This window comes from Protomyctophum bolini (assembly GCF_963924005.1).
Source record: "Protomyctophum bolini genome assembly, chromosome: 7".
NCBI classification, from domain to species: Eukaryota; Metazoa; Chordata; class Actinopteri; order Myctophiformes; family Myctophidae; genus Protomyctophum; species Protomyctophum bolini.
In genome coordinates, this window is record NC_137868.1 from 38,611,746 (window position 1) to 38,725,792 (window position 114,047).

The 114,047-nt window shown below is 43.7% G+C and overlaps 2 protein-coding genes across 4 annotated transcripts; both read right to left on the reverse strand.

The window, feature by feature from the left end:
- Window positions 1-6,782: 6,782 nt before the first annotated feature.
- Window positions 6,783-83,308, reverse strand: ephb6 (eph receptor B6; the record flags this gene model as incomplete). 2 transcript variants are annotated; one of them, XM_080768118.1, is made up of 19 exons in its annotated part: window positions 6,783-9,486; window positions 9,916-10,074; window positions 11,386-11,570; window positions 12,104-12,253; window positions 12,546-12,764; window positions 13,587-13,834; window positions 14,757-14,873; window positions 15,977-16,032; window positions 16,264-16,378; window positions 16,917-17,079; window positions 20,245-20,369; window positions 22,949-23,030; window positions 27,012-27,286; window positions 27,914-28,069; window positions 45,872-46,167; window positions 46,513-46,682; window positions 49,380-49,655; window positions 65,064-65,128; window positions 83,251-83,308. In XM_080768118.1, the coding sequence occupies 19 exons, from the start codon at window positions 83,306-83,308 to the stop codon at window positions 9,381-9,383; spliced, it is 3,021 nt and encodes a 1,006-aa protein (XP_080624244.1). In that variant the 3' UTR covers window positions 6,783-9,380. The 2 variants fall into 2 exon arrangements, with proteins under 2 accessions (XP_080624244.1, XP_080624243.1); XM_080768117.1 differs by having other exon boundaries at window positions 15,914-16,032.
- Window positions 83,309-87,157: 3,849 nt separating this feature from the next.
- slc2a3b (solute carrier family 2 member 3b) lies at window positions 87,158-107,729 on the reverse strand. 2 transcript variants are annotated; one of them, XM_080768130.1, is made up of 11 exons: window positions 107,575-107,729; window positions 106,893-107,011; window positions 99,497-99,601; window positions 98,015-98,175; window positions 96,941-97,181; window positions 96,488-96,650; window positions 94,808-94,995; window positions 92,919-93,023; window positions 92,707-92,808; window positions 92,280-92,483; window positions 87,158-91,637 (listed from the first exon to the last, which is right to left on the reverse strand). In XM_080768130.1, the coding sequence occupies exons 2-11, from the start codon at window positions 106,914-106,916 to the stop codon at window positions 91,389-91,391; spliced, it is 1,542 nt and encodes a 513-aa protein (XP_080624256.1). In that variant the 5' UTR covers window positions 106,917-107,011; window positions 107,575-107,729; the 3' UTR covers window positions 87,158-91,388. The 2 variants fall into 2 exon arrangements, with proteins under 2 accessions (XP_080624256.1, XP_080624255.1); XM_080768129.1 differs by lacking the exon at window positions 107,575-107,729 and having other exon boundaries at window positions 106,893-107,136.
- Between the last annotated feature and the right edge of the window lie 6,318 nt (window positions 107,730-114,047).

The window sequence follows — 114,047 nt, forward strand, 5'->3', positions numbered from 1 at the left end:
TGTATGTGGATAAATAGGAAATGTATGTCTCTATATAGCATTATGCAATTTATATTTCCATGGGGGGTGCGTCAGGGAGGTAACAGGCCAAAAAGGTTTGGGAACCGCTGCCCTAACAGTATACAGGTGTGAATTCCTATATACAGGTTTAATGTTTGTTTTTAGTTCAACGTTTGTTTTAAAAACGCCATTGACAATGAAGGGAAACTTTACATCATCTTGTCCCTAACACAAACATTTTATGCCATTAACAGTAAAGAGAATGTAATGTTTGTTTTGTCACTGTTTGTTTTACATCACCATTACATCACCTAATCATAGCAACCTGAGTTAGACTTTAATATATTAGCGCCCCTCACTTCACACGGGTGTGAAGATATAACAACTAAAGTCAGCATTATAACTTGCTACTGTACCATAAGGTTCATATTCTGCACCTTCATGACCGCCATGAAAAATGTGCAACATCATGACAGTCATCACATAATTGTCATTGTTTTCTAGTGAACCGTTAAGGGAAACTGGTTCTGAATCTGCCAACGCCAGAACATCTGAACACCGGTTTGTAACCAAACCCAGAAGTTCCAGTCATCTTCATTCCATGGTTTCCATTTGCTGCACCCAAATGTTGTGCTGGCTCGTTTCTGTGATATGAATCTGTTGCTATATCATCTTATCTTACTTTGCTGTGTTTGTCACAGCAAATGTGGTGATGATGTATGCTTTTCCAACTCACTCACTCACACACTCATAACAAATTAGCTTTCATTCAGAATGATTTAACATGTTGAACACCGTTCGATGTGTCAACCAGGGACTCTTCACAAACACGGTTAATTGCTACATTCCAAAGTCCATAATGATCATTCAGAGGTTGGCCACATGTTGTCCAATGAGGACATGCTATGCTGCTTAATTTCAGCAACAAAGGTAAAACGGAATATTTGCCTCTCCCAAACAGCCACTTTTCAGAGTGACTGGGGAAAAAAAGTGAACCATGCTGAAACTGAAATTCACCACAATAGTACTGAAATGCCGGTAAACTGCTGAATCAGTCGACAACATTCACCTTTTCTATTACTAGAAGTTACCTTGGGTTGTAGCGTAGGCTACAGCTGTTTTGCTGTACCATATATAGGTTATGAGGTAAGAGGCCTGGTTGGCCACAGGATAAACAGGGTTTAGCAGGCTGCTATAGGAAGCCCGGCTGATGGTTCGAGCCGTGTCCCGTCATTTTAGTATTGCCGGGATAATAGCTGTTTACCAGAGCCCCAGCACGGTGTTTAGTGTGCTGTCATAAATACCCGTGGTTTTCCATCCTGTTAATGTCTTTATAGAGACACAATATCAACATAAAAACATGATTTTGTGGTTCCGCCACTGTTTCAGAACATGGGTCCCCTGGCATGTCTGTCACAACGGCTGTCCATTTTGAATAAAAGAAGTGGGCACGCCGCAGCCTAATAGCTCCAATAGCGACTAAAGCCTTACGTTTTAAAAGATCAATGGTGGGAAGTCTTCTATTGTGTTGGCACAGACTTCATGTTGCAACATTGCCTGGTCTGGTATGAGTGCTGTTTGTCTGTAGTGAAACTGAGAAAGTTTCCTGTGAGGTCCTGTCAGGTGGGACAGGCTGTCTCACAAAATGTCTTTTGTGTTAGGAATGGCCGGCAATATTTGCTGTAGCTACATTATATGAAGTTAATTTAAATGGCTAACACTTTGGGGTCTACTCTCGAGCAACCCAGACAGGTTTTGAGTTGCTTGATTCAATATCATTTAGATATTTGTTATTCATTTGATTGGACACACCCCCCTCCTATATAAAGCCAGTGAACTTCAGACTTGGACTCGTAGAAAACACACATCCCTGGTTCTGGGGACTGACGCTGTCCTGATAATGAAGATCGAGATGTTTTTAATACTCTTTTCAGTAACAAATGCGTTTAAGATGGTTGCAATTTAGTTTGAAGTTCAATGGGTTTATATAGGACTATTAGCTCTGATGAATTGAATATTAAATATCTAAATATTGAATGAAGCAACTTCAAAAATATGTATACTCTGGAGAAGCCAGAGTATGTTAAAAAATACCCCAGAAATGGTCCCTTTAAAGTGGGTTAAGGAAAAAGGCCACACCTTTTGCCTTTCATTCTAGCACATTCTAATGAACCTGACCACCACTATGTGTTCTATAACACAGAAGACATGAACATGGTGTAGGTCCATCTGATCTCTAGCCTATAGCAGAAAATGGCAAGTGTAGCCTACAAGTTCACAACTGTGAGTCTGTAGATCTTCTATTTTCGGCCTATTAAACATAGGCCTTTGTATCTTGGCTTGGCCATACTAATGTCACTGGCAGATTGGGTCTAGCCACTGCAAGGCTATAGCCTTATGCTTCACCACATCATCATAATAGTATATTTGCTGACAATCTACTGGAAATGTAGAAAAACAAATAAACATTCAAGGTTTGACAAACATTAGTTTTTGATTTGCTTAGGCTACTGGCACTCTTCTTTAGAGCATTATTAAAATCGATAAGATATTTATTAGCCTTACTTGTATTCCAGGCTGTGAGGCATTTGGGTCTCTCCCATTCATCCATGGTCTGTCCCCTTCATTCTGCTGCTATATATCCCACTGTACTGTACCTCACAATTAATGGAGAATGTAATGATGACTTCGGCTGACCAGAAGGGAACCTATCCAGATTGTCGTTAAACTGGTCTCTCGTGATACTGGGAATGGTGTGGAAGTGACAGACAGCAGTGTGACATGGCATTGTTGTGGCCTAGCCTGTATTGTGTTTGAATACCAAGTTTGTGGATTACACTTTCTTTCCATTGTGATTGTAGCCTACTATAGGCTACAGGACTCATTGGGTAAAGAATTCTGCACATTGTAGTCCAATAAAGAAGACATATTGTTATACGTAGCTTGCGGAGTTAGTTCAGGCAGATATACTCGAGGGGTTTCATGCCGTGCTCAAGGGCGCATACATACTAAAATGGGTTAATATGCTGCATTACTATGTGGGTGTTTCACTAGTAAGACTAGAGACCACACCTTCGCTCAAGATTAACAGTTTATTGAAACAGAATGAGATGAATGCGGAGTGGAGTGAGGAACCCAAGGTAGGGCGAGACTCAGGGTGGGGGCGTAGTCTCTGGAGGCTCAGCTGACGGCCATCTTTGCTCTACTCGGAATGAGCGGTTGGTCGTCTCTGCTCCGTCACTGCCACCCCTGGATTCCTAGAGAATCGAGGCGGAAGGAGGAGGTTGGGGTGGAGTAGGATGGCGATTTTGAAGAATAGTGAAAATAGCCGCAGTACTCACAACCCATGTTTGGTCTGTTGTGGAGCAGAACAAACAACTTGGTTGAGAGATCACAGGTGTATTTGTACTGTGGTGATTGCACCGGGGATTGGCCGGGTGATAATGAAAGGCAGGTGAGTTTGATTGAGTTTTGAAGGAGGGAGGAGTTGTTGATAATGATGGAGGAGTGGTTAAGGACAAGCGGAAGGAGGTCTCTTCTCCCGAAACTGCGTTGTATAAATACAACTTCCCATAAGTTTGTGCAAGTCCCTCACGTCATTCGCTGATGTGGCAGTCAGCTGACCAATTGGGCGGGCTACTTAAGCGCACTAGACTGCATGCTCTTCCTGCCTTCCTCTGCATATGGTTCCTGGTTATGTGATGTTTTCTCCCACCACCACCCCAGCACCACCGGTGGGCTCTGTTATTTATGTTCCCCATGGGGTTTTTATTGTATATCTATCTCCCTGCTCTTAATGTTTATGATGGTGTTTAATCGTGCAGAGCCGAACGCCATAGATAAATATCATATGCACACTTGTATTCTCATTCTATAATAAGTATTGGTTAAATCTATGTCTGACTGAAGTATTATGATTTATGTCCTATTTGCATGTAAGCATAATTGATGACCAATGACCATCAACTACTTCATCCGATAGACTGACGTTTGTGCACAATGATATGAGATGCACGTTCTATTCATTCTGTTGTCACGTCATCTGTCCAATACTGTATTCACTAGGTGGGTATTAAACTTCAAAACTTGCCAAGGGACACTGGCTGGTGTCATCTTGTTCTGCGTGAATGCGACTCAGCTGAAACATCACTCAGTCACCAGTCGCCACCCGTAGGTAGAGGGAGACTTTTAAGGCCCTGTCACTTTGTATTTCTCAATTTACTTCTATATTTGTTAAAACAAAAAATGAATAAACGGAACATAAAAAAAAGGCCCTGTCACATCAATCAGGCCACTCGCACAGCACTGAATGACAGGGCTGTCATTGGCCTGTCACAGCGATGTCACGGATCTTACATACAGAGATGTTTGTGGCGGGCGATGGAAGTTCCAGCGCCCCCACAAACTTTGTACGCCCCCAAGTCTCTTCACCAAAAATAGCTGATCTATACACACTCATGATTTAACACAACGCAATGCACCCCAGAATAAGGGTTCATGTGGTTAGAATCTGTTGTTCAAACTAATTGCAGCTACAGTGGCAGCCAGGCCTGGGCAGACAGAACGGTGCAGTAGAGAGGTTGTGTGTAGCGGGGCCTTTTTATCAGTCTGTCTCTCTGTCCACATCTTATCCGATAATGAATCAGTGAAGGGACTCATGGGAGGAACGGGGGATGTGGGAGAGCGGTGTCTGTTCTCTCTGTTATCTGCTGAACTCGACAGATCCTCAGCCACGATTCCACACAAACCTGCTGATCACACCATCAGACAGTCACGGGCCGCCAAGGCTGCTCTTTCACATTTTCAAGGTGATTTCAGAACAGGAACAGGGACGTGCAGAGAGCATGGGCTAAAATCCCGTAAGAGGGCACTTTTGGACAAAAATAGCAGATCTACAAGCTCAGAAGCTGAGAGCTTGTAGATCAGCTATTTTCGGGGCGCAACCCAGTACTCTTTAGCTAGTGGAAGATACGGTGTACCACGTGGATTTCAAAAGCTCTTCTCCTGAATGCTGCCTTCCGGTATGGCATGGAAAGGAGTGGCATTTGCATTTCTTCCACCAGAAAGCCCCCTTTGATGTCTATGCGTGCACGTCCCTGTTCCAGAATAGCAAGGAGAACCTATTGTCCTGCTGCTTGAATGGCTGATGTGCTACTTCTCTATTGTGCTATTCCTGTTCCAATTTCTAGTCCTATTCAAATCGAGGTGTATTTATGCAGGCTACTGCATGTCCTTTTACTATTCATTTGACATTTTAGGCATTTTGTCAGCATTCTCTCTTGAAAGTAGGGCATGCACCTTAATTACCCTGCAGAATAGTTGCTGTAGGAAACACGCTATTGTTCTAAGTGCGAGAACTATTATGCCAGCTAAAGTAAACCTGTTTTTTTCTTTTCGTTTTTTTTTACCTTTTTTGTTTATTGAGTTCAATAGAGGTTTTGTGTAACCTTTTCTGTAACACTAAGTCTGTCCCTGTTCTGATATCACAATATAAATGGCAAGACGGAATTGATCAAGAACAGGACTATCCTAGACTTTCCCAGTGGATTCCTCGCAGCTTGCGTCACACTGCAACCACACTTACAATTTCCCAGAATTGCACCTTTCTAGTTTATTTATTTATAGTCTTCCTGAGGATCTACAAAGTGTCCGCAAGGCCGTAGACTGATTGTTTTTGCTCTTTTTGCACACATATTCCCACTAGGCCAAGTAAGAAATGATACCCCTACAGTATGTATTTGAAATAGAAAAGGTCAAAGGTGTCGCCACAATCAAGTTAAAAGCCAAGACAAACAATAGAAACCAAGACCACCAAACTTCACTCGAGTTCCTATTGTCTGTGACCTGTGTGCCCGCCCCTTCATGTTAAGGATCCCCAAATTGATCGTTCACTCCGTTACTACTTGCGCAAGCAGAGCGCGCAAGTACTAGTTTCGCCCAGGACGATATTCGATGCGTATGCACCGTCCCAGCATATGACGTCAGCGTCAGGGTATAACTGGTATAACTAGCTCTCAATGATGACGTAATAAAGATGTGGATTAAAGGACCCAATGCCAGTGTAATTGGTTTTCGATGGTGACGTAATGACGATATGTTTTAGTGTCGGGAGGATTAAAGGCCGTATCAGGCCACTGCCGTATCAGGCACAAATAGTCATTACGTCATTTGCTGGGACGGTGCATACGCATCAAAAGTGGCGCAAAGTAACCACAGTATACCGCTAATCAACTTACAAATTACATATACATATACACAGAGGCATTTAGTATTAATATCGCTATAGTCCAAGATTAAGTAAATTTAAAGCAATTGACAATTTAAAATAAATAATTAAATAATTATACTGTAAAAAGTTTATATACTTTTTATTTTCATCGGATATCAATGATTTATTTTTCCAGAATAATTCTAAATCGAACTGTATTTCTTTTATAGATGGAAACTTGTACCATACTTCATAATACTTATTTTTTACATGCATAACGTAGGTAGGTAGCAAATAGCTAAACCTAATAATTCAACATTTCAAACGTTCCTTCACAGAGAAGCTGAGATTTGACAGTTTGTAGCGGTCAACAGTACTTGCGCGCTCTGCTTGCGCAGTAGTAGGCCATTTATGGCCTACTAGTGTGCAACAAGCAAGTAGGCACTCGACAGAGTACAGTTCTTGTTTTGTATTATTTTTATGGCCATGGCTAGTGAAATAGTGATGTTTAAAACATCATAGAAAATAACAAGCGAATGCAAGGATTTAAATAAAGTCATATTATTTATTTTACAAATTTGCACAATAGTGGAATAGTGGTGAACAATCATACATACAAACACAACTACTCATGTGCATGGCTTCACACTGGCCCTCAAAATTCACGCGCACACACACACGCACACCATTATGTACAGCACACATTCACACAGTTTAATACATAAAGCACAGCACACATTTAGCAAAAACAGTGACCAGCACTTACTGTATCCCCTTCCTTGTAATGGAGGAGAGAGCAGCTACTGTCCACTTATTTTAACCCTTCTCTCACATTCACAATCATGACATCACTCTCAACCACACAAAAAGAGCTGTGAAATATACATATGCACTCCCTTTACAGTTGGCCATAACTAATTGAAACCCTAGTTGACTGGGGCTGACCAGGGCTCTATAATTGGTATATGCTCCTTTTTTTGCGTCTACACTGAATGTCTTTGTAAAAAAAAATCACACCCGTGTGAAGTGAGGGGTGCTTTTATCATCGTACGTCATCATGACGTAAAATAGACGCACTATTTGCTCTGATGTAAACTTTTCCATTCATTGCCAATGGGAATTTAATGTTTGTGTAGGACAAAGTTTGTGAACATACACTAAAAGCTGGATATAGCCTCAAAAATAGCCGATCTTCAAGCTATTTTCCCCAAATGTTAGGGAGAATACGGACGCTAGGGTTCTTGTAGTTAATTAACATGCGTCAAATAGTTATCCTGAGTGTTAATTTAACTCAGAATGCACAAATGTACACAAATTAACATTACAGGTCCATTTGGTTACATTTGTGCACTGAGCTCAGGGTTATACACGAATTAGCACTGATATTTGTTTTACTGTGCAGGTGGTTGGCTTACAAGTATTCAGATAGATATTTAGATAGACCCAAGCCCAGGCATAAAACTCCCAAACTCCAGGCATGAATGTAATCCAGAAAAAATCCACATGTAGACATGAACCAGATGCAAGTTATACATGAATTCCAGATGGAACCGTGGGGTCATAGAGAGAGTGATGTTGTGTTTCTAGTAGAGATGAACAGTATGTAGGCCCTGTGTGAGTGCCACTGTACACTGAACAACTGGTACTGTATGCACACTAGTAGGTTAAAATAACACTGGTTTTACTACCGTCTTTTGAGAATGTCAAGAAACAAACATTTCAATGCAGTGAATACTCATTTAGTTACCGAAATGTTCCATTTTCAGAAAATAATGAAACACTTTTAACATGATGATTCCACTGTCAAGATTTGAGCTTTCTTGTTTTATTAGGCCATTAAAATAAATAAATAAATACAACATATAAAAATAGGCCATGTCTGATATCTTGCCTTGGAAGGTGTATCTACAATAACTTTTAAGCGCATATGGAATCTAAATCTAAATTATGTTTTTTTATTTTTTTAATGCAGTGGTTCTTATGGGGTGGCGAGCATGTAGAAGAGAGTCTGTCTGTGTGTGTGTTTGCTTGTTCGTCCACGGCTACTCTCACAAACCACCTGGACCGATCAGTGCCTCATTTCTAGTGCAAGTAGGCCAAGGATGTAAATCCCTGAGCACTTTTCACATGTTTTATATACTTTTAGAAATATTAAACTTTTTAAAACTTAAAATTGTATAGGCATACACGGAAGTCAATGGAGAGGCAAATAACTCCATATTTGGAAGTCAATATGACATCACAGCAATATGTCGTCATCACCATGCCTGGTCCGAGATCCACATGGAAGCCATGAATTAACCCCTACTACCAATCTTGTATTTACTTTGCTCATTGTTTTATTTCCTAATTCATTGGTATCTTTTGTAGAACGTTCCCATACAACACATTTTGGACTCGTGGCTGATCCAGCCTGGACACTGTACTGTAGAACAATATTACAACATTAGCAAAAAGAAAAGAAAGTACTTTGATTGTCTCTGCGCAATTCTTTGTGAGAGGGTTGGGAGAGCCCTGTGGCTTTTCCTTTTTCACGGTGTCATTCGTGAATGGTGATACTGGGAATGGCGTGGAAGTGACAGACAGCAGTGAGACAGACGAGAGGAGTGACGGTTAAATTATTTCTTCGACGCATGAGACCCTTTGACGAAAATGGTTTCCGGTTTCGGTTTCCGTACAACACGGCCGTGCGCCGAAGCTTTAATTTGTGTGGAAGTGAGGAGGACAGAGGTAGGATCAGACTTAGGTGAAGATTAGCCGTAGGCAAACGGCAACAATGAAGTGAAATATCGTTAAATCACTGAAGACGTTTTATAGTTCAGGTTCTCCTCTCCTTGTCTGCGGCAACTCCCGTCCTGCACCGTGGACTATACAGCTGCCGTAGTGCATATCGTCTCTCTTCTATACTCTCTTCATCGTGCAATGTTCATCCTTCCTCTCACGCAGTCGTCCGTAGAAAGTTGGACGTTTTCTTCACCTTTTCTTAACGTTTGCCACAACGAGATACAATGATGGTTCTTTGTTTTTAGTTTTTTTTTTGGCCTTCGTGCGTATCAAAATGAAACAAATATTAGCAAAAGTAGACACAGCAGCCAGAGAAAAGAGTGAAACCCGTTCAAATCCATTGCAGCTGTCTGTGAATGTTAGTGCCGGGGGGTGTTGGGGGGGGATTTCACACCTCCACCTGGCCCTGGTTCAGGTGGGCTCTGAGCTGTTGTGCAGCGTTGAAAATCTTTCTCTGGTGGCCAAGGAGGTTCACTCCCAGATTCTGGATATCTCTGATAAAAGGGATATAAGACAGGAGGGGATTTAGGACCACAAAGGAAATAAATATATCTTTTAAATGTTACACTTTAATGTGTGTTTGTTTTGGCAAATACTGGTCATTCAATAGATTTGTGTATTGTATTGCTGTATTTGGTGGTGGGTGTTGTGCATGGGGCTTATCTACGGTATCTACTGTTCCATCTGTGTTTGTTAAGAGCACATTCCTAGAAACCTAGTCATTTGGAGGATCTAAGCTATCTGACAATGAATAATTGATCAAATCCAGCCCAGCTCAACTCTCGGTCTCCCAACTGTTATTTAACTAACTTGGAAACTGAGATGAGTTAAACATAGTTTATTTTAATTTTTTCTCCCACGTTTATCCCAGATGACATGACCCGTCGTGACACATGCGTTGGCGTATACTAGTATATACTCACGCCATGGTGACCATGCTGACTCTGTCCAACGTGTCCAGGTGCGCCCGCTCAAACGCATCCTTATATCTGTCCAGCCTCAGTGCCGTCAGCCAATCGCTGACTGTTGCCACGGACGACAGGTCCGTGGGGGTGGGGCTCAGTAGTGGCTGGGAGCAGCTCCTGTTGGAACGGCAGCAGGTTCAAGGTCAGAAAAACACGGGTGTTGACTATACTGCAAGTCAACAGGTTGGAGTAATCAGTGGTTTAGAGTGAATGAGAAACATCACCCAGTGGTTAAAGAAGTGAGTGGTTCTAGCTGTCACTAGTGTGGCATGGTGCCAACTGCCAAGCACTGGTGCTGACACACCGTAGGGAGAAGATCTAGAGATACTGTGCAGCTGCAGCAACTCGTACAGTAATTGACACTCCGTAATCAGCCTTTTCTCATATCAAATCAAGCCCAGAAATTGGCGAATCAACAAGGTCACTATTATGCAACACGTTGTGAGCATGCAGATTGGCTATTTTGGGGAAATGGTAATGAAGAATCACAGCATGGTATTTAATCTAAGTCTGTCCACGAAATAATTCTAGAAAGTGCTCAGACCAGTAGAGAACATGCGTAGGACACTGAATTTGTTTGACAGTTTAACAATTTGCCTCACAGGGAGCAACAGTTACAGTGTGGTCAGAAATATATGACATAATCTAAGTCAAGATTACATAATATGTTTGTCAGTAGAAGAGCAGTAGTTAAAAAACACACTGACCGGAGTCAGTAGGCCCTGCAGTAGGCCCCCACCTTTTTTCCCTCTACACAAAAAAAACAACTGATCTACAAGCTAGACTCTGCATTGTGTTGCAATGCAGAGTTGTACCCAGAATAGGGACACTATAGGGCTTGAGTGGTTTTAAGTATAGAGATGTCCCGATACTGTATCGGGAAAAGTATCGGATCGGCCCTTATTTGTCATATCGGGTCATATCGGTATCGGCGAATATGCCAGTCCAACCACAGATCCGACACAGGGGTAAGGGGTTCATGATACTATGGCAGGTAAATGAAATGTTGGGACATGTGGAGTTTGCTTTGGAGTTGCCCAAACGGCAAGTGCACATTTGAGTGAGGAGTCTGCCATAAACACAACACGAGAAGATATATAGCCTATGAATACAACACGAGATCACAACACTGGTACAGTATCTGTGTTCTGTTCAGTATCGGTATCGGCTAACACAGACATTGAGGTATCGGGATCGGATGGGGACATCCCTAGTTTTAAGGTTTCACTACACTTAACTACATAGTGAAGTACAGTAGTCTGGTGTGATGGACTGGGATCTAATGGTACATGAACCACTCCTTTAGCAGAATATGTTTTCCAATGACTGCTTGATTTGTCTCATAGATAGCTTTTCCATTGCCTTGTGCTGGACCAAATCCACGGCCCACCAGTCCTGTCAATATAAAGGCTTTAATTCCCATCTCACCGGCTCTGCTCTGCCTTGAGGGAGGCCGGGTGCCTGATGAGGCGGTCCAGGGAGGAAAGGAGGGAATCGAACCCCAGCCGGTCCGCTCTCTCGGTCTGCCAGCACTGCAGCATCAGGTTATGGAGGGCTGGAGGGCAATTATGTGGAGCCGGGAGCCGGTATTGATCTGCAACGGCTTTCATCACCTGGAGGAGGTTGATTGATTGATTGATAGATTGATTCATTTATATTTAGGGTTGTAACAAATAATCAAACTAATCGATTTAATCCATTATTAAACAATAGAATAATCCCTAAGAAAATAACCCAATAGAGGGTATATGCGCATGCATAAAGTGAATGGCAAATCGAGTGGCAAAGTGGATTTAATGTTGTTTAAAGTCATTTAATGCAATCAAATAGGACTTTTCTGTTTGTATGTATGGGCTATCAAGGCCAGAAAGTAGGCATTCTCGCATAACTTCCGGGTATGATGATGATGCCATGCGCATACCCTCTATACTTGCAACCCTAGATTGAATGATTGATTACATACAGTTTGATAGTACAACAGGGAGATAAGCTTCGATAGATCTACAAGCTTATAGATCTGCTGTTTAAAAATCTTGTATTGGGATCCCTGATTCCCTGACACAAAATATTTTCAGATTGGTTGTTGCTAAATACATAGTAACTTGATCTTAGTTAGCTGTATCAATTAAGGACGCCTCGTACTCACTTCCTGGTTGCTCATATCCCAGTAAGGACGCTCTCCATATGACATCACTTCCCACATAAGCACGCCGAAGCTCCAGGCATCGCTAGCCGAGCTGAACTTGCGATGCTGGAAGGCCTCTGGTGCCGTCCACCTCACAGGAATCTTACTGCCCTGCGGAACACAGAGCACAGAGCAAGGAATGATGGGAGACTTTACTCACCCAAACCTGACACAAAAACCTACGTGCTCAAAATAAACATTCACAAAGTATATTCAAATATAGGAGACACTTTAAATAAACCATCAACAATGAATGGACAATGCAAAAGTGGAGAAGAACTCCAAACAAAGTGAACACATGGGGACATTGACAGACGTCACCCCCCCCCCCCCCCCCCCCCCACGTTTCCTTTTAAAAATCGAACCCTGAATTATATGTCATATCTTATTTCCTGGTACTCACCAGTGAGGCAGTGTAGGTGGGCATATTGTGATCTAGGCCCCTCATGAGGCGCGACAGGCCGAAGTCGGACACTTTACACACCAGGTTGGAATTGACCAGAACATTCCGTGCTGCTAGGTCCCGGTGGACAAAGTTCCTCTCGGACAGGTAGCGCATGCCCGCGCCCACACCCCTCAACATGCCCACCAACTGGAGAACACTGAACTGGTCCTCGTTCTCCTGGTGATGGAGAGGGAAGCAGGCAAAGAATAGGAGTGAAGTAACTCATTTAGAATGAGTTTGAGTTATGGCACAGGTTTGCAAAGTTTATAAGTTTGCAATGTTGTGAGCTTGTAGTCCTTGGCACGGGAAGGTTTGAGAACCTGCCTCACATGAAAGAACTTGAGATAAATAGCAACAGTACCTAGAGGGAGTCATTTATTGTGATTTCTGGTGTGCAGCCAAGGGTGTCGTTAAAAGGACTTTTATGTCTAGATCATAGTTAAAGCATACTGTAGCTAAAAAAAACACAAAATCCACCAAAGACACCGACTGCCATGCCCTAAGGAAGACCCACGCACGTTGAATCCGGTTCTAGTCCTTGTTGGCTTTTTAATTTAACGATATCCTTTTAATTTCCTTGGCCTTTTTGTGAGAGTGCTTGAACTCTAATCAAGAGCACTCTTTGTTCAATGATAAAAAAAAAAAGCATTAACATTCCTAGCTTACAATAACACAGTAAAGACGTTAATACAGTAGACCTACGTATGTGCTTTTGTGTAATAAAATATAATTACCAGGCTAGCACACTGATTGCTTTTCTTATAAAATAATAAAAGCAAATAAACGATAAGGTAAGATTACTAACTAACCTGCTTCTCAGCGACTACAGCCATATCGACTGTACCAATAAAAGATAGGGAATGGGAATTAACTGTACAGTTCGATGAGGATCGCTTTTCACAGTTCGCTTGACTGAAAATCCCAGTTCCTCTTAATGTACTATACTCCAGGAGAGAACAGCTGCAGAGTTATTCTCACCACATATAATCCTAGTCTTACCCTGAGGAAGGCGTCCAGGGGTCCATTCTCCATGAACTCTGTGATGATTCTCTCCGGGGGGCTCCGCGTGCACACCCCCTCCAGCTTCAGCACGTTGGGGTGGTCGAACTGCCCCAGGACCCCCGCCTCGCTGAGGAACACGCCTTTCTCCCTGTCCGTGGCCCCCCAGCGCAGGGTCTTGACCGCCACCAGCACCTCCCGCCGTCCCATGGGACGATAGCGGCCCCTGGACACCTCCCCAAACTGGGCTGCGGTGGAGAGAGAGGAGGATGTTAGGGCCCTGAACCGGTGAACTGAGACAGAGCACTTCAATTCAATGGAGGTCAGCGTGCTCGCCTCAAGTCAGTGTGCCTGCCCCAGCGTTCCCACACATTTTTAACAATGAATTTTCAAACCTTTTACAATGTATTTTACACCTTTTCCAGCCCTATAGAAATCAAGAGCCAAAAACTATGTCTATCCAAATTATTTTCAAAACATTTAATTCATTCCAAACATATAGCTAATATATATAGCTAATATTTCCAGGAATTGCATGGCCGTGGGAATGCTGCTGCCCCCGATAGGCCGATTTCAGCAGGCCAATACATTTTCATTTCAAGGAGCCCAAGTTTGGTACATTATAAGGACCCCCGTAACTGAGAGCAAATGGAACCACCCGTAATGGTGCATTTGGTAAAGGGTTTTCGTACAGTAAGTTCTGTGTGGTTCATAGCTTATTTAAAAGCTTTGCTACAAACTGCTTTGCTACAAACAAGCTTTACAATTATACACTCTCAGAGATACAGACCACTAAGGATCCATTTGGCTCCTAACTATCAATCAGCTGAGGACCCCCTCGACCCCTGGGGGTCCCCAGGCCCCACTTTGAGAACCAAGCACTATAACTCAGAAAATACTGAAATGTTTTTATATTTTTGAGTGGTGCAAGCACTCCAAGGAACAGCAATGTCCATGACTATGTGACTATGTTACTATGTTTAGAGTACCAGTAGGGGAAAAAGTGGCGCTGTTGTGCCAGAAAAAGAGAGAGAGTGATAGTGCTGCATTGTTGCCTGCTAATGAGAGAGAGAAAGAGAGAGTCAGGGGGAGAGGGGAGTTGCACCACTCAGTTCACACGGGTGTGATTTTAATAAACACTGTACATAAAACATAATACGGGATCCATACCTGCACCAATCACCTCCTCAATTTTGAGGTGAGTGGGGTCGATCTCACGGGCAAACTCCTTGACGGCCTCGCTGGGGTCCTCGTAGGTGGACGGGTCCACGTAATACTTCACCCCTCCTGCACGGCAAACACATGCACGACATCATCCCATGAGCAAATAACACGCTGCAGGCGGAGAACGCATGGCTTCGCTTATGGAAGCCCTAAGTCGTTCAGCTGTGGATAACGTGAGTGAGCTCCACTGAATAGGAGTGTTCATCTGCGACGGCATTGACTTGATCTTAACTGTTCTTCGCTCTATACTAGACCTCACCCTGGGGGACGGTGAACACAGCAGGCCTGGATGGCTACTCCCATTCAGCTCTATACTGTAGGCCAGAGAGATGCTATTCAATTTAAAGGCATGCCATAAACACTATAGGAGACAAGCGTGTGCCCGCGATTAGTATTGAACCATGCACTCTGTATTGTTAGTTTCCTGTTGGAAGTCGTCGCAGCCTGTCGGGCGAAAACCTTGTATGTCATTGTCAAAGGCTGTTTCTATTTTTTATTATAGTTCACAACGCATCACATCGCCATTGCACATTGTGGCACGTTGTGAGCTTGTAGATCGGCTAGGTTCACTACTTTTGTGTGACGCTCTGAAGTAGGGCATTAATAATTTACGGAAAAAAAAGACCAGTTGAAATATTATGGAGATACCAGGTTTCTGCCCGACAGCAACTAAATCTAAGAATAGAGGCATACAATCTGACGACTGAAGCAGTGCTGGTGCTTGCTCCATTCAGATGGTGCATAATCTCATTCTGGTGAGGTTGTCTGGTGACATGGTCGGTCCAGAAGTAGGGTTGCTGGCTCGATTCCCCCCGACGCCGTATTGGTGTATTCCAGCTGTAAACTGGCGACTGGAGTGATCTATGTTACCCATCAGCAGCCACAGTGCACTGCCCTTGAGCAAGACACTGAACCCCCAAAACGGGTCGAGGAGGCTGAACCATGTGCTCTGACCTCTCTGACCTAATCAATGCATAGTATAGTCTATACTCTAATAGTGAGTGCAGTGGGTGGGTGTGTGTGCACACGTGCAACGCGTGTGCTTGTGCGTGCACGCACATGTGTCTCGGAGGGATACGCAAAAAAGGTCAAAGTTGAATTACCCTGTGTTAATAGACAATAAAGGGATGTTGTTCTTCTTCTCCTATGGTCAGTCACTGTCTCACCTCTGTTACTGATGTACCTCTGGAGCCGGTCGCTGTACGGACTCTCCCTCCTTTTACTGCCACAAGGAAGGACCAGGAAATAGAGTGTGACTATAAACACCGCACTCACAAAATACATCAAATGTGTCTTATATGTTCTGTCCATTAAAGAGAGAAGAAAAAATATATATTTGACATTTTATTTAGGTAAAATCCTTACAAGATCTCTTTTACGAGGGAGCCCCTTTTGTGTTGTGCTTTGAACTTGGGCAGGGCATGTTTAATGATAATGAGATGATTGCACTCACCTGCGGAACACTACCACCACAATGATCGCTGCCACGACCAATAGGAAGGCTGCTCCTCCCATCACTGAGCCAATTAACAGCGGGAGCCGATTCTGAATCTGCTGTGTATGTTCTTCTGTGGCACAAAAAAACACAACATACAGTATGGATAGAGTAGTGAAGTACACAGTGTTATTGTAGGGGTGTGTCTGGGTACCTGGGATGAGAGTAGTGAAGTACAATGTTACTGTAGGGGTGTACCTGGCAGGGACGTGCAGAGTCTCAGAGAGGCAGGGGCTGAAATCTCGTAATAGGGCACTTTTGACCGAAAATAGCAGATCTACAAGCTCACAACGTGTCGCGCTGCGACGTGTAGAGAGCTTGTAGATCAGCTATTTTCGGGCGCAACCCAGCACACTTTATCTACTGGAGATGCGGTGTATACGACATGGATTTCGAAACAAATTTGTGCAACGCAAAATGGTGCGTTCCAAGGCTATTCTCCTGAATGCTGCCTTCCGGTATGGTATGGCATGGAAATGAGTGGCATTTGCATTTCTTCCACCATAGTAAATTCGTGGTCTGGCAAAGGGCAGTTTCTTTTTTACAGACGGGTAAAAGGGCAGGGGCTGAAGCCCCCTTTGATGTCTGTGTGCACGTCCCTGGTACTGTACCTGGGATGAGGGTGGTGAAGTAGACGGTGGTGCTGTAGGGGCCGTAGCCCCTCTCGTTGCGGGCCCTGATCTGGAAGGCGTAGATGGACCCGGGGAGGAGGGAGTTCACCGTCACAGTGTTGGTCTCACTGTAGACACTCACTGCACTGTCTTCATCTGAGCCCTGCAGAGGGAAACACACTGTAAACTCACTGCACTGTCTTCATCTGAGCCCTGCAGAGGGAAACACACTGTAAACTCACTGTAGACACTCACTGCACTGTCTTCATCTGAGCCCTGCAGAGGGAAACACACTGTAAACTCACTGCACTGTCTTCATCTGAGCCCTACAGAGGGAAACACACTGTAAACTCACTGCACTGTCTTCATCTGAGCCCTGCAGAGGGAAACACACTGTAGACACTCACTGCACTGTCTTCATCTGAGCCCTGCAGAGGGAAACACACTGTAAACTCACTGCACTATCTTCATCTGAGCCCTGCAGAGGGAAACACACTGTAGACACTCACTGCACTGTCTTCATCTGAGCCCTGCAGAGGGAAACACACTGTAGACACTCACTGCACTGTCTTCATCTGAGCCCTGCAGAGGGAAACACACTGTAAACTCACTGCACTGTCTTCATCTGAGCCCTGCAGAGGGAAACACACTGTAAACTCACTGCACTGTCTTCATCTGAGCCCTGCAGAGGGAAACACACTGTAAACTCACTGCACTGTCTTCATCTGAGCCCTGCAGAGGGAAACACACTGTAGACACTCACTGCACTGTCTTCATCTGAGCCCTGCAGAGGGAAACACACTGTAAACTCACTGCACTGTCTTCATCTGAGCCCTGCAGAGGGAAACACACTGTAAACTCACTGCAATGTCTTCATCTGAGCCCTGCAGAGGGAAACACATTTACAATCCATCTGGCAGAGGCTCTTATCCTGTTATCCAGAGACTTACCGTCAGTGCTGGAAAGTAACTAAGTACATTAACTTTAGTACAATTTTGAGGTGCTTTTACTTTACTGGAGTATTTCCAATTTTCAGTACTTCTAACTTACTCCTTACTTGCTTCTACTCCCCTACAGAGGCAAATATTGTACTCTTTTGCTCCACTACAGTTATGTGAAAACCTTAGTTACTAATTTCAACTTGATCTCGCTGTCTCTCAGTTATTTTGTAGATTTTGTTTATTATTACAAAACATTAACACACATTAACCAACTCTATACACATTTTGGCCGTTTGTAAATAGACGATCTACAAGCTCACAATGTGTCCCATGTAGATCTGCTATTTGCATAAGATGTTTATACATTTGTAATGAGATCTGCATAATGAGTACTTTTATTTTTGATACTTTAAGTACATTTTACATTTTTATGCCAATACTTTTGTATTGTCAAGTATATTTTGAATTCCAGACTTGCAATGGAGTAGTTCTACATTGCAGTATATTTTATACTTTTGCTTAAGTAAAACTACGGAGTACTTTTTCCACCACTGACAACAGTGAAATCAGAGCAAGCAGAGTGCAAAGAAAAAACAATTAAGCGCTACAAAGAAATAGGCACACATCAAACCTCTGTCTAAACAACATGCTATAGCATTCTTAGCACAAAGAAACTGGATAGGCACGCTTCAAACCTAGCCTCTGTCTGACAGCATTCTTAGCATTGGTGGTCAAGAGAATTACAAGTAAAAGTTCACTAGTAAATACAACACATACAGGTGTGTGTGTGTGTGTGTGTGTGTGTGTGTGTGTGTGTGTGTGTGTGTGTGTGTGTGTGTGTGTGTGTGTGTGTGTGTGTGTGTGTGTGTGTGTGTGTGTGTGTGTGTGTGTGTGTGTGTGTGTGTGTGTGTGTGTGTGTGTGTGTGTGTGTGTGTGTGTGTGTGTGTGTGTGTGTGTGTGTGTGTGTGTGTGTACAGTGTCTGTCAGGCTGGCATTGTGCAGGTTAGTGTACAGTAAATGTCCCATTGTTTCTATGTAGGTCAGTCTTCGGCTGAAAACAATCCGATGCTGATGATGAAAACACTGTCACTGAAAGAAGAGACATGTTGCTTTTTTTGCCATGATATCAATAATATTTCCATTACACTATTTACCAATTTCTATTAATTAAACCCATGCATGCATTATCTTTTATCTACTGTGATCTATTATCATGCAGATCACTGTCTTTCAGCATTCTGGCTCCAAATGGACCCGTACAGGTCTGTAACTCTGACTGTACAAATGGTAATTAAATATGGTCCACATAATCTTGTTTCATTTGTACACTCTCAGGGTTAATTAAGTTACGTTTATTTATGTACCGGTAGATTGGAGTCCCAGAGATACAAATCTGTATCATGCAAATCAAAATGGGATTCCGTGAAATGAAAATTGGTGCAAAAGTGCCTCTTTTTTTTTTACATTGGTTCCTCACTAATGCTGCATATGACAGTGCCATTTCTGTCTATAGTTACCGTGTCTCAGAGGTGGAAATTTAAACTGTATGGAAATGTATCGATAACTTAATTGTCTTGGACTTTAAACTAGATTTCAAACGTCTTACTTTTTATTGTTACAAATTATATTTTAATGTGCTAATGTTCCAGAAACACAAAAGCTGTAGTTTCCATTATCTTGAAATCCCCACTGATGATGTCATTGGCAGCAGCAGGGCCAGATTTAGTGAATTGGGTGGTCGCCCAGGGCATCGCCCGTTTGATAGGGAGCCAATCAATAAAAAAACATTCCTATTCAATGCACCGCACAGCTGGCCCTAACCGCCTACTCTCCAAATCACACACAGCTGGCCCAATTGCCTCCCAACGACCGAAGTCAGCCCTGTTCGGCAGTTAAAATTTCAGGCTCTAGAGAAAGGGTCTTATCGTGACTATTGGTACTGAATGAGATAAGGTTGGTGGAGTGTTCCTTTTCACCCATTTAGGCCTGGGACTGCAACTGGGACCGCAACCGTTAAAAAAAAATCTTTTCAAACATTGTCGTTTCATTTAACCTACAGTATAATGACAACCAACGTGAAAGCGAGCTCACACGTTGTGAGCTTGTAGATATGCTATTGTTTTTTTTTAAACAGAAGTAATGTGAAGACTGCTTTGAAACATTTTCACCACACACATCTTGGCCCAAAGTATTTTCAGAGGGGGGTGGGGTCTGCACATATTAATTTGGGGGTCCTGCTTCCTTGACATTAAAAGGTTTGAGAACCACCGACCGTAATATCTTGTATTCAGGTACCGGTAATATAGTATTCAGGTCTAAATGGGTTAAAGTCACAATATTTATTTTTTCCTGAATGACGGGAGCTGAGGCGAGCGTTGAGCGTGTACCTTGTCGTAGTATCGGAGCTGGTACTCCAGGATGTCGCCGTTGGGTCTGTCGGGCTGCGGCCAGGACAGCGTGATGGAGTCTGGGGCGCGTTTCAACTGGTGCATCATGGGAACAGTAGAGGGAACTAAAGGGGAGACGGAAAAAGTACACACGTTGTGTAAGTTAACTCCCGAGCCATCTTCTGTTTCCTCCTTGTGATGTACAAGTTCTCCCTCAGGACACGATGCTAGTACTCTATGTCGCACAGACGTTTTTTTATGATTAGTACTAACTGTAGCCCCCCCCCCCCCCCCCCGTGTAACAACATACAAATACATCAACATCAACAAACATAAAACACACATCAAACAAAACAATTGAATGTACACGGAGGTACACATCTACTTTTCCAGTAGATGTAGCTTACTTATAGAGCTGGAAACGAGTCCCCATACATGTAGATGATAATGTCCCCAATGTCGCAAAGACTTAACCCCATAATCCAGCCCTTGAGTGCTAAGCCGGGAGGCATTGGGTAAAAAAAAAAAAGTAGTCTTTGGTATTACTTGGCCTACGGTCAGGGATTGAACCCCCGGCCTCTCAATCTCAGGGCGGTCACTAACCACAAGGCCACTGAGCTAGTGAGAAAGAGGGAGAATGAATTTGCCATGAGAAAAGCAGGCACTGGCCCTCCAACTGCTCCTGATAAGAAACGTTGTTCCTGACAAGTGATGCCAAAAATATCCTCATGTCTGTGTCACTCAACAATGTCATTATGTCATCACTCAACAATCCTCATGAACCACTTTGTTTGGATCTCTCTTGCACTATTTTAATTCCCTTTTGTAAGTGGACAGCAGCACAAGCAACTGCTTATTTATACTTCTGGGTCAAATGTTTTTGCTCAAAGGCTGACCCTACGTCAGTGTCCAGGGGCAAACCTCACAGAGCTGCATTAACCAGAAGAGGGCAGCATTGCCAAAGCGGTAGGAGATGGATCTGTCTCACAGTGATGGAGACCACGGACTACAAAGCAGTCTATGGGGCTGTATTTAGTTTCTGTGGTTGCCATTTGGCTCCTTCTAGCCCAGATCAGGGGAGCATTCCAGCATTCCAGTAATTTTACCAATAGCCACATAATCCCTGGAGGACACACGCACACACGCGCACACACACACACACACACACACACACACACACACACACACACACACACACACACACACACACATGCACGCACACACGCGCGCACTAAAATCACTTTCTTTCTTTTTAAAGTGAATGGAATTTCTGATGCTTTTCATTTTTCATGAAACCAGCACATTATGCTTTGTTTCTGTATAGCTGCGTCAATGTCTTATCTTCGTTTACGGTGCTGGTCTTTCTCCTTGTCTGTTCTCCTCTTTCCTGCTCTCTCTCTCTCTCTCTCTCTCTCTCTCTCTCTCTCTCTCTCGTTAGTTCTCTCTGTAGTGAAGAACATAATGTGAAGTGACAGGATATCGTGACCTCGGGCCACCTGAGTCCAGAAAGCAGGAGACGAAAAGATGGAGCAGAGAAATAGACGGGACGAGAGAGAAAAGGAAAGGGAGATACAGGGAGGAAAAGAGAGGAGAGAGAGAGAGAGAGAGAGAGAGAGAGGTTGGGGTGTGGAGACAGACAGACAGACAGACAGACAGACAGACAGACAGATCACAAACCCTAGTAAAAGGCATTGTTAAACAGAAAAGTCTACAAGAAAGCTGAGAGTTGTAGCAGACCTGCATGTTTCTGGGAGTTTGTTCCATTCATTTGGTGCATAAAAAAACACTAAGAAAATACTCATGCCCCTCCACGTTTAGCTTTGACTCTGGGTTTAGAAAGCTGACTCTGGATGTTTTATGATCAGAAATGTAGTTTGGTCTTAAATCCTTCAGTGTTTCATACTAAACGTACTGTCAGTACTACTTTGAAGTAAATGATTTGACCCCCTGGGAAACGCCAGTGTCAAGATGTGAGAACGGAGAGTGATAAGATCCACTTTCTTCCAGCTTCTTTCTTAGTGAGGACATGAGCACTAGCACTGCAGCCTTCTGAATCGAAGGCAGCTGTCTGACAGATTACTTAAGGGAGAGATCTGCAAAGACACCGGCGTTACATAGCCAAGTCTACTGAAGATAAATGCATGGACAAGTTCTTCCAAATCCTGCTGAGACATGAGTCCTTTAATCCTTAGTATATTCCTAAGGTGAAAGTAGGCTGACTTTGTAATTGTCTAAATATGGCTGCTGAAATTCACGTCTGCGTCAATGACTGCGCTGAGATCTCTTCTCTGGCTTGGGTTGTGGTTTTTGAACATTGCCGACTGAAGCTGAGCACTGACTTTTAATCATTCTTCCTCGGAGAGAAAAGGAGGGCGAGAGAGGGGGGAGAGAGAGGGGGAGAGAGAGCAGGAAATATACTGTAGATGTAGAGACAAGTCTCCCCGGATGGTTTAATGAAAGGAAGATAAATCACGCATGCACGCACACCGCAAGCGCGCACACACACACACACACACACACACACACACACACACACACACACACACACACACACACACACACACACACACACACACACACACACACACACGCAAGCACACACACGCAAGCACACACACGCAAGCACACACACACACACACACACACACACAGTAAAGTACATGTGATAAACTGATCATCACAATTCATCTTTATTTATCTTTACCTGACTGGCTTGTGGTGAAGTTGATGCTGTCGTATCGAGGTGGGAAGGGACTCAGAGCCGATACTTCGTTGACGGCTTGGATCTGCCAAACGACACATTCACATAATCACATTCATAGCACACATTCAGCCAGTGACTTCACAACATGTGCAAGCAATGTCATATGTTCGATTAGATCATGTAAGCAGTACGTAAATGTTTTTCTTTTAACCCATTTAGGCCTGACGTTGTAATAAGAAAAACGTTCGCTCTGAAAGAATACATATTCAAAGATTTTGAATTTTGAGATTTTGATTTTGAGATTTTGTAGCAGACCTACAAGCTTGTAGATCTGCTATTTAAACATATCAACAGATCTGTAACATTTTCTTTAACGTGTAATGCATGTAGAATAAATGGCGAAGCAGCAAATTATATCGTATACACCCTGGGTCAATTTTTTGCACTCTGTGTTAAGGACTCATACTGTAGGATTTCCCTGTGTAGTAAGTACAGTGTGCAGACTGTACTGTACCTACTGTATCCATCATCAATAAGGTATAAGCAACGATTTAGCCAATGTATGTCACAGTGAATAATGCATGTCACTGTGTACCTGCATCTTACATGCCACGTATAGATTAATAGAGCATGCAGGACGACCTCCCTTCACTATGATTCCAGGAAGTGTTTATCCACTCACCTCTAGCATAGAGATTGTTGATTACTTAGTTCCAAAAATATAGTCTATATTATCAGAAGTCGATTACTATTGTGACTGAAAATAAAGCCTGTGTCCTGTGACTTGAGGTACGATACAATACGATACAACTTTATTGTCAGCTTGCACTGAAATTTGTCTTGCGTCCATGACGTCACCGTTCAAGATACAGACAAGACATACACAATATTACAAAATGATAGACATTACAGGACACAAAACACAGAAACAGACAAGAACGAGAACATATCCTCTGGTTTATCGATTTTGGTTTAAAAGCAGGACAGACTGATGCACAAAAGAGTTCTTTAGTCTGTTGTTCTTATACTTAGGGACTCTAAACCGCCTCATGGAGGGCAACATCTTTTCGTTCTTGTCAAAGTACGTCACTTTAGGATGCATATCTCGCCTCAGAACAAAACTAACACGGGAGGAAACTATATTAGTAAATATTACCAATGCCTTTGAATCGTAGCCTGGCTAATAAGCCAGACTAATATCACACTGTCGTGGTAATCCGTCGGCAGGCAACGGCTGATTGGGTCTGGCTTATTAGCCAGGCTATTTGAATCGCACAGGGTTTTAACACACCTATTCATTTCCACATCAAGCTGAAACAGGTCTGACTTGATGGGCTTTGTTTTGGCAACAGAATGACAACACACTTTGGGTCAGCAGAGAGCTACAGGGATGACGTCTGTAGGCCACTTTAGTATTCCAATGGAAATGTAGCATGGGGTTCCGGCTAAATGAAGAAAATAAGCTCAGTATCAAACTCAAGACTTCTATTAAATGGGACATGCAGGATTATGCTCATTTCCAGCTATTCTATTTTCATTCTGGGACTCCGCTAGAGTAGTTTTGCATGATTCACTCACTCAAAGAAAGTAAGAAAAAATGCTTTGAAACCTAGGATTCTGAGCAGTCTGAGCTTTGTTCTCACGGGGATTACTTACTATCATCTAATTATTTGCAACTTTCAGCACATTTACTATGAGCGTCTGACACTGTCACACTGTCACATATACACTGTATGAGGTAAAATAAGGAAAAGCATAATGCCCTTTACCACGTTTTGTTCAACAAGACAATCTTCACACAGGCAATTATTATTCTTAAGAAAAGCATATATTGGTTAAAGAATTCATGGCTGAGATATTTAATAGCAGTCATTTCTGCATGAATGGAAAACCATGATAAAAAAGAATTAATTTGCAGAGGGAACTAGCGTCTCGGTTTTAGAACATGCTGTAGAACTCTATCATCATAGTCAGACATGTCTGCGGTCACTGCTTCAAGTTCCTTGGTGTACAGAGTACAGACTGTACACATACATACACAGTATATATCCCAGGCCTTTATACTGTACAGTACAAAGCGGCAGCTATGTTCATGAAAAAGCTAAGAGACCCTTCTTCAGCTGTACAGTTTGTATCAAAAAGCTTAATACATTTCCACACAGAAGAAAACCCTTTACCTGTACTTTTTGTGGTAAAACTTAAAAGCGCTCAAACTTTCTTTCTTTTCCTGACTTAATCTCTTCCCCCTCTATTCTTCCCTTTCTACGTTTTTGAGTGGTGCAACCTCTCCAAGGAACAGCAATGTCCGTGTTCCCGTGTTGGTTCACCCACCTATGTGTTGGTTAATGAGCACCAGTATATGACTATGAGTACCAGTAGGGGCACTGTTGTGCCAGAAACAGAGAGAGGGATAGTGCTGCACTGTTGCCTGCTAATGAGAGAGAGAGAGAGAGAGAGAGAGAGAGAGGGAGAGGTGGTGGGGGGGGGGGAGTTGCACCACTCAGTTCACACGAGTGTAATTTGTCTTGGAAAAATGACCCGATGGGAACTATACGAACAAAAAAACGAATTTCGACCACTTTTTCCTTTTACCCGTAAAACTGTGATGTGACAATATAAAGCTGATTCTTGTGGGCCACAGCCGCCACACACGCATCACGTCACACATGTACGGTGAAAAATCCCAACAACATCTGCAGTATAGCCTTGGGGCCGGCTGACGAAACTCGGCGTCCTGCATCCTCAGGATGTTCTCTACACAACAGCAGCTGGAGGAGCTGCCTCGCCACCTGCTATGGGAGCTGCCCCCGTTTAGCCCTCCATCACGGAGGCAGCGCGACAGAGGGTGGTTTCGGACGGCCCAGTGCATCGTTCGGCGGAGGTGAGGCACCCTCCCTCCCTCCCAGGACATGATGTGCCAGGTGGTGCACAGCCAAGGCAACAAAAAAAAGTATTACTTTCTATTAAGGACACTAACCACCCAGGCCACAATCTGTTCACACTTCACAGTCGTCAAAAATGCTGCGCAAACTGTGACTGTGGGACAGTTTACACAGCCAGGCCATGAGGCTATCTGTCACACGACGTGTCTGACTGTCTGTACATAATGAACTATATCATCACCTGCTGCACTTTTGACCACATCTGTTCTGTCAAAGGTACATTGGCCTGTCCACCCGCAATCCCGCATGCTAGCCTGAAAGAGCGTTCTATGCCTTTCTGGGCATAGAGGGGCGGAACATGAAACTGATGCCGACCTGCTGTTGGTTCACCAACCTATGAATATGGAGTTCTTTGTCAGGCATGCCCGTTTATTTAGTCGATTACATTTTGGAGGGCCTTGATGCCGTCGTAATGGCTGATTTTACACTTGCTGAAAATAGCCGTAAAATGACTTATACTGGATCTCTTGTCCACTAGTCCCTTCCTAACATTTTAGTCTAGTCTTTAGCTGTTGACGAAATTGTCAATATGATTTAGTCTTAGTTTTAGTCACCATAGCTTAGTTTTCATTTAGTTTCCATTTAGTTTTCGTCAGTGAAAACTAAATGAAAAAAAGATGTCGTCTTAGTTTTAGTCAACAAAAACAACACTGGTATAGGGCTTGGCGCACCTGTATGAGGTAGGTGACCCTGGTCAGCAGGTTGTGGAGGGTGACCCTACCTGTATGAGGTAGGTGACCCTGGTCGGCAGGTTGTGGAGGGTGACCCTACCTGTATGAGGTAGGTGACCCTGGTCGGCAGGTTGTTGAGGGTGACCCTACCTGTATGAGGTAGGTGACCCTGGTCGGCAGGTTGTTGAGGGTGACCCTACCTGTATGAGGTAGGTGACCCTGGTCAGCAGGTTGTTGAGGGTGACCCTACCTGTATGAGGTATGTGACCCTGGTCAGCAGGTTGTTGAGGGTGACCCTACCTGTATGAGGTAGGTGACCCTGGTCGGCAGGTTGTGGAGGGTGACCCTACCTGTATGAGGTAGGTGACCCTGGTCGGCAGGTTGTTGAGGGTGACCCTACCTGTATGAGGTAGGTGACCCTGGTCGGCAGGTTGTTGAGGGTGACCCTACCTGTATGAGGTAGGTGACCCTGGTCAGCAGGTTGTTGAGGGTGACCCGGGTGTGTCTGAGGTTGGTCTGCGCCGGGCTGTAGGTGACGGACTCCCCGCACCACGAGCACGCCGCCGGGTTGCTGGAGGTGGCCGAGGGGCAGGTGCGACACACCACCGAGTACCACACCTCGTCGCGGCCGCCCATGTCCACCGGGGGGCGCCATCGCAGGGACACGCCCCCGCCGTCTCCGCTCTCGTACTCCCAGGACAGAGTGACGGGTGCAGATGGAGGACCTGGGAGAGAGAGAGAGAGATCCAGAGAGAGGGAGAGAGGCATATGAAGGAACATAGAAACAAGGTTGAAGAAGAGATGGATGGGGAGAGAGAGAGAGAGATGAAGGAACATAGAAACAAGGGGAAGAAGAGATGCATTTGTAGAAGAAGGGAGAGAGAGAGACAGAGAGAGTGTGTGTGTATGTGTGTGAGAGAGACAAGAGACACAGAGCGAGAGACAGAGAGAGAGAGCGAGAGAGAGAGAGAGAGAGAGAAGGGCAAAGGCGTGTTGGCATGTGACATAGGGGGAGATAAAAGATCAACATCACAAAAAATGATACGAGAGAGAGATGTACAGCAGAAAGGGAAAGCATGTTTACACATGCATATTATATGTCGTGGATACTCAGCGCCGCAGAAGAAGCATGTGCTAAAATCTTGAAGGCATGAGGGTTACATCACTACACTGGGAGGTAGAAGACCTTTCAATCAAAGGGAGGAAAAAGAGACGTTGCGTCCACTACATCACGTTTCTCCCGACCACATTTTGGCTTCGGACAGACCACTCCTGCCCAGACGGAACCGGAGTGGCCTGGGCTGGACAATGTTCTCCGGCCAAAGTCGTGTCTCCCGGCGTTCCAAACTCACTTGTGCAGGAGGATGTGTTTGCGTCTTTGGCAGCGCGGTAGAAGCCACTCCGGCACTCGCACACATCTGCTCCCTCTTGGCCGGTGCGGCTGTTGGCGGGACAGACGGAGCAGGGCGCCGAGCCCGACGTCGGCTTGAAGTAGCCCGCCGGACACTCTGTGCAGAGAGAGACAGGCACAGGGGAGACAAATGAGACACTCTGTGCAGAGAGACAGGCAAAGGGGGAGACAAATGAGACACTCTGTGCAGAGAGAGACAGGCACAGGGGAGACAAATGAGACACTCTGTGCAGAGAGAGACAGGCACAGGGGAGACAAATGAGACACTCTGTGCAGAGAGAGACAGGCACAGGGGAGACAAATGAGACACTCTGTGCAGAGAGACAGGCAAAGGGGGAGACAAATGAGACACTCTGTGCAGAGAGAGACAGGCACAGGGGAGACAAATGAGACACTCTGTGCAGAGAGACAGGCACAGGGGAGACAAATGAGACACTCTGTGCAGAGACAGGCACAGTGGAGACAAATGAGACACTCTGTGCAGAGAGAGACAGGCACAGGGGAGACAAATGAGACACTGTGCAGAGAGACAGGCAAAGGGGGAGACAAATGAGACACTCTGTGCAGAGAGAGACAGGCACAGGGGAGACAAATGAGACACTCTGTGCAGAGAGACAGGCACAGGGGAGACAAATGAGACACTCTGTGCAGAGACAGGCACAGTGGAGACAAATGAGACACTCTGTGCAGAGAGAGACAGGCACAGGGGAGACAAATGAGACACTGTGTGCAGAGAGAGACAGGCACAGGGGAGACAAATGAGACACTCTGTGCAGAGAGAGACAGGCACAGGGGAGACAAATGAGACACTCTGTGCAGAGAGAGACGGGCACAGGGGAGACAAATGAGACACTCTGTGCAGAGAGAGACAGGCACAGGGGAGACAAATGAGACACTGTGTGCAGAGAGAGACAGGCACAGGGGAGACAAATGAGACACTCTGTGCAGAGAGAGACAGGCACAGGGGAGACAAATGAGACACTCTGTGCAGAGAGAGACAGGCACAGGGGAGACAAATGAGACACTCTGTGCAGAGAGACAGGCACAGGGGAGACAAATGAGACACTCTGTGCAGAGAGAGACAGGCACATGGGGAGACAAATGAGACACTCTGTGCAGAGAGACGGGCACAGGGGAGACAAATGAGCTTCGCTCAGAAACACTATGAATTAGTAATTGTCCTAAAATGTGCTGGTGTCAGTGTGTTCTCCTGTTCTTAAACTACCGGTCTTATTCCAAGACGGAGACAAATTGCTGTCCGAATGGTTCAGACATTTAGATCATGTCTGTCTGTCTGTGTGTCCGTGTGTCCCCCCTTTGTGCCCATATATGGAGCTGAGTGATTTGTTTGTGATAGTCACATCACAGTTTTACAGGTAAAAATGTGTATGTTCCCATCATGTCATTTTTTCCAAGAAAAATAAATAAAGTTTGAGCGATTTTACCCAAAAAGGTACTGTACAGGTAAAGGGTTTTCCTTTCTGTGGTTCTTAGATATTCAGGCTACAAGCTTTTGCCACAAACGGTACAACCAAAATGTCTCTTATAGCTTATTTACAGCTTTAGTACAACTGTACAACCAAATATGTTTTTACCTTTTTTCCACAAAAAACACATGATAAAATCTCCATAACCATTGTTCCTTAATTTGGATTTAAGAACAGCCAAAGAGGCAGCATAACAGGATCTCAGGGATGGCACATATGTTTCAAAAATATGAATAGGTACAAAGCACACCTGAGCTTTAAAAGTAATCAGTAAGATCATTCTTAAAATAAACTGGTAACCAACCAATGAAACAATGCAAAAATTCATTAAAAAAATACATCGCATGGATTCACCTGGGACGTATCCTCAGTGATGTATCCCAAGGTCATCGGGGTTTCGGGTCTCCCAACATCATACCCCTCACTCAGGTGACCCAGCCGGGAGTGATCAAGTCCCGACTTACGTCCCAGTAGCTACCCTCGATCAGTCCCATTAGGGAAAAACCAGGGCCACACAATCCGTTCCTCCTGAACTACTCTGCCGTTCGGCCTCTGCGGCACCACCATTCCCATGTTGGTGCCGCAGGCTCCGCTTGAGGCTTGAAAGGCCCTCCTAAAGGCCTCACCGTGGGTTTGTTGGGCTTCTTCCTCACGGAAGACACAGGCTGGGGCGCTAACCCATACTGCTCCCGGGTGCCGTCTACATTCCGGCTGCCACCCGTCACTCCGGTGGTCACCAGACTATTCCTGGTTGTCACGTAGTCTATTCCTATGAGTCACTATAAATAGAATAACTAAAAATTTGCTCTAGTTTTTGTGCCAATTAAATATGGAGTGCCGTGATTTTGTTCCACCCTAAAACATGATCATCAGGTCTTATTGTTAGATAAGGAGGTATCATTTTTTCATAAGTGTACGGTATTTGTTAAAATGTTGTTTTTATGTGGGCACGCCCAACAGTTCATTAAGTATACCTGGTTTGCCTGGTGGGTAGTGATGGGTGGTGATCCACCTGAACTGAAGCCGCACCCACAGCTGTAGTTGTATGATAAAGGGGGAGGGGTTAGGGGAGGGGCTGATAGTGTGATGTCACTATATTACTGTTTATTTCATCGGCCGGTTTGACTGTCAAGGGTTCAGCCTCCAGGAAGAAACCCCAAATACAAAGTTAATAAACCATTGCACATAAAAACGACTCCAGGGTGTCTAATGAAGTACTCAAGTCACCTCATAGACACATGAAAAACTTAGTTCACATGAAAAATTGTGGCACTCCCTCTGCCAATTACATTTTACAACAACTTACTTTCAGTAGAATGTGTCCCACAGAACCTGTAAAAGGTCTCGACCATAACTCAAGACTGACAATAAAGTCGGAGTCACATTCCTGATAACAGCAGGAGATGCTTTCCTCAAACGTATTTGTAAAGAAGAGTAGAAGACCGTGGGCTGGGAAGGAGCTCTACATTTTTATGTGAAAAACCTGACACGAAACAACAACTCATCGCTCTGAACATGTCATTTCTATACGGGAGAATAATACATTCTCCCGTATAGAAAGAGTATACAGTATATACTGTATATAGTACACCTACACTCACCCTTAACCCCTTTTTTGTAGCCAGCCCAGTGTTGCGTATCATTTTAGTTCAATAAGTTGTATATGGACATCACTAGCACTATTGTTAGCCCCGCTAGCAGAAGGCCTGTAAGGATGGCTCTGTCTGTCTGTCTGTCTGTCCACCACTTTCACAAACGACAAACGATATTGTCTGGATTGCCAAACTTGTAATGTTTGATACACCTTCCTGAACCGAGGATGACACAAATGTTGTCTCGAAATAGAATTTGCGGATTTCCACGAATCTTGAGCACTGCAATGGAAGGAAGACGAACCCTAAATATCATGTGTGACTGACTGTGACCCGGGACCCCATGATCTATCCTCAACACCAACCTCAGGACAAAAAGAAAATTAACATTTCACACAAGATGTCTCATAATCTAAATAGGATTTCTACCACTACCCTTTGACCAATTTCCAGTTGGTTGTTGGTGTTGTTGGTGGATTATATGGGCTGCTAGCAGACGCAAGACTTGTGTCTTGTTTATTGACGTGTGCACGCACGCACGCACGCACGCACGCACGCACGCACGCACGCACGCGCAAGCCTCAGTAGGGAATAATATAATTCGGTCATGGCACAGTATGAGAGACAAAGCCATGCTTGTTAAAATGGTTACAATAAGAATTGAGTTGTTTTGCTCAACTCATGCATTTTGTCTATTCTCGTTACCTGTCCCGCAGTTCAGTCCTCTAAAATGGCAGCATTTTAGAGTCAAATTCTTCCTTTGTGCCTCCTGGACTCAAACGGTATCCAAAGCACAGAAAAGTCTTGACTTAACCACCTACTGTATACTACACGTGTTGCAAAAATACTGTAGGCAAACATTCAACCAAAATAGCATATTTACAACAAGCTCACAACATTGGTATAACTTGTAGATTATTGGAAAAAAAGAGGGAGCCCATTAATTATAGACCCCTGTGGGACCCCAGTCAATGGAGTGAAAAAACATTTCTTGTTGGCGCATTATAGTGTTTATGGAGGAAGTAGCGGGGATGTACGCGTATAAATAAATGGAGGCTGAAAGAAAACACGGCCACCCGTTCATTTCAAGGAAACCTTCTCACCGACACCACTAGTGCATGTGCCAACATGGAAAGTAGGTATAACACTGGGAGGGAGGGAGGGAGGGAGGGAGAGGGGCATTATCCCTCATGTTGCCTTGGGTGAAAATTGCAATAACTGACCTCATGTCGGTCCTTCAGGGTAGGCTCTGGATTCTATTTTAGGTAACACTTTGTGTTGTATTCCACACACGACTGAGCACATTGCTGCTACAAGAAGCAGATGCTTATTACCCTGGACATATTGTGTACGGTAAAGTGATGCAATGGATGTCAAATGTAGATGTAATGATGATATAAAAAAGAAAACGATAAATGGCTGTGAAATAAGGCTGCTGACGCACTCAAGAAATATGAACAGATAAAAGAAACGTGATTAGTGTACGACAAAGTAGATTTGCCAAACACAGCTGTGCACACATAACGCAGACTGGCACATTAACAGCCTGCGACAGAGAGAGACACAGTTCGGAATGAATACAAATACACAAAGCTACCAAATGTATACACATGCAGAGACAAAGATTTCCATTTTTGCGCTTTTGAAAAGTGCTGAGTCGCCGTGCGCCGATCAGTGAGAGAGCTGTGGGTGGGTGTGAAACGGTGTGAAATGTGCCAGTTGTTAATGCAGTGGCCCACGGCAACAGCTGACCTTATAGGTGGAGGAGGAGGCACTCCATTATATTACTTACTGCGCTCTGCCAGTAGCCTTCTGTCCTCAGATATACATGCTAATTAAAACTACTGTATGAGAATATGCATTGGACTGCCTCCAGTGACTTGTTCCTGCTGGCTGAGACAGAAGCGCAGTGGATGTATACTGTAGTGTAGAGAGAGCCTCGTCTGCGTGCTAGATTTGTACCCTCACCTGTGCATGAATTGATGCACTGCAGGCGTGCACAGACATTTTCAGGCGCAGGTGTTCGAGTGAAAAAAGGGCACATTGTGCAGCACGTGGAACCACCCTTAATAGTGTGTGATTTATTGATTTTGGGCCATAAATAATATATTAGCTTTTAATCCAGGATTGATCGATTTCACCATGGGCCACATGTACAAAAAAAAAAGTACACTGTGCAAAACAAAAATAAAATTAACTAACAAACTAAACTAACTTTCAAAAGGGCTATCCAGAGGGCAAAAGGGGCTCTAGCACCACCTAGTGTCTATCTGTGCACGCCCCTGAATAGATGGCCGGATTCTTCGCTTGGCACGGCGCTCACTGCTATGTGTGTAACAGACACATACAGCTCGCCATTTAGGGATTTTGCGCTGAGAAAATATTGTCAAGGTTGGTGGTTTAACAGTTACTGCATTTCTATCTGCATGTCTATCTTACTGATATTAGGTCATTGTAAAAATGTAGCACACCAAGTAAGAGAGTACTGTAGGTGCCTGTCTTTGTATTTAGTTTGGCTTATAGGTTTGTTTATTGTTTTCTGGTTAGTCTATAGCTAGATAAATAGCTTTGGGACTTGCATTGATAGTAGAAGTGTCTCTTTGGTTTGATTTAGTTCTTTGCTTTGGCAACTGCTCAGCTCTATTCAGCCTTCACAGTTTGTCTTTGCACTCGAGTCTGTAAATAAATAAATCTAAAGGTCCTTTCAGATGGGCAGCATGTGATGCAGACGTTGTCGTCTGGATCAAGGACAGGTCTGCTCCAGGTCTGCTCATGGGTCATCATGACTCATGAGGAACAACGCAACAAAGCAAGCGGGAAAAAAAAGCTCAACACAATCCAGGTATTCGGTCTGTGCACGAAACGAGCACGCGCGCGACAATGTCACGCTTGCGTTGTCGCCCCTCAACTTCTCCATGTGTACAAAAAACCACAGGCCTCTCATTGAAAATGAATTACTAGCTGCGTCGGTCCCTTTATGCTGCGTTCACACTTCACAGTCACACAGGCAGATTCAAAGATACAGTCTACCATTATACAATTACGCTGTATAGCATTGCATCTTTATATCTTCAGCGTCTACCAATTTGAACGCAGCATTAAGCTCCATTCATAACACCTCGTCTACACTGCCAGCGATGCGATTGATTGATTGAAATATTTATTAACAGTTTGCAGAATGACAGTACATTTCGAGCACTAACTCAATACAAAGACGTCCTGACGTGCAGCAACGTGGTCCACCCCTCCTTTACAGTATATCCGCTCACAGAGTCTATATTTGAGCGAGGTTTTGCAGCCCCAAACACTTTTATTGGTTGTGGTCTACACGGTACTATTTATTAGTTATATTTGATTGGTTCAGGCTACGTCGCAACGCAATGGCCAACGCTTCATATCAGGACAGTATTTCGTGCATTATTGCCGTCGGCCATCTGTGTAGATGAGGTGTTACAAACGGTCCTTTACACCTGTAGACCCAGTCGGAGGGCTAACCACAGGATGTTTGACACAGAAACACTTGAAATTCAAATAAATGTCACCTTAAAATGTGCTATGGAAAAGAAGAAAAGGGCCGCAACACTCATAGCCACCATGCTGGAAGTTTATTAACAGAAACCAACGTTTCGACCTGTAAGGTCTTCTTCAAAGAATGAACCTTAAAATGTGCCGCCAGGGAAACTGAGATGCAAACGGAGAAATAGACTGAAAGACAGCAAAGACAGTAAAATGATTAAATGGAGAAAAACTGAAAGAGACCATGTGAAAAGTGAGAGTGACAACATACAATTTGTGTGTCTGTGCAATCTGTTTTCAAGCTTTGATCTTAATTATATAACCTTGCCAAGAATGTGTGCCACGTACGTCTTATGTTTGACACAGCATTTTGTGTGTGTGTGTGTGTGTGTGTGTGTGTGTGTGTGTGCGCGCGCGCATGTGTGTGTGTTTAAGTGGACATGTGTGTTTGTGGGTGTTTAAGTGGAGTTGTGGGTTTGTACTGTATTCTTATGTGGGGACCTGTGTGTGTGCGAGTGTGTGCGCACTGCGCAGATATCTACATGTACTATACACACACATTTTTAGGTGTGTGTGTGTGTGTGTGTATGCGTGCATGTGTGCACATATACACAATGCACATGCAAAGTGTGGGTCTGCCCGTAGGAGGAAGAGACAGAACGAGGAGGAGGGAATATGGATTGAATGCAGTGCGAGTGTAAACAGATAAAAGGATTTCTGTGTTCCCACTCATTAGAGAGGAAGAGCTACCGTGTCTGTCTGCCAAACAGGTGTGAGGAAGGTTAGAGTGGAGCGGAGTAGAGTAGAGTGGAGAGGAGGGAGAGGTAGAGAGAGTGGTAGGAGTAGAGAGGTAGAGGGAGAGCATGCATGTATACCTTCTCCTCTCGGTGTGTGTGTGTGTGTCTGTGTGTGTGTGTGTGTGTGTGTGTGTGTGTGTGTGACTGTGAGTGTGTGTGTGTTTGTTTAATTCAACTTTAATTGAGCAAGAACGTCCTGCATAAAAGCTGTCTCTTTTTCAAGTGAGACCAGGGCAAAAATAGGCATATGCACAAAGAAAAACTAATTTTCCGAGAAATATGATTAAAACTATAGCTTACTGCTACAATACAGTGAGTACGGTTCAGTACTTTTCAAAGAAAACTGTCCATTGCTTTTCAAAGGGAACAAGTATGTCCTAAAGTACAATGCACAGTACACAGAGGCTTTTTGGGGGGGAAATAAAAAGCTAAGAAACCCTTTGGTTGTACAGTTTGTAGCAAAGCTTGTAAATAAGTTAAGATACCTTTTGCTTTTACGGTTTGTGGCAAAAGCTTGTAAATATCTAAGACCCATACAGAAGAAAACCATTTACTTTTTGTAGTAAAAGTGCTCAAACGTTCTTTTTTTCCTGCCTTGATCTCCTTGCGCCCACTTCCTCTCTTCTTCCCTTTCTTTTTTGGGAATTACTGTACGCACAAAAAATAATTTTATTTTACCTGTAAAACTGTGATCATGTCACAATAAAGCTGATTCAGAACACCAAGCAAGAGAGTAGCTTTCAGTCTTGGTATTTAGTTGGACTTAGGTAAGAGTTTGTTTATTGTTTTCTGGTTAGTATAGAATAGAAAGATAAATAGCTTTGGGGGTTGCATTCATATAGGATGTGTCTTCTTGGTTTGATTTAGTTATTTGCTTTGGCACCTGCTCAAGGAGGCATGCCAAGCAGTGTCAACCATATGAATAGAATACACATATGAAGACAATTTTCACATTATGGTGGTCCTTAACACGGAGCCCTGTGGTACTCCTTTGCAGACGTCAAATACGACTGTGTGTGCATGCGTGCGTTCTGATAGGATAGAAGCCGATGAGGGAGAACCACCCCCAGGTGGTGAGAGTAGGAACAGGAGAACCGTGTGAGCAAGTGGTGATACGAGAGACAGACAGACGTCCAGCAGAGGACAGGAAGAAAGACATGAGTGAACAAGGAGGACAGGCAGATGGAAGGTGAAGGAGGGAGAGAGAGTGAGCGTGAGAGAGAGAGATGGCAACGAGTGTGTGTGAGGAGGAAGAGATTAAAGAACGGCTCCATCCATCTTTTATGTTCCTGGGTCACATTATCGTATGTGTTCCCTTACAGCTTTGACACGGAACAGTAACACAACTCAGCGCCACTATACCGGCATGAGACACACGCAGCCATGCACGCACACACACACGTGCATTCACCATGTTTGGCACCTCCTCCCTCCCAACTCGTCCCAGCGAGCCTATCCAAACGCAGTGCCCCCTGTGCCCTCCCGTTACGATCTCCTCCCCCCCCCCCCCCTTCCCCACATCTATCCATTTATCCATCCACCGCTCACTCTATATATCCTCCACACAAAGGAGACTCGACACAGCTCGCAGCCACGCTAGGCACGCATGCCCTTACATTAACTCACCGGGGGAGGTAAGGAAGAGGAGGAGGACAGAGGGAGGAAGGAAAGAAAGAAAGAAAAAGAGAGAAAGAAAGAAAGAGGTGTGGGGGGGGGCTTAGCAAAGGGTTCATCATGATAATAACATAGCATGTAGTAAGAGCAGTGGTATGGTAATCAGAAGCAAAGGGGGAGAGAGAGAGAGATACATTCATTGTTGATGAGTGGATGATATACTGTAGGTTTTGGGATGGCAGAGATCACGGACAACCACGCATAGAGAAACGTGATGAGACAGACAAGAAAACCAAACAAAAAACAAACGCTGAGAAACTGTTGAGTAAATAAAGATTATGCGGGGGGAAAAAAATATGGAACTGTAGAAGAGATGAATAGGAACAGACAGACAGAGAGAGAAAGGGAGAGGGAGATGGCAACGAAGTGTGTAATTTGCCAGTGACATAGTACTTTGGTATTTAGAACACTGACCCAATTTCTCTCTTTCTCTCACTCTGTTTCCTCCATCCTACCCCCCCCCCCCCCTCTCTCAGGCGTCCATTCCCTCCTTTGGCTCGCAGCATTATAATCTCTCTCCCCCCCCCCCCCCCCCCCCTCCCTCATGTTTGTATATGTGTACGACATGTATGTGCACATAAATACAGCCCACAGATGCGGACACACAACAGGAGAGATGGGAACCCATGTGGTCCTCAGCTTAACTACTTAAGCCCTATATACAGTACACTTAACCGTACTCTATGACCCTATATGTACACTTAACCATACACTACAGCAAATATAGCCTTTCTACAAACTCACAATGTATCACAACGTGACATATGTTATAAACTTGTTACAGTCATTGTCTCCACCAGGCCGAAGGCATGGGGAGAGAGTCTGTTTTGCACTCCGTCCGTGTGTCTGTCCGTCCGTCCGTCAGTCAGTGTGTGTGTGTGTGTGTCCCCGTCTGTCTGTTACCAGCTAATCTCCGGCACCGTTAACCCGGCCGATGCCAAATTTTGCATACATACTCCCTGGATGCCAACAACAAAAAATTCCAGAACAGCCTGTTCTAGCGCCACCAGTAGGTCGACTTTTGAAAAACACATTTTTGAATATTACTCATCCAGATTCTGTCCAAAAATCTCGCAAATCTATATAGTCATGTGTTCAAGACGGATCTGTCCGATATTTCATATTCCATCCGAATTGGCTAACATTGGCTTTCAAATTTTGCAGGATTGGCCCATTTTGAACAAAAAACCTCAACTTTCCTACTAGGCTTAGGAATATATCCCACCCTTTTCACATTGGCCTATGTTATAGCGACTGTTTCTGTATCTCTCTCTCTCTCTCTCCTTCACTGTTTCTGTATCTCTCTCTCTCCTTCACTGTTTCTGTATCTCTCTCTCTCTCTCTCTCTCTCTCTATCTCTCTCTCTCTCCACTGTTTCTGTATCTCTCTCTCTCTCTCTCTCTCCTTCACTGTTTCTGTATATCTCTCTCTCTCCTTCACTGTTTCTGTATCTCACTCTCTCTCTCCTTCACTGTTTCTGTATCTCTCTCTCTCTCCTTCACTGTTTCTGTATCTCTCTCTCTCTCCTTCACTGTTTCTGTATCTCTCTCTCTCCTCCACTGTTTCTGTATCTCTCTCTCTCTCTCCTTCACTGTTTCTGTATCTCTCTCTCTCTCTCTCTCTCTCTCTCTCCTTAACTGTGCAGTTTGTGTCATTCGGTTCAGCCTGGACTGGAGGGGGGAATGAAAACCATTGCGTGCATTGTCTAATGTGCTCCATTTGCTTTAAACAGCAAAACAACTTTATGTAAGGCCGAGTCAAGCTCTATTAATGTTTGTCCTCCCAAACAAAAAGGAACTCCCAACTAGGATAACTAGAGCCTTGCTCCCAATGACCCTCCCTGAGTTCCCGGGACAGTAAAGACGCTCTATAGTCATCCTGTGAGCTGGTATTTGTTTGAACCTGTATTTGTCTCTTGAGAATATACAAGCACCGTTCCTCAAACTGGGCTACGGCGTTACGTACGTCAAACACTGCAGTCCCTGGTTTACAGAAATCCGTCCCCAACGGTGTCTTTCCTGCACTTTAATTAAATATGAATTGAGGCTAAACTAGGTTTAAATAAGTCATTAGAAGATTTGTCTCACCCAACTCTGGCACACGCAGCTAAGCAACAACAGTGTATACGATAATAACAAAATACAAATACTCAGTGGACACTGGATATTAATCCGTCTGGGACCAAATGGAACATACACTATAATCATTATTATTATCTTGTTATATTGCGTTGTTGTTAGCACGGTCTTGTGGAACATGTCACACCAACATGTCACTTCTTCTTTACTCTATGAGAGAGTGACAATTAAAACTCTCTTTAACCCTGCAAGACCCACCGTTGCAACATTACAACCATTTATATTTTAATTAATTAATTAATTAATTAATTAATTAAAAAACATCATCATTGATGTTCATTGTTTAGTCTTGCAATGCCATTGGTCACGATATTAGCACATAAATACCCCCCACAGAGGCAGAAATTCACACTTCAAAATCTCTGGAATTTTTAACAATTTTTAACCTTTGACCTTTAACTCTGATTAAAGTAAGTAAAATGCCTGTAATATATATTTTGTGTGTCATTAGAATGTCTAGAACATGTACATTTATTATTGTCAAAGATATCCCCCAAATGTAAATTATTAATTTATTATTTTAACAATAATTATTATAATTGTGCATAACGACTTTTTTTTCTTTTTTTTTTACATAATTTCCTCTGCAAAGTCCTAGTAGTACAAAGTAGTAGTAAGGTTGAAATCTCTTTTTTGCAAGTAGAAATATATCTGTCTTGCTATGTCATTGAACGCACAAATCACACACAAATGAATCCATCTGGTGTTATCCAAACTGACATTTCCCTGTCAAGCTCCCTCACAGCTTGTTTTATTCAATGGTTTTCTGGCCAAAACCTTTACAGGCTGACGACTGCATGGTAAACTAATTAAGACATTGGCAGTCAGTATACACTTTTGTCAGTGTGGTAAATGACACTGCTTGCAGGGTTTTTGACAAACATACTCCACGACAGCTTGACTGGAAACGGCTAGGAATGCTTAAATCAGTGGAAAACAACAATAAACTAGAAATACCACATTGTGGTTGTAAGCCTCAGCCAACCATTGGCAGTTTACATCTGTCCAGGCTCATAATCTTGTGAAGACTTTAAAGGAATTTCTCCAGGAGATTTGACCTCTCCTCTTGTCTTTCTCTCTCCTTTTGTGCATAGTTATTTAGTTTTGTGAGGCTTCAGTGACCTTTGACCACCAAATTATAATCAGTAGTTCATCCTTGAATCCAAGTTTGTGTCCAAATTTCGAGACGTTTGTGCCAAAGATAGAGACATCAGGTTCATGAGACTAGGACAGACAACACAAAATATTCTTCGTGAGTTTTAAAAAGTTGTTACATTACATTGCTTTTTAAGCAATATACACAGTGGGGTTCTCTTCAGAATCAACTACATGTTTGGCAGGACATGAAATATACTATGACAATATTTTCTAACTTTATTTATGTAATTTTAAGGTTGTTTTTGTCATCAATGTCATCAATGAAGCCAAGAGTTTTGGTCAAATATTATGTTTAGTAGTAGAGGTCGGGTCATGATTCATTTTTCATCTCCGGAGACATTCTGTCATCATTTCCCTACACAAGCCTCCCTGCTCTGGCTGTTCATACTCCATCGTAACATGGTGTGACGTGCCGAAAATATCAGATCTACAAGCTCTAACTCACTCCGGACATGTTGGTGTGTAGTGTGAACTTCACTTGACTTACACCCCTTTGCTCTTTGGGGAGCAAACTGTGGGTCATTCGTTAACTTTCTCCAGCTGGTTCTGTGTTTGGTTCTCTGTTCTCTGCTAACTTCCAAGATGTTCCAAAGGGCCTGTATGTGTCCGGACTGGAGCTCATTTCGCTAACCGCTGGACCAATCAGCTCATTTCTTGTGTAAAAATACACATAGGACAAAGAATTACCTCTACTATCATTTCTTATGCCAATTAATCACCCCCACACATTTGGGTTTCCACTGCCATTGTAGTCTACTGGCTCACCTGCCTCCTCCGGTAGGACGTAGCACCTCTGTCCCATACATCCCGTTTAAGAGCCCCTGCTGACAGACACCAACCCAGCTCGTAAGCCGCCCGGCTTCTCTCCCTCGAACACAGCCATTCTTATTCGTATAGACGCTCTTGAATGTCCTTGTTTCCTTTATAGTTCTGCCTTGGCAGACCTTCTCCAGCTGTTGCTGGGTCTTCCTGGCTTTCTTTTTCCTCAGTGGGTTCCAGGTTATAAGGCCTGTCTTGGTCGTGCTTGGAGGATGGTTTATTTTAGGTTGTGCCCAATCCGGCCCCATATCCTTGCATTTGATTATGCGTTTGATTTGTTTGTTTCAATTTGTTCTTGTGTTGTGATTTGCCAGAGCTTTTCTTTGGTCATTGTTTTTGGCCAGTATAGATTTCCAGAATGTGTCATAAGCATCTGTTTAAGGTTTTTGCAGTTTATTGGTTGTTGTGGTTCTCCATGTTTCTGTCCCATAAAATAAGATTTGACATTTGAATCAAGATGCAGAGTTAGGTTTTTTTAGGTTCTGAATTGCATATTTGTCTCAATATAAAATGATCATAAAAAGTATGATCGTGCCTTCCCTATTCTCGTTTATATAGTAAACTCTGTCCTTCCAACAAATACGTCCCAGATATGTAAATGTGTCCAAGCTTTCCTGTGAGAGCTGCAATTGTGGCGAGTGTTGATATTTTGGTCTGGATTTTAGTATTTTATTTTTTTGCGTGACAGGAGGACTCAACAGCGAAGGCCATAAATAAAAGAAAAACATATTCTGCTGCTATGGCGAAGGAAAACAAAACAAACAAAAACAGCACCCATGCTGTCAGAAGAACTCATACGCGGCTCATCTTTTGCTGCCATTTTTCGACAGATAATTACAGACCCCCCAAATCCGATGATTGAAGGGGTGCTACATGTACATGTGTCCTCTTTTTTTTCAGTCTGAAAAAGTATATGCCATGACTGTTGTGTTATGTTCGTTCATATCTTTCTTTACAGTACATCTGTCTGTTTTTAGTTATATTTATGCAGAAGAATTATCTCAATGGGGTAATTATAATATACTGTTCCTGTGAATCTTCGGTCCATGATAGAGCTGCTACAGTATGTACAGTACAGTACCAGGCCAGCTCTATTCTGTAGGACTAATTATTTGCTGGCCAACTGGCTCCCAAACTGTGGAATAAACTCCCCATTGCAGTTAGAACGTCAGATTCACTCATAACTTTCCACAGTAATCTGAAGACTCCACCTTAGCCCATAGCACTTAATAGCCTTGACGACCATGCAGTCTTAAAATGTTATTTTGATAGCATGTTATTTAGAGAGATGCTAGGTTCATTTGTTTACCCTGTATAGTTTCTATAATTTCAATGCACAGATTATTTTATGTTATATAGACTGATGTTGGCTAACCTATCCATACTGTAGATTACTGAGGCACTACACTGTCTCTCTGCATTTGATGTATGTGTTAACCTTACTGGATACAGAGCGTCTGCTAAATGCCTAAATTGTAAACTGTATTGATTTCTCAACTCATTCCAATAATTGGCTGTAGGTTATAATGTAATTCCCCCCACACACAGTTGGGTTAAAATGTAAAACCTCAAGGTGAATTAAGGCGTCCTTCTCCGAGAGTGCCGCTGATGAAATCACGGACAATTTCCAGCTAGTAATTATGGGTTATTAGTACACACGTCATCATTTAGCTGCTTTCTGACAATATCAAGTAAGAAATAGCAAACACTCAAGTTTTGCATTTCAATCTCTGAAATAAATCCCTAGGATATTATTTTCCACCTAACTGGCACAATATGTTCCAGTTAGATGGCACACCGACACCGTGCCATTTTAAATAAACAATATGTTTTGTTTGTTTTCCCCCTTCATGTGCAATTCTTTGCCTTTACTTTTGCTTTCCGCCTACATAATTTAGGTAGCTCTTAGTTATTTCCCCCATACTTGTCCCACTTATCCTCAGTGTCAATGCATCTCTATTTCTATAACTCTGATTAAATTTGGTTGCATTTCCGTCTCAGAGTTGAATTAGGACTGCATTGGGTTTTGACTGTGCACAGTTGACACCCCCTCATCAAACTGCACAGCTATCGGTTGTTCAGTCTCTCTGAACAACAACAGTGTTTCTGTGACGCGACCCACATCGTTAGTCACTGAACTAATCAACTAAACATAATCAGATGAGAGTATGGAACAAAAAGCATATGTCTTGGGATTCTCACTCTCCACAGACGCGCACGCACGTCCCCCGGTCCGCGGGAGCCCCCTTTTATTTGGCCTTTCTGTTCCGCCGACGCGCCGCGCAGTTCCAACGGGGTGCTGTTTTGTCAGAGAATATCAGTCAAACACAGACAAACGAGAGTGGCGGGCGGAAGCACAGATGCAACGCAAAAGAGCATGAGGACATTTCACAGTTGACTTGGCAGTGTGGGAAGATTAATTGTAATTGTACAGGAGCTGGCGAGCCTGTGGGGGCCCCCCTCGTACTCTGGGAGGTCTGTGTTCCTCCAGACCCCTATATGCTCATTGACAAGGATGCGCTTTGTGCAGTTCACTGTTGGACTGACATTGAATGACGCACGCATGCACGCGCACACACACACATGTGCGCGCACACACGGACTCACAAACCATTCAACCTCCACTCTCCTTCCTTTCCTCTGTATGTTTTTGTTTTTTGCTTGCTCAGTTCTTTGAGTCATTAATGTGTGTCCACTTTCTCTCTCTCTCTCTCTCTCTCTCTCTCTCTCTCTCTCACTCTCTCTCTCCCCCTGTGGTTCCTGTCACTTGTTCACAGACGAGTGGCCATTACATCACTATGACCTAAATGTGTCACATCCCTTCCCTCTCTCCTTCTCTCCCGCTCTCGCCTTCTCTCCTGCTCTGCTCTCTCCTCTCCTCTTTCCCACTCTCTCTCTCTTTCTTTCTTTCTCTCTCTCTCTGTCTCTCTCTCTGTCCTACCCTCTGGACATTTCTTTGAAAAAAGTGCTTTTTGTTCTTTCATTGAATCCTACTTTGATCAGCTCTCCTCTCCTCTCCTCTCCTCATTCCTCTCCTCTCCAGGGTGACATTTTGATGTTGTGTCAGTGTCCTGACAAGTTCTCCGTCTCTCCTAAGCTGTGTTCCCCACCTCAGAGAGACCCTAACATGTGACAGGAAATGCATCTCCACATCACAGTCCACTGTCTCTACGTGTAACTCACTGTCCTCGGGGACTCCTCTACTCTCACGACAACCTGTGCAAAGTCACTCGCAGGAAGAAAGGAAATGCACGCATACATGTGCAAGTACACATACTGTATGCATGTGTTAAACACACATTACTGCACACATGCACGCTCGCACGGTACAAACACACGTACATGACACACACACACACACGTTTCACTTCAACAACGATGGCGATTTTATGAATGTACTGTATGACTTTTTGCAATTCTTTGCCATTCATTTCTAACACTAACACTGGAAATATCAGACTCGCAACACGTTGTGAGCTTGTAGATTTGCTATTTTCAGTGCACGACACACCACACCAGCACCCAAGTAAGTAAATAAATTAGACTTAACCCAGCCCTTAAACCTAACCTCTAAATGTCTAAACCTATTATTTTGGGGACATTTTGGCCCTCACGAGTGCACGCACAAAATACCACCGCAAATAGTATTCACATGTATCACTATTCACTAATAAGGACAATGCAGACAGAACACTCATCTGTCCACCCACACCTCCCTCTGGCCTCTGTGTCCACATCATGTGATCCAGTCCCTGCCTCTATTGATCCCGGGCAGCCAGTGACTCGTATAAACCCTGCTGGGTCTGTCTGGGAGTACAGCTGTCAGCTGCTGCCCGTCTGGCACGGCTGGAAAAACATCCCCAAATTGGGAACCTGTGATGCTCTTTCAAATTTTACATGACACTATTGACGGTTTACAACTTTGCAAATTGGAAGCCAGTTTGGACCCCGTATAACAAGATCCCCAGGGGGGGTCTTAGTAGGCCACCTGCTTTTTTAGCGCTCTATCAAAATGTCTTCACCAAAAATGGCTGATATACAAGCTCATATCGCGTCACGTTGCAACACAGTGTGAGCTTGTAGATCTGTTATTTTCTGCAAATGTTTGCCCCAGAATAGGGACACTATATGTTTTCATGTGGTTCAAATTTGCCTTTGTTGAAATACTCAACCACACAATTCTGACAATTGCCTCGTCTAAAGACTACTCTTCATCTATTTCAAAGCCATAGCATATGGTTTCACATCTGTTCATGTTCATGTTATTTTTATATCGTGTTTATCTTTCGACAGAAACGTTAACATGTCGGGTGAGATGCAATATTAAATCACAAGTCAGATCAGAACCTCGGATGGATGATGATCACCGCTGCATTTTTCAGAGTTAACAGCCAAAGAAGATCCTACTTTGAATGGCACCCTAGGGACACCTATAGGACTATGGGACCCTATGGGACGCGTGTGCACGTATCCTGGTGCTGGGGGTATGCAAGGCGTTGCCTAGCAACCGGGCCAGTGTTAAAAGTAAATTTTTGGCTAAACCGTTTCATATTTGATATAAAGCTTTATGTACGATATATCTCGTACTTAGCCTACAATGGGTGCACTGTAGACTGTAGAGGGAAAGTAGGAGATATCTCACACTTGGCATAAAAGGAGTTGAGGATTAATGCCACCAAACAACGCTGTACTATATGAACCATTGGCGGTCAACTCACCTACGCAGGCGGACTCATTGACGTTGGGCTGGTGGCCTCCGTCACAGACACACCCTCCGACTGGCACCATCCACTCGCCTTCCGCGTTGCAGTGCATGCGCGGCGCACCGGAACCCGGCGCTCGGCTGTTCGAGACACACGTGCCACTCACGGGAACCAAGGAGGTGGACTCCGCCCCCGACGGAGTGGCGGGGTAAGAGGCCAGGTGGCGACTGGTGGCCGGGCAGCGGCGGTAGAAGACGGACACGCCCATGAGGGAAACGCAGGCGCCACTGTCGACGATGGCCAGGACGAATCTGAAACCGCGGTGAAAGGGGGAGGTCAAACTAAAGATGGCAAGCGATTCTTGCAGAATAGCTTTCTGCTTGACATGCATGCGGTATTGTGTGTACTGTATTTATCTTTTAATCCGTTCAGTTACACACATTCAGACCTTAAGAATTATGGCCTGTTTTTATGTTCAAGCATAGTTCTCTCAAGTGACTGAGTTGTTCTGAAACAAAATGACGGTGCAGTACATCCCTTGCCCGTGGGCACGTGGATATCAGATAAGAGGGAAGTGGTTTTTAGCTCGGTTCCCCCCTGGGTCTGGCTGGTTTTCTTTTAGTCATTGCGGAATCAAACAGAACATGGCGGTTTACCCTGTGCGTGTAAGCGGGGCGAAGCTGCGGGTCTTGATGTTAATGCGGCGGTAGCGATTAGGTTGGTACTGGTGAGGGGAGCTGGGCTCCACCTTGGAGAAGCTCTTATCTGCAGCGATGGTGTCAATCTTTACCCAGCCTTCCCTGGTTTCCTTCTCCCCGTTGGACGGCTGGAGGGGGGAGGGGGGGGGGGTAACGGGGGGAGGGTGGTGATAGGGTGGACACACGGGGCACGGGGTCGGAAGGACGAAGAGGACAGAGGGAAAGATAATGAGTGGTCGAGAGAGGAGAAAATTGCATGTTGATGAAACAGTGGTCGACAGAACGGAAGACAACAGAGTCAGACAATAGAGTCAAATTATGGACATGGAAGAGAGTCAGTTGGCAGATGAACAATAGAGATAAAGAAAACAGTGGAATAAATCAAGGGAGAGAAGTTCAGACTAAGTTCGGAGGTTGGTTTATTTTCTTTTCTTTCTTTCTTTGTCACCAGACCAGACGTATCTCCAATCATCCGGCTACAGTTTTTCTTTTTGGAATGAAACTAAACTACGGTAAACTTATTTAAACCAAAATAATTTGCATGCACTGAGAGTGAGAAGTTTAGGCAAAACACAAGTTTTAGACTGCAACTAAACTAAATCAACTTAACTAAACTTACTATTATTGTATTCCTCCTATATCTCCTCACCCATGTAATCTCCAATGACTACATGGCTGTCTGTCTGTATACATATGAATATGTAGCAGTTGAGTTTGATCTGAATCGTCCCACCAGGGACTCTGTGCTCCACTCTCCCCTCTAGACTCTCGCGGCTGCTCAACTCTGCATCCTGCCCTGTTGCGACTCGTTATCCCTCATCAGGCTTTGATTTGCATTCTTAAGCAGCATCCCGTGTTCCCTAAGGAACACGTGTGTATTCTTCATCTGCAAACTCTCCTCTCCTCCTCCCCTCCACCTCCACTCGGCGAGGGTGAAGACCCGACGCTACAGTAGCTGAAGCAGTGGGGGGAGCTCGGCATTTTTGTACTTTTGCCTTGAAGCCGAAGCAGAAATGCAGAGACGAAAAATAAAATCATGCAACTCGCTAACTACCCCCCCCCCCCTACCATCCCCTATACCCCCCCAAGACTGAGGGAACTTCCGAGAGTCCGCGATGAAACAGTGGATGGGTATATATATATATACACAGTATTTGGTGTCAGACTTCAGTGTAATTAGCGGGATTGACAGTGAGCTCTGCGAGAAACCACAGCAACACAAGTTTTCCATTTTGCGAGAAACCAATATTCCCCCAGCATCATGTGCTTTGTGTCAGTGCGGCCTGGTAGAGAGGGTGTCAATCCTGACAGCTGTTCTTGGCAGAGCGCCGCGGCCATAAACACAGTCATTATGTGACTCCTCAATGTCGCAGGGTGACGGGCAAGAGTTTGTTTTCTGGGTGTAACCTGAACCTGACAATGCTGAAATTTTTACATTTTGTTCCCCCCTTTGCTTTCGTTATTCGGGCCTGAGACATTCCGTCTTGGCCCTGGAGTGCTGCCTGTTACAGTGGTCCAAAAATAGCTGGCAGAAGTAGAGGGACATACTTCCAGAAACTTTCAGATGAATTCATATGGGATGGGGGGGGAATGCAGCCTATAACATCAGATGAGGTCTTTCCAACGTACACACGGATTTGAAAAGACATGCTTTTCGTCAGAGAGGTCAGAGTGCAGGGTTGCTCGCAGTGCAGCACCCTGGCTGCACGGAATGGTTTTTTGGGTTCAACGCCTTGCTTAAAGGACCACTTCACCACTTTTCAACTTATCTTCAGATAATAGGTCCTTTAAGGGTAGGCCTACTTTGGCAGGGCTTTCCTGTGAAAAAGAAGGATGTCCAAGTCCTGGACTCCTGAGTGATGGCAATTAGTGGACTTTATTCAGTATAAACTTGTTAAGAGTCCCTGTGATGTCATGTGGATCAATACCCCATTATCATACATCATCATCATCATACTGTACTTAGCGAGCGAAGTGTGGTCTGTGCAACCACACTTGCAATGTACCCAGAATTGCACCTTTCTATTTGTAGTTTGTTTGGGGACTCCTTGATGACATTCACAACTATTGTGTAAAATGGTAAATTGCTAAATATCAGCTCCATAAGATTGTTATTATGAGTTATTATCTCACACTGTTTTTTTTTTGTTTTTGTCTAAAGCCTCAGCAATTGGGTCAATAGAAGAAGATGAACATCTTTGGCCAGTTGGGTAACTTAGGGTTAGGCTCTTAGCACGAGCTTGTAGATCTGCTATTTTTCAATTGCTAAAGTATAACATGATGCTTTTAAAACACCAAAAGGGGTTCCCGTCCTGAATGTGAATAAGTGAATAAACCATTGGCAGCTCATTAGTCTGGTGTGCAGATACAGTGCTCTGTACAGTATGTGTCCCAGCGGGGGTCTGTCTGGACATGCACATACAGTTCCTCAGTCTAGTGTGCAGATACAGTGCAGTGTACAGTATCATGTGTCCCAGCGGGGGTCTGTCTGGACCATAGAGTATTAAAAGGATAGAGACCGATCTGGCGCGAAGCTCCGCCCCCCCCCGCGCTATTCATGTCAGTGGAAGTTGCTCAGTGGCGTTTTGAAGCACCCGGAAGGACCGTCTACTTCCGCCTTTTTTCCGCCGATTCAGCATTTGGGCACCACGACCACATTTTGGTGCCCAAATGTGGAAGTGCAACCGAGCGCTCAATGTTAAAACCCAGCTGCACGGGGTTTCCTCGTCATGAATCCACGGGTCCGCGACCGTCCGCCTGCAGTCCCTCCTCTTACCACTAGGGCCCAGTGCTTCAACATTGGTCTGGACATACAGTTACAGTACCTCGGCGGCCCAGGTCCTCTCCAGCTCCCTCTGGGAGTCGGCCTGCTTGTAGTACAGCGTCAGCGTCTCCCTGCAGGTGGGCGACGGCGAGCGCAGGCTGGCGCAGTCGCGCACGGAGAAGCGCAGCGTGACGAAGACCCGCGGCGCGGCGGCGCGGTACAGGAAGGGCGTGGCCAGCCAGTTGTCCTGGACGCGGGGGTTGTTCTGGTTGACGTTGCACACCTCGAAGGTCCGGATGAGCCTGCCCCGGTCGTCCAGAACGCTGACCTCATCCCACTGAGAGAGAGAGAGAGAGACTGTTATACTGACTGCCCTGGTTGTCCATAACACTGACCTCATCCCACTGAGAGAGAGAGAGAGAGAGAGAGAGACTATTATACTGACTGCCCCGGTCGTCCATAACACTGACCTCATCCCACTGAGAGAGAGAGAGTCAACCAATTAGCTAATTAGAGTCAACCACATTTGTAAACTAATAAAAGACACCTATCTGGAACATTGGACCAATCAAACCAAAACTCAAAACAAACTGACTATCTGCCCCGGTCGTCCAGAACACTGACCTCATCAGAGAGAGAGAGAGAGAGAACTACTGTATGTTGACTATAGTGCATGTATTGTGTTTGCACAAGTTCCTTCACCATTTAGACTTCATTGTGTAATTCCTTCTGTAATTACTCGTAAAAAAGTGTGAAGTGAGGGGCGCTCTTATCATCATACATCACCACATTACGGCCAATCACAATTGGCGTCTTTTCTCCCCTCACTTTTTATCCTCAATATGTACTTTGATCAGCCAATCAAATCATCACTATGGGCTGTTTTTGCTGCTCTGATCTTATTTTTCATTGTTGCTTTTTAATTGAATGTGATGTTTTATTTTAGCTTATGTATTGCACAGCACTTTGTAACATTTGTTTTGAAAGGCGCGTCATGAATACATTTACCTTACCTTTATTACCTCACATGAAACTGACTTGGTGTTTGGTTTACATGTTGGTCCAGTAAACTAACTGTAGACGAGCATATCTACGATTCAAACAAAAAGGTGGTTGCAATTAACGCATTAAACCCACAATGCTTACACAGTATTCCCAAAATACCCCCTAAAGTAAATAAAGAACACCTTAAAAGAACCCGCCGGCTGACCGATATGCGAGGCGAAAGGTCGTACAGTGCATACGGGTGGAGGAGGAGAGTGCGGTTCACAGCGTGTGGGATAAGCAATAATTTAGACTTTGTTTGATTACGTCATGAGGCTGCAGTGTAAACTGAGGCCATGCTACTGTAAACACACGCTGGCTCAAGAGAAACAGGATCTGGAGCCGGTGGCCCTAGAATAGGCGCTTGTGCGTAAACTGTTAGGATCCCTGCGTGTCTGAGCGCTGTTTAGTTTAGCCCCATCGCGCAGCCAAGCCCACGAGAGATTAACACGTTCTGACCTGCGATCAGTTTCTAAAAATGTCTTCTACATCCAGATATTTCTGAAAAAGCTATGTTTCCATGTCAGTCGTTCTTCGATTTTTCAAAAATAGCAGACCTACAAGCTCTATAGATCTGCTATTTTCGGAAAACTGTCGGGATTTAGAAGGCATTTGTGGAATCGTCCTCGGGTCTAAATGGGTTAGGCTCGATTCATACTTGCCGGCTTGTACGGATGCCAAAACAAAATAGCTGATCTACAAGCTGACAACGCGTTGTCAGCTTGGCGCGCTCCGACACCGCATGCCAAAAATAATGAATCAGCCTTTAACTGTCATGGAATGCTGAATTGCCAACATCGTGTGAAGGTAAACTCAAATCTGTGTGTTTATGCTGTACACACACCTCTGTATTATCTTTCAGGAGACCACACCGCAAAATGGTAGTTTATATGTTGCAACATAAACAGGGAGAACAATGCTGCTGCTGATTTGCTGGTCTTATTCGGTGTATATACATACTTATACCCTCTCTGACTGTTGTTTGGCATCAACACTATAATACACAGCAATTTTGGAAAACCTAGTAGACTGAAATTCCTCATTTGATGCTTCCCTGCCATAGACATAGACACAAACATGTATTTTGTAATTGTAGTCTTAAAATGACTCATATAAAAGTCATAATTCATAAGTCCTCATTCCTGCAATCACCTTTTTTCAGACTGAATAATGTCTGTTTTCTATCACATGGCAAGGACGTGTGTGTGTGTGTGTGTGTGTGTGTGTGTGTGTGTGTGTGCGCTCGTTCATGCGTGTGAGTGTACTGTAGGTAATAGACCAATCAATCACACCAAACTAAACAGCTCAGCTGAATGCTACAGCACTCACAGTCAATATTGGACTGTATTATGGTGGATGAGTAAAACAAATAAGATTCTGCCCTGGGCGTGACAACACACTTCTGTTACTGTAGTTACACAGATGGATTATGGCCAATTTATGTCGACTGTCTTGTCGCACAACCAAAGTGACGTCCAGATGACAAGTTAAAAGTTCTAGGCGCCTTTATAAAATGTTGCATATTTTGATTGGGGTTGGGGTCACGTTGCTGAGTGATAGACAGAATGGATGCTCCAAACTCAGAACATTGAGAGACATGCAGTGCGACATGTCTATCGACACTTGTCGCTCAAAGCATGAATTGGCCTTAAGGGTTCAGTCATACGTGTGAGACAAGCACGCACGCACGCACGCACGGTCGCACGCACGCACACCCACTCAGAAACAACCTCTGTCATAACAATTTACAATTACAATTTGCAATTTAGGCGTTTAGCAGACGCTCTTAATCCAGAACCATGTCATGTCATGACAGATTATGTCATCTGCTCTCATTAGTTACTGGTGGGGACAACTCCTACTAATTGTATACCTTACCTTACCTACTGAGGCCTCATTCAATCACACGTATCAAACGCCAATCAAGCAAATGTTTGGTCGTTTCTTTGGGCCACCACAATGCTTTTCCAATGGGAGTCACATGGTTTGATCAAACATTTTTGTTTGATCGGGGGGGAGGGGCAGAACATCACCAGCAATCAAACACAAATGTTTGGTCAAACCATGTGACTCCCATTGGAAAAGCATTGTGGTGGCCTAAAAAAACAAAAAAATTACCAATTTTTGTTTGATGGTGCAGATACGTGTGAATGAGGCCTTATGGTGCGTCCACACGGGCAGATGAAACGATGCACAGACGTGTTGTGAGTTGATTTGGGCAGCTACTGTACATGCATCTACTGTACATGCATCTACATGCATCGTTGAGCCTCTGCAACGTCACGTCGCTGCCGGCTTCCTTTGACAATGAACGGTAGACTGCATCGTTAAATCTGCCCCGTACAGTCCGTGCTGTGAACGCAACATTAGGCAGTGCTTCTCAAAGCGTTTCATTTCACGGAGCCCCAGGTCAGTATGCATAAAGCCACGTTGGCATGCATAAAGCACACCTGTAGCTACAGGATAGAACGTATACAGCGAAGCCACGCCGTGGCTCTAACGTCGTTAGACCCCGTTTAGTTTTTACTCTATCCATTAATGTGTTGATCTGCGAGTGTCCTCCCCACCGCATATCTCAACCAATCTACTTCAGATTTTCTGTGCGTATCGCCGGGGACCCAACGGAGTGCAGTGCTGAGTGGGAAGTTGGCGTGGGTCTGCAATTCTAACTGCAATGGGGTGTTCCTTCTACAGTTTGGGAGCCAGAAGGGAGTGCAGCACCATATAGATGAGAGGGTTGTGACAACTCCGTTCACTTCATGGGGCCAGTCTTCTACATAGACTTCTATTGGCAAAGTGCTAAGTGTGAGTCCTGGACTGGAGGTTGGAAGAATGCACTGGACTCAGGCAACAGCCCAGCTTTAATTATCTTAAATCCCTTTAGTTTAGATAGTTTTTTTTAGTCATAGTACAACATAAACATTACAGAGACTTTTCGCTGTCACTATATAATACTTGAAAACAGTTGTCATATGTTGCACACATGCCTACAATTGCTGATATTTGCGCCGCCCTCGTTGAAAACAATGGATTTCAAACTCCAGCTTGTCACACGCCAAGGCTGCATGAACAGCGCTTGAGCGTTGTTTTGTGCCCCCTCAATGGTGCAACTCTCCTTCAATGGCTCTGGTGGAATGTTGTCCCGGGTGTTTCAGGGAAGTTTCTGACAGCTTTCCTGTCGAGGGGCATGCGTTCCCAACGGGCATGGCCCTATTTATTTTAGATTTTTTATTGAGATACTGTATGTCATTTAGGAATTAATGTCTTAACACACAATTATTTGGATCTGTAAAATATAGTCGCTAAGGTTACATTATGGTCAAACCAGATACAACTGGATGGATGCACATGCTTATTAACACGCACGCGCGCACACACGCACAGTCGCTCGCGCACGCACGCACACACACACACACACACACACACACACACACACACACACACACACACACACACACACACACACACACACAAATACATAATTTAGTCACAAGGTCATTCAGTGGTGTCACAGCATGCCTTTTGAGGTTTTGGCTTTTTCCTGAAAAGTGACTCATTAGCATGGTTCTGTTATCATTATCAGATATGACCAGATTTGTGTGGTCGTATTTTTTGGATTACTGGAAAAACACATGGCGATGATTAAACAGTGAATTATGACAAATTACATAATCCAAACCTCTCAATAATTAAGAAAATGCTGAAACACGGAAAATACAAAGCTTCTTGTGTTTAGAAAGTTCATTTCACTCTCTCAAGCCGAGACAACTCTATCACAATCTTCAAATGCCAGAGAGGGTCTGGATCGGCTATCTGGGGGACTCCGGTCAATTATGGGTTTAGTGGTGGTAAATCCCTTTTAAAAACCCACCTTTTACGTTAAGGCTTTCTCTTAATTACCTTTTGCATACCTTATTCTATTTTTGTGTGTATGCTTTCATGTTGTGCCTGCTGTCATTCAATGATATCTTGTAGCTGTGACTACGTTGTTGTTGTTTTGTTTTTTTACCCTGTTATGTAAAGCACTTTGTGACTATGTCTTGAAATGTGCTATGTAAATAAATTCATTATCAATGTAGACACCTTTGACTGTCTCCTGTTAAAGCACAACACATTGTAGCATAAACAACGCTCATAATGCTCAAAACCTTGCCTTCAGGAATCATACTTTTCACTGCCTCACTGCCGAACCTCTGCTCTGACCCCATGGAACTGCTACAAGGTTTAGGCTAGGTTATAATTAGCTAGAGTTGGACGAGAGGAAATAGCAATTTGTGTGACTAATATGCAAATGTTGCTTCTGCTGTATAACATTAAAGAAATGTCTGTGCTACAAATGCAGGATACTGTAGATGGAAAAGTAATGCAACCCTGTAACTAAGAGCACTGGGAATAGTCGGACTGCGAAACTCAAGATATATGCTAATATTATGTCAAGAGCATGAATATTATTCATGATCCGTGACAGTTGCTACAGTAAGAACATGTCACACAAATAGCATAACAGCCACCAGCAGCCGTATCATTTCTAAAAGCAGACAGTGCCGTATCACTTGCATATTGCTGTGTGTCTGCCTCAGCATTTGCAAGCGTGCCATTGTTTGCCTGCAACGGAGAGGCAGTCACAATGCATTAGCGGCAAGTGTTGAGTAATGGAAAAGACTGGTGTGGTTGAGTTTTTGGGAGCTAATGTCGTGCGGTCGCTTGAATGCCGTCGGTCAAATTCTTCACGCCACCAGCTGGCATGAGAGGAGTGAGATTCAAAACAAGCTGACGGCCACAATGTACGCAGACCAACATGCTAAATAGCGCCGACCTAAACAGACCGCACCAACGATGATTATAATATAAATATATCATTTTAAAAGTTGTCCTAACTCGACTGGATGGCGGTGGTGTCCACGGCAACAACTGTATAAGGCCAACCACGGTGGTGAACAATATCGTTGGGATCTCTTCTTCGGGGGGGCATCTAGTGAACTTTATGACGGACAATCAAAAAACCATCAGAATTTTACAGACCATAGCGTTCAACACATAACTCAAGCTGTTTAACTAAACATCGTTCATCAGTGTGGATGATGCGCTCATCATCATTACAGTTATCAATGCTAGGCTGAAAAGGCTCGGGACGGAGGAGCTAGATTATTGTATATTTTCTTTTTTATCTTTTTTAATGTTTTTTTTGCGGCTTTTGCCTTTATTTTATATAGAGGGACAGACTGCCAGGCTCGGGCTCCTGGCCAAGGTGCCTGGACCACTGAGCCACGGCCCAGGCCGTATGTTTTCATTTTTGCATGCAACGTTGTTGTGGGTATACCCCTGAAATGTGACATAGTGCCATATATGTGATGGCTGTTGACCCAGCAGCCATCACATATTATTTGACGGGGCACGGGGGCGTGAAAATGCATTCTAATGGTCAAACAATCACTTGTGTTCCACCTGGGATTCATGGAACTAACGTAGTTAGCGTAGAACTTTAAGTTCCTATTTATTGGTACATTGATTTGAAAGAAAGAAATATAGTGAATTTCTTTGTCCATTCCTATTTTAATATTGACGATAAATTATCATTGAACTTTATCATTGCGTTTTGCTAATTATCTGCGGCTCAGTTTGCAATATCGTTATGGCCCACATGTTGGGGAGGGCTGTAGTACAGCGTGTGTGAGGATGAAAAGGTGTAATTGGCCTGGTGCATTTAGGCCTGATCCTGATTATGCAACAACAGCTCCTGACACCATATAAGGGAGCACTCGCACACGGTGTGTGTGTGTGTGTGTGTGTGTGTGTGTGTGTGTGTGTGTGTGTGTGTGTGTGTGTGTATGCGCAGGTCGGTGTAGCCTCATCACACACACATGAGAGAGTGCATTCACACCAGGTTCAATTGGAATAATGATAAGATCAGTGGGCAGATGAAAAGACTCTTGTTCTATCAGGCCTAATGGCGTAAAAGCACTCCCCCTCTCGCTACATTATTCCAGCTTCACTTTCCTATTGTAAAAAGAAGAAAAGAAGGCAGACAAAAACAGTACATGTCAGGTCGGTCTGACCTGGACTGTGACAATTCTTCACGGTATACTGAAATTAGTGAAATACTGCTTCTATAAGGGACACATTGCACAGATGCATCAGACTCTGGGATGGTGAGGCGAGCCTTCTCTGCATTAAGCAACAAACCTGCAGGTCATTAGCATTAAACTTAAATGTCATCCTGTTTTCCACCTGGCATTGCTTAGATTTAAGGCTGCTTTGTGAGATAATGAGCTAGTCGTTTTTATGGTAGGTACCCTATACAGTAGGTCATGTCCACAGCACAGGCTACTAGTAATGGACCAAAGAAGGCTAAACCGTTAGCAAGGCGTAGCTCTTTGTCAACTATTGATGTATCGACTCCTTACTCAATACCTGCGAACTCCAACAGCCCACTACTAGCAAAAAAGCCTGTTACCATACAATTTATTAATGAAAATATGATACATGAATGTACTGCATTCTTATTTAATGCAGTGTACTGTATGTGCTTCTATTCACTAATAGCTGCTGCTCTGTATGGTCGGTTATGGGTGTGTCGCATACGAGGGACCTGCGGCATAAACAGCCAGAGCATCTCTGACCTTGGATGACCATTTTGTACTCTGCCAAAATGGTCATCTAAGGTCATCGCTACACGTCACGCACGCGTGGACGTGGAGTGTGGCGGCTTAGAGATGGCCAATGGCAAGAACAGCATGGGGGCGCTGGCGTGGTCATCTAAGGCCATCGCTACGCGCAAGCGCGGAGCGTGTGGCTTAGAATGTGCATGTGTAATGCATGTATGCTGTGTATACAAGTGTGTAAATGTGTGCATGCGTGCGTGAGTGTGTGCATGTGTGTGTGCCTGCTGTGCCTACAATAATTATTACAGGCACCGATATGGACGAGAGGTTGTTTGCCCACATCACAGATTATGTGAGTGCAGTCACACCAGGTCCACTTGAAATGATGATAAAATCAGTGGACAGATGAAAAGGGACTGGTTCTATCAGGCTTAATGGAGTAAAATCTGTTTTCCTCTCTCTTTCTCTGGCTCAGATTCACTATGTTGGGAGTCAGATGGCAGAGAGAGAGAGAGAGAGACAAGAGAGAGAAATGAATAGAATAGAAAACTGACAGGAAACACTGACGTGTGTGTGTGTGTGTGTGTGTGTCTTATACAGTATGTACGCATAGTTTCCATCGTATTGTTATTCCATAGGGAAAAAAGGCAAAGAAGAAGAAGATGGGGGACAACGACAAGGAAATCTTTTACATCAAAATCTACATATCTCTGCTCATGACCATTTGACCATTTTTACATGTTTATTTCTATTTACAGTGTGTCAATTCTGATAATGACATTTCAGTCAGACGACTCTTAAGAGTGCATTTAGAATATATATTTATTGAGCATAATTGAGCATAGATATATGAAGCATAGTTTGGCGTCAGGGCTCTGTCCCTGTTCATTCCCTGTAACATTAACATTTTAGTTCAATTATAAGCCAAGTAGAATTACATGGAATAATGAATAAGACCCCCATGCAACAGAGCCTGGATACAGGTGGATGCTGGGGAGGCGGTGTGATTTGCAAAAACGTCATGAGCAAAACGCTCTGATCAGGTAAAGAGTGCATGAGACTAGACACCTGATCAGGTAGGCGCGCTCACGAGTTGCCTTCCTGAACTAGCTCCGCAGGCTTCGCATCGTTATGTATCTCCTGTATCATGTTATATCACAAACATGTTGTTTACTAGTTGTCTAGTCAAGGCCAGAGCATTTTGTCCACATCACAATATGGTTCTTCTGGTGGTCATGCACTGAGGGGAAGACACGCTGTGAGTGCTGGATCCAACCGCTGGGCATGCGTCAGTGTCTACAGTCTACAGTGTATCGCCACAGGCCTCCTCCACGTCCTCCACCTCCCATTCCTCTCCCATGTCTGCATTCATGTCGGCATGGGCGGACAGACTTTCTTCTTCTATCTCCACCATGCAGAAGTAGCGGCTCCTCTGCAGGCGCTTGTGAGGCTGCACGGTGTCCCTCGTGAGCTGCTCTCCATACACTAGGTCAGCCTTCTTCTCCCCCTTGAGGCAGAGAGCCACTCCTGGGCTTCGTTCTGCAGTGTAGTCGGGGCAGGTGGCAAACCCATGGCGACACGGTGGCCATGCAGCGAGCCTCAGACGACACGCCTTGAGGTCGTCTGTTACTCTCAGACAGTGCCCTGGTAAAGGTCAATGTGTCCCACATGGTCCTGCCACGATACATCAACAGGCTAAGCGTGGGTTATGTAGCCGCCGTCTAACTCGGTGGGTCGTCGCATACATCTCTATAAAGCTGTAGAGTCGGCCTGACTGAAAGTAAATAGGAATGAATGAACCATTGTACGCGCTTTGAGTATAGGCATAGTGCATAGAAAAGCGCTATATTCATTATTATTATTATTATTATTATAAACGAACGGTGACCTTTTGAGCTTCGTCCACACTTCCTTCATGCTGTGCAGCGACGCACATGCACGCCAGTTCCACTCTACTCTCCATGATGTCAGTACTAGTACTTAAGTTGCTACATCCTTTTCTCAGGCTCCATTGCTTTCAATGAAACAAATGAACGTCAGGTGATTCCTTTTAATGCAATGAGAACGTGGGCATCGGGTGATACATAATGAAGTTCAGTTCACTGATCATTGAGTTAACAATTAGCATGCTGTGTTAGCTGTGTTGTCTGCTTCCTCCTGACATCAGTATGCTTGAAATTGAGCACTCATGTGACGGTGATGTCATGGCAAACTCCAGATGAAATTTGAAATGTATTCAGAGTTTTGTTTGTAATGTTTGGCAAAATGATGTAATGCAGATTTGTACAATAGTACTGCTTACGCTTCAGCCGTCGGAAATCGGGTTGGTTTGTTTATAAAAGGATAGTTTACAGGAATTGAAGCACTTTATACCAGGAGCTCAACGAAAAGACGTGCACCTAGCTCAGAGCCATAACCACGCCCCCCTGTAATGCAGATTTGTAGTTTGAAAACATGAAACGGAAACTATATGGTATATCTTTTGAGGACATTAATTCATACGGAGAAATTTGCCAAAATCAATTGACAACTGAGTTTCTCTGGATATGAGCAAATGCTAAATGCCTTAATTAGGGGTTGTCCCTAGTATCAATATTATACCCATATCATGATATTAGACTGGTTATTTAGATTTTCTGTGATTTTGAATATTGTACTATTGTTATGGCATACGCGTTAATATAAAAACCGATATCGGAAGATACTCAAAATGGGATCGGGAGGAAGAAAATTGTGATCGGTATAGCCTTTGTAAAATGTAAATTGACAATGATGAATGAATGGACTGGATTGAGAAAGAGCTTTGAAAATGTATCAATGGACACAAAGAGAGAGAAACATATAGAGCTACAGAGAGAGAGTGTGATTTCAGTAAAAGCCTGCTCAATGTAGTGAGTCTAGTGACGAGGGACTTCCAGGAGTGTGCGCGATGACAGGCCTCACTGTGTGACAACAATGCGGGCGCTATGCTTCTGTGCCTTCACGAGAAAATAACAAGATTTCATCTGATTTCTGCAGACTATGTTATTCTCTCTCTCTCCCTCGTGAGTGTAAAGATGAAAGGTAGATATATATATTGGGGGAGGAATTGGGCTGATGGAAGGTTGTGGAAGGGGGTAGAGAGCGAGAGAGAGAGACGGTGAGAGAAGTGAGAGAGGACTCAAGTTGGTAATTAAATTTGAAGCGAAATCCCAGAGACCCACGCAATCTCTGTGCAGCGACAGAGGACAAGGGGAGAAGCAGGAATCTGGCCCCAGCCAAGGACACGCACACACACACACGCACACACACACACACACACACACACACACACACACACACACACACACACACACACACACACACACACACACACACACTGACTGCACGCAGGCGCACGCACTGCACGCACATGCACTGCACACACACACAGGGGAGAAGCAGGAATCTGGCCCCAGTCAAAGACACACACACACACACACACACACACACACACACACACACACACATGCAGAAAACACTGGGCACTGAGGAAAAACCTCACACATCACATGAACAAGCACATAATACACACACTGACACACGCGCACACACACACACACACACGCGGACATATGCTGTGCACTTTTTCCAGATAGAAACGCACAGGACGGACACAAGCGCACGGCACGCACCCACGCATGATAAGAGAGCTGTAGAGAGGAGTGGGGAGAGATAAGGGATGACAGCGAGGAGCAGCCGAGCAAGGGGGTCAGTGCTCCTCCTTAGACACTGTAGGGGAGGGAGGGAGGGAGGGAGGGTTGGGAGGGAGGGAGGGAGGGAGGGTTGGGAGGGCGGGTTGGGAGGAAGGGAGGGAGGTTTGGGAGGGCGGGTTGGGAGGGAGGGAGGGAGGGTTGGGGAACAAAAGGAGGGGCAGTTGTCGGTGGGACAGCGAAGGGCAAAGAGGAGAGAAACGAGGAAGGAATGGAGGCAGCGAACGGCGAGGAACAAATAGGCTGAGAGACGAGATAGGGCCCATCCTGATCATATATCGAAATATTGTGATATGGCATGGTGTCTTTTCTTGGTTTTAATCATTTACGCCCTATTTTATTCTTTCAAACGTGAGAGAGAGATCAGCAATTTTTGAAAATGTTTGGGAAGATATTTTCAGAATCAGAATTTATTATCAAACCACAGGTAACAAAAGTGGGTGAAATGTATTTTTGTGCAGTTCCCATCATGTCATTTTTATTCCAAGAAAAACAAAGAAAGGGAAAGGGGGTGGTGGGGGGGGGTGATGTAAGGAGATCAACGCAGGAAAAGAAAGAAAGTTTTAAGAAAGTTTGGTTGTACCTGTCACCTGAAAGAAACAGTACAACCAAAGGGTCTTTAGTAGGGATGCACCGAAAGGGAAATTCTTGGCTGAAACCGAATTAATTGCATACACTATATATTTGGTGATGTATTTTCTGCCTATTCGGGCCGAAACCGAATAGGCCAAAAATGCCGAATATTTTCTGCGGCTTAATATTCGGTGCATCACTAATAAAAAGTGATTAGGAGGGGGTTGTGGGGGTTGGTGTACTGTAAGGTACTGTTTCCAGCAAATGTGAAAAACACACAAAGAATATCCACGGGCCCTCGAGCAAAATTGAAGACGGGATACAAATAGAACACCGTGGAGAGGGTTAAACGACAACGCTCTCTCTCTCTCTCTCTCCCTGCGTCTCTGTCGCCCTCTCGCTCCTTCCCTCGTTCCCTTTCTCTCTCTCGCCCACTCTCCCTGCTCTCTCTCTCTCTCTCTCTGCGTGTCTCCCTGTCTGTCTGTTCTGTTTTGCTGTGTTCTGCCCAGAGGGTCAAATAAACATATCTGTATCTCAGAAGCTCTTCTCATACCGCCCCCCCCCCCCCCTCCCAAAAAACAGAACTACCAGGCGAGAAATCCATGCAAATGCATCAGACCTCCCATACATGCAAATACATGACTATACAACTCGAGCAAATGCACATCATGATTCAGCTTCTTTTTTTGATGACATGGAAGTCTGAATGAGCATTATCTCCCTCTCAGCTTTAAAGTGTCTCTCTCTCCTATACCAGTGGTGGAAAGTAACTGTACTTTTACTTCTACTCTACTATACATCTCGGATCCAAATATTGTACTTTTACTCCCCTACATTTAAGAGCTTGTAGATTGGCTATTTTCAAAACTTTGAAAGCTTGGAATTTGACATTCTGCATGAGTACTTTTTCTCTTGGTACTTTAAGCACATTTTGATGCCAATACTTTTGTACTTTTACTAAAATACATTTTCAATAGTAATAGAAATAGAGTATTTCTACATTGCAGTATTGATACTTTTACTTAAAGGTTCCATGACATCCATTTTCATTTAGGTTTTTCTTTTAGGTTGTATACGACCTCAATTACACCCACTCAACCTGAACCTGAACATTCAGTGGATTTTCTGTGGTCTGGGGTTTTCTCTGTGTGTTCTGAAGCCTTTTGTGACATCTGCTGGCAAATTGTTATATTATGGGATCAGAGCACTTGTTTGAACCAGAAAACGCATCTGAAACTGAATGTTAAAAGTTCAGGGTTTTTTTTTGGGTGCAATTGAGCTAAAAAAAATAATTTTTAATTTCACGATCCCACAAAACATTAGAGTACTTTTCCATCACTGCTGTAGATACAAGAACTCTTCCACAGGGACCGTACCTATGTTCCCTCAGCCCTATGTTCCCTCGGGTCCGCGTCAATATGCCGACGGTCCGATCGACAACCTACCTCAAACCCTCACCCTAACCCTAACCTCCCCCGGGGCAGACACCTAAACCTAATCACCCACGCTCTCCCGACCCCCAGCGCACCTCGGACCAATGCTCCTTCTGAGGGAACATAGGGCTGAGGGAACATAGGGCTGAGGGAACATAGGTATGACCCCCTTCCACAAACCATCAGCCAGTATAACATCCAGGTTTAAAATTCAGGTCTTTTGCATGCACTTTTATATTAGCAAACTATCAAAATGTTTTTTTTATTTAAATGTACTGCCTCAATGTTTTATTATGATGATGTGGTGTATTCTGTTGTTTTCACAGTGGATTTATGGTGTTTTTATGTCTGGAGTGCGGGACCACATGAATTTCCCCCGTGCGGGATAATAAAGTTGATCTGAATTTAAATGTGAATGTCTAACTCTAAACACTTGCAGACACGCCAGAATCTGTGAAATGAAAGAAAATATTATTGTGTGACATACTTTAGTCTAGTGAACTGTACTCTGTCTAACATGATTTGTCTCATTACTCCAAGGATGTTTAACCACCGGTGGAAAGTAACAAAGTACATTTACTTAGGGCAGCAGTGGCTGGAAATTAGGTATGGATGTAGAAAAGTGTCAAGTGTGATAGGAAAGTATCAGCATGAATGAAAAGATGTACAAGACGGTGGCGAGACCAGCTATGTCGTATGGTTTAGACGAGACAGTCGCACTGAGGAAAAGACAGGAAGCAGAGCTGGAGGTAGCAGAGACTAAAATGTTGAGGTTCTCTCTGGGAGTAACGAGGATGGATAGGATCAGGAACGAGTACATCAGAGGGACACAGCGCATGTCAGATGTTTTGGAGATAAAGCCAAAAAGGCCAGACTGAGCTGGTTTGGACATGCGTACAGATGAGGGATAGTGAGTATTATCGTTAGAAGGATGTTGAGGTTGGAAACTACCAATAGAGGAAGACCAAAGAGAAGATGTACAGTATGGATGTAGTGAAAGAGGACATGAAGTTAGTTGGTGTGTGAGAGAAGAGGAGGCAGAGGACAGGGTGAGATGGAGGCAGATGATTCGCTGTGGCGACCCCTGAAGGGAAAAGCCCAAAGGAAAAGAAGACTTAGTGCGGCAGTGACAGTGGTTCAGGGGTAGAGTGGCCGGTAGAGCGGATTGTACTTTTACTGCTACATTTATTTGAAAACTTTAGTTGCTAAATACTTTGATTATTGTTACAAAACATACATTAACACCCTGACTGAGCGGCATAAACGGAGGTCTCCGTCCTTTCAAATAGTAACACTCAGGACGGAGATTAATCACAGGACGGAATGTTATTGATATCATAACCGAGCGCACCGCTGCGGCTCCACAGGCTGGGAGCGCCTGTTGGGCAACATTCGATGTCATTTTCAAGCTCACAATGTGTTGCGATGCGACGCAAAATTGTGAGCTTGTAGATTTGCTATTTTCAAAAGATTATTACACACTTGAAAACTTGCCAATGCCAATACTTTTGTATTTTTCCTCAAGTACAGACTTTTACTTGATACCTTTACTTAAGTAAAAAAAAAAAGTGAGTACTTTTTCCCACCACTGACGAACCCTAGATAGCGTCGGTCTATTCTGGGGCAAAAACATTAGGCCAAAATACCCCCCCGCCCGTCTACAAGCTCACAACACAACCCATTCCCAATGTGACATTGCCATTGTCAACAACGTGTATGGGAGCTTAAGAGGTTAATTCAATGAGGCTGGGAGTCTATATGTAACCTAATGATGTAGGAGCCGGGATCACATCTTATCACTTCACACACCGATAGCTTTTAACTGACCCAGCGTTTGACCCCGGTCCAGTCACGCTAGCACCACACACGCAACAATGCACACACACACAGACGTTGTGTTCAGGAGGACTAGAGGCACATTCATGTGCCTCTAATTGGGATCCCTTTATTAAACGTAAGCGTAACCATGAATATAAACAGACACAAACACATTATCACATGGCTCCCCTTGCACTCCTGTTACGCAGTGGCACACACATGCACGAGCACGCGTGCGCACACACACTCACACAAGCCCACGCATGCACGCATGCACAAGCCCACACATGCACACACGGACGCGCGCACACGCAACACACACACACACACACGAAGGCACACACACACACGCAACACGCGCACACACACACACATGCACGCACACACACACACGACATGCACGCACTCATGTAAAACCAGGCAAGCCGCCCAATTACAAAACACATTGTTTTCTACAACTCAAGGTGATGAAAAGCAGCTTAGAGAGAGGAGCTTTGTGGCTCAGCTGTCCATATCGCTGTCCTCCAGGACCAACAACACTTACCCCGGTGTCTGGATAGACTGTCCAGCCCAACTCTGAGGTAGACTCTGTTGTGTCCAGCAACATCACTAGGAGAGACGAGAGACAGAGAGAGAATTTAAACTTTTTTTTTTAATTTTCAAAAATGGCAAATCTCTATAAGCTCGACAATGTTTTGCGTCCCAAAACATTGTTGTGATGCAACAATTTGACCTGCTGTGATGACATGCTATGTTCCACTATTCTCCGTAGAACAAAGGATATACGGGGCTTAAGAAGACAAGTGGTTACATAAATTCCAGTTGAACATTTACTGTGCTATTACAGTAACAGCGAAGAAATTATTTAAGACATTGTCTTAACCTTTACTCATCCAGGGAAAACTCTGAATATAGATGCTCTTCTTTAACACATACACACGCACGCTCGCACACACGCATACGCACACACGCACGCGCACACACACACACACACACACACACACACACACACACACACACACACACACACACACACACACACAGGGATTTACGCATTCCCACATGGGAGCTGTCTAATACAATCGTTCTTCTATACGCTCGCTGAACACAGCAGATTTTTCTTTGCAACACAGTTGTATGAAGTACACTTATTTCCTTTCGAAGCTACTCCTCCACTGCTAGAAGCCAGTTTTCCATATTATAGCTCACTTTGTTGCATGACTGTGTCGCTCTCTGAACAAAATCTAAATCTAATTAAGTTAGTGTACATTTTGTCTTTAGAAGCTAGCCCTCCAATTTTACCTTCACAGTAGAAGTGAACTTATCACTTATCACTTACAGTATATTATATTGTACTGTACATGCAATACCACTTTTCCACTCAGTGAATTGTGATCAAATGTGACCTAATTTATTTTGGATTTACTGAAAGACTCTGCTCATTTATCCTACAGCACCTATTGGAAGACCCTTATTGTCAATCATTTTACAGTGAATGTTGTTATAAGGAAAAGAACAGGATGACCATTATTGGGTGGGGGATTGGATTGGATTTGCTGTGGAGGATCCGGGATCCCCCTCTGGTCATTCTGTGTTTTATCCCTGGCTCCGGTCTGACTGAATTAAATACATGCATTTCCTTTTGAGAAAAAACAAGACTGTCTGATATGTTTGATATTTACGTTAGGCCTGACGTCGAAATAAAAAAAAAAGTCTTCTGAAAGAATATATATTCAAAGAGTTGTGCCGCATTTTCACGATGTTTAAAAAATAGCTAAAAGTATAACATAATGCTTAGTTAAAACACCAAAAGGGGTTCCCGCCCAGAATGGCTTAACAATACAATAAAATACTTACGTTAACCACGTGACTATTTTGGGCTTAAATTGGCAAGTTCTATGTTTGTTCTTATCACGAAGTAAGCTACAGTATAACACGCATACTTACGACGTGGTCTTTTTTACAAAATATCAAACCCACATCATCTTCCGTTTCTATGAGCTATATTATTTTTCCAGTCGGATTTAGATGCAGCAAGGTGCTTCAAAACGCCTTGGAGCTAGCTGACAGTGTGTGAAGTATAACTGACACATGGCATCTTCCCACACAAAGCCGTCAGCTCTCCAAATCTCCATTAGCATTCAGAAAACACTGGTGGGCCGTCATCCCTCAGTCTGCACACAGCGCACTCTGCGCCAAGCACCGTCTCAAGGAGATGGTGATTGAACGCTGTCCAATAGGGCGGATGAATGTTTGCCGTACTTTGACAGGAAGCGATGGATATGGAGCACGCGCGCACATACGCACACATGCACACACGCACACAGTTATACACACACACACCAGAGACGGAGAGCATGGTTTTCTACATGAGTCACACAGTCTCACAGATGGGAGTTCATGTCTCGTTCCATCAAGCGGAATGCTAATCAGCTAACCTAGTTAGTACGGTGGTTTAGCGCGCATGGCGTGCACGAGCCCATGAGGCACACGCTCACGTAACCATATGCTCCGGCTCAGAATGATCATACATTTAAACATACTACAATACCCAAACGTGTGTGTGTGTGTGTGTGTGTGTGTGTGTGCATGTGCGCTTGCGTGCATGCACATACAAATCTTGCAGTATGCCAGTGTGTAGGCTACACGTGCACAGTTTGCACACACACACACACACACACACACACACACACACACACACACACACACACACACATACATACACAGTTACACACCAGTTCACACACGCACAAAGTGCAGAAGGCTGAGGGCCCTATTACAGCGATGAAGCGGAATCCATCCAATGTTTACACAAATGAATAATTTCTACGAGTTTTCCATACAACTTTCATGTGTTCATTTCAATTTAATCTCAGACGATCATCCTCCACGTGTGCATACATGATGAGTGTGTCTTTGCGTGCGTGCGTGCAGTGCGTGCACGCTCTATTCCTCCTGACAGTGTGTGAGAGACAATTCCACACAAATAATCACCATGAGACATGATGGGATATGAAAAGGTGCCGTGGTGCCGTCGACCTATGACCTATTCAAGATCTCTCATTTCTCCATCTCTGCTTGTCTCTCTCTTTCTCTCTGTCAAGTGCTGTCTGCGCTCTCTGTCTGCATCTCTATTATATCTGCTTCTCATGATCGTCTCTTCCCTCTGTTCTCTCTCTCTCGCCCTCACTGCCCTCTCTGTTACTGTGCGTCCTCTCTCTCTCTTTTCAATCCAACTGTTATAGTCTTGTCTATGCAATCTTGTTCTCTACACGCACGCACGCACGCTCGCACGCACATGCGCACACACTGTAATTAATCTCTACAAATCTTGTTTGTAAAAGCAGGAATCCGATATTATTTGTGGCTTATCACATCAAATCCACCAACGTCACAACCCTCTGTCTGTCCTCCTCCTTCTCTCTCCTTCATCCCTCCATCCATCCATCTATCCCTTCATCCCTCCATCCCTCCATCCATCCATCTATCCCTCCATCCCTCCATCCATCCATCCCTCCATCCATCCATCTATCTGTCTGTCCATCCATCACTCCCTCCCTCCGGCTCGGTCGTGAACAGATTTCTTTTTAGGATTATGTTCACAGATGGAAACCCCCCACAAAGCTGTCTTTCAATCCTTCATCTTCCCATCCTGCCTTTTCTGAGCAACATGTCCCCCACCCACCCCCACCCACGCCCACGCCTAACCATCTCTCCTCTTCTCACATGCCTCTGTCATTATATCATGCACCTCCTCATCCACCTCACTGTGTTCCTCTCCTCCACCTCATGTGTTCCTCTCCGGCACAGAAATATGGAACATGTTGAGTAGTATCACTCCTACTAGTTGCCGGAAGTCTCGCTCGCTCGCTCTCGCACACACACACGCACACACGCACACACAGCACACAGCAGGTGCTCTCAGTGTGAGCAGCTCAGGGTAAAGCCTGTAGTAGCGTATCATGTTTGGATGGCTTGGCAGACACGGAGTCATCGATCTGATATAACAATGAAAATGATGAACCCCCATAGAGTCCAAGGGACTGAAGAAGAACATGCAAAGATTAAGACACACGGAAGGTATACTATATGCATATTATGAAGCCAAATGGAACGTCTATAGATTTTCCAGTATGTACATTTCCCAGTGGAGTGGTGAATATAACATTTTCCTTTCCCAGTGGAGCTGAATAATATTACATTTTCCAGTCGGTCCATCTTTTGATTTCCTGTGGGCATGGTGAATCACACATTTCCCATGCTAAAGGGAGCATAGATCCAACCATTATAGACATGCATAGAGGTTATACATTTTTAATACGGTTAATTGTAAGCATGGATTACCTTTTTTAAATTATCTAAAATCACACCAAGGGACATGTGGTGTACAGTAGGTGTACTGTAGGTGGTACATGTCTGAAATGTCAAAGGAATCTGAAATGTACACATGACAGAAATATCCTGTGTTAATTCAACCGCGAGAGTGTCAAAATGTGCCCTTACCGGTCCATTTGGCTTCGGTGAATAATAGCCATGGTAACCACTCATGGTTCATGAGTGGTTTTAAGATTAAGCATGCTGTGTTTTCTATCAAGTCATTATCATACACTGCAACCAAACTAAAGCTTTGTGGGGAGGTGCAAAACGGGCCAAATGAAAGTTTTCAAAACAATTTGACACAGAATTTTCTCCATTTCTTCTATTACCGTTTCTTTCTTTTTTGTCCCCCCTGGCCGTATCTCTCTCCCTCCTCCTCTGCTCCCCCTCCCCCACTAACTCTGATAATTCCAAAGCAATTATTGCGCACATTCATCTACTGTTCTACATTAGTACATGCACGTCCGTCAGACAACCTATGTATGATGTATTCTGACCTCATTAAGAGCAGCCCTATTAATAATTACATGCGCGCATGCAGGCACGCACACACGTGCACATGCACGCACGCACGCATGCACACACATGTATGTATGTACGTACTGTATGTATGTATGCTGGATAGTATGTCATCTTAAATTCAATTAACCTTTTGGGGCACAGTCATACATAAATGATTTTTTTTTTCTTTCAAAAACCTTCCCTTGCCATTAATATTTACCATGTCCGGGGGACCTGGAAGTCGCAGGCCACTACATGGCCCCTGGGTGCTCTGCGAGGGACTGATGAGAGCCGCGCTCTCCTCGGAGAGACGTCCATGAATGTCTCGTTGCGTGACATTACAACACTGAATAATGGAGGAGGGCAAGCATGGCAGAGTGCCATGTGACACACACCTTTACAGGAATATAGTTCGATATATGAAATTCAAACGCAACCAAGTCTTATGGGGTTTTGGAGGAGTCGATGGTTATCGATAAGATAGGGCTGCGGCATACGTTTGTAGTTTTTATTTATTTATCCACTTCCAACCTGGCATTTTGAGACAGAGCTAAATGGACTATGTCCGATAGGTCCCGTCCGTCGACCGGCGGTCCGAATCCGGCGACGGGCGGTTGAACCGATGGAGCCTAAACACTCATCACCAAGTTTGCTCACTAAAAGGCCATTTTACTCATAGGTCTACTCTTAACAGCGGCGAGAGCCCATCAATGAACAGAACGTGCAGGCAGCACCACTGCGTGTTGTCCATCTGGCAGTCAGGGTATAGAGCGTCGCAGTCCCTCCCCCTTTCAGAACTACGAGTGGCCCAGGAAATGAATCTCAATGCATTTTCCTCATAGACTTTTCAGAAAGTATTTATTTAAAGACGTTTACGCCGCGGACAAAGCCAGCTCTTGTCGTGACCAATCATGACAACAAACACAATTTTTCGGGCCAAACAAAGAATTAGAAAGTAGAAAAGAAGGTTACAACACTTTTTTTTTGTTGTTTTTCTTCTTTGTAATTATTTGTTTGGTCCAAAATATTGTGTGTACTGTGTCGTCATGATTTGTCACGACAAGAGTTGGCTTCGTACGACGCTTAAAAGGTCTTTAAATAAATACTTTCTGAAAAGTCTATGAGGAAAATGCATTGAGATTCATTTCCTGGGCCACTCGTTGTTCTGAAAGGGGGAGGGACTGCGACGCTCTATAGAGGGAGTGGGACACTCAAAGTTTGTCCCCAAGCAGATCGGAAAACTGCTGAGTCTGAGATCGCGGCCTGAGTGCTTTCATGGCCTCCCCCCTTTCTGCTTAGTTCCTTCACTCTCTCTCTCTTCTCTCTTTCTTCCTCTCTTTCCATTCTTGTTCCATTTCTACTGTACTCTCAAGCGCTAGTCAATATACATTCTCTCTTTCCACTGTACCTCCATCAGCCCCTGTCCCTGTCAGCCCCTCTCTCTCTATCTCTCTCTCTGTATTATTCATCAATAAAGTGACAGCAGGACCCAGACATCTCTGTACAGCCTTAAATAAGGAGGTACACGCTGTTCCATTATTGATGCCGGTTACCGCTGGCTCTACTGTTTGTTTGGCGAAGAAAGGTATGTCACACCAGAGAGCAAGGGCTTGAAGAGAGAGAGAGAGGAGAGATGGAGCGAGTGACAAAGACAAAAATAGATAGTAGATTATCATGGCGGGGTGGAACTGGAAGATGCATAATGGGTACAATTGAATGCACATACTGTACAGTACATGGGAATCTTTCAAAACTTTATTCTTTATTCTAACTCTCTCTTTTTATTTGGACTGTATCCTCTTGGCGAGAAAGATGTAAAAAGATGATATAAGCAACTATAGGCCTACTGTATAATATTGTCCGTTGGAAGCCTTGTATGTCTAAACTAAAAGCACTACTTTTCAGGCCCGCGGGACCATTATGACTGGCCCACCAATGAAAATCTAAAAAAAAGAAGAAAAAAAAATCTGGAAAATGAAATAAAAATAAATAAATCTGAATGAAGTTATCTTTAATTACATTATTATAAGTAATACTATTAGAGTTGTACTATTACTCGAACGAAAATAAAAGCTTGGGGGGGGGGGGGGGGGAGATGCAATGCAAATGAAAGACATATACTGTGTATCCCTATTCCCTGACATAATTTTATAGCTAAACGGACAGAATTCTATTTTATTTGAATGATGAAACCCAGCTGCCATTAATAGTTGGAAATGGAAATGGAAATTGCGGAAATTGAGGAAATGGAAATTGCGGAAATGGTAATTGCGGAAATTGCGGAAATGGAAATTGAGGAAATTGCGGAAATGGTAATTGCGGAAATTGCTCTTCACTTATAGCTATCTATTTTCAGGTAGATTGTTTTATTTTACTCAGTCAGCCATATCACTACTCATTTTTTTTCATGAAAAAGGTCATAGCTGGGTAATCTATTTTCAGGCAAATTGTGTTTATTGTATTTTATTTTACTCAGCCATAACAATTTATTTTCTGTTAACCAACTTGCTGGCTGGCAGGCAGGCAGACAGCTACTCATAGACAGGCAGACAGACAGACAGCTACTCATGGAGAATTGGACAGGCAGGCAGTCAGACAGCTACTCATAGACAGGCAGACAGACAGCTACTCATGGAGAATTGGACAGGCAGGCAGACAGCTACTCATGGACAATTGGACAGGCAGGAAGGCAGACAGCTACTCATAGACAGACAGACAGCTACTCATGGACAATTGGACAGGCAGGAAGGCAGACAGCTACTCATAGAGACATAGACAGACAGACAGCTACTCATAGACAATTGGGCAGGCAGGCAGACAGCTACTCATAGACAGACAGACAGCTACTCATGGACAATTGGACAGGCAGGAAGGCAGACAGCTACTCATAGACAGGCAGACAGACAGCTACTCATGGACAATTAGGCAGGCAGGCAGGCAGACAGCTACTCATAGACAGGCAGACAGACAGCTACTCATGGACAATTAGGCAGGCAGGCAGACAGCTACTCAGACAGGCAGACAGACAGCTACTCATGGACAATTGGACAGGCAGGCAGGCAGACAGACAGCTACTCATAGACAGGCAGGCAGACAGCTACTCATAGACAGGCAGACAGTAAGACAGCTACTCATTGACAGACAGACAAATAACTACTCATGGACAGACAGACAGGCAGGCAGGCAGGCAGGCAGGCAAAGAGCTACTCATGTTATGTTATTATGTTATTATAACAGCTACTCATGTTATGTGCAATAATTTGTGAAGTTATGGAAACAGCTCTTTGTGTTTATGCAAGAAAATGTAACACATTTATTTATTTACATATTGTGTGCATGCACATTGTACTTTGATACATTTTGCGAAAATAAAGCAATTGAAAGAGAGACGTTATCAAGTATCATTAATGTTGTAATTTTATCTACTGGCCCCTGGCCCCTTGCCATTTTTGTAATGTGGCCCACAGGTAAATCTATTTGAGTATCCCTGCTGTAGTGTAGCTATTATTTAGTCATAAGCTCTCGTAAAAATCCACAGACTTAACAACTTTCAATCTAGCCGTCCCTACTGTATGCTGGGCATGACATTATTATAGTTGACAAAAGTAGCGAAAATAGTATATTTCAATGTTGGTTTTGGCTCTCTTTCTTTCTGTACTGGATGGGAGCAAGATGTTGAAAGAAATCAGAATGATCTGCCAGACCATTATCTGGAGGTGATCAGTTCACGGTTAAAGGAATATTTGAACACAAGGGCGAGATGGGATCGCTTGTTATTGTTATCCAGATATTCACATATTTTAAGCTACGGTGTAAAATGGAGGTGTTAATGCATTTATGCACACGGGGAGCGTGTCTATCATCGCTATACGTTTACACTGGCAGCGCAAATTGGCCAATTTTGCCCTATCCAGATTGGAATCAGATTGTCTTTAAAAACAAAGCAAAGAGAACAAAAACAAAATGGGTTTTTGAACCGCATTAACCCTGTGGTTCATTGAAATGCAATTCAAATCTGATCTCTAAACATGCATCTCAGTCTGGACACTCGACACTGAAGCCTGATTTAGGCTTCGTGTCAATGACAGTGTCTAGCAGAAAATATATCAGCTATTTTCTGCAAGCAACACCAGCATTGCTCACGACACAGTCACAGATGTCGTTATATCACCACAGCAACCAAGGCAGATACTGTATGTCAACACTATGAATACACACATCTGATCTGATCATTTGCAAATGGCAGCACGGCTGTGTGTGGACACAGTCAGTCCTAAAGATCCCATTTGAGAAACAAATCATATTTGCCTGCGCAGTCTGAACAAAATGTCAATCCATCTCTGTGAGCCCATCATTCACTCATTCACTGTTGTCTCTGTTCCAATGTGGTGGTGAGCCAGCCGGGTGCTCTGGCATAGAGGTGACCTGCATTAGTCTGTCCCCTTCACAGCTGCAGTGATTGCCCTTTGTGACCCACTCTGCCTCCCTCATCCATCCATCTCTCTCTCTCTCTCTCTCTCTCTCTCTCTCTCTCTCTCACACACACACACTAGGGGTGCAACGGTTTTCAACCGAAAACCGAACCGTTCGGTTCCACATACACGGTTCAATGCGCTCTAATGAACCGCGCTATTTCGGTTTGCATTAATTAATTTATTACAGCTGCGAAGAATGTATTTCTCGGTCACACACTGGCCTACTTAGAAGTCTAGCACTCTATCGGTCACACACCGTCCTACTAAGAAGTCTAGCACTCTTTCGGTCACAGAAGTGTAGCACTCTGTCGGCCCACCCCCTACACACACACACACACACACACACAGAGAGAGAGACGGCATGATGAGGAGAATCCAGCACTCGTCTTTAAACGTCGTTCTTGGAATAATTATTGATCGTCATACACAGAGACACACACAGCGGAGTAACCTCGCGCCAACAGGCTTCTAAGCACGGTCGTTGTAAGTTTGTTCAGATCTGATTCTGCATCTGCACTCGCTGTTTGAGTGCTAATTAAGAGGGAGAGTGAGAGCAAAAACAACCCGCAGCAGGACATTCATTCCGTCAGAAAAGTACCAACAAAATACTCCCATGTCCAATCCATGACTGTAGATAGAAGCCCTTCTTCTAATAATATAAGCATAATATCCTTAAATCCTCATGTAGACTTATTGTAAACTTTTGTAGGCTATTTTTCTGAGACACGACGCATTCACTGTGAATGACTCCCCTCCCAGGAGACACTCTCCTCTCCTCTTTCCTGCATGTGCCCCGTGTGAGCGCATAGGTGCATTTATTTCCCCTTAAAAATAATGATGAGGCACATTAAAATAGCAATATAAGGTTTTTTTCCCCCTTTAAAATAATGAAAAGGCAGAAATGCCTAATAAAAGAATATATGCTAAAAAAAGAGAAGAAAAGAAAATGCTATAAATAAACTTTTTTGAGTGGTGCAAGCCACTGCCTGGCTGGCTGGCTGGGTATGAGCATGAAAACAGCGTGGTTGTTTTTCACCACCTGTGCACAACCTAACACACACGCACATTATTAACTGTATATATGATGATTTCGTGTGTGCCAGTACAGTGACACTAGTACAGTACAGTACAGTAGAGGGTACAGTAGGGCGCGTTCCTGGGGATCACTTCACAAGGGGGTATTTTTTTTTACTGTACCGAAACCGAACCGAAACCGTGGCCCCCATACCGAGGTTCGAACCGAACCGTGGTCTAACTGAACCGTTGCACCCCTAACACACACACACACACACACACACACACTCAATCTCATCTCTCCCTCTCTCACTGCCTCTCTCACTAATAACGCGTAGTGTGATGTGACGCTCTCCAGTGCTAAGTGTTTAGCGCTTCGTCTTCCATGTTGCGGCTCCTTGAAAGCACATGTAGACTATACACTTTAGCCACACTTTCCCGGCAATGGTGTCCCACCAGTGCTCGACAAAGCATTTTAGCGTTAATATTAATGTGGAGCTGGAGGTGTGTGGTGTTTGAGTGTATAATCTGTATATGGCTTGACAGTTGACACCTCGTGTAGAATGCCCCGCCAAACATAACACACCTGCGAAAAAGGCACGGAATTGTGCGTTGGCACTGAGCCACCACAAATGCCTTGGCAAGGGTCCAAATTACAGGTACACATACTGCAGGCATGTGCTCACACACACACACACACACACACACATACACAGTTACATTTGCGCACACACAGTGCATTACAGACACAGCTTTAACGCACATTATTTATGTCATTGGTTCTCAAACAGTGGTCCAAGGACCACCAGTGGTCCAGTCGGTCCCCGGTTAAATGATGGAAAGTTGGTATAACCAAATGGACCATCTTTAACTCCCGAGAGTAATAATATTGTCTGCATTACTTGATTTCCAAGAAGTCTACACAATTAGAGAATGTAGAAGAATTGTTATTTTGATCATTTTTTGCCTGTTATCTCTCCTAATAGTAACAACGTCAATTCTGCATGGAATTGTATCCAAACCAAACAAAATATTCTACGTTTTGGGTCTGAGAGGCTGAATCTCATCAAATGGTGATCTGTGGCTCAAATGCTGAATAGATAATGGACCCTGATATGAACAAGGTTGAAAACCACTAGTTTACTGTATGTGTATAATGTACAGATAGCAGTACAGACACACGCTAACAATAGCAGACGCATTTAGACACGTCTGTGTTGATTAATAGGTTACAGTATGTGATCAATGAGAAACCTGCAGCAATGTCGCTCTGAACTCTCCTTCCCATTAGTCTTGTGCAATATTGGGTACTTTACTACTTATTCATGTCTATGTTCTGTGTGGCCTAGCCTTTGTGTTGCCTAAGCCGCTGGTATGTGAATTTCTGTGTGTGCGTGTGTGTGTGTGTGTGTGTGTGTGTGTGTGTGTGTGTCTGCGCGCACGCAAATATATCACATAATAGCCTACACAAATGCATGCAGGGGCACACGCACACACACACGCACATCGGGGAGGGGGGGTGTTGTAATGTAGAGCAATAGTAAGGAACAGAATAGCAAGTTTTCAGGTTCAACCCCCTGATTCTCCTGCCTGCGCGTCGAAGTGTCCTTGAGCAAGACACACTGAACTGCTCCCATGGTACAGTAGCTTGCATGGTTTCCTGTGTGTGTGTGTGTGTGTGTGTGTGTGTGTGTGTGTGTGTGTGTGTGTGTGTGTGTGTGTGTGTGTGTGCATGTGTCTTAGCCTGGATCCAGACCATAGACCCCGCCCACTCTCTGAGTGGACTACTGGCCTAGTGCGTAGTGTGTGGAAGGAACACGTTATTCCAAATCCCCTCCATCAGGCGCCCCGGGTTGACCAGGGGGGGGGGGGGAAGTGGCATAGAGACCTGGATTTTCCATTTACACACACATTCAATCAAACCATACAGGAAAGGCTGTCCTTTCCGTTTGAGGCAGTGAGCGGCGGTCGCCGTGTGTTTGTCTGTTGTTGTCAGCGCATCCGACTTCCTTCTGTCCTCCTCCTCCACCCCGCCAGCCAGCCAGCCAGCCCATAACAGGCTCCAGATGTTGATGTTGATGATGATACAGTCAGCCAAGGACGTGGCCGACCCCAAAAACCATCGCTACAGAACAACCACAGACGGAGAGAGAGAGAGAGAGAGAGAGAGAGAGAGAGAGAGAGAGATGCACACAGAGGGAGAGAGACGCATGATGGATGGAGGAAGGAGATGAGAGGAGAAGGAGGGCGAGGACAGAGGAACGGGGATTAACGCAATTCCCGAAATAAGCTCGCGCACGTCAAAGGGAGTTATCAAAACTTTCCCTGCGGTTCAGTGGAATGGAAGCGCTTGCCCTGGTAGCCGTGGTGAATGACAGAGCATGACACGATTCTTCACCGAACAGGCAGCGACAAGAAAAGGTTGTGTAGGAGGCCGACACTAAGTAGTATACTGTATGATTTAACCCATTTTGGGCGGGAGCCCCTTTTGGTGTTAGCATTGTTATGCTTTAGCTATTGAAAAATAGCAGATCTACAAGCTCATAGATATAATGAGCTTGTAGGTCTGCTATTTTTGAAAAATCAATTTTTAGAATCTGATCTCAGGTCAGAGTGGGTTAAACGTACTTAAAGCACCGGTATCTCGTGCATTCAGAAAGCTTGCGTGTTGCTTTAGCGTCGATGCATGCGCCGTGGGCTTGTAGATCATCTATATTCAGTGTGCGACACGGCACGCATATATAGGGCTAAAGTGGTTAATGTATGTTTTATGAAAATGAAAATCTACAAAGTAACTATAGTACCGGTAACTAAAGTTTAAAATAAACGTAGTGGAGTAAAGTACAATATTTGCATCTGAGATGTAGTGGAGTAGAAGTTAAAGTATTGGAAGTTGGAATTACTCATGTAAATTACAAATACCTCTTGAGTACAGTACTTATTACTTAAGTAAATGAAAACGTGCAAAAGAACGTGATCAGGACACATACCCTTGTATCAACATTATCCATATCATGATAGTGTTTTATAAAAAATATTAATATCGGGAAATCGGGAAAAATCGGCATCGGCAGATACTCAAAATCAAATGATCGGAATCGGAGCGGGAGCAAAGAAACCTGATCGGGACATCCCTAGTAAATGTACTTAGTTACTTTCCACCACTGTAGTACAGTATAAATCAGGCATACTGTACGCTTGGCAGCGCTCTCTGAGGTTCAGTCCGTTCAGAGGCTGCGGTCCTCCAGCTATGTTCCATCTTCTCACCTCATCTCTCAGACGCTTCAAGACGTCTGTGCTGGGAGGACAGATCATCTGGCTTCAAACGTAGCATCTCAGACGGATTCTGACACAGAACTGCCCATAAAAGAGCACATCTAAGGAGGGGAAGGAGCGATTGTTCATCGCTCAATGTTGGCCCCCGACTTCATTTTAGGCTTAGGAAGGTCTTTAATGCATAGTCCTCATGTCAGCATAACTGGCGCCAATTGTTTCTGACGCATAGTACTTCACGGGGAGTGAATAAAATATGTTCTTTTTTTCATACTCGGTTCTCAGAGAGTTCTTGATATCACGTCTATACAATTTCACATATCCATTCACGCTGTCCATTTGGGTCCACTGTCACTATTCTGAGGCAAACGTTTGGTGAAAATTGCTGATCTAAAAGATCTCGACACATCTCAACTAAGCTATTTTCGGCATAGATATTTTGGTGTTCAGGGAAAAAAGGAGGGGGGCTTATAGGGTTAAGAGTTCAATGAACACTGAGGATTTTACTGTATGCCCATCTTGCAGTTTGGTTGTGATGAGCTGCAGTTCACGGCCTCCCTCCCTCCACACACACACAGGCACACATTATCTGGGACAATATCTGCCGCTGCCCTGACTGAGTCGGGACAGAAAGTCTTGGCTGCCTGTCACCTCAGGGAAGGCTCAAACCCACCGAGGCTCCAAACCCTCGTGTCACAAAATGCCAGACCTGTGAATCATTTGTGGAAAGGGCGCCTGTGCTGGCCCAGTCCTCCCGCTGGCACAGGCAGAAAGCATGAATCCATAGTGAGGGACACGGAACACTTTTTACTTTATAACTATTCAAGTAACATTTTAAAAAGCCCAAACAAACAGGGCCCGGGTCTTAGTGTCAACGGTTGCGGTGGGTGCAATGCGCATATGCTTTCTGCTGCCGTGGCACGCTGTGCGTGCGTTTTCTTTGCTCGTGCACACACCGTGCACAGGGGTAGACACAGACTGGAGCACGTGGCTTTTATCTGCTTTAGTGTCTTCGGCCCAGGCACATTTTCATCCCACTTTTCTCCGTTTCATTGGATATGCTTAAAAGACAGCTTACCACACCCGTAATAAGGCCAGTTATCTGTCTAATAAAATGGAACTTCATGTCAGACAACACTGGTACTTGGAGCAGGTGAGCGACAGCCCACGTCACCTACAGTATAGTGAGAGTGACAACACAGGAGAACTAATATAAGCTATGCAGTGAGTGGCGGCGGCTGCAACGCCGAAGGCCTTTTCTGTTACAGAGGACACATTGTCATCACAAGCTGCTGAATTCCTCGGATTTCCATGAAGACAGAAAATACTCATTTGTCAAAATTGTCATTGTTCGTTGCCGTTGGTGACGTGAAGACAGCCATATAATTAGTAGGCTTCGCTGTGCACTTTGTTGCAATGTCAACAGAAAATCAATCACCTTTTTCATGTTATGACAAATTTCTCAGCAGGTTAAGTTGAGGACATAAGCCTGAAGAGCATCACTGCAGCTCTGTTGAGCCATGATGAGAAAAATAAATATGCCAGGGGCCATCAGGTGCGATGGACTACTGTAGAGTGACATGTGTGCTAAAGCACTGGTTTTCAAATGTTCGGTGCCCAAGGCAGGCACACCAAGTGGACAAAGTCAAAATCGCAAGACTCACCTCCAATCATAGCAACAACAACAAAAAAGCAGACCGATCTAGCTTACAGTGCATGCATCATAACTTTGTAGAGCTGTTATCTTTTCTGTTCGACTGATATATGAACATACAGTAGGCCGTGTTGAGGTGAGGGAAGCTGGGCGGGGAGGGTGATCTCTGTCGCTGCACGTATTCCTACAGGCTGGGGCGATGGCTGTCAGCAGGGAGTGTTGATCAGGAGGAGAAGGGGCACTCATAGTGTGGCAGGTTAGCCACAGTACGACAGTGACAACACAGAAATGTGTGGGGAGGAATTTATTGGCACAATGAACGAATAATAAAAGATAATTGGCTACGCCTACTCTAGAGGAAAAGAAAGAAAAAAATAACCAACAAGATATATAGGGTTTAAGAGGTTAATCAATGCCAGTTCAGTGCACAATTACACCTGTCTGATATCCTCTAGGCCAGGTGAGATACGGAAGCTGACCAGTCACCCACTCTATCCTTTTATCATTCCCCACCACCCAGGGCAAATAAAAGTTATGTTATGCATATATTTTGTACTTTTGTTCTTTCGTCTAGCATCTGGTTAAAGCAGTGTTAATTAATGCATCTGCTTGAAGTGGTGTCAATTAGTGAATTCAGCTGCGGTACATGAATGGATACTGTGGCAACACGGCGAGTGTGGCTGTGTAGTGCACTGTGTACAGACACGCTCGCAGAGGCAGAAATGAGAAAGTGATAAATCAAATTCACCGTCCCTGACACGCTCTAAAGGTCATCTGCTATGCAAGCATAGCCTGCTGTCAATCTCATGAGATGCATATTGGAAAAGGACAAAGGCGCAAGGATATGCATCTGCATCGTCTCACTTCATATTTACTGGCTGAACGATTGCCGCTTGCTCTCCACCGTTTGAAAAAGAAAACCAGCTGTCTCATCTTCTTAGCCATGAGAAGATACAGGGGATATTGGATGACAGTTATATGTGTGTTAGCGAATGCGGCACTAATGCAGGACAGATCCCAAGTCAAAAGCACAAAGTCAGAAGATGTCCGCCGCTGTACTGCTGCTACTGTATAGTTGGCTCTCGTGAATTTCATCGTGTGAATTCAGATCACACACGAGGAGAGCAGCCACTTCTTGATGCTGTTGCAATGGGAGCACAATGACAGTAGTCATTATTTGAGCTCGACAACAACAGACGTATCACTTTCAGCAGTTAAACCACGCGGCCGCGGCTAGCCAAGCCTCGCACATCCTCATCATCCTCTGAAATCAAAGCTATAGCGGCGGCCGGCAAATCCCCTGTCCAGTCGGCGTGGAAGGGGATGCTATGGTTTCTGTGGCTTTATGTGGACGTCGACGCTATTGGGTTAATACAGTATTATGACGAGCTGTCACTCAATCATACAGTGTAAGTAGAAGTACAGTAAGTAGACCAGTGACCGCTCCATTCCCTCTCTGCCTCTGTCGGTCTATCTCTCAAGTCTCTCCACTCTATTTCTCACGTTTTGGTTTTTTTGGTACTTTTTTCAGGCTTTTTTTGGCCTTTATTGATAGTACAGATCAAGGGAGACGTGCTGTCAAGCATCCAAGCCTATGCAGAACGTGCCTTAACCACTTGGCTATATCGGGCGTCATTTTCTCTTTCCTCTTGCTCCCCATGTCTCCCATGCCCCTGCCCGGGCCCATTCCCATCTTGTCTCTCTCTCATCCCCTCACTCTGTCGCTCCTGTTCTCAATCTTTCTTTCTCTCTGCCTCTCTCCTTCAGTGTTTTCCGTCTGTCTGATCTTTGTCCAGACCATCTGTTATGGACACGGCTCTGCTCTGTGGCACCTGGCCGAGAAGTTCTGCTCTCCTCCTGTTCTTAGACTGGAACCGACGCACAAGCGACACGGTACAACCATCACGGTACAACCATCACCTAAAGCCGCTACACCTCGGGGAGACCCGAACAGGTGCACGTCACTGCTCTTATACTGCTGGCCGCGGCCTTTAGAAAAACTCCACTGACAGCACGCACAGATGTACGTGCGTGCATGTGTGTACACACATGCACGAGCATTATAATGACGCCGTGAGTCATCGCATTACTCTGGGTTTCACAGATGATCCCACAATCTGACCGTCAAGCTGTGCAGTGTGCACCACCGCATCCATCCATCCATCCATCCAACTTTCTCTCTTTGCTTCTATTTGAGTTACACTCCTGTTCTCTTTTACCTCTATGTAGGGAGTGTGCAGTGTGCATACATTTATTCTCTGAGTATTAAACGCATGTATGATACCGCAAACTCTATCACATTGACACATACTCCAAAGAGTGGTGAGAAATGAGGAGAGGACAAGAGAGGAGGTATAGAGTCTATTATACTGTATGTGCATGTGTCTTTTATGAGGAGGGGTGGGTGGTGGGTCTGGCTGTCACATCCATGAGATCAGTAGGGGTAAAGCGTGTGGGGTGGGGGGTCGCCGGGTGCACAGGGGGCAGTAGCCTATGAGGGAGGAGGGGGGGGCGGGGGGGGTTACGCAACATATTATTCATTTTTGCTTCTGTCCCATTCTCACATGTTTTGGGGCTGTGCGGAGCTTTGGCAGAGCCCCCGCGCGCACCTGGCACTTTCATCTCAACAAAGCCACTATAACACACTGTCGCTGTCACATCACTGACACAGACCACACACATCTCACACGCATGCGCGCGCGCACACACACACACACACACACACACACACACACACACACACACATTGCACATACCGTACGTACAGTACATACAGAGAGAGAGAGAGAGAGAGAGAGAGAAAGAATGCAAGGTGGGGAGACAATCATCCTCAAAAAGTTTGGGGTGAAAGGTAGTAGGCATAGAAAGAGGGGGGTATAGCCAGGGGTGTCGTCTCAGCCATGCTGTGAAACGAAACCAAAAAGTGTTTGCAGAACTCTGATTGATTGATTGATTGAATACAAAAAGCACAGGAAAGTAGTAGGCCTACAGTTCAATACAAAGTCTGCTAGAGGATTTAAACCCCAAGAAAGCCTATGGCTTCTTTCCATTCATCAGAGTTTTACTTGTGTATGCCACATGTGCCCATATATTTCACGCTTGGTCAAGAAGCTCAGGATTGTTCAACAGAGCACCTGCACGCTCTGATGGACGTGTACCGCGCGCATGGTCCCACGGAGCCCTCGCTGCTCCGCTAACCAAACACACACACACACACACACACACACACACACACACACACACACACACACACTGAAGAGAGCGCAACGATAGTCGCGCAAACTCCCCATCACCCGCGGCACCACCGACAGATAAACAAACTAAACCAAAGCTCGCGTACGTCACTCACAGTCACACTCTTCTTTACACGTGCATACATAGCCTACTATATTTGATATAAAAGTAGTTTGTTTGTCATTTCAATTTTGCAAGCTTACCTTCCTCAGCTGAAATAGGCTGGACAAACAGACAGAGAGACAAAAAGATACTCCACATCTCCACTACTGAATGACACTAACAGAGAGAGAGGGAGGGAGGGAGAACCAGGGAGAGAGAGAGAGACTGCGAGTGTGTGTTAGAGAGAGGGGGGGGGGGGGACCGGGGGGCGGAGTCGAGACTATTTGCTCTCTTTATCTCCGAGAGTGAGAAAGAGTCGAGACAGACAGACAGACAGACAGACTCAGACAGACAGTCAGACAGACAGACAGACAGACAGACAGGGAGGGAGGGAGGGAGAGGAACAATATTTACAGTCTAGAACCCAAGGCAGCCAGCCCAGTACAGCCTCTTACCATAACAATAAGCGCAGTGCCAAGAGAGTGAGGTAAACACTGAACAATTAGAGAAGAACGGAGATAACAGAGAGAGAGAGAGAGAGAGAGAGAGAGAGAGAGAGAGAGAGAGAGAGATAAGTAAGGAGTGAAAATAGACAGTTTAGTTGATGGATGGAAACATTAATTAAACGAGTTGAGCTACTTTCTGTCCTCCTCTCTCTCTCTCTCTCTCTCTCTCTCTCTCTCTCTCTCTCTCTCTCTCTCTCTCTCTGCTTGCAAAACCACATACATACAGACAGACAGACAGACAGACCACTCTGTGGCCTGATGGCATGGTCTGACTCTGGTCTGGATATTGTGGCAAGTGGCATTTTCCAAGCTGTGGCATGAAAGCATGCCAGAGTTTTCTCCTCTCCTCTCCCTCCCTCCCTCCCTCCCTCCCTCTCCCTCTCCCTCTCTCTCTCTCTCTCTCTCTCTCTCTCTCTCTCTCTCTCTCAATCAGAAAATAAACATTTTTGGATAACTCCATCCACTTGGCGTTATTCCTCTCCCCTCTCAACACCCCTCGCTTTCTTCTTCGTGGACTCTTAGACTCCTCTCAGAGGTCAGTCAGATCGAGACAACACACACACACACACACACACACACACACACACACTCTGAGAGAGAGCAACTCTGCTGGTGCCCTTGCGCCTCTCGCTGGTCAACCTGTGGTACTGCGGTTTAGTCATCCTAATTGGTTTTCATGCTCCAATTAATTATGGTTCTGAGAGTTCAGGGTACTCTTCCATGGAGAAATGGAGATGAAGCCTCTTGGCTTGACACAGTTACACAGTTCCGTTCCAAACCAGCCCGAGACCCTTTCTGTCCTCTGAGGAGACATGCTACATGCTACAATGACATTTATCACTGGCATTCCTACACTCTAAAATGGAATTTCACTGAAATTATAGTAGGCCTACATTTGTTTGTTTGTTTGTTTGTTTGTTTGTTTGGGGGATACTTTGCTCTCATCCAGAGTGCAGGCTTAGATCAAGTGCAACTGCAGGATTCACAGGAAATGAATTAGGCCTATATTGTGCATTTTGGCTCACTGGAAACACTCTGTGAAGGCTCGTTTGAGAAATATTAAGAACAATCAAAGCATTGATGTCCATTTATTGGAAACACCCAAGTTGAGCTCTTCTATGAATAAAGCGACAAACGGAAAGATAAGGAGCGCCTTGGAAGCAAAAGGAATGCCCATAGCAGATGTACCCATCATATAGGGATGGATGCAGTGGAATTAGGAGTCCTAATTGGCGGAGACCAATATTGGAAAATGGTCACAGGAAAAATGGAGAGACTGAATGAACGACTAGTTGCACTGGAAAGTGTATTTGTATGGCTGGTGCAAGGAGAACTTGAAGTCACCACGGCCACGCTAAATATCATAACTGAAGTTGTGGACATTGAAGTGATGCACATCAGCGTCGGAGAGGAACAGGAGAGGAACAGGATATACATATCGTGCATATCCACGGATATCCCAAGCCATGCCTATTCCCACTAGGCTGAGGAAGAAATGCCACTTGACAGTTTTCAAATCAGCCTCATGGTGGCACTACAACACGCCAAATTGCGTCTCTCACACACACACACACACACACACACACACACACACACACACACACACGCACACGCACGCACGCACGCACACACACACACACACACACACACACACACACACACACACACACACACACACACACACACACACACAGCCAGAGGTGATCAGTGGAAGGGGAGACACCTGGACATTGTCTCTCCAAGCATTATTTAAGAGGCCTGCTCTCAATTGTTCCATCTCTCCATCTCATTCACAGGCTGCAGAAGCGGTCACAGAAGAGCACCCTTGATCATCTGTTTTGGTTAAAGCTTTGGGCAGTATGTTTCCCCACCAGTTTGAGTTGGAAACCAGTTCATTTTTTTATTAAAACACTTCATTTTTGCTTGACCCCCAGTTTGGTCTCCCCTTTTTTGTTGTGGCCTTGAGCCAGGCCATAACATATTCAACAGGAATAGACACATATTTGGCCACAATTTCTCAAGCATTTCTGAAACCACTGTCTAGATATTACAACGCATAGTATGGCCACAATTTCTCAAGCACTGTCTACAATGCATAGCATTGCAACATTGTCAAGTTGTAAACTTGACTCTTTTGGTCTTTTGGGAGCATATAATGTCATCTCGTTCATGAGCTTCCTCCAGCTTGTTCGGAGTTGGCCGATTTTCTTTCAAGATTTTCATGTTTCCTTTAGTTCTGCCTCGGCAGACACTCTCCAGCTGTTACTGGGGCTTCCTAGCATGCTTTCCCCCTGTGTGTTCCAGTGGTGTAAGTAAAGTAACTAAGCACATGTACTCAAATACTGTACTTAAGTACACACTTGAGGATTTTTCATCAGCTTGCAGATCGGACTTTGTAGTCTAGTCACGTCACGTGGTCTAGTAGCGATGTGGTATTGAGATTTTCATGACTGGCTGGCCTCTAAGCCAATGGGAGACTAGCCCTATAGAGAGTATGCACATGCATGATTTTCCCATCAGGACATCCGCCCCCCTCATCTAGACTGAGTGGCAAAACATTGAGCAGCATGGAGTGTTGGAGTTTGGAAGGGCTCGTTGGAAATCACTCAACCGTCCTGCGTACCACCTGTTTCTAAATGTCACATGATGCAGGAGGCAGCAAAATGTTGTGTTATTGAAAACAAGCACTTCCAAACTCTGACACTTAATAATCAAATGCAGGGCATTTCTTGACAGAAAGTAGCGCATAACGTTTCTATGGTGGATTTTCATGAAACAAAAACTTTGCAGAAAGAGGATAATTCAAGCTTTTCGTACAGCTTCAATGTTGGTGAGTTTAACATTGTTTAATGCAATCAGACAGGACTTTTCTGTTTGGATGAATGGGCTGTCAAGGCCAGAAAGTAGTTTTTTGCCACTCAGTGGGCGTTCCCGGATAACTTCCAGGTACGCATACGCGCATACCCTCTATACGGCCAATGGGATATTTCTGTCCGAAGCCCTTGAGGGCTGATTTCACCCTATGGGGCCAATGGGACACTAAGCCTGCGCTCTCCCCACCATGACTAGACTACTGTACAAACGCAACTACAGAAAGCCCCACTAAGGCAAGATATATGCAAGAGAATGGAACGCAAGCTGATATAATAATGACTTGAGTCATTTCTTGTTTTTGTTGATGGGCACTAGCCCCTCCTATGTCCAGCTTTGAGGATTTGTGTAAACACAAACATTGTCCTAACACAAACATTGAATGCCTTTGGCAATGAATGGCCAGTTTTGAGTGGTTGTCCTAAAACAAACATTGAATGCCATTGACAATGAATGGCCAGTTTTGAGTGTTTGTGAAAAGACAAACATTGCAGACGAAGGTGAAGACGCAAATTGTGATTGGCCGGAATGAGCCCACAAGCTGCATCTTGCTTTGACTAAAAAGCGTTACGTACACAATACAAATGCAACTCACACAGTGCCTTAAAACAATGACAATGATTTTATTTCCTTTTAGTCGCTCCAAGCTAAAGTAACACATCAACAAAAGAGAAAGAAAAGACTCCTGTGCTAATCATACTGCAAAAAGCAAAATATACACATTAAAAACATGAAATTAATGGTGACATTCGTAATATTTATGACAGTGGAGAATGGCGAAGCTCCATAGTAACATTCAGTAGTACGTAACGTTGCATGTGCAAGCAGCATCAGAAATAGATGGATGGAATACAGATCTAACATTAGCAATGACATTGATCTAACACCACCACCTACACAGCACAGCAACATTTAAAGGGGCATTTCTCCCATGATGCAGAAAGTACAGTATAGTATATTGTGTCCAAAAAGATGATATTAGGAAAAAATGTGATCAACTAATAAAATAAAATTGTAAAATAAATTATAAATAAAAAATCACACGAAGTGAGGGGCGCTCTTACCATCATACATCATCATACATCACATTCCGTGCTCAGCCAATCAAATCATCACATTCCGTGGCACAAAATACACAAAGCTGTGCATAAAAATCTATTTCAATTTCAGATTAAATTCATGAGATTGTTGCTATCCCTATTTTGGGATATTATCAAAATCGTTCAAACATAAAAAAAAATTAAAAAAAAAAGCTCAGAATGTGAGCTAATAGATAAATACAAATTTTGACTACATAACTGAGATAATACAATAAATGTATAGAGTGGGGATTATGATATTAAATGTGAGTCAAGTCAGTGTCATCTTCAAATAATTTCATGTAATCTGAAACAACCCGGACTGGTTTGAGTAATTTATTTAATTTTAAGCATGTACTGGCAGGGCTTGTCCGGGACAAGTAATAAATCTTTCCGGACAAAGTTACTTAAACTTTTACTTGTCCATTGGACAAGTGACTCTTGGTATCACTCTTTCTGTGATGCATATGCTCCTAGCGGCTTAGGAATTCATTGGGTGAGTTCACACGCATGCAGTGCTACAAGATTAAATGCCGTGCGTGGATAGGACCGATCTATGGCTGTGTATTTGGGAATACATGAATTGTAAGATCACAGACATTCTACTGCTAATAACTTGTAAACCGAGAATATTCATATAATATTCACCAAAAAGCAACTTACAGTTAGTTTGTTGATTTAAAATGTACAGTATTTGTGTGTGCTTGTGCTTCGGACAAGTGACTTTTGTGCCCGGACAAGTGAATTGGAAATTTACTGTGCCTCAAAAAGTGTCAAGACCCCGTACTGTATCTATATGCCTATACAGTATATTTTGTTCACAGTACCTTAGATCCCTATATATTTTATTATGTACTGTACCTAATTCATTCGTTTTTGGTTTTTGTTCTGATGTTTTTAGCCACTTTTTTTATAGGCACTTTATAACTCTGCTTTTGAAAGGTGCTACATGGGTGAAATGCCCCTTTACCACACACACATACACACACACGCACGCACGCACGTGCACGCACCCACACACTCACAGTGCACATGCACACTCAACATTCACAGGCATCCAAGTGTAGCCAGATTGCCACGGTGCAATTGTTAAGTAAATTGCTGCCACAAAGTTAAAATGCAGAAAAGTGCCTGGTTATCGGTATAGACTATAGAAAGATATATTAGACAGATATGTAGTACTGGCCCAGCATTAATTACTGTACATACTGTACACTACAAACAGTGACACAACATTTTGTAACCCACAGTGCAATGTGTGCCTCGTACTCGCCATGACAGTACAATGTGTGTTGAACAATCACAGCATCAGTGGTCAATCAGTGGCTATTATGCTAACGTTAAGTCTACTACACTGTGTTGAACAATCACAGCATCAGTGGTCAATCAGTGGCTATATGGTAACGTTAAGTCTACTACACACAAGATTTCACAATACACACACAGTACACACAAAGCAGTGGTTCTCAAACGTTTTCATGTCAAGGACCCCCAAATTGATTTGTATTTGTGTATTTGGAAAATATGTTGTCCCAGGAACCCCCAGGCCAGAATAGAATATTTGTGTTAAAAAAATAATAATAATAAAACAAATAAAAACATTTCCAATTCAAGATGAAACCAAAGAAAGGTGACACGCTGTGAGCTTGTATACCAGTATCTGCTATTTTTAATAGCCAACATATATAAAATATAGATAAAGTGATTAAAATGATTCTGATGCTGTATTAACACATTTTGGGGGTCCCCGGACCCCACTTTGAGAACCACTAACATAAAGTACGATTCTATATTTATATATACTAGGATAATAATACCAATGTAATGAATACATTTCATTTAGTGTTTCTTTCCACAGAATCTGCACTGTCAACGTTGTCAGTGACGTTGTCTGTCAAACGATACAATACTGGTTAAACTCGACTCGTTAAGGCGTTTTGTTTCCTGCTCTGTTTCAGTAGTTAGTCGTACTGCAGCGGTGACATAATGATGTCAAGGGAGTTTTCAAGTATGATGATGGATAAGGAATAAGGATAATGAATGCATCTATCCCGTAGTAGTTGCGATTATGTTGATCCTGAGCCCTCTACAGTCACTGTATGTAACAATGAATCAGTGTAGACGTAAGCTACGGGGTGTCAATGTAACCCACATACTGGTGTTATGATGAACCTTGTGAAATACTGCACATTGTGCACAACACACCCCAAGTAGCAATTTACTTTATATTAGTCTTATTCAAGTGTAGTATGTACCTATAGTACAGACTGAGCTAAATAGGTTATTAATATTATGTACAGTATATATGCAAATAGGTCATTTATCAATAAGCTGAATGAAAGTATTGTAAGTAAACAATAATACTGTGAGTACTTCACAGAAATCACCCGAACAGATGAACTATTATTATTGCATTAATGACTACCCGTACCCAGTGTCAGCACAAGGTGAACAAATTGTCATACTTCTGTGTTGTTACATGTTTGTAAGTAGTATCGTGTCCTTAGAATACTTTTCTATACCGTAGGTTGATACACAGATTTATGCATTGGAACAAGAAGAAGCTATATAGCTAAAGCTTGGCCTTAACCACTTAAGCCCATATGCTTTGTCGTAAGATAAATAGCGAAAATAGCCAATCTGCAAGCTCACAGCGCATTGCAATGCAACACGCTGTGAGCTTGTAGATCTGCTATTTTCACATTAAAGAAAAAATATTTGACAGGCCCAACAAAGGCATGCCATAATTAAAAGTGGTTAATGCATGTTGGTCCTCACTATGCTCATAGTCATTAGGCAGCAAGGTAAAAGCAAAAATACGTGGTAAACTAGTACGCGTAACAAACCGCGTTTGATTTGTTACTTACAAAGCTACAGAGCAGCGACTTGGCAGGTGTTGAGACTAAAAACAACAGACTTCAGTGTGAATCGTGTCCATACAGAAATAACGTTTCTCATAAATGTGTTAATGTGATTTCTATAGACCATAGTCAAGACCTCTGGACTTTCACAGTCCTGTACAACACACACACACACACAACGGTAGTTACTGCTCTTTGCCTTTTTTGCGCAGCTTAAGTTCAGGGCAGTGTTTTAAGGTTAAGCAGCCATGTAGAGGACCCCTGTCAGAAACACAAGGCTATAGTCTCACCATCTCTGAGAAAGCCGCAGCGCTGCAGTCACACGCAGGATTCCATACATGTTTTTAGGTCAAACTATTGGGAGTCCAAAGCCCAGCGTTCTGAGGTTGACCTCATTGCACCACAGGCCCAAACCCTGTAGCTCTTTAGTTTAACCTCACACACAGGGGGCTTTAGGGACCTTGGGGATTAACATTGAGCATAATTATTATATTCTGATCCTCTTATGTATCAATACTTGGAAAACTGGCACTTGGAATGTCAACAAAGATTAAGTATTGCAATGGAATATAACCTTAGGCTTATATTGAATCTCGCCAGTAATTTTGGAACTGTAACAGCTAAAAAATATATCATTAATAAGTTACAATGATTAATACTAAACTTTTGAAAGAAAACGTTTGACCGATTCTCTTCAATTGGCACACACAAATCACATAAGATCTGCTGTTTGTATCTCCCCATTCCCCATAGCAATACACTTGACCTTTTTAATGAACACATTTCTCATCAACAAAGGCCATTCTACTGTGTGTGTGTGTGTGTGTGTGCGGTTTTATTTTTCCCGTTTTTTCTTTACCTTATGTGTGTAAATCTCGTAGTCTATATTTGTGCCGTTGATTCTTCCTTTTCTTGTTTTCCTCTAAGACTTCTCTGGTGGGAGATCCACCATGGGGACCTTATCAGCCGAAGACATGGGCCCCTTTCTGTCCGACCCGGTCAGGCCCGAAGCCTCTGCCCCCGGCGGGGACTGAGCGGCGCTCCGGGCGAAACCCTGGGCGATGTCGTCAAAGGTCCGCCCCTTGGTCTCCGGCACGCGCAGGAAGGTGAAGATGAAGAAGATGATAAGGAAGATGATGAAGATGATGAAAACGTAAGGGCCGCACAGTTCCTGGCAGGTGGTGAGAGAGATTGTTGTTAGCTTGTTGTTGGCTGCAGAACAAATCAGAACTGTGCAACAGGGATATTGTATCGTTGTACAATGTTTATGTATGGTAGCAGCACACAACTGTATGCAAGTAAAGCTTCAGTGGTCATGCCACAGATCTCTGTCGGTTTTCTGCTCTATATGTAAAGTGTCTTGACTCAGAGACAATTTGTGATTTGACACTTTAATAAAATTGAATTGAATTGAATACAGTGGGATGCCCGTATGTGGAAGCATTTTACGTTCAGAAAATGGCTCCATTAATGGTTACTTAGTTACATGCTCTTATTACGTAATACTTTTTATTGTTTAAATATTCATAAAACCCACAGACAGACAGCCACCTTCAACCTGGTGTCCTTATTTTGGGTAAAATTGGGAATTCATTTCTGGAAAAGGTTTCTGTCCAACAGAGACCTATATATATGTAGAGATGATCATTCCATCATGCTACTCCCCTCCCCTGGTCACGTGGCAGTTTCTAAGACACACATCTAATCTTTATGGATAAAAGAAACTGGAATACGTGGAATACGTTATGGAAAGAGAAATTGAGAGTCTTGTGACATTGGAATGTGAGCTCCTGACTAATAATTGCCTCCATACCTCCAGTTTGGGGAAGCCCAAGCCAACTAGGAAGTTGGCAGTCCAGTTGGAGAAGCCAGAGATGGCCATGGCAGCTGGCCGCGGACCCTGAGAGAACAGCTCTGCAACAATGAACCATGGGATAGGACCCGGACCCATCTCAAAACTGGCCACGAAGCCAAACACCCCCACTATGGCCATGTAGCTGACAGATGGGTACTGATTCTGCTCAGAGAGAGAGAGAGAATTCATTTAAACTTTAGTTTGAAAAGTGATTATGATTTTGGCAAGAGCTTTGAAAATGGGCAAGATATACAGACAGACAGACAGACAGACAGACAGACAGACAGACAGACAGACAGACAGACAGACAGACAGACAGACAGACAGACAGATGGACGGACGGACGGACGGATGGACGGACGTTTAAAGCAGAGCTGTTACTCACCACCAACGCCAGGGAGATAGTCATGATCAGGGCACTGACAGCCATTCCAGCCAATCCAATCAGATGTAAGGTCCTTCGTCCCGCCCTTTCAACCAGGAAGAGCTAGCACAAGGGAAGCAATTAACGCGGATATTGGATATCCATAACAATGAAACATTGAGCACTATGAGATGAACTGTCGACACACACAGCAATAACACTAAGACACTCACAGAGACCACAGTGAACACAGTATTAACCACTCCGGCTCCAATGGTAGCGTAGATAGGCTGGGTGACACCTGCGGTGGTAAATATACCTGTAGAATAATAAAAGACCTAAAGAAAGAGGGGAGAATGGCACCAATTTATAATTATATTCACCATAATTGTATAACATTGGTAGCTTTTTATAGTAAAGAACTACTTTATTACAACCATTATTCCCAATGGCATGTTGCAAGGAGTTGCATTGATGTGGTTTGTTTTGTTGCAAGGAGTTGCAGCGTTGTGGTTTGGGCCTTAGAAGGACCCAATTCCTATGAATGTCATATCCTTTCAATCAATTTGTTTATGTTTTTGTTTTACAGAAGAAAAAAAAAAAGATGTTCAGAAATTTCTCAAAGAACAGATCTGCTATTTTCACCTACATAACAGTGACATCTGGTTGCACACATTTATTTTACTTTCTATTCTATAAGTTATTCTGAGGGCTGCCCTAGTGTAGTGGTTAGAGCGGAAGGTTGTGCTTGTGGGTTCGAACCCTGCCTGGGTGTCGACGTCAGCAAGGGCATGCGGTCGCAACGGGTTCCTTAACGCCAAGCCAAATGGGTTCAGATCTGAGCCAAGTGTCCTGAGGAGGCACGTCTGAAGCCTGTCCTGGACGGGGTATGCGGGCGTAAAAACAAATCCATCTATTCTATAAGATATTCTGAGTGTACAGGCAAAAACGCAATTATTTGAGATCATCGCAATTATCTTTGCATAATCGTTTCCATGTTGAAAAACGTTCAAAAACAGCAGAAATAGCAGTAGCTAGTGTAGCTCTTAGACAGGATAGACTAGATCATCTGTTCTCTTCTCCATAACGAAGGTACAGGTGCAGCGGAGTGATGGCTATAAACTAAGTAAATGATGCTGCAGTGCTGACCTTCACCCCCAGGGGCCATCACAATTCAATTGTGATTGTCAGGCCAGACGCAGCTGTAGTGTTAACCCATTCTGACCGGGCACCCATTTTGGTGTTGGCATCATGTTATGCTTTAGCTATTGAAAAATAGCAGATCTACAAGCTCATATCGCGCCACCGAGTGGCGCGATACGAGCTTGTAGGTCTGCTATTTTTGAAAAATCGAAGAACGACTGACATTTTTTAGAATCTGATCTCAGGTCAGAATGGGTTCATCAGACCAGTGTGTGTCCAGTGGAAACCTCGTATGAATCTGATCTCAGGTCAGAATGGGTTAACAGACACTATACGATAAAGAGCACATGCATGGATCGCCCTGTGATTTGACCTTATTATGCTTCATTTATTCCACCCAATCTAACCCACTGTTGTTTTTGTTTTAGTGCACAAGAAAAGTACCACGGCAACATTATTGTAGCACTGTTTTGTCATGATTTGTTTCCTACAACGCAGCAGAATCAGGCCTAACTTTTATATTCCTTATATTCCTTCCTCATCAATCACTAAACGTTTTAAGTTGTATTTTTGCCATCTTTGCTGCTTACATCATCAATGCTCTGCTACATCTAAATGATGATGTAGTATTGCTTACATTGGGAGATAGATAGATAAATGGTGGAAAGTAACTAAGTACATTTACCCAAGTACTTTTACTTCTACTTCACTAGAGCTTTCTACTTTTAAGTATTGTTTTTTTATATATATAATTTTTATCCCACCATTTTGTAACCCATTTTCACCCCTGTGTCAATACATTTGTTAAGTACATTTTGATACCAATACCTTTGTATTTTTAATTGCAGACTTTTTACTTTTCTACTTTTCTACAGTACAATGCGGTATTGATATACTTTTACCTATAAGTAAACATGTGGAGTTACTTTTTCCACCACTGCCAACCTGCTGCATGATTAGAGACGTGCGTACTACTCACAGCATTGATGCCAGACAGCTGCTGGGAGAGCTGCAGGACGATGGCGATGATGATTGGCTGACGGTAGAGTGGCGAGCGGAACAGTTCGGGGATGGTCACTTTCTTCTCCAAGGCCATCTTCATGCCTTCCTCCTTCATCTCCTGGACGTCATCAGCCACATCCTCAGTGCCACGCAGTCGCACCAGGGCTACGAATGGTAGACAGGAAATAATTAGAAAAGATTAAGAACTACGGTGACTAAACTAAACTTAATTCATTTTATAACAGAATCGATAGAGTGGCAAATAACTAAATAATTGCTTGGAATCAGAAGGTTACAGGTTTTATCCCTACTCCTCCTGGCATCATGTCGAAGTGTCTTTGAGCAAGATACTGACCGATTGTGAAACGCAATATACAGTACATTTTAAGGTGCTTTGACGAAAAGGCACTTTACTGCATGCCGACCATTGCACCAAGGGGTAAATGGGAGGATGGGGAAGTTGACTATCAGACTTCCTGGTGCAGCCAGAAGCACTTTAAGATTAATGTTCAGGAGACCAGAGACGGCAGTGGATTCCAGGGAGAGCTGAACGCTTTCAGCCGCTGGACACCTGCATCTTGCTGCACTTGGAATGACTTAAGCCCCTTCTCCCTCGAGGCCCTGCCATGATTTTGTGGTCAGTACACTAACTAGCATAGAAACCAGGTTACTGAATTATATTTATTATTATTATTATGTACGGTCACCATCCCCAATAAGAAGCAACAGATATTATGTCACACAGACATCATTTTCTCCAAAATTGTTTTAGATATTTATTTTATGCTTATGTGCTGCCTTTTGAATGGCAGTTTGGTTAAAATTCATAGTTTAAAAATGTTTAATAATTCTGTCATTTAATTAAATTACCATATTAAAAATGTGAAGTGCATTGTAACAGTTCTTACTGTTTGCACTGCCATCTAGTGGTGGAGGTAACAGGTATGAAAGCAAGTGGAAGTTAAACTAAATTCAGTAGAGTCAGCATTTCCCCATTGAACAGTGTGCTGTGCACACTGCACATGGTCTGCTGAGAATTCTTCTTATACGCTTTTGCCTTGGACATTATTTGTCTGTAAGTACATTTTAGTTGTAGTTAATCGATGGGATGTTTATATTTCATGATGAATGATGTTTGCAACTTTCCTGTGTAAGCTAGGTTAATTGTTTGTTTGGTATTGGTAATAGTGTAAGCACATGTGCTCTGCATTTCATGTTAGCTTACTGCAGCAGTGGCTGTAGTTGTAGTGCATTCTGTGTTTCTTTGTGTTCCTACTAGTTCAATGCAAATAGCCTACAAGGCTTACTATTACTCACACACTCTGCATATTTACCTGTGTGTTAATTCATTTGTTGTGCATATTTACATGTGTGCTAATTCATTTAGTTTGTTTATTTCTGTACTGTTTCAGTTTTACAAAATTACCTGTGCAGACTTCAGTAAATTCAAGAAAAATCAAGCCTTGTCTCTTTATTGGAGGATCTCAGAAAGTTTTAACTAGCTGTCTAGCTGCACATAGGCACGTGTTGCAAGCAGGGCAGCACAGCTTATTTCATGTTTAATGATTTTTACTGATCTGACATTTCCTTCAATGTACTTTGGACAATATGATAATATTCCTTCTGAAAATGTATTGTATTCCATTCTATTCCAGACCTGCCCGTGCTTCCTCCTCCTTGTTGAGGTTGATGAGCAGATAGCGGGGGCTCTCGGGGCAGAAGATCAGCATGAAGCTCTGCAGGAAGGCCGGCAGGGCGGTCAGGGCCAGCAGCAAGGGCCACAGCGTCTCTGAGCCCAGGATGAACTCCAGGCCAAAGATCTACACACGGACAAATGCAACCAAGACAGGCAGAAATGAGGGGGTGCATACTTAGTTTAGACTAGTCATTGGTTAGACATGGGTTAAGGTTAGGTTTAGGTGTGGTGCCCCGTGGGAGGTTAGGTTTAGGGTGAGGGTTTGAAATAGGTTGTAGTAGTAGGACTAATGACTGGTCTAACCAATGACTAGTCTAAACTAAAAACTGTCTAAACTAAAGTACTGCACCCGAAATGAGCCATTAGACAGACAGACAGACAGACAGACAGACAGGCAGGAGTCAGACCTCATACCTGCGCCACCAGAATACCAATCACCACGCCCAGCTGGTGCAGGGTACCGAAGGCCCCCCTCAGTTCGGTGGGCGCAATCTCCCCGATATACATGGGAGTCAGGCCCGTAGTCAGGCCACAGAACATGCCAATGACCAGCCGGCCAAAGATCACCATCTCAAAGGAGTTGCTAATGGTGGCCAGCCCCATCAGACATCCACCCACCAGGGCAAGGATGTTGGCCAGCATCATGGACTTACGCCTGGAGAGAGACCGGGACAGAGTGAAAAAGAGAAGGAGGAAAGCTGTTAGCAGAAGGAAATATAAGGTAATATGACTATTTATAGATTTTTCCTTTTTATACATAAATGATATTTATACAATAGCCTACAGATACAAATACCGTAGCGGCGTAGCCTATACAAAAAACAACATATGAGCGAGCAGTTGATCGACATAAATTATGTCAACAGGAAAATATATGAAATGATAATCTCACTACAGGAAGTTTTCCGTTTATTAAAAGTCTGATAATTGCCCTTCATCGGTTGAATGGATTAATGGACCATCTGTTGCTTTAAAACAGTGCATCTCATCTCTGGCCCTGAGGTACTAAAACTACAGCTGTCAAATCTAGTACTAATTTAGACCTGAGACCCCAAGTGAACGCAATTAATTGCCCAGTAGAAGAGAAAAGCTGCTGTAGAATGGTCTGCATCACTCTGCCAAATAAGGGAGCTAAAAATGTTGAACTTTGTGCTCAAAATGCACTTATTTTTCAACAACAGTCACTACAGGTTATTGGCACTGCTAAATAGTTTGCAGCTAAAATGTTACAAATACTGGAGTAGGGCTTTATCCACCTAAGCCCTATTGACCGGGATCCCCCAGAGCTCTATATTACTAATTTTTCCCCCTCTACCAAATGTCTTCACCAAAAATAGCATATCTACAAGCTTGCATTGCATTGCAACTTAAGCTTGTAGATATTTGTCCCAGAATGTTTCTACCCAGAATAGGCATGCTAGGGTTCATAGAAAGGTAAAGGGTAGGGGTTATTATAGCCTTTACTTTAGTACACGGTACATCCATCACCTGCCAAACTTATTGACCACGACTCCCACCGAGAAGGATCCCACCATGCCTCCCACGCTGAAGATGGCCACGGAGATGCTCCACACCATGGTGTTGACCCCTGGGCTGAAAGGCTCTCCGTAACGCTCCATAGACACATTCTGGAAGAACCTACGCAGTTTCTGGATATGGATACAGAGGAGAGGTGAGGATGAGTGCAGGCAGTAGACAGAGGACCTATCTAAAGAAAGCAAAAGACAATTGTTGTGCCGTAATTGCAGTTACAGATTGAATTGAATTGTCACAGGATACTGGAACATGACAATGTTTCAGTTGTGACTGGTCGACACCTTACTTATAACTATGGGTGACACCCATATCACATGAGATATGTCCAATAAGGATAGAAAAGCGCTTGTTGACCATAATGGTTTTTCACCATTCAGTGTGTGCCACTCACAGTCACAGGAGATGATGATCAGCTGTAATCTGACAAATCTTTGGTTGTAGTGTTTATGTGACATCCACAGGAGGGCAGTAGAGTTCTCCATAGAACAGTGATAGTGTCATGGGAGCATTTCCACAACATTATACAGACCTCCAAACAAAACAAAGCAACAGAAAAGGATGTGGTTTTGTTTCCATTGGTGATGAATTAAATGCACCCACTCCCTTACTAATTATCTACTCTTCTGTAAAACATGAGCCACCGCATGCGTCCATTAGAGAGGAATGGAATTCGAATTCCCCACTTGCCAAGGAACACATTCAAAGTCAAATCGAGTCAAGTCGAGTTCAGGAAGAGTCGAGTCGAATTACGTTATATTTTATCGATCCCCTTGGGGAAAGTTGTCCTCTGCATTGAACCCATGCATCCTCCTAACTATTTAGGAACAGTGGCCAGCCAATGAGCAGTGCTTGTGGAGAATGTGGTGTGCAAAGAAAGGGAACAGCCAGAGGAAATGCACATGCACACGAAGAGGCCCCGGTTGGTTTCAAACCGAAGACCTTCACACTGTGAGGAAATATTGATATACTTAATGTTGATTATGTTTGGTTTTATATGCTCATGCAACAACATAATGTCTGACATTTGTGTTAATTTGTTTGACATTGGAGCTGTCTAAGGGCCGATTCATACTCCTATTTTACCGCTGTTTCGGCGCTGTAGTGCCGAAATGATTTCGGCTCGTCCGAAATTTTCAGTAGCACCGAAAAGACGACTTTAGGACGGTACCGCCCCCCCCCCCCCCCCCCCCCCCCACCAGAACCTCAAATGACGTCACATTGTAGGCTCTACAGAGCCGAACCGACTTTTATTCGGCTCTAAAATAGGAGTATGAATCGGCCCTAAGACTGATTGAAGACACAATTATTCCATCTTGCTCGAGGGAACTTTGACGAGGTTTATGGCTGCCGAGCCGTTGGGCTCAAACCTGAAACCATTGAGTGACTGGACATAACAATAACACACATGTGATACCCATGTGAATCTGTACACACCTGTTCGGGTGCATTGATGACGCCAGTGTTGTATCCAAACTGTAGTGAGCCAACGACCGCTGTGGTCACGCAGTAGAGCAGGTAACAAGTTATCTTCTTCTTTGGCTGTAGACGGGGAGTAGAGACATGGAGAGATTAATTATGAGGCAAAGATGATAAGAGAAACAAATTCAAGAGAATCAAGGGTTTATCTGTCACCTACGCATACAGGTCCAAGCGGCGACAGAGAATGGAGTCAAATGACAGGGGAAGTGAGATATACACTTTGTTGATACATATGGATGGAGCTGGCGTACAATAACTCCCTCAGTGCGTGAACAGCAAGACATGGCCAGTTCCTGGCTCTACAAAGCTCTTGTTGTTACGGTGACATTGGTTATTACAATGGGCCTTTCTACATCCACAGACCCGGCCGCCACCCCTCCCCTCTCGTTCAGAGAATAACGGTACTGATTTCGAGGCTAAGGTGTTACAACATTAGAGGGGCAACATCTATTTCGCAACTCTTGTGGCATTTGTCAGCTAAGAAGCTGCAGAAGGCCTGCAAGTGAGAAGAGAACCAAAGGCAAATTAGAAATATTTTGTCCCAGCTGCAGGGTTTTGGAATTAAAGAGGGCTTAGCTCATAATAACAAGCTAATGCACCTGACATTAATTCCCCAACACGAAGGGCTTTCCCGTAAACCAGTGTCCAACTAAAGCTGAACTAACTATTGTTATTTAGTGAAAGTATACAAAGCTGCTGGATGTCCTGCATGGTAAGAGAACCCCCGTCCAAATGTCTGTTTCAATCTCTTTCACTCTTGTTTTAAAGCTGCTATAAGCAATATTATGTCAAAAGTGTAATGACTTTTTTAGACAGCCAGCAATGGGTAAAACGCTCCCAAAAATAATTAGTCTCTGTGACACATCTAGGGACCACAATCTGCATTCAAAGATTTTCCTAAAAGCTTTGCCTCATCATTCTATAAAATAACTAAGTTGGCTACTGGGAGGGATCGACCACGGCCAGTCACTCTGACTCAGACATATCCAATCCATAAACAAACCTGATACGCCCCAGATATAGGCATGTCACTAACTATGACTCAGACGGCATAAACAAACGAGATATGCCAGGCATATGATCTGGTTGTCCAGAGCCACACAGATCCGACAGATATGTCCATGGTCATTCATGTGCATATGGGGACCAAATGACTTCAAACTTGACGCGTGCATTGGCATGGACTCATTGGCATGGACTCATTGGCATGGACTCGGCAGAGTGTGGTGCCTGCCATGGAGTCGTGGATAACCGCCGATCTGACCAATATGTCCATATTTCATTTCAATATGCAGGGTATGGGCATATATAATGACATCAGGGATCGCCATATATGGGCATAAAAGGGACACAGGTAGACTAGACAGACAGATGCAGAGATCCATATATGGCCACGAAAGAGACACAGACAGACGGGTACAAGAATTCTAACAAAGCCCCCGACACTATGACTCTGACATATTGGTCGGATCAGATGTGCGACGTAGGTGTGTGGGCCCCAGTTGGATAAAAATATATACTATGGCACGAGAAAAGGTATTACGGACAGCATCCTGACTCCAATATCCAAGGTATAATGTCCTAATAGGCTTACTTATGTGAAATCCTTTTTAATCCATGTATCCTGGAGTGGAACGAAATCCTTTTTTAATGTGCCATAAACAAGACAACATTTTCATTGGGAGAGTATTGCTATTGCAGGCCATTTCCCCTTTGAATTCATTCAATTGAATGAAACGAGCATCTGCATGCACAAATCTGTGCAAAAATCTTTTAATATGGGAGTTTTTGGTCAGAGACCATAGAGATCTCTGACCGTAAGCTCATATATTAAAAGATTTTTGCAGCAGAAATAGTCATTCTAATGTCAAATCATCAGAATGTTTGTTTCTCAAACCATGATTGGCAAGCACACTAACTAAAATGCACTGAACGTGCATGCCCATGACATTGAGATCAGAGCCAAATGTTATGTCTGGAACCTATTACTCTCCAAAAGCCTAAGGCAGTTCTAAATATCTCATTTTGTCCTTTGGTTTATCTGTACTGTCTGTTCTCTTTACAGGAGATTGAGCTCTGTGGTTTCACAGTATGATTCATGCCTTCACCCAGGGCTTTTCAAAAGTTTTATTTTCAAGGAGCCCCATTTATACTAACCCATGCCTCTAACCCTAACCCTAACCACACGCAAAGCCACGTTGTCGGACCCCGTTTGGTATATGCAAGCATTAGGCCACGGACCCCATAACACAGAGCGTACAAATGGAACAGTACACACTACACAGATAGACCTGTAATGGTCCATTTGGTTCATAACCACAACTATCAATCATTCTGGACTCCCCTAGTAGTTAAGGCCTACCTGCACTGCCTTAACCATTGCAGATCGAGGCATCCCAGCCCAGGGACCTAAGCACAGAGGCAGTTGCCATTTTTTTAACAGATTGTCAACTTTTTGTGGCATCTTACTGGTAACACAAAAACTAACAAAGGCCAGTGTTGTCCACCCCTGTTGACTATTAAATTATGAACTCTCCCCAGCTCTGAAAGAGAGGCTATCTGCACCAGGGTGAATCTGCTTTATGCTGAATCACGTTGGTGAAGGGCAGAGCTGGTGGAGCTACAGTAACCATATTGTACTAACATCAATCTCAGGCTGAGTGCTTCACCATGGCATGCGATGTCAGGGCAGCTAGTGCAGCCTTCCAGCCGTTGTGAGAGCTAAAATAGGTATGCTGGTGTTGACTGGCATGGCAAGCATGCAGAATGAAGAAGGCAGAGCCCGAATCTGAATCTGTTGACTTGTCCAGAACACAGGAAATACTGCATGCATTCTAAAGTGAAAGCGGAAGGGGTGAATACAATGGCTTGGCAATGATGCCATGGCTAATAAAAATAATAAAAAATTAAGATACTGTATAAAAATGAATGAACCCAACCCTATTCCGTACAAATCATATACAAACTAAAAATCAGACCTGTCTGAAGTGAGTGGTGCAACAGCGCCCCCTGTTGGTACCCTAAACATAGGGACACAGTCAGGGACGGACAGAGCCAGGAACGGACAAAGCTGGGCATTGGAGTGGATGCACCCTATGGTTGCACCACTCAAAAATACACAAATAAAAGTGTATAGACTATATTGGCTACAATAGTCTTCATTTAATACATAGGACCACAATGGAAACAAATCCCCGGGACCTTTTTGTGTTATCCTTTTAGCCTTTAGTCTTACTGTACCACATGCTGTTTACATTTCTGACTAATACATTCACTACCCTTGAGTAGTGCGTGTGTGTGTGTGTGTGTGTGTGTGTGTGTGTGTGTGTGTGTGTGTGTGTGTGTGTGTGTGTGTGTGTGTGTGTGTGTGTGTGTGTGTGTGCGCGCGCGCAAGTGTGTGTAACTCGGTGCATTTTCTGTGTGCAGACTTTTTTTGAATTTTGAAAGGCCAGTTGAGAGCAATGCTCTCCAAATGTAGCAGGATGATAGGATCATTGCTAAATAAGGGAGTGGCACTGTGTTGGCTATGTGAGTATAAGGCTGGTATAAGGCTGAATAGCTGACTCGGTGTGGTCATTAGCTCTGTGGTCTGTTGTTAAGTTTGCTAACACGTTTTTGACAATTGCTTACACGCAAAAAAAGTGCGCTTTAGACAAAAGCATCAAAACCCTAAACGTTGTTACTATTCCTTAAAGCACCAAAAGAAGTGCACAATTGTTTGCACTTCAATATGCAACACACTTCTTGCAAAATTTCTTGTTAGACACAACATTTTTAACTCTTGCAATCATTGGGAAACCCTGCAGAAAATGCAGAAATACCTGAAGTTGGCACAACACACACAAGCACACGCACGCGTGCACACACCCTATATACGTCATCATACAACAAATAGCTGTAATACCTGGGCACTTCAGGAGACTATCCAAATAAAATAAAACTCTGAGTAGAGTCAACTCTGAGGAAGACGAAAGTCGAAAAGTCAGTCACTCCTGCCAAATAATAACCTTGCACAGGACTTCTTTTTAGTTAAAATAGCTACAATCTTGCATTGCAATATATTGTGAGCTTGTAAATCGGCTATTTTCACAATGTTTTTTCTATGAGGGAGGTTAACTTGTGCAGGTAGTCCAGCCCAAACTACTGTACACTGTACAATAGCATCCATAATAGATTCCTTTAGACTAGCGTGCAGGTACAGCATACAGTATATGCCTTCAAAAGTATACACTAAGGCCAGGAGTGGCCCGGGACTCCTAGCCCGGGACTCTAGTGGGTCCTCAGAGTAAAGCCACTAAAGGGGGGCCGCCAAATTTCTGGTTTGTTGTTTGTCAAAGGTTTACATAACACTGATTATAGTGCTCTCAAACAAATGCATGAAGCCATCAAAGCTGCACTTGTGGAACACCCCCAAGCTAGTCTTTCATATCTCAACAGTCAATTGAGACAGCATTTCTTGCAGAGTGCAGAATGCAGACACAGAGGCAGGCTGCCTCCCACTCAATCTTCATCCTTTCCTGTCTGCAGAATTTCACACATGCAGTCACCTTTCTGCCTTTATGACCTTGGTGGAACGGCCGGCACTCAAATGGTACCCTATTTGAGAGTTGTTGTTGTTGTTTCATGGAAAGTTTGCTTTCGTCAACCTAAACTTCTTGACCGGGGTACCCCGGGGGTCTGTTCTAGTCACCCTCCTTTCCCCCAATCCCTCCTTAACCAGATCCATTCACTCTGTCAAGCTCACAAGCTTTCCTATATCACTGTTGACTCTCAACTGTTTTATCCCTTCTTTCCCTCTGCCACACAGCTTGAAGAGGGCATCACTACATGTACACATATGATTAGGAATGTATTTTGTCAGTAAAAATATGAATCAATCAACAAGTCAAACAATCGATCAGTTTATCAACCAATACATCTCACAGTGGATGTCATCCCACCACCTCAAGCTGAGACTGGACTGGACTTCTCTCTTCTTCCCAGAAAATTATTGCCTTGCAGGATCTTTCCATTTTCATTAACATAACCCTGATTGATCCTATTCCAACTGCCAAGAACGTGCTTATCCAGCGGTCCTGGACAATCAGCTGTCCTTCAAGGCACACATCGCAGCGATCACTTGATCGCTTGACACCCTGGCCATCATCACATACGTCCAAGACTCTTTTTCCTCCAGACTCGCGAGCTGTGGAATTTACCTTACAATGATATATTCACCTAAAATATCATTGTTTTTGTTTGCACACCGCAATCTGTGGTTTGCTGACTTCGTGCCATTTACACTCACTGACCTTGAACTTTGTAAGTTGCTCTGGATAATATTGTCTGCATGTTAAATGCCTACATTTAAATTGTGTGTACGTACTACTGAGTGTTATGCCCTAACCACGCCAGAGGGTCGCCATGCAACTCCTGGCACCATGCAACTACTTGCAATTGCAACCATTATTCTCAATGGCAGTTGCATTGGTGTGGTTTGTATATACAGTATATATTATATCAAATATCAGTTCTTTCTGTTATTAGCTTATATCATTCTTGAAAAGCCCATAGGTTGTGTTTTTATCAGCTCGCAGGGCTGATCACTGAAGAGGCGCTGCAACACTTTGATACTTTCTCAACAATGTTTCCTCATTGGCTGGCCTTGGTAAAAGTGTCCCTCGTTTGTGTTCATGTATGTGTGAATGGAAATTATCGGATCTAAACCCGGACTGAACGGTAAACACAACACTATAGGATTCAGTGATCAATGCGTCTGTTTTATCACGCAAAAACAAGTTCATTATATTAGCGTTATGAGTTCAAGGTTCAAGCTCACTTGCTGTGAGCATATGATTATGTCATTTCTTGTTTTTCATCTCACAGTTTAGTCATTTGTAGATTTTGTACCTCATGTCAATGGTTTTAATGGTCTTAATCATCCCTGATAACATTCAGATTGTTCCCTCCTCTGTGGCACAATCCTGACTTATAGGACATACAGTTCAATCAAAATGCAGTCCCTGTCCGCAGCTCTATTCCTCATTTGAATAATGACCTCCTTCAGTAATGCTTGTTGGGCAGTTTTGGCAAGCAATGTCAATCAACCCCAGTGAACCCTTTTCCAACCCTGACCCAGTTCGTGGTCAAGATCGTCAGTCTAATTGCCGATAACAGTGTTGTTGTTTGTGATTGATGTTGTTACTGTTGGGGCACTGGCCAAATACTGCACATACCTGGAACTTGCATTTCACTCATCCTAATTAGGAGCAACTAACAGTGCCCAGAGTGACAAGGAGACAATGACAAAGCGGCGAAGCGCCAGCCCTGTTTCAAAAGACCTCAGACCGTCTGACCGACCGGGGGACGGCCAATTCTATAGATGGATTAACAGTGGCTACAGGTGTATTCATAGGGCATATTGGATGATAAAGTCTAATGACTGATAAGTTCACCAAGTGGTCGATTACAAATATGGTTTCCACCTCACTTATTTATTATTGTATTGTATGCTGTAGCAGACATCTGACATAATCCGCTCTACAATGACTCCGTTATGCACAGTACCGCCCAGGTGTTTCATCACCGCTCCTCCTTCTTACTGACTGTGTCATCAAGGCAAGAACATAAAACAAACTCATGTACAGACATGCCATCTGCCATTCCTGACTCTCCCTCAGCCCACTTTGGCTTACTCATGTCCCGAAAAGCTCAGCTCTCACTCCCAAAAGTTACCCTGCTTGCCAGAGAGGAAAAATACAGAATTGACAACCTGTGACTCGTAAATATACCATTCAGGATTCACCAGGAGGTGTTGGTTATACAGGACAAAGACATGCTTAGCCAAAAAAAAACAACAACCCTGAAACCAATAATGACATTCTGGGCTGGCATTCTTTTCTGCAGGAAACACAGTCTATTGTGTGAGGCGAAGCAGCCACAAGAGACATTGCTCGCTTCGATTCAATATAAATGACAGTAATGGGGTTATGGAGTCTCCACATGCACAGGGTTATGCAGTGCATGATGCTGATGACCAATGTCTAAACAAAATTAGAAATGATTAAGTGTGTGTGTGTGTGTGTGTGTGTGTGTGTGTGTGTGTGTGTGTGTGTGTGTGTGTGTGTGTGTGTGTGTGTGTGTGTGTGTGTGTGTGTGTGTGTGTGTGTGTGTGCGCGTGCGCGTGCGTAAGTGTGTGCGTGCGTGCGTGCGTGTGTGGTATCCAAAAAAAGACAAATAATATTAGTCAGTCCATATAATTAAAAGAAACATAACGTTATTTTAAAACATAAAGGAAAGTTTCTGTTACTTGGTAAATGGATGAGATAAAAGCAAATATCTAGCAAACATGACTGATAGAACCAATAGTTACCTTCTCATCCTCCATCCTCTCCATTTTGCCTTCTGCGTTATAGAGGACAGATATCCACCAGAACCAGTTTCTCAGGAAAGCACAGAACAAACCACTGTGCAAATAGACAGCAGACGTTCCTGTATAGAAATGATCAACCCTATGAATGTGTGAGTCTCATAAACACTAAATTTAACTTGTACTATAGCCTATGTATTATTAGTACAGTACTGTTAACCGGTTTCACTCCCACTGCTCAGAAGAGACTGCTCAGCGTTCAACAGGAGTCAGACTCAGCTCAACCCCTCCCTCCTCCTCCATCCAATTCTCTCACTACACTGTTGATATTATGAAATCCAAATGAGATGATAATCTGCAGTTTAAGCAGCTACAATTTCTGTATTATAGTAAATATATGCGATTATCATTTCATAGCAGTAGTAGGCTATATGCTATATGAGCCAGTCTGAGATATCATTAAGGATGAAAAGTTCATATAAGGCTATTCAAGTGCAAGTTCCACAAGTAATCGACAATAAAGAGAGTATGACTATTAGAACTATAATCGATAATATTTTTTACAATAGCCTAATGAACACTATAGTAAACATAGAATTTATATAAACGTTTTAGTTTATTATGTATTATATTTGTAATATAATTTGACTACCTTAATTGTAAATCAAATGAAATGGTCGTTTACCGTTATTATTCAGTCACTCTTCTTGACTCATGTGTATCCAGTCCACTATAGCCCAAATAATTTAACTATATTTACAGTATGCTCAGATCAACTTCTTCACATCATCTGCCAGTTTGGTTTAGCCTGTTATAGCCTACGCGACACGACAGCATGCAGACAAGTTGCTGCGCAGTGTCAGTGTCAACAACACCCGCCCCCCTATACTACACCGCGTCATATAGGCTAGTATGTTGATGCGCTCCCGCGCGTAAAAGCGCATGTGAATGTTTCCCCAAAAAGACAACAGTGAGTCAGTGGGTGGGGCCATACGTGGGGGCTCGTTCCAGTCGTTCGTTCGTATGGTTCGTATAGCATGGCGGGAGTCGCGACTCGCGGGACTCGTAATCATAATATTATGGGACTCGTTTTAAATCAACGGCGCAGCAACACAAACAGGCGCTCCACTCGACTTGAGAAGAGGGGGACGTGCCAGAGCACGCGTACTGTATGGACGGTGAGATGGAGAACAATCAGCTCCGGTGAAAGAGGCCTCTGTGCGCCGCTGTGCTGGCCCATCGTGCTTCCCACCGGGGGCGCGAGAACAAAAGGCAATGTGCACGGGCACGGAGTTCGTGTACAAAGCCGGTCATGCAGAAATCATGAGACCGGCTCAGTGGGAAGGCGAACAAACGATGGAGCACTCACTACTAATGCTTCCATCAACTATTTCTAATCTTCATAGCCCACCTAAATCCCCGTCTGGAATTTGACAAGCTCCCCACAAACCATGCAAGGCCCTCCGGCCGTTTACAAATGCACTTCACACTGTGCACACTGCACGGTCAGTGCATGGGGCTCTTCTCTTTCGGTTTGTCAGATTCATTTTTTCTTTTCAACTTTGATTGAATTTTGTGTGTGTACCTGTTCACATCTCAAATATTATACCAAACATACATTTAATGCTTTTGGTGGGGGCCCTGTCCAAGTGTAGTTTTTGCATACATGAATAGGTCAAAGTTCAACACATAAAAACTCGTTAACTCGTTTATTGGCTCAAAACAGTCTATTTATGCAACTTCCTGTTCTGTAAGAGCAGGCAGTTATGATCATAGATGATGACAACAGGAAGAGGAAACCACAAGTGTTGGCTGTGAGATTCACTGAGCCCTTGATTATCTGTGTGTGTGTGTGTGTGTGTGTGTGTTAATAACCTACTTGTATTGTGAGGGCCAAATGTCTCCACAACTAAAATGTGAGAAACATTTTGTTTTATAATAATAATGAAAAGCTTTTTACTCTTAGATTTGGAAAAATATCAACAAAAAACGGCATTCATGAAATTATTGTCCTAAATGTTGATGTTCTCCACATACAACTGAGAAGGGAACACTTTGTGCTGCACAAAGTGTGCACGCACAGCTTTGTGTGCGGTTCGGTTGGCCAAGTCATAGGCCGTGACGTATGCTAGCTGAGTATATAGCTGAGTATGAGGTAGTGCCGTTTACTTTGTGGCCATGATACGTCACTGACTTTACCTGTGCGTTTTCAACGCAGCTTTGTGCATGGCTGTAGTTTCCCATTCCATTTCAAACAACCTGCCCAGCAGCACGGAAAAAACACGGTCAGTGGCCACAGATAGCCTACATAACATTGCTGTAATGTGTGTCTCTCAGTCTCACTCAGATCGCACTGCGACATAGATGTGTGGCGGTATTCGAGTATAATAAAATACTTCAGTTATCAGTTTCATACAGTATTTCTTATGTGCATGCTGACAGTAGGCCAAATATATATATATATATATATATTTAGGTTTTATAAAAATATGTATAATTGCAGAGTAATCCTCTCTCCGGGCTATGGGATAAGCATGCAGTGATGAGGCTATAGCCACTTACAAGACTATACTGTCCCTTTGGCTTATAGGATGTATCAGTCCAGGACATGCCCGTTTGCAGGTCCAAATTTACTTTGGAACCAGAAAATATATTTAGATTTTAGAATAAACAACATAATCCAGGAATACAAAATGATGACAATCTTATGTCCACGCACATTCAACTCAGTCCAAGCTGCCAATCAGCAGTGGCTCTGGAGGGAGAGCCACTTGGAATTGGAAGGTGGCTTAGCTTGATCCACGGCATCTCTTGACTCTCCTCGAGCAAGGCACTTAACACTTGACATCTTGTAACACTGTATTGTTGCATCAGTAAAACATTTTTGTCTATGCAAGATTGGTGCCATGGCAGCCTTGCATGGTCTCCTCTGCTTTTGGTGTGTGAATGAGTGCAAGACATTAAGGCGCTTGTGGCAGGGGGTCCGTGTCCAAGTGATCTGTGGTTGGGGTGACAGTAGCCTCGGAGTCCGGAGGCGTTAGGGTGACATGGGTCTGGATCTGCCAGCTCACATTGTGTAAATTAAGTGGAAGTAGAGACTGGCGATATGGAACCGGCTGCATCTCAGGTCCTTATTCTGATCTGTCCTATCCCCTACATCAGGTGTGCCCAAAAGGTAGATCATGATCTACCAGTAGATCACAAAGGCTGTGCAGGTAGATCACATGACCTCTAAAGAATATTTAATTTAAATGTAAAAAGATGTTTTCAAGAGTGTTGCTGTCTGTAGCATTACAAATTAAATACAAAAAATCCTACCTATTCCATTTCTCCCCCTCAATTTCGCATTCAAAGTGCATTTGTCTAATATGTAACGGCAGCTCCGCTATTCCAAAGCCCACTCAGGTACATATTTAAAGTATTTTCAGCAATGGCATAATATAGTTTTTCGGTGGGTAGATCTTGTCCAGATGGTCATTTTGAAAGTAGCTCTACAGTAAAAAAAAAAAGAATGGGTGCCCCTGCCCTACATCCTAACTCCTACAGGAAGTTGAAGTCGGCCGGCCATTTTGCTACTTGTATCCAGTCTCTTATGCCTGTTCGAAGGACATAGGAAATATAAGATTATGAAGCATCAATGAGGTGGTAGGACGCATATAGGAAACCCAAGTGCATGCTACATCAGCACTTTCCAAGCTGATGTGTGATGACCCTGCCCTTCCAGCTGGCTATTGTAACATTTATCACCCGAACATCAAAGGCAATGGACAAACATGTTCACGTTCACTATAGGCTACTGTTGCAACAGGATGCAAGTTGGTTTACGTTTACGACTATAGATACTTCACTGCCGCACGCTGCACGGCACGCACATACATGCACTCTAAGACATACACACCTGGATGGGGCTTCGTCTTACCCCACAGCTGTGGAGAGCCGATGGTCTTTGGTTTGAAAAGGTTATATTCTGCTGCTTGGAGACGGGAGAGAGGGGTTCTGGGGAGAGAGTGAGACGATGACAATAATGGATTCTGCCTTTTAACTTTTAATAAATCTTATCATTTTCACCTTGTGATTTCTGATACTTCCATTTCAAATCTCACATTACAGCTCCCCTCACCAAACAGACAGCAGGGGTCATCGCCATGTTGGCTTGTGGTGGACAAAATTCTAATTTTTGCCACAGACATACAAAATGAGCTGACTTGCGTGGTGATAGCTGACGCTCTCTTTCCTCTCTGTCCAGTTCTACTGTACTGAACCTCAACCTACACAGTTATTGTTTATTTACCTCAAAAAGTATTTTAATGTATGTGTAGAGTAGACCATTCTATCAATAGGCCATCATTTCAAGGAAACTCCTCACACACACTCCATCCTCACTGCATTCCAATCCTCACAGTCTCAGTGAGCCAATAAGAACGTAGAATAAAAGAGCGTCTGGTCAAGTGCAGAAAATAAAAGAGGTAGTAAAAGTTGCATTATATTCACACAAACACACACCGCCCAGGAATGACCACATCCTCTGGACTGTCAAAGTAGAAACACACCATGAGCAGGCTTCTCACTCCCTGAGTCCCTTGCGAGCAGAAAAGTCTGAATCACAGTGTAGCCTACCTTGTCATGATTTGAACTAGACATGATGCAAGAGGCCATCTGATTATCAGAAGGTTCCTTGTTTGCACCCTGGTCTGCCCAGTTGAGTTGCAGTGTCCATGAGCAAGATGCATTCACACTGCTCTGATGGTGCAGGCAGTACAGTGACAAACACAGCCCTTTAAAGGAGACGTGTGCACCGCTCAAAAATACCCCAAAAGACTGGGGACTAAATAATAATAGGCTAATAATAATAATAATAACCACCATCACCATTAGAAGATGATAATAATAATAATAATAATTATTATTATTATTATTATTATTATCATAATTTACTTTTGATGGTTCAACTTGATGAAATACTGTACAAAGAAGCTATACGCACACCAAAGTCCTTGTGGCGGTGCCGGCACAACTTGATGAAATGCCTTGAAATGTTTTACTTAGGGGACGATGCATATAGTCAGGGGTTATCACAATCAACAGAAATTATCATATTTATGTTGATGATAATCAATATTGACAGTATGAGACCTTTCTGTTTGTTTCAGCCTTTCGTGTGTTCAATTCATTTCTTTGATGAATTTAGGTTTTCTTGGGTTTAAATCCAGACCTTATATTGAACTGTAGTTTCCTGTGCTTTTTTCTGCAAAATGTTAATAAAGTATTCAATAAATCAATCAAAAGTCCCATGAGGCATCAACCTGGCATGACCATACGGTCTACTATGGACACCATTCTATAAACCTGATTTGTAATTTAATTTCACCCCAAAATAATCTTAGAACACTGGGATATTTAATGCTATGCTTTCCTCAGTAGCTACGTAAACACTGTCAACAGCACCACCTTGTGCTGTATTGCGGCCACTATAAGTTCATGGAAATGGTCACTCCTGCATCTTTATCAAGGATGCCAAGAGTTCTGTAGTGTCTGACTGTTAATTGTCATTTTTATATTCAATATTTAACACACTCTTTTATGCAGATGAACAAGCTGTGTGTCTTTTAACTATAATATTGTTGTTTAGAGTGACTTATAATGACCATGATAATGATTCAACAGTAGATCATAGTGCATTCACAAAGAAAATATATGCAAACTAGCTATGATTGTAGAATGTAGATTGTCAGCAATTACATTTAGCTGATTATTTGAGAGAGTTGCATCCTTCAAGAATATACAGCAGCCAGTAAAGAGTGATCAGAGAGATTATAATATCCTCATTTATGGATCCATTTGTGTTTTCTATCAGTGTTAAATTAACACTGAGGGTTTTACTGTTTATTACAGGTAACATAAGCATTACTATTACTGCTATACAGTACAGTAGAATAGCTTATAGGATAAAGTCGAGGTTAGCCTGGTGGAAGCGTTCCTTAAGAGCTTTATTTCTTTTGCTGAAGGAGTTAGTAGGCCTACTAGTAATATTTCTGAACTGTAGGCTAATGTAAAATACATTTTAAACCAGTTGAGCAGCAAATATCTATCAGAATCTGCAAACGTTAATTCACGATAAAACCATAAAAACAAGACAAGGCAAGACAAGACACCTATGCTGAGTTGACATGTCACAACAGTCTGCTGGTTAGGCAGTTATAGCTGACATTCCTTGGGTATAAAGTTGAGGACTGCATGTGTGTGTGTGTGTGTGTGTGTGTGTGTGTGTGTGTGTGTGTGTGTGTGTGTGTGTGTGTGTGAGACGCAACTTGGCCTGTTGTAGCGCCACCATGAGGCTGATTTGAAAACTGTCAAGTGGCATTTCTTCCTCAGCCTATAGTGGGAATATGCTTGGGAAGCCGTGGATATGCACGGCTTGGGATACACTGCCATGTCTTCCTTCTCACAATGCATTTCTTTCATGTGGATTCCAAGGGATTCGATTTCCCAAAAGTTGGGTAACTGATCTGACAGTGTCCTCTCCGACGCTGATAACAAAATGCATTGTGCAAAATGCAAAATATCAAAATGATGGAGCTTGCACAAAAACGATCGAATTACCCCCACTGATTTACACCTGAAGAGGATCTGATTCTACTGCAGATGTAGTTTTGACTGGCATTGAATATCCAGATTTGTAAAAAATAAATGATAATAATAAAGCTGATGAATAAAGGAGAAAACCAGCCTCTTACAACTGCTAATAAGCTAAAGCAAGACACTGTGGTCATGCAGTCAGGCCAGGACTGCCCTCTGGTGTGAAATGTGTGTAACTAACTGCATCAGCGTGATTAAACTACTGTAGTTCATCACAAGGCTAAATAACATGCCTGAGTGGATCTATGAAACTATTCTTAAGAAGGAAAACACTGCACTGGCACTGCTGAGATCCTGACACTACAAATGAAGAAAACAGTCACATCCATCACAGACAATGGGCTTCAGGCCCTTAAAACAAGGCTCCAGACAGACTTCCCAAAACAAACTGGTGCAGGGCAGGCTATTACTGGGACTCACCCCCGAACCCACCTCACCCCTGCCCACTTTGACAGGCTGGAATGGCTTAGGGTTGACGACAGAGTACAGCATCTTGCAATGACTCTAGTCCACAAGATTCGA

Bases quoted from the DNA above. Each gene is read 5' to 3' on its own strand.
- slc2a3b (XM_080768130.1), bottom strand. From the start codon at position 106,916: ATGGAGAGGATGGAGGATGAGAAG. The intron at 98,176-99,496 runs GTGTGTACAGAT...ATCCATATCCAG, and splicing joins TCATCAATGCACCCGAACAG to AAACTGCGTAGGTTCTTCCA. The intron at 97,182-98,014 runs GTGATGGATGTA...GTCTCTCTCCAG, and splicing joins GTGGTCAATAAGTTTGGCAG to GCGTAAGTCCATGATGCTGG.